The sequence below is a fragment of the Microtus pennsylvanicus genome, chromosome 5, assembly GCF_037038515.1.
Source record: "Microtus pennsylvanicus isolate mMicPen1 chromosome 5, mMicPen1.hap1, whole genome shotgun sequence".
NCBI lineage: Eukaryota > Metazoa > Chordata > Mammalia > Rodentia > Cricetidae > Microtus > Microtus pennsylvanicus.
The window spans coordinates 23,305,276-23,410,905 of NC_134583.1; the positions used below are offsets into that span (position 1 = coordinate 23,305,276).

The 105,630-nt window shown below is 43.2% G+C and overlaps 3 protein-coding genes, 1 long non-coding RNA gene and 1 other non-coding gene across 9 annotated transcripts; 1 reads left to right on the forward strand and 4 right to left on the reverse strand.

The window, feature by feature from the left end:
* The first annotated feature begins 322 nt into the window (after nt 1-322).
* On the forward strand, nt 323-32,052 carry Mcmdc2 (minichromosome maintenance domain containing 2). The gene is made up of 14 exons (XM_075971348.1): nt 323-416; nt 501-631; nt 705-764; nt 4,424-4,619; nt 5,228-5,350; nt 5,465-5,569; nt 8,042-8,167; nt 9,958-10,195; nt 13,735-13,940; nt 20,441-20,607; nt 21,668-21,847; nt 24,508-24,650; nt 28,834-28,943; nt 31,886-32,052. Exons 1-14 carry the CDS (start codon nt 323-325, stop codon nt 32,050-32,052), a joined length of 2,046 nt encoding a protein of 681 aa, XP_075827463.1.
* Nucleotides 32,053-33,153: 1,101 nt separating this feature from the next.
* Nucleotides 33,154-34,830, reverse strand: LOC142849374 (uncharacterized). 3 transcript variants are annotated; one of them, XR_012910569.1, is made up of 4 exons: nt 34,388-34,830; nt 33,745-33,850; nt 33,449-33,510; nt 33,154-33,264 (listed from the first exon to the last, which is right to left on the reverse strand). It is a non-coding gene; the product is annotated as an uncharacterized LOC142849374 (long non-coding RNA). The 3 variants fall into 3 exon arrangements; XR_012910570.1 differs by having other exon boundaries at nt 33,449-33,503; nt 33,731-33,850; XR_012910568.1 differs by having other exon boundaries at nt 33,731-33,850.
* On the reverse strand, nt 33,575-33,658 carry LOC142851469 (small nucleolar RNA SNORD87). The gene has a single exon (XR_012910787.1). It is a non-coding gene; the product is annotated as a small nucleolar RNA SNORD87 (small nucleolar RNA).
* A 26,440-nt stretch (nt 34,831-61,270) lies between the features above and the next one.
* Tcf24 (transcription factor 24) lies at nt 61,271-66,006 on the reverse strand. Its single transcript, XM_075974641.1, has 3 exons — nt 65,824-66,006; nt 65,229-65,647; nt 61,271-61,471 (listed from the first exon to the last, which is right to left on the reverse strand). The coding sequence occupies exons 2-3, from the start codon at nt 65,613-65,615 to the stop codon at nt 61,358-61,360; spliced, it is 501 nt and encodes a 166-aa protein (XP_075830756.1). The 5' UTR covers nt 65,616-65,647; nt 65,824-66,006; the 3' UTR covers nt 61,271-61,357.
* A 633-nt stretch (nt 66,007-66,639) lies between these two features.
* Nucleotides 66,640-102,307, reverse strand: Ppp1r42 (protein phosphatase 1 regulatory subunit 42). Of its 3 annotated transcripts, none has more exons than XM_075974642.1 (9): nt 102,201-102,307; nt 95,576-95,788; nt 93,621-93,787; nt 91,470-91,608; nt 91,073-91,189; nt 82,377-82,494; nt 79,504-79,635; nt 75,571-75,730; nt 66,640-66,929 (listed from the first exon to the last, which is right to left on the reverse strand). In XM_075974642.1, exons 2-9 carry the CDS (start codon nt 95,702-95,704, stop codon nt 66,800-66,802), a joined length of 1,092 nt encoding a protein of 363 aa, XP_075830757.1. In that variant the 5' UTR covers nt 95,705-95,788; nt 102,201-102,307; the 3' UTR covers nt 66,640-66,799. The 3 variants fall into 3 exon arrangements, with proteins under 3 accessions (XP_075830757.1, XP_075830758.1, XP_075830759.1); XM_075974643.1 differs by having other exon boundaries at nt 101,102-102,282; XM_075974644.1 differs by lacking the exon at nt 75,571-75,730 and having other exon boundaries at nt 66,809-66,929.
* Between the last annotated feature and the right edge of the window lie 3,323 nt (nt 102,308-105,630).

A 105,630-nucleotide genomic window follows, 5' to 3' on the forward strand; every position in this document is an offset into this window, starting at 1 on the left:
TAACTAAATATTTATTAAACTGTTATTTGAGGATGGAAGTATGACTCAGTGGTACATAGTGGTACATGCTTGCTTCTGTGGGGTCTGGGTTTAGTTGGAAGGTTTTGTTTCTCCTTCAAGTGGAAGGATTTAGAGCTGGAAGGTTTACCTAGTTGTATTCTCAACTTTAAGTTTTAAGAATTTGTGAGTTTTATAGAGGTCTTCAAAAGTAAGCTTTACTTTGTTTCTAGGTTTCCTCATTCTTTATATGGGCTTCAGCACTTGTAATCCCTTCCAGCTGTGGTTAACTCGCTAATAACAGAGGAATATCAACAAGGAGACAATGACAAATCTACAAATGAAAGAGGCAGCCCTTGTCTATCTTGACAGAAGTGGGGGCCTTCAAAAGTTTATGGATGACTGCAAGTCCTACGATGGTATGTCAGCAAAGGTGGCTGACAAGAACCTCCGACAAGTTCCCACACATGTCTGTCCTGACTTTCACATTTATGTCTTCACAGATTCAAAACAAAGTTATGCTGTTTATCGGTTCAATGTTTTAGTAAACCCCTCTGATGTTGTCGAATTAGATGCTGAACTTGGAAATCACATTTTACACCATCCCTTAAAAGCTGCTCAAGTTTTTCAATCAGTAAGTTAAGGAAGAAATAATTCCCACATCCAATGGAAATTTTGGTAACTTGTTTGCTCATTTGAAATCATAGGTCTGCTTCGTTGCTGTCAAGACTCTCTCCTTAATTGGACAATTACAGACTGAAACTCAAGTAAGTTTTAATTAACTTGAAGTTTTGGAAACTCAGGTGCGGATTTTCAAAATAACATATAAATTAATGTTTTCACACATTTATTTCACATTTCTGGGGCTGGAAATGGCTCAGCAGTTAAGAGCACTGGCTGCTCTTCCAAAGGTCCTGAGTTCAGTTCCCAGCAATCACATAATGGCTCACAGCCATCTATAATGGGATCTGATGCCCTCTTCTGGCCTGCAGAACACTCAGACATAAAATATAAATAAATAAATATTTTAAAATAGAATACATTTTCCAAAGTTCAATATGCAGTTTTCTGTGTCAGATTTTCTTATTTTTATACATTTATTTGTCATTTTATGCTCATGCTTATCCCATCATTGGTGTCTGTGGGTCAGAGAACAGTGGGGAGCTATCCAGGTTTGCTCTTCTACCCTGTGGGCTCAGGGGATGGAGATGAGGTCAGGCTATCAGTTTGCGCAGTAAGAGCTCTTGCTGCTGAGCCATCCCACAGGTCTGTGCATGTGACGTTCATTGCTGTATCACCATATCTGACAGAACTATGAGAAGGAGGAAGATTTGTTTCAGTGCCACCCACAATCAAGACAGGTCTTCCCATGACTTACCCACCCATGTTCAGGGTAGGTGGCTTCCCATGGTTAATCATCTCCTGATAATACCAGTGTACTCTGTTAATCCCTAGATGCTACTGAATCCAAGTTGACAGCCAACATTAACCACAAATATCTTAGTATGCTTCATCTTTCCCATATAACCTATCACTTTTAAGAGTAAACATTTTTATAACCATTTCAAAAGTAGCCAGAAGTAAAGAAGTTAATACAATGGACCTCCACGTACCTGTCCTTCAGACTCAGTGATACAGTGTATGTGGTCACTGTTGAAATAAGGGCAGCGGGGCTGCGTCCCCGGCACCGGCTGCCAACATGGCTAGCTCTAGCTTATGCCCTGACATAATTACACAGAAACTGTATTCTTTTAAACACCGCTTGGCCCATTATATCTAGCCTTTTCTCGGCTAACTCTCGCACCTGGACTAGCCCATTTCTTATAATCTGTGTAGCCCACAAGCTGGCTTACCAGGAATGATCTTAACCTGCGTCTGCCTGGAGTGGGAGAATCATGGCGACTCCTCGACTCAGCTTCTTTCTCCCAGCATTCTGTTCTGTTTACTCTACCCACCTATGTTTTAACCTATGAGGGCCAAGCAGTTTCTTTATTGCTTAACCAATGAAATCAACAGATAGAAAGATGACCCTCCTCCATCAGGTCACCTGTTTTTATCTGGACTATTTTAAAGCATACCCCAGATGTCATGTATCTCACCCAAGCATGCTTCAGTGTCAGCTTCTAGAACCTGTTGTTTTCTTATGTAACCACAGCGGCATCATCACCTTTCTTGATACCATCTAATATCTAGTCCCCATTTTAATTTTTCCAATTTTTATCTGAAGAGTTTGTTGTTGTTGTTTTGGTATGGTTTTGAGCCCACAAGGCCTGGATCCCCCGACCCTGAAAAGAAAGACAAATCAATATCTAAACAAGGCTTGCACATTGCGGGGGTTTCTTCTGTACAGCTTTCTGAGCCTTCTTCAGCCTGGTGCTTCCTTTTGTAACACTGACTTTTTAAAAGAAGCTGGTTAATTATCCTATAAAATATTATTAATCTGGATCTGTTTAATTACTTTCTTATGATACTTTATGTTATTTCCCAGTGTGTGTGTGTGTGTGTGTGTGTGTGTGTGTGTGTGTGTGTGTATATATAAAATATAAAATAAGACATGACTCTGAGGCTTAGGTCTAGATTCAACTCATTTTAACAACATATTACATGGTGCTATGTATTCCATATCTTAAGAACATAATGGATGTTTCAAGGAATTGTTTATCCCGGCCGTCCTGCTAGCTTAGCCCCGAAATAACCACACAGAAATTGTATTCATTAAACTACTGCTTGGCCCATTAGCTCTAGTTTCTTTTTTTTTTCTTTTGGTTTTTCGAGACAGGGTTTCCCTGTGGCTTTGGAGCCTGTCCTGGAACTAGCTCTGTAGACCAGGCTGGTCTTGAACTCACAGAGATCCGCCTGCCTCTGCCTCCCGAGTGCTGGGATTAATAGCTCTAGTTTCTTATTGGCTAATTCTTACATCTTGATTTAACCCATTTCTATTAATCTTTATATCGCCATGTGGCAGTGGCTTACTGGGAAAGATTCTAACCAGCATCCATCTCAGGTGGAGGATCCATGGCTTCTCTCTCCTGACTCTGCCTTTCTTCCTCCCAGCATTCAGTTCTGTCTTCCCCACCTACCTAAATTCTGCCCTTTCAGCTAGGCCAAGGCAGTTTCTTTATTCATTAACCAATGAAAGCAACATACAAACAGAAGGACCTCCTACACCAAATGGATACCAATCTTAGTGATGTCATAGTTGATCAGTGGTTCAGATGTTACTGTTATGATCCCACCGTTATAAAACTTCTTATCAACTTTCACCTGATGGTTTTTGAATACTGGAACCTATTATTTTGTTAGCAGTTGTATTTGTTTTATTTTTCTAATTTTCCTACCCTTTCTGAATTTATTTTTTTTAAATATTTATTTATTTATTATGTATACAATATTCTGTCTGTGTGTATGCCTGAAGGCCAGAAGGGGGCACCAGACTCCATTACAGATGGTGGTGAGCCACCATGTGGTTGCTGGGAATTGAACTCAGGACCTTTGGAAGAGCAGGCAATGCTCTTAACCTCTGAGCCATCTCTCCAGCCCCCCTTTCTGAATTTATTATCTCAAATTATTCTATAAAAGAAACTGTCTGGCCTGGGGATATAGCTGGGTAAGACAGCATTTGCTTAGCATGGGCAATTTTAGTCTCTAGTGCTGAAAAAAAATGAAAATGAAAATAAATTATTATTTACCATTATTTATTTGGTTACATGAAATAGAATTTGTTTGGAAAAGGGAGGATAAATATTTGGTTATTTTCCTTTTTAAAGTTTTGAAGAGTAATGGCTTGAAAGCAGGTAGTAACTGTAATAATGACCAACATTTCTCCTCTTTTTCTCAACAAGAGGAATTGATGGACTCTTTAGTTTGTCTGCAAGTAAAAGCACTTGTCCCTGAGTGACTACCTGAATTCAATACCTAGGACACACGTGGTAGAAGGAGAAAACTGGTCCCCAGATTGTCTTCTGACCTCCATATGTGTGCTGTGGCATGTGTGTGTGTGTGTGTGTGTGTGTGTGTACAGTAAGTACAATTTGTTAAAAAATTTAAAGAAGATGCCCCAGTGCCATCTCCTGTATTTTCTGTCCCAGACTTGGAATCACTAATTTCCTACTGAAGAGCTCTGATTCCTTAAGTGAGAATTAATACTTTGAGATCACAATGTGGGCACTAAAGTTCCCAGTGATAGCGGGCTCACATTGTTTTTAGTATACATATCCAGAGAATGATTACTTTTACAGGAAAAATAGTTGATTGTAATACTTTTAACTAAAATGCTATAGGATTTGTGTTTTAAACTTCATGTTTTATCTGGTTTAATATTTGGTACATAACAACAATAACAAACTGCATACTGTTCTTACTATATGATAAGGCAAGTCAAATTGGATCACAAGTTTTATTAATAGCCGTTTTTTGTTCTTATCAGATCAGTATTGTGCTGAAGTTAACACACTTACCAGCCCTGCCAAGTTATAGTCTTGACCTTTGTGAGTTTCCACTTAGTTATACATCTCGGAGATTTTATATGATGCAAGGAATTGTGATTGCAATGACAACTGTAACCAAGTACACACAAGGTGCAAGATTCCTCTGCTCAGATGAAGTCTGCCCTCTTTCCAAAGGTCTGTGTTCAAATGGGAAATGAGAAGCCAAACTGTTTCCTACCAAACCATATTTAAATTGGTGACTAATCAAAGTGAAATAAACGGAGATATTTTGGTGTCTCTTACCGCTTTTATGTTTACTGTGCATAATCTTGAAGCAGTCTTTTCCTGCACTCCACAGTTTAGTCAGTGTTACATTATCCTGGAAGAGCGAATGAGAACTGTTTGCTCATGCAGTTTCTGTGTTTGAAGTCTAACCTAGTCAGCCTTTTTTCTGTGAGACTTCTTTCCCACTGACCCTCAAAACTGGTTGAGTTGGATGTTTCCTCTCTCCACTCTGAACTCTGCAAATGATGCCATATACTGAAATTATGTTTCCCAGCCACACACAGAAATTGTGTGTTTAAATGCCCATTTTACTAGTGCCTTAGCACAGTGCTTGGAAAGAAACAGCCGTGTTGCTAGCACTTGGGAGGCTGAGACGGGGTTCATATCTCACCAGGGCTACATGGTGACAACCTATCCAAATAAATAAGTAAAGCATGCAATAAACATTAACTGGTAATTTAAATGATTGAAAATAGCTAAATATGAGAGCAGTTTAGCTCACCACTGTTTTCTTTCAGGATTTCAGTATATAAGAGTCCATGTGCCTGGTGCTACCGAATCTGCAACAGTAAGAAATGACTTTTTGTGTAGTCTGTGCTCATCTTCACTTCAAGAAGACAGAAAATTTAGAGTACTTGGTGGTAAAAAAAAAATTACCATTTTGTGATAATTTTCAAAACAGTCTCTTGTATTTTAATAGGAAACTTAAACTGAATATGTATTCTACTAACAATGTTTTTGTTCTTTACCTTAAGATAAACAGATAGTTGAAATCATTACCACAAAAGCGCTTCATGCTTTTCAAGGAGATTGTAAAAAACAGCCATTTAGGTTTCAGTCACTTAGTATTTTCCTAAGAGGTATGTAAAATTCTGTTTGAATTCACAACAATTTGCTATAAAATATGGAATATTGTTTATGCTCACATATAATCATATTGACAGTTCAAGAATGGAAAGTCACTTTTTTCTTTTATTTATTCTTATTTCATACATTACATTCTGACTGCAGCCTCCCCTACCTAAACTCCTCCCAGTTCCCTTATTTTCCCTACCTCCCCCAGTTCCACTCCTCCTCTGTTTTCCTTCATAAAAGAGCAGGCCTCCCAGGGATATCAGCCAAACACAGCATAACAAGTTACAATAAAACTTGGCACAAACCCTAATATCAAGGCTGGACAAGGTAACCCAATAGGAGGAAAAGGGTCACAAGAGAAAGCAAAAGAGTCAGAGACAGCCCCACTCCAGTCAGCACCAGGGTATGGAAAAAAAAAATCCACAAATGCGGTGAGGGCTAGACTTTTCTAGCTGATGGGTAAATAAGGAATAACATACTTTCTGATGGTAACTTTCTCTTTTACTTCATCTTAAATAATCCTCTCTGAGAATGTCTGTCTCCACACAGCCACATTCTTTACATACAGCTACGTGCCTCTCTTTACATGCATACATCTCCATGCACGTAGCCTAAATGGTGAGAGTTCTCAGACAGAAAGCAAACAGTTGACTGAACCTTGAGCTTGTAACACAAACTGAGGCTGGGACTGTGTGACAAAAGTCAGTTGCTGAGAAAGTTATGGCTACTAAAGTCGCTTCAAGCTCTGACCTTGAATTAGCAAACACCTGGGGAAATGACCTCATGAATTTTTCTCTAGGGGCAACCATAGATATTCATCTCCCGGAGCAACCAGTCTGCTTGGAATTTGTTCTGAAGTCTAAAATTAGCTGTCTTTGTGACCAAGAAAACTATTGCTTTCCTATGTCAGTCTGAATAATGAAAAATATCATAGTGTTATTTCTGTTCACCAGAGTAATACAGATAAAGCAGAAACCACCTGCCTGACCATTCACAGCTATATGTGCCCAATAGATGGAACACATACATGAGATAAACACACACAGTGGGAAAACACCCATAGCAGTTCTTAGGGAAGGAATGAAGTGGCACATGAGAGAAATTACAGACAGGAGCAGTCGGTTTCCACAGCCAGTGACCCCACAGACTTTCCCTAGTGGGTCTGCCCGCAGTGAGTCACTTGTCTGGTAGGTTGGCCTGTTGAGTACTAGTTATCACCTGTGGATTACTCCCACGGCGGCTGTCAGCACCCACTCCAGTAGTCTTTATCAGGAGTTACCAAGTTGCAGGGGCGTGGCCTCTTTATAGTAATGATACCACACTGTTCTATAAGTGTGTACTTTGTGTTCATATTAGAATATGGAGCCAGGTGTGGCAGTGTGTGCCTTTAATCCCATCGCTCAGGGGTACTCGTGAGTTCAAGGCCAGCCTAATCTACACAGCAAGTTCCAGGCCAGCCAGATCTACACAGTGAGACCCCACCTCAAAAGAAATGTATTAAGATATGAACATCATAAAAGAAGAGATTTGGGATTTTGCTGCACATAGTAAATATTTGTTAAAGATGAGAATGACATTTACGTATGGCTATTTACTGAGAACTGATGAATAAGTGCAAGGAGCTAAGTGTCTGCCATGGAGCAGGACATCACTCACAGGATCAGGCACCAAGGGAAGAAGCTAGAGCTGGGACAAAAATGGAGCTTTACCTTTTTCATTGAGCTAAAAATTGAGAAATTAAAAATATTTGTTTAGAGAGATGACTCTAGTAATTCCGCATCCTTTGTTGTGTTTTTTCATTGTTTAGTTAGCTTGAGATGTTTAGTGCTTGTGTTCAGGTGTGAGAGGGGAGGTAAGGGAGAGAAAGGGTGTGTGTGTGTGGTATTTGTAGTATATGTACTTGTTCCTGTGGCCATGTACATGTCAGTACTGTAGATCCTACAAATCTCTCTCTCTCCACCCTGTTCTTGAAACAGGGTCTCTCACAGAATGCGGTGCTCATCCAGTGTGCTAGCCTGGCCCCTGAGCTCCAGGAATTGCCTGCCTCCCCACTAGACCACTTAGCACTGAGGTTACAGGTGTGCTCAGCCCAATAAAGTGCATGGCAGGCATTCTGTGCTGCCGTGCCCAGCTTTTTACATTCTTTAGCATTTAACCAAAAGATGTTTTATCTTATACAGAATGGTATTTTTTCCTCTTGACTGCATTGTAGGTGAATATTTAATTAACCTAGTTTCTGTATCACATGCCTCTTGAAGTTAATTCATATTACTTATAAATGTTAACATACATCAGCAATAAAATGGCCTTGGTTTCCATTGTTGGTCCATTGCATATGGATACCATACTGAACAAAAGTAAATGCTTCACTACTAACTGGGCTACTGAATGGTCACTGTTCCCAGATATGTGAGCTGTACAATGATATGCAATTTTCATTTAGTAAATGCTATTTCTTTTGTGTTTAATAATCACAGATGAACTAGTGAATAAAATGAAAATAGGAAATGAATATAAAATTATTGGAATTCCAGTCTGTATCAAAACTTCACAAACTGCTGTCTGTGTTGAAGCAAATAGTATCACTCCTTACACAGCAAAAGGTAAGCTGAAGCATATATGTTAACATACACGTTAAAGTCCATGAATTCAACAGTGTTGCTTACTTTTGTGCTAGGCTTTTTCCTAAGCAGTAGAAACACAGTAAAACAACATCAGGCTGTCTCCTCCTAATTTATATGGTAGGTGGTCAGACAGGTGGCCACTAAGCCAAGTGTGGGGATACGCACACATGTAACCCCAGCACTTGAGAGGCTGAACACAAGCTTAGACCAGCCTGAGCTGCATAATGAGATGCCACTCAGCTGGAGTCATATAGCAGGGCTCTACCTCCAAATAAAAGACACAAAACTATCCAGTGGAACAACCCTGCATCCGAGTGTCATTAAGGAAGGAAATAATGTAATTACAATCTTGATGGAATTGAGGACCTTTCTTGAACTAAATCTTACATGGACTTTTTGTAAGTTAACAGTGGGAAAACTGTCTCTGACATTTTTCTGAGCATGGTAGTGTATACAGATCTAGTGCTTGGTGGCAGAAGCAGGAGGATCATGAGTTGTAAACTGAGACTGTGCATTTGTTTCCTCTCTGCCCAGACCCAAGTAATCACACAGAAACTCTATTAATTACAACACTGTTCGGCTGATGGCTTGGGAATATTCCTAGCTAGCTCTTACATCTTAAATTAACTCATTTTTATTAGTCCATGTATTGCCATGTGGCTGTGGTGTTCCCTCATTTTCTACATGTCTTGTTTCCTCAGTGACTGGCTGGCTTTACTCTACTAAGCTTAAACATTAGCTAAAACAGCTTTATTCATCAACCAATAAAAGCAATACATATACAGGACATCCCACATCAATGAGTTCTTGGTCAACCTGGGGTACACGTAGTAAGAAGCAGAAACTCTTTCAGGTTACCAAGAGTTAAGAGATTCATTTGTTCAGTAAGTTCAAAGTAACTGCTGTGGTCTGAGGAAGAGATCAGTAAGCACTGCCTTTTTCTTTCCTGAGTCCTGGAAGAGAACAGATATAGGCAAGGGGACTCAAATATCACCTTCCTAACAACCAGTGTCCCTGAACAGCTCCAGCATGATTTAGCATTACCTAACTACAAATGGAGAGCAGCCCTACCTTTTCACTTGCTTCCTGTCTCAAAAGCTCGTTAAATTTGAATAGAGTGGGAAGTTAAGAATCTGCAGTAATAGAAGCCCAACTTGAATTTAAAGGCAACTGAATTCTAGATACTTCAGCTTATCTTGGAGAGAATTCTTAAACAAAAGAAACTCTTGAAGAAAGCAGCATAAATCAATAATTTGGTGATCATTTTCAGAACAAAACTGAAATGTAGGTAGAAAGTGATTTCCTGTGTCTACAGATTTAAGCACTGGTGTGTGACAAGAGTTAGCAGGCCTTCCTGTCCATGGCATGTATGATTAGAGGAGGTCTCTACTGTGAGAGCAGCCCAGGCAGAGAGCCGGGACAGCCATACCGAGCTTCTCTGTCATTTACCATCCTCAGGAGCTGGATAGGATCAGGGTGGAGAAATCTGAGAACGTTACACAGTGTTTTCAAAGAGAATATAAATCCTTCAGAGCACGACACCCAGTGTCTGTGGGCAGGAGAAACACTGTCAAGGGAGAAGGAATGATTTGCCCTAGTTCACAACCATTCGTGTGGGTGCATGCGAGGACTGAGATACAAAATGACGGACAAGCACGACCACCAATCACAGCATAATAAAATTTGAGTATAGTACATTAGAAGAACTGTATCTTAATATTATTTTTGACAAATGGAATCAAATATCTGTCATTTTTATTTTCTTTCAGTTCCTTCAGGAATTAGTGACAACTTTAGATGTCTCCTGTCCTTGACTTCTGCTTCATGTTGGAAATTCACGGCAGTACTTGCCAATGTCTTTGCATCACAGATCATCCCTCCTGGGACTTACAATTTGCTCAAACTCTGTTTGCTGATGAGTCTAGTACAGACAAGCGATGGCAACAGGGACCCACAAGACTGCCTGGATATTTTAATTATAACCACTGACACTCTGCTTGTAGATAGGTAAGATGTGTGCCAGGAAACTCTCAAATTATATATTGCTCTCAGATTGGTGTAAATTCTTTCTACTGATATTACTATGATTATTTAGAATTCATCCGAATACTAAAATGTTTAAATAGTTATTAAGAAAGTTCAAAACTTTTAAAACATGCATTTAGAACTAAAATATTTGGTTTTAATATTTTAAGAACCTAACCTTAAAATTCCAACCATTTCCCCAGTCAGACCTTTACAGATGCGTCCCCAGGCTTCCTTGCCCCACACTCTTTAACTTAGGATTTCACTTTTATCTTCAAATAATCTTCCATCTAGGATTCAGCAGCCATTTTCTTATTTTTCTGACACATTCCATTCAGTGACACAGGTTCCCTATATATTGCTCTGATAATTTATTTCAGTCTTTCTTCCATTTCTTATTACCATAAGATAATTTTCCTGCTCCTTTCTTTTCTTTTCTTTTCTTTCCTTTTCATTTCTTTTTTCTTTTCCAAGACAGAGTTTCTCTGTGTAGTCCTGGCTGTCCTGGAACTCTCACTCTGTAGACCAGGCTGACCTTGAACTCGTAGATCCACCTGTCTCTGCCTCCCAAGTGATGGGATTAAAAGGATGCACCACCACGCCTGTCTAATTTTCTTCTTCTTGAATTGACATTAACAAGTGTTCTCTTCTGAGTACAGTCATCTTGTTCAATGTGTTTTTAGGATTGATTTGCTTGTATGAGTCAGTAGTTTGTCATTTTTATTGAGAAGTCCATTAATATGAGTATGTGCAATGTTTTTATTCTTCTCCTGATGACGGGTTGTGCATGTGTGACTATTATAAATAAACGTCTGACTATTTTAACTTTTTTTGGTGATAGGAATCAACCCCAGGGCTTGGTGTGTAGTAGACAAGCCCTCTACCATTGAGCTGCATGCCCATCCCTGCTGTAACAATTTTTGTGTAATTTTGTGGAATGTTTCATTTTCTTGGATAAAGACCTGGAATAGCATTGCTGGGATGTAAGGTTGATGCACATTTAATTCTATAACAAACCACCAAATGGTTTTCAAAATTGCTTTGGCTATTTTACATTTCCACCAACAATGTAAGGATTCTCTTTGTCTCTATCCTTACCAATATTTGGTGTTGTTGGTCTTTTCTATATGAGCCCTGGCAGCACAAGTGAAATGGTACTCAGGACTCCAGCCAGCATTTCTCTGATGTCTACTGAGTTAAGTTGTTCTTCGTGTGTTTGCTGAGCACTTGCATGTCGTGTTTGTGCTTTCTCACTTTTTAGGTAAGTTGTTTAGATGCACTTCTGTCCCATGAGCAGACTGAGATTTCTTCTCCAAAAGCTTGCTATTTATGGGTTTCCTGAAACATGTCTGTGATGGGCAGACACTTCAACTTTGAGGAAGCCCAATTTATTTTCTCTTAGGTTTCATGTTTTCTGGGTTCCAATTAGGAAAATTTTTGCCTACCTGAAGGTCATGAAAATTTCTTGTTTTCCTTTTAGAAGTATAATATTTTGGCCTCTTGTCAGGTCTCTTCTCTATAATGTGTTCATGTTGTGGCAGGAGTGCACATCCCACAGAGTACACAGTGGGGGGTCAGAGGGCGACTCTGTGGTGTTATCTCCTTGCACCTTAGCATGTGTTCCAGAGATTGAACTTAAGTTGCCAGGCAAGTGTCTTTACCCACCAAACTGTCCGACTGGCCCTTGAGTTAATGTTTGTACGTGGTGTAGAGTGTAGTGAAAATTGATGTTTTTCCCATGCAGTTTCATTAGTTAGAAGACTTTCCTTTCTTTATTTAATGATTCTATTACCATGTTTGTCAAACTAAGTGTAAATCTATTTGAACTTGATTTTCTGTTACATTTTTTTTTGTGTTATACTTAGGCCAGTAGTACACAGTCCTGATTATTCAGTCTTGAAGTCAGGCAAGGCAAAATATTAAGACCTTATCTCAAAATATATAAGATATTTGCAAGGTAATGGTGGCCCAAGCCTTTAATCCCAGCACTCGGGAGGCAGAGGCAGGCAGATCTCTTTGAGTTCGAGACCAGCCTGGTCTACAAAGTGAGTTCCAGGACAGCTAGGGCTGTTAAACAGAGAAACCCTATCTCAAAAAGCCAAGAAAAAAAAAAAAGCTGTATACCACCTCTAAAAATCCTATTTTAAGTAGTTAAAGAGTAGAAATGGGCATTAAAATGTTTTAAAATGAAATAACCTCCCAATGTGATTTAAATATGATCCACAGCTTAGAACCGTTGCTCATTTCAGTTAGAAGTGTTCCTAAGGGCCGGGCGGTGGTGGCGCACGCCTTTAATCCCAGCACTCGGGAGGCAGAGGCAGGCGAATCTCTGTGAGTTCGAGACCAGCCTGGTATACAAGAGCTAGTTCCAGGTCAGGCTCAAAAACCACAGAGAAACCCTGTCTCGAAAAACCAAAAAAAAAAAAAAAGAAGTGTTCCTAAGTCCTCTGTTACATACCCCGCCTAATGTTTAGAGCCTTGTGATGCTGCATCCTCTGAACACATGCTCCGGCATCTGCCTGTCTACATCTAGAACACTACCTGGGTCTTTTCGCATTGCATGTCTGTGTCTGGTCATCATAGATGGTTGTGTCAAAAAGCTACAGTTTTTGTGGTAAGGATTTTAAAGAAGCCACATTAGACAGGCTTTTCACTGCTGTGGTAAGTACACAAGAAAACCAATTCTCAAAAGACAAAAGATTTATTTTTGCTCACAATGTTAGGCTATCATTTACATGTTCCATGCTGTGGACCGATGGTGAGGCACTAGGTGATGGCAAAGAAAACAGCTCAGCTTTCGGCAGACAGGAACTAGAGGAAGAGAGACAGGGAGGGGCCCAAGACATGGTCTATTTTTTCAGGGAATGCCCATAGTGACCCATTTACTTAAGAGGCCCCACCTCCTAAATCTGCTATCATACTGTGGATCTATGGAGGTGAATCCACTGATGAGGTAAGAGCCACCAGGAGCCATGTACTTCACCCCAGCCCATAATCTAACCAACCCCAACACATGAGTGCTTGGAGGATGTCCCAGATTCACCATCACACTAACATTCCTTTCTCAGAATTTGTATTTCAGAGTTGAAGGTATTGAAGCAGTTAACAGTAATATTAAAAACAAAAAAGATGTAGCAGGAGTTGTCATGGTACAGAAATGGCAGGAAAAGTCAAGATAGGACACTGACAAACCTAAGGGACAAATCTGCAGTATATAAAGAAAATAATCTATAAAATGACAATCCAGTTCAAATATTGCCTTCCTATAGCTTTCTCTGATCCCTTTCTTAGAGGCATAATTCTTCCCTCTAGGCATCCCAAGAAGTTATTTTAGAATTATTCCATTGTAAGTTATTTCTCTAAGTCTCTCTACAACGTAAATTGTTCAAATAAAATACCAGCTTTCATATATGTAATGATAGACATTGTATTGAGTTAAATTTAAACAATGTTTCTGACATGTAATGAATTCTGAAAATCAGTTCTTAATTATCATCAATGGATAATTTGTTTTTCCCTAGACTTTTGAATTATAGCATGAATCTTGTCTCCCGTGGTATACGTCACCCTGTCTCTACTGAAGTTTTTCCTACTGTGTCTAGAAATAAATATGGAACTGGAGCAGTGAGCATTCAAGCCGGCAGTGCTCTGCTAGCTAAGGGTGGGGTCTGCTTCATAGGAGACCTGACATCACATAAGAAAGACAAACTCGAACAGCTTCAGTCAGGTAAACAACCCTTTCTCAGATTATTCTTCCTATTTAACCTCACCTTACCACTACCAAGGAGTCATTTAACAGACGAGATGGCACCGCACAGGGCCTAAGAGATAAAAATTAGAAGGAGAAAAAAAAGGCCAGGTGGTGGTGGCGCATGCCTTTAATCCCAGCACTCGGGAGGCAGAGGCAGGCAGATCTCTGTAAATTCAAGGCCAGCCTGGTCTACAGGTCTACAGAGTGAGTTCCAGGACTGGTTTCATAGCTACTGAGAAACCCTGTCTAAGGGGGAGAATTAGGCCAAATGCCATTTCTCACTTCAACTTTAGAAATAAAATAAGAATTTAATTTGCAAATGCATTGTTTCAGCCTTTACTCTGGGTTCTAATACATGACTTTCTTTGGGGCCAATTTTCTTTCTTTTTGTCTTATTGCATTATGTAAGACTTTTAGCACAATGTGAAAAAGAGTTGTTCTGATCTTCAGGTTTCTCACCGTTAAGTGTAATGCCAGCTGTGGGGTGTTTGCTGTTGTTTTAGCTTGAAAACCTATGATGAAGAGATTTTCTTCTATTCCTATTTTGTCAAGACATTTTATTATGAATCAGTGTGGGATTTTGTCAGATCTTGTTTCTTACATCTATTAATTTGATTGTATGGTTTTTCTGCTTTACTCTATTGATGCAGTAGTTTATATTGATTTTGTTTTGGGGTTTTGCTGTTATATTTTATGACTGACTATGAATGTTTTGCTGATCACCACATGTGTGCCTGGGGCTCCCAGAACCCAAAAGGCGGCATTGGATCCCCTGGGACTGGATTTACCGACAGCTGTGAGCCACCATGTTGGTTGTGGGAATAAATCCAGGTGTTCTGGAAGGGCAGCCAGTCTCTTAGCTATGTAGCCATCCCTCAAGCTCCACATTGATTAGTTTTGTATTCTGTACTGGCATAGCTTACTGAGACAGGCCCTGCTTAATCAGAGTGTGAACTTTCTGGAAAGGTGCAAAAGACTTGCCTATGTGTGTCTGGACAGTCCAGCCTACCAAAGAAATCTGCCTTGATGAATAAGTGCATCTCCTAGAGGTCACTGATAGAGCATTTGATGGTTTACAGGCAGCCTCACTCAACCAGAATCACTTCCCCAACTCCTGTTTTACTGAGTTCTAAATTTAAGAAATGCCTCGCACAGGACAGAAGCAAATCACCCCTAGAGAGGAAGTGTGCCTTTGAAATCTCTTGGTTCTTGTCCTTATTGGAAATTTTGAAGGTTTCAGTAAACACTGTCAGACCATGGGAAGGAGGACTTTGTTTAGGGAGAGTCTGACATTCCTGTCAGTGTACAGAGAAGCTACAAAATAGTCTTACTTTAGCGGGTGTATTAGTTACCTGGCCTCTTGCTGCAACACAACACCTAAGAAAAGCAACTACGAAAGGAAGGGTCTGTTTTGGCTCTCAGTTCAGAGTAGGTCCGTCCAGCCAGGGAAAGAAGACGGCAGCTCACGGCAGCACTTTGCATTCATAGTCAGAAAGCAGAGAGGTGTCTATGCTCAGCCTGCTTCCTGTGTTCCTTTCCAGTTACTCAGTTGTGTGCATGCATAAACGTAGTGCTTTGAGTGAGGATGGCCCGGTAGGCTCACACATTTGAATGTGTGGCCCCTGGTTGGTAAACTATTTAGGAAGGATCAGGAGGTGCAGTTTTCTTGGAAGAGGCGTGTCACTTGGGGTGGACTTTGAGGTTTCAACAGGCCAGGCCCAGACTCACACACTCTCCCTTCCTGCCTACTGGCCAGGATGTAAGCTCCCAGCAGGCTTGCCTGCAGCCTGCTGCCATACTCCCAGCCATGAGCGTGGACTAATCCTCTGAAATTGTAAGCCAGCCCCAGTTAAAGCTGCCTTGGTCACAGTGTCCCTTCTCCGCAATAGGACATAACTAAGACATGTGGGATGTGTGCAGAATACAGAAAGTTTCCACAAGTCAGTAATTTCCTCTTAGGCTCAGTGATAGAGTGCATGCTTTTTATAACTTTAGGCTGGGGATGCAACTTAACTGATAGAGAGCTTGCCTAGAAAACCCTAGGTTTGGTCCCCAGCACCACATACAAAAAAATAATTTTTAAAATAGCTTTAACTTTGAAGTTGTATATTGCAAGGAAAGTCAGTGAGATGGAGGAAGCACACCCATGCCACCTTCTTAGAGCACTTGCGGTCTCTGCGAGCCTTCCTGACACAGTCTGCTCTCGCTTTGGTTCTCAGTGACTCTTCATTGGTTGTTGTGAACTGCGGTCTACTCCCTCCCGTCCCCTCACCTTGAGCCGCAATCCACTTGTAGGCAGATTTTTCTTTGGGCCACCAGCTCACAGATAATGACAGTATACTTATGGTTAATTATGAAAGCTCAGCCGATATCTTAGGCTTGTTTTTAGCTAACTCTTTTAACTTAAATTAACCCGTTTCTATCAATCCATGTGCTGCCCCGAGGCTCGCTCACGCCATCTGCACACAGTCCAACCTGATTTCCTGCCTCCTCTGTTCTTCCCATGTCTCCACCCTTCTCCTTCCCAGTGTCCTCCGTGCCTGGAAATCCTGCCTACATATTGGTCATTCAGCTTTTATTAAACCAATCAGAGTGACACTTCTTCACAGTGTTCAAAAGCTATTATTCCACAATATCCAATCCCTTACCCTTCCTTATCATGAATGCAGTTCATATCCTTACCATTCTTGACTGAAAAAAGAGGGTCTGCTGTCCATTTGAATCAAATCATTTCCTACAGAATAGGGATTTTCTATTCTGGACATTTCATATAAATAAATAAATCCTTTAATATCTGGCCATCTGTGGCTGCCTTCTTTAATTTAGCAAAAAATGTAGTTTATTTCATTCATGTCATAACTTGTATCAGTATTTCATTTTTTCAGTTGAGCAAAGTTACTTAAGATAAACATGGTGCAGACACCTATAATCTCAGCACTCTGGGAGCTAAGGTGGAAGGGTCCTGAGTTTAAGACCAGTCTGGGATACATAGTGAGTCTGAGGCCAACCTGAGCTACCTAGAAAGACTCTTCTAGAAACCATACAAAAATGATGGTGAGATGGCTCAGAGGGTAAAGGTGCTTGATACCAGCTCAGTGACCTGGGTTTGATACCTAGGAACACATGCTATAAAGAGGGAACTGACTCCCTCAAGTATTCCTCTGACTTAAACACACAAACTATGACCTGCACATAAGCGTGCTTGAGTGCACACACACACATACACACACACACACACACACACACACACACCTAAATGAATACATAAAAATGAATACATAAATGTAAATTTAAGAAATACAAAAATATACATTCCTTAGGAGCTGCCATTTCAATCTTTTTTGTTTTGTTTTGTTTTTCGAGACAGGGTTTCTCTGTAGCTTTTGATTCCTGTCCTGGAACTAGCTCTTGTAGTCCAGGCTGGCCTCGAACTCACAGAGATCCACCTGCCTCTGCCTGCCGAGTGCTGGGATTAAAGGCGTGCGCCACCACCGCCAGGCTGCCATTTCAATCTTTGTACAATCTTACGGCATTAGGTCTGTGGTCATTTGGAAATGGCCACCATGAGCTCACTCAGATATTTGGGAGTCTGCTTCTCAGTTGATGGACAGTTGGGAAGGATTGGGGGGTGTTGCCTTGCGGGAGGACTGTGTCACGGGAGTAGGAGTTCAAATGCCAGTGTGAGCCCCAGTCTTGCCCTCTCTGCCAGCTGCCTTTGGATTAGGACCTAAAGCTCTCAGCTACTCTCCAGCACCGTGCCTGCCTGTGTGCTGCCATAGCAACCAACCCCCTGAGAGTCTAGGAAAGCCCTAATTAAACGCTTCTTTTTTACAAGAGTTGCCTTCACAGCAACAGACACTGAGTAAGACAAAGTACATTCATAGTCTTGTGCATCTATTTTCACCCTTCATTTCCAGAATGGTTTGATCGCCCCAAATACAAACTCTATACTCATTAAATGATAACTAACTACCTATTCTCCCAGACACTAGCCCCTGATAATATCATTCCATTTTCTGTCTTTGTGAACTTGTCTATTAATAGAATTCATTCTTTGGATGAATGTATTGACAGATACAATATATTGCTATATTCACTTTATGCATATTGTGAATTATTCACTATGGTTATTTGTCTTAGTTACTTCTCACTTGGCATAATAAAATACCAGACCAAGACAACTTAAAACGAAGCATTTAATTTGTAGCTTATGATTGCAGAGGGTTAGAGACTATAGCCATCATGTTGGGAAGCCTCTAGGGACTGTTCTCATCTAAACCACCACAGTACTAGTGTACAAATGCTTGTTTGAGTTCTAGACTTGGCTCCTTTGAATATATCCAAGAGTGGAATTGCTGGATCACTTTTTGGTTAACCATAGATAGAACTGTGTTAAGAGGGAAAACATCAATTGTACATTCCAACCAGTAATGCATAAGTGCTATGCTTTTTCTACATCACTCCTATTACATCTTATTTGTAATGTTCTAAGAAAAAAAGTATAAATATAAATATAAACCTACATATAAAATACATTTAAAGGTAAGCTGTTCATAGTTGTACCTTTAATAGAAGTATTTTTCCTGCTTTTTAACAGCATGCTAGCTTTGCTTTACACTGGGCTCCACAAATTTTATAACTAGTTCTGCCTACTAGAATGGCAAAAAAAAGCCGGGCGGTGGTGGCGCACGCCTTTAATCCCAGCACTCGGGAGGCAGAGGCAGGCGGATCTCTGTGAGTTCGAGACCAGCCTGGTCTACAAGAGCTAGTTCCAGGACAGGCTCCAAAACCACAGAGAAACCCTGTCTCAAAAAACCAAAAAAAAAAAAAAATAGAATGGCAAAAAAAGAAATTCAACAGTTGACAAGAAAAACTGTTGAGATGTGGAACCTCTGAGTTCTTGTGTATTGTTGGGGGAGTAGCAAGTAGTGTAATCATTGTGAAAATTGCGTAGGCAATTTCTATTAGGTTAAATATTTACAATTCACGATAAAGAAAAGTATAACGTGATAGCCATGACTTGAATGGGTTGAGACCACCTACGAGAGTAACAAACCACACTTCTGGGTCTGTCTGGAAGTCACTCCAGAGAGGATAAATTAAGGAAGAAGGACTAACCCACTTCCCCTGCAGCTAATACGCACAGATCTCTCTCTCTTCTTGACTACGGTGAAGTGAGTCAATGTATCCATCATGTCCTCCCCTCCATGGTGGACTAAAACCTCTAGAACAACAGCCAAATGAGTCTTCTCTTGAAGTTATTTGTATCAGTTTTTTTCATAGTTACAGAAGTCTAACATATGAACACAAAAGAAATGAGCCGGGCAGTGGTGGTGCACGCCTTTAATCCTAGCGCTCAAGAGGCAGATGCAAACAGATCTCTGTGAGTTCGAGGCCAGCCTGGTCTACAAAGCAAGTTCCAGGACAGCTAGGACTGTTACACAGAAACCCTGTCTAGGGAAAGAAGAAGAGGAGGAGGAGAGACCATTAAATGAATTAAAAGATTAATTTGAAATCCATTTGGGATTTCAAATGGATTTCAAATTTACAATCCTAAAAAATAAGATTAAAGTGTTGATTGGTTGTTTTGAAGTGTGAAGGAAGGATAAAAGTATGAGTAGGGTATTTCTAGATTTTGTTTGGGTTTTAAGTGGGACAGGGCTTTGATGACTTTGGTTTGAAATACACTTGTCACAGATCATATTCTTTGTCTTCTGACATTTCCTGATGAATGGACTGTTTTCTATCATTTTTTCTTTTTTTTTTAATTTTTATTTATTATGTATATAGTGTTCTGGGCACCAGATCTCATTATAGATGGGTGTGAGCCATCATGTGGTTGCTGGGAATTGAACTCAGGACATCCAGAACAGCAGTCAGTTCTCTTATCCTCTGAGCCATCTCTCCAGCCCCCTTTCTATCATTTTTTAAACACATAAAAGGACATTTACTGAGCTGGGAATGTGGCTCAGTTGAGTCTATGCCTAGCACATACACAGCCCTGCTTTCTGTCTCAGGCACTGTACATTGTGCTTGGTGGAGGAAGGAGGATCCAAGTTCCAGATTATCCTCCACTCTAGGGCGAATCTGAGAGCAGCCTGGTCTAATGAAAGCCTGTTGTGAGGGTCCTAGTCCTCTGCCTGTTCCACCCAAATGCCCAACCACAGTTCTGGCTTGTGCTCTCGACTGGTGATTCTCAGACAAATAGCTCATATACAGACATAATTTTCAAATAGTTTTCTTACCTTGTTCTTTTTTATGGTCATTGCTCTAATTTTAGTACTATCCTGTAAAGCAATCAAATTTACTTGTGTCTTCACTATCTGTTTAGATAATAAAATTCCGCATGACGATGATTTGTGAACATATAGGATATCTCCTAGCATGACAAAAGCGTAAGAGGTTGACGGTAGCAGCTGCTAGTGTGTGCTGGCAGCACTGACACCTAGGTAACGTGCTCCCGTCTTCTGATGCAGCTTTGGAGAGCAGAAGCACCACAGTCTTCATCCCAGGAAAGAAGTTTGGGGATGATATCGACCAGCAGATGACTTTCCCTGTTCAGTGCAGTTTTTGGTCTTTTGTTGATATGGATTCATCTTCAAGGAGAACTGTGCAGAAAACCAGTGCTCCGATTGGTCAGATGGTAAGGACTCTGAATGTTTTACTGTGAGAATATTGTTGAGGAGGCCACCTTCCTGTAATCCTAGAATGTGAGGCATGGAAGCAGGAAGAGTACAATTCAAGGTTATCCTCATCTACATAGTGAGTTTGAGGCCATCCTGGTCTACACGAAACCCTGTCTCAAAAAAAAAATGCTTTTAAATGTTTCTCAGAGAACTGTTAGTCTGTCTTCATATTCTCCCCTTCCTACCTCTTCCTTCTTAGGCATCTTCCTCTTCTTCATCCTCATTTCCAGGTAAGGCTTCACTAGATAACCAAGGCTGTGCCGTAACTCATTGTTCAGCCCAGAATAACCTCAAACTAGGAATCCTGTTGGACGATGAGAGCTGGGGTGCAGGCATGCACTCTTATATCCAGCAATATGACTTCAGAATGCTTTTGTTATTAATGCGTTTATATACTTTTACTAGAAATTACAACTGAATAATGATTCAATTGTTTAATAATAGTTTTAATGTTTGTTTTTGTTTTATCTGAGCGACATCTCCACCCCTGAGTTTTCAGTCATGCAAATTAGATGTCTAGTCAGTAGACATTTGTGTTTGAATAGTGAAGTCCTGGGGGATGGGGGGGGGGAGGTCAAGGTTGGCCCAGATGTCTTCCTCAATTGCAGTCTACCTTAGTTTTTGAGACAGAGTTTCTCTGGAACTCCCCAGTTTAGCTGACTGTCTCTCCAGCAAGTTCAAAGGCCGTTCCTTCCTCCCCAGCACTGAGAGTCCAGGCCCCTGCTGTGGCACTCAGCCTTTCTGGTGGATTCTGGGGGACAGAATTCAGCACCCTCATTCAGCAAGCACTCTACCAACTGTGCCCCCGGAGGGTTTAATAAACAATATATAATAAATACTCAATAAGGACGTTCTTAAAAAGTTGCTTTCCACAAGTTTCACGTTTTTTCAGAAGTTGCTTTAAACTCTAGTTAATAATGAAATAATCCTTGCATAAGTTAAATAGTATAGGAATCTATTGGGTTAACTATTTCCAGCTAGTTAGCTTATTGTTTGCCCTACCTTTGGTGTATACAGGATTGCAGTTTGATTCCAGCTAATCTTGTGGAGGCATTTGGATTGTTGATTAACTGCAATGAATCATCTCCTTGCCACCCACTTCTTCCCACTGTGCAACATACTTTAAAGAAAGCTATGGATCCCGAGGGGTTGCTTTATTTAGCTTCTAAAGAGTTCACAACTGAAGATTTTCAAAAGGTAAAGGTAGATAAAATGCTTATCCAGAATTCCCATTTCATTGATTCTCAATTTATCCATTTTTAATTTTTACATTTATTTGTTTATATAGTGTGTGGGGGCACAAGTGTACCCCAGTGTACACCAAGGTCAGAGAGTAACTTGTAGACTGCCGTTCTCTCCTTCTACCCCGAAGCTTCTGATGGTCAGGCTCAGCAGCAAGTGCCTCTACTCACTGAGCCTTCCTCAGCCCCATTTCTTAATTGAAATAGAAGGTTACTTGAGCATCATCTTTTTCTTCTTCTAGGATTTTGTTTATCTAGTTGGTTTTTGTTTTATTTAATCTTGAGACAAGGTTGTATGTAATCTAGGCTGGCTTGGAACTCACTATGGTAGCCAAGGGCAGCCTTGAACTTGATCCTTCTGCTTCTGCCTCTCAAGTGCTAAGATTACAGGCATTTGCTACCATGCTTAGCTGGTGTTCTTTTGGACCAGCTTGCTTCCAGATTTTGAACATTTTAAGTACATTGTCTAGAAAAAAAATTAACTGACCAGCTGTGTGAGGAAACTTTAATGTTAAGCTTATTATTTCTACTACTATCCCAATATCTATAGCTTTAAAAAGATCAATGTTGCAGGCCGTGGTGGCACATGCCTTTAATCCCAGCACTCAGGAAGCAGAGACGTACAGATGGATCTCTGAGCTCAAGGTCAGTCTTGTCTATAGAGTGAGTTCTAGGACAGCCAGGGCTACACAGTGAAAGCCTGTCTCAAATAAATAAATAAAAATCAATGTATTAAAATAGAATATTTCTATAGAAAGTTAAGCTAGTCCATGTAAACATACGTATTCACATTTCATGCCTGTGGAGTTTCCTTTTAAAGAATCTATTAACTGAGAAAGAACCAAGATCCGTGACCCGTTTAGGGGACAACTTAAGTACTGAGCTTTCATTGCTCTAAATATATATGGAATTCAGAATAAAATATGAATATAGAATGCAAGAATACTTTAGGAAAAAGATGAGAATTTAGTTGGACATTAAGAAATATCTTAAAAGTTTTATAGTAAGAATAATGTGTTTTAAGCAGAAATGAACAATAAAAGCAAAGACATAGAAGTAGAAATTAATATATTTGGGAAGGTGTGAGAAAATTGGCTTGCCTGGAGAAAAAAAGTATTATGGAATCTTAGGGCTTTAGCAGTTTGCAGAAAGTCTGTGAGGCTCAGATAGAAGAGAACAATTGTGAATATTATACTATTATAAAATAGTATAAAAATGGAAATCTATGTGCTGCACAGATCAAAGAACATAAAATTTGCTGAGGACTGGGGATGTAGAGAAGAAAGGGTTTGGTGCCTAGTGTGTGATAGAAAGTGTTCTTCTGTCATTGTCTCAGGGAGGGAGGAAGCAAGGCTAGGCAGAGGTTAGAGCCCAGCTGTGTGGCCTGCCGAGTGCTGGCCTCTGCAAGCCAACAGGAAGCTCTGAAGCTGAAGGCACCCCTCAGAGTTGTTAGGGGGACTTCATGAAGTCACCCTTAACTTGTGCATTCATTGGATTTATGATGTGGGCTGTCCTGAAGCAGTTCCTGCAGGGGCTGACATCTGGAAGAACACTCCTGGGACAATAAATCCTTTCTGAAAGACAATAGAGGTGACATCACCATGCCACTGTAGAGTAAAACAGAGAGGGCTACTGTGTTGTCATCATCCAGTTCTGAGGCCTGGAGAAAACTGCAGAGCAAAGACTAGATGCATCCAGCCCAGGATATAGCCGTGTGCTTCTTAAAATAGAGAAAACGGGGTGCTGATGTAGCCCAGCAGTACAGCCCTTTCCTAGCTGGGTATGGCCCAGGGTTCAAACCCCACAATACCAGAAAAACCAGGTGTAATTATAGTTAATAGCATCCTAGTAGTGGTTGATGTTTCCTTTAGGTCTTATGAATTTAAAAAAAGAAGAAAACAGCTAAGATAGTAAAGTCAACAAAAAATCTGAAAATTATGTGATAAAGTAAGGATTTAAAGACCTGAGAATTATAGACAAAGAAGAGCAAGCAGGACTGAGAAGGACAGTCTTAACTGTTGTGTTTTAGAATCATTCTCTGGCCATGGAGGTGGCTCGGCTTGCTGTCCAGCCTGACCACCTGAATTCAGTGCCCAGAACACGACACTCAAGCCAGGACACATGCACGCTACCCACATCCTCAATATATACGTCAACTTTTCAAAAAGAATTATTCTCTGCTCAGATCTGCCTGAGTCATCAGGACTTACCTTTATTGTAGTAACACGGTACCACCTCAGTGGTGGGGATGCAGTAGTCATAAGGAAAATGAGAGAAAGGTATGAAGAAATAAACTGCCTAGGAATTTAGCATTCAAAAGAGACATGAGCTCCAGGGAGAATTTTCTCCCATGGGAGCACAAAAGTCATCCAGTCGTTCAGCCCAGTGCATAGCAGACTCCTGCACTATGAGAGAGGCTATTCTAGATAAGCTTTCATAGCTCTTACAAGCAGAAGGGAATGACTTAAAGTCCTTAATGACTTGGAAATGGCCCAGATATTTATTTATATTTGATGTAAAGCTTACAGAAACTTAAAAATCGGATGTCATACACTTTGGAATTATGAATCCATAATAAAACTAAATCTCTTTAATTTTTTTATATTTTTAACTTAGCTCCTGGCTTTTGCACAGAATTTGAATATAGAATTCAGCTTGGAGGCAGAACGAATGATTCACGGCTATTATCTAGCGAGTCGCAGAATCAGAGCAGACTCTATACAGGGGTCAAAGCTGTCAGCATCTGCATTAAAATACTTGTAGGTATTCAACCCGGATTGTATGACCAAAATTGACTTCTAAATATGAATTTAATTAACTTACTTGTTTTTTTGTTTCTCTGTTTGATTTATAGTTGGTTGGTTGATTATTTACTTTGTTTCAGAAGAATTTAAGATGACTTAATGACTTCCTTTGTTATATTTTAAGTCATTTGCACCACTAATAATTCCTTTCCCTAAATTGTTTTTATTGGATCCTCCGTACGAGATATGCCTGAAAAAAGTCCAACGACTTCAATGTAAATGATTGCTTTTTAATATGGTTGTTTGTGTTCCAAGTATGTTATAGTTGGGTCTAAAGAAACTTTCCTATTAAGTAATTTATTTAATATTCATATGTGCATATAATGTGTTTGGCTCCAATCCACCTCCATTCCCCCTCCTCCAACTCCTCCCTTCCCCATACAGACACTACACTGTTCCTTGCACCTCTGTGTATTTATTTATGTATTTAGCATGGTGTCAAGGACGGAACACAAGACCTTCACATGCAAGCAAGCACCCTACCACTAAGCCATATTCCCAGCCTTGTTCCTTGTACTTTAAAACACTTTAGTAAATATGCTGCTATTTTTTAAGAAGTGAATAATGAATAATTCTTGTTATAAAAATTTATGAACATCACAAAATCTAAAATGAGTAATGCATGCTCCTAACACTATCTATACCTAGCTGTCTACCCAGAGATAAAATCATAGTTAACAGTAGGGTTTTTGTTTGTTTGTTCACTTGTTTTTCAAGACAGGGTTTCTCTGTAGCTTTTGGAGACTGTCCAGAAACTAGCTCTTGTAGACCAGGCTGGCCTCGAACTCACAGAGATCTGCCTGCCTCTGCCTCCTGCGTGCTGGAATTAAAGGCATGCGGCACCATCACCCAGCCTGTTAACAATTTTAATGAATACTTCCAGAAGTTATTTTTTTAAATATCAGCATAGGCTGAAGATGTAGCTCAGTCAGTAGAGTGTTTACCTAGCATGCACAAGTTCCTGGGTTCAGTCCCCAATCCCACCTAGAGTGGGTGTGGTACACACCTATAATCTAAACTCTAAGAAAATGGAGGCAGGATGTCGTCCCAGCTACTGAGTGAGCTAAGGCCAGACTATGCTAGGTAAGACCTGATCTCAAAATAAATAAATAACAGCAAATATACAAATACATTTTTTAAATGTGTGTGAGGGTGTGTGTGCTCACATGTAGAAGCCAGGGAACAGGCTCAGGTGTCATTCCTCAGATACCACCCACCTTGTGTTTGAGATGGATCTTGCCCTGGCCTGGCACTCACCAAGTAGGCTGAGGTGGCCGGCCAGCAGTCCCCAGGGATTGGCTGGTCTCTGCCTCTCACTGTTTGGAATTACAATCCTGTGCCACCAGACTCAGCTTTTCACACTGCTTCTGGGACTTGAACTCAGGTATTTGTGTTTGTCCAGCAAGCACTTTACCCACTGAGCTCCCTCTCTAGGCATGTATGTGAGTGTGTACATGTGTGTCTGCACATTGGTGTGTGTGTGTGTGTAAATATGTATGGGGGGCAGCAAGGAGGCCAGAGGTGATGTCAGGTGTCAGTCACTTTCAGAGACTCTGAACGTGGAGCTCACTGACTGGACTAGACTAGCTGCTGAGCAAGCTCCAGGGAGCCTCCCTTCTTCCTTCCTTAGCAGCACCGGCTTCTTCACGTGGGTGCTGTGGGCCCTCAGGCTGTGGGGCAGGCACTTCAGCAAGACTGAGCTCTCTCTCCAGCTCATTCAAATCAGTATGTCGAAAACAAACAGAAACAGGCAAATATATTTTATATTGACAATAGGTGCATTCTGTTTGCCCAAATGAAATTATACTTTTAACAGTCCTACCAGTCACACTGTGTTGTGATATGTGGTATTATGATGTGACTTTAGTATAATTTATAGTCCCTTTTTGATAGGCCATTATTTCACTCGATATAGTAAAATACAATCTCAAATTATAAAGATCAAAAGTAAAATAATCCAATAAACAAATTAATGCAGTATTTTGTTATAACTGCAAAATAAAGTAAAATACTGTGTAGACAGCACCAAGAACGGATCTACAAGAGATGGATAAGTTTAATCACTTTCTTCAATTATATTATTTAAATAAAGCTGAAAATGCAAGAGGTAAGTCAAAGTAAAAATCAAATCCTTAATAAAAGTTTCAAATACTAATCAGCAGTATGTAATAAAGTCATAGTTATAATACTCAGACAAACGATGCTCTATCAGTTTTGGAAGTTCCGATATCTCATGTTGTCTTTTGTCTGTAGTAAAAGATACTCTTTATTTAAACTTCTATAACTTACTTTAAAATGACTATTTTGATCAAAAGTCAGGCAGGGTTAATTTTAATATAATGCAACTTTTTCCTATTATATGGACAAGTACTGAGAGTGGAGAGGGGTTTTATGGACTTGCACGGTAAGAGCCCTCCTACCCCGAAGAGTCCTGAGCCTTCAGTCCCTCTTCTATAGAATAGCCATCTCTCCTTTTGTGAGGGTTCCACATGTGCATTCGGGATTTTGAATGAGAACATTAGGGTTACAATAATCAGATATATTTTAAGCTACATTGAGAGACCATCACAGATTTGAATTATGATCTTCATCTATCAAGAGAAAGGTTAGTAGAATAAACATGAAGTCTCCAACTAGGTTCCCAAGCGCTCTAGTGTGGGAAGAGGCTAATGCCACTGAAGATGAATGGCATCCAGGAGACTTCATTCTGTTCACGATTAATATGAGCAAACATGGAATGTGACTTATCTTTTGAGATTTAGGCTGTATTAATAGAACATGTATGAAGAGCAAGAGAATGATAACTCTACCTTACCTCTGACAGTCAAATAAGACACACAGTACCAGATTGTAAAGGTTAAACAGATCTGGTCTTAAGGGAAGTAGCTGGAATATTGAAAAGATGAAAATTATGTTTCTCCAGATGTGGTGGTGCACATTTTTAATCCCAGCACTCAGAAGGCAGAGGCAGGTGGATCTCTGTGAGTTCAAGGCCAGCCTGATAGCAACTTCCAAGATAGTCAGGGCTACGTAGAGAGACCCTGTTTCAAAAAAAATGAAACAAAAATAAACAAAAAGTAAGTTATGTTTTATGAGACATTTTGTGTGTGTGTGTGTGTGTGTGTGTGTGTGTGTGTGTGTGCATGTGTCGCTTAGGCTGGAACCCAGGGCCTCATACCTTTGAGCCATACCGCTAGTCCTCATACCATTACAGGTACTGAGATATTTACCTCGGAAAAAAGAAACTGTGGGCATCTATAAAAGTTACCCGAGTATGTAAAGAGTTGTCACATTTTGATCTCCAGCTCCCTCAGGTCCCACAAACAGAAGAAAAGACCAATTGGGGGAAACTACAATGACTCTTATTTCAGTCCAGATTTATATAAATCCCGTGGGTTACAGAATTTTATCTTATTTCATATCCTCATTATACATACACACACACTCACACACTCAACGTTAATTTATGCCAAGTCATCCAGTCAGCAAATCCTACAGACTCAACTTGAGTTTCCTGACTCTCAAATCCAACAGTCATTTGAGAGCCTGACAAGGAGGAGAGGAGGTGCTTCACGGGGAGGAGAGCGGTTCACGTGTCTAAAGTAGTAAGTCATTCGGGGAAGTAGTGAATGGTCACGTGGGTTCAGAGACGACAGGGCGATGAGCAGTTCAGAATGCTGTGCGCAGAATTGGCTTATGTGACAAGAACTGTGAACTGTAGGATGCCATGGGGACTCTGGACAGGCGAGGAGCTGATGGAAGCACCAAGCAGCTATGTATCTATACATCTTACATACCTATAGAATACTTAGTTACGTTTATTCCCTCTAGTGTATATTTACTGAAGCAGAACTCAGCGCAGGGGATGTGGAATGCTAAGTGGAAGTCAATTTTTTTTTTTTACAAGGCAGGATACTTCCTTCTGGCACAATTTATTAAGTTGATGGGGAACAAATAGCTTAAAAGGAAAACAAACAAACAAGAAAACAGTATGGTGACCGCTAACACATGGCTCACGTCATGTCTTAGTTGGTTCCTGTTTAAATATGTAAATTTTTTTTCTTGTAGATTTGGAGCTAAATATGTAAATTTTTTATAATACTAACATGTTTTTATTAACTTCCATTTTCTTTTTCAGAGTTTCTTTATCTGAAGCTCATGCTCGACTGAACTTAAGGAATAAAGTTCTCAAGGAAGATGTGCTGATTGCAGCCTTATTGTTTGAAATGTCTCTCACGTTGAAATATGGTAATTCACTAATAATGATTCCTAAATAGTCTTAGATTATTATTATTATTACCTACACTTTAAATACTTCAAAGTAATCTTCATTGTTATTAGATAAAGCGTACCTGAATTTGAACATTTGCTGTTTATAGGGGAATTTCATATTTTTCCTTGTTCAAGACAGAGTCTCACCGTATAGCCCAACTGGCTGGGAACCCAAACCGTACCACCCAGCCTCTGAGTACTGGGCCTCCAGCTGTGGCCATGCTGCTGGGTGGCAGTGCCATCTGACAACAGACGTCTGATTCTGTATGATTGCTCTCGGGGACTTCTGTGAGACTAAGCCTCACCACAAAGCCCAGGCTCACCTTTAACGTGCCGTGCTCAAGCCTCAGTCTCCTGTGCTGAAAACAGCAAGCGTTCCTAACCTCTGCTGACCAGTCCCTTTCGCTCCCAGACTAAGCCAAGCATTCTTAACCTAGGATCCCTGGAGGCCTCAAGCCCAAGAGACCTATAAATCGTTATCTACAAATTCGTGCGTGTCCTCTACAAAGGACATAGATGGAAAGCTCTAGGAAGTAGGTTATGGAGTTACTGATTACTAGAAAAGATTGTCATCCTGAACTAGTTTAGACAGAACACTGGTTCCAACAAATACTAATAGTAGGGATATGTAAGTATTCTAATTTGTCTTATTTTACTTATTTTAAGGCCATATTTTTTTCAAATCAGTTATTTTCTATACCATAAAGAAACGTGCTGCAGCCAGGTGGTGGCGCACGCCTTTAATCCCAGCACTGGGAGGCAGAGGCAGGCGGATCTCTGTGAGTTCAAGGCCAGCCTGCTCTACAGAATGAGTTCCAGGACAGCCAAGACCACACAGAGAAACTGTCTCAAAAAAACTGAAAAGGAAAGAGGAAGGGAGGAAGGAAGAGAGGGAGGGAGGGAGGAAGGAAGGAAAGGTGACATCAATCTTACATAATTGTTAAGGTATATTGGGGTTTTGTATTAAGGACTCTGCGATAAACTGTGACTACATTGTAAAGACGGCACTGACATACTTAAGAACGTATTTAAGGGAAGTAAAAAGATGTCCTCTTTAATTCCTTTAGCTGATGAATTTCAGTTAGGTGTTTGTGATTTTTAACTCTGTAGTAATACAGTGTTAAAACGTTTCATAAATATTACTTCACTTTGTATTAGTTTTTAAGTTTAGCAAAGTGATGTTTCCTTATGGAATTTTCTACATGTCATTATACTTTCTTACTGTCCTTACTAAGTCCCTTCCCCACTGCCATCCCCATACCTCGTCCTCACACTGCTTCTTCCCCACAAAAGAGTAGAGAACAGAGTGAGGTAAATAAGAGTAGGAGGTAAGCAAAGAAAAACAGTGAAGGACAAGCAGATCAAAGAAATGTGGGGAAAGGAAGAGTGCAGGATGGAATGGAGGGAAGCTAAGACAAGAGGTTATTTTTAAAGGGAACAAGATTTCCCAATTGCGAGAAAGATGGTGTTGGGGCAGCTTCTGTGTCCTTGAAACTGACTCAGCCAGTTCTGAGTGGGGAGAGGGGTCAGCTGAATTTACACAGTGGAGATGAATGCTATGGAGAATACAGAACTATGTGTTAAGAACTAAGGAGACCCTTATAAGAAGGAGTTATTTAACCTCAGGGGCGAGGTATCCAGGTAGAGGGCACTGCAATCAATGTAGGTGCAGGGTGACTAAAAGGTTGCAGACCAAGCTGAGCAGACCAGTAGGTTATAAGGAAAATGGGGTCAGAGTAAGGTAATTAGGGTGCTGGTCCTAGAACAAATGGGAAGAAACTAAATGTTTTACGAGACCGAATATCAACTATATTTTGGAACAGTTGTCTTTGGTGAATCTTTGTTGAGACAGGGTTTCTGTGTAGCCTTGGTTATACTGGAACTCACTTTGTAGACCAGGCTGGCCCTGAACTCACAGAGATCCGCCTGCCTTTGCTTCCTGAGTACGGGAATTAAAGGTGTACACCACCACTGCCCGGCCAGTTCAGAACTTTTAAACATTTATTATATGCTGGGACGAAAGGCATGTGCCACACCCAGGTTGTCTTTAGTGAAAGGTTGGAATTATAGGGACTATTGTCATACTCCATGCAATGGTAATGCAAGCTTTGACTAGGTCAAGAGTAGAAACAGAAATTAGTGAAAGATGGACCTTGGATGCAACATCCAGTCAGCTTTGCTAATGAGCTATATTAGGACCTGGACACTGCTATTAAAATTACGATTGCATCTGCAAAGGCAGAGGTTGGAGTGGTAATGGATGTGTGGCTATAGAAATAGCCTGGACTGGACAACTGAACATTGAAGATAAGGAACTAAGTGGGAATGGGGCTCTAGTTGGAGAGGATGTGTGATCCAGGAATGGACTTGCTCTCAGTGTAAACTCTCAAGTGTTTATAACATATAGTAAACCACTGATAGCACAGTCATCAACACTGAGCATGCTGGAGAGCAGCCTGGGGAGTGTAACACTGACCCAAGTGGAGTCATGGGAGCTTAAGTCTTAGGAGGCGAGGATCCAGAACCAGGGTGAGTGGCATATACTAAAGATCATTTTCTACTTAAAATATATTTCAATCAGCCAGATGTGACGATCCTCTTATTCACAGCACGCAGAGCAAGAGCCTGCCTCAAAAAAGACCAAAAATTAAAAACTTAAAAGGACCAGATTCTAGTCAACTGTTCAGAAGACAGGATTTCTTCTCTGTAGCTTTGGAGTCTGTCCTAGAACTCACTCTGCAGGCTAGGTTGGCCTCAAATTCAGAGATCCACCTGCCTCTGCCTCCTCAGTGCTGGAATTAAAGGCATGTGCCACCACTGTCCGGCCAGTTCAGAGGTTTTACACATTTATTTTTTCAAATGTTTTCCACTTTTAGTTTTTAGGTCTGGTTTACACTGTTACTTTGTTCTTCATTTAGGGGCCAGTGCATTCTGTGTCGCTCCCAATGCACTGTTTCCATTCGAACTGTATAATGAAGAGTATTTAGAGCAAAGAGACCTCTACCTGACTCAGTGCCAGCAGCAGCTCCAGCAGTTTATCGCCACATGTGGACCTGGGACAGCTCTCTTTTCTACTGATGAATAAAGCAATCTGAGTGAAGGGTTTCTTCTCATGCCTGTCAGCCTTGGCTAACTGTATGAGTGACTCTGGAGTCATGCTCAGCTGGGTATGGTCTTGAGGTATCTAGTAGAATGCCATTCAGAGTACAAAATGTGGCCCCTCCATAACTAACAAATGATCCAAGTATCCAAAACCAACACAATTTTTTTTTAATTTACACATTAAATTACCAAGGAGAGTCACATCAAAACTTCCTGGTTACCCCAGTGTATCAAAGATAAACACACAGTAGAGAACATAGCAATGTGAAAAAAGGTCCCATCTACTCCCATCAGGTAGATGCCATGCTTGTTAAGTTACAAAATTGAGTTCAAATCACTGCAATTTCTATAACCCAGTGCCTAATGTAAAGCCTTCTGATAGTTTATCAAGGGCATTATGGATATATTGCTTTATAAGCCCAAGTATGAAGTCAAGGAAAGATGTGGACTTCTTACGTATACCCTTTATACAACCAATGACTGGAAAGACCTCCTGGGGGCCAATGGTCTTCCTGCCTCCAATTAGCTGGTCTACAGTGCCTGACTTTTGTATTACTAAGTATTGACTCTGATGAGCAGGTTAACGACAGTGCATACAAATTAAGTCCTGTTTGTGCTTTTTCATGTGAAAGGTAAACCAACCTCCCTCAACACACACAGTACCTCTCACAACCAAAGTCTAGCATTAGGAATATCTCCCCCCCCCCCCCCCCGCCAGGGAACAAACCCAGGGCCTGGTGCCAGTTAAGCAACCACTTCCTCAGCCCTTAATACAAAGGCTTTTAAATGCCCCAAGTCATCAGAATGTTGATGTGTTCTTATGCTATTTACTAAACCCAGGAACTCAAGAGGCTAAAAATTTAAGTCTTCACTCGAAATTGGTTCAGACTTGTCAAGTGACTTCCTACAGTGTACCCTGGCTACTATACCAGAGAGACTGCCGAACACTGTCCTCTACAGTGTACCTCAGCTACTGTACTAGACAGACTGCTGAGCACTGTCCCCTACAGTGTACCCGGGCTGTGGACAAAACAAAGCTCAAAAGACATACATTTTAAAGAAATTACTACCCAAACAGTTAGCAACTTATTTCTACATAATTTATTGTTGATTACTATATCAAAATTCATCATTTGCTTCTGTTCACGGATTCTTGACCAATTCTTCATTTCATCATCCACAATGTGTGCTGCACCTTCCAAAGGAAAAAGACAGTGAGAACCCCATGGTATTTTTCCTCAAGCTCAAAAACTAAGTCCGGGTATTTATCTCAACAGCCTTTGAAAAAATGTCAAGGAAACAGACATTCAAATGTGATTTGAAAAGGAACTGGTCCCAGTCCCTGAGTGTTATCAAGAGATGTGACTGAGCAAACTTACCAAAAGTGTTTGTAAACATCACAGCTCCTGAGGTGGGACTTTCGCCTGCAGCTACCTACATGCTGGATAAACAGTACACCGGTTTCAACAAACCATCACCTTGGTAATATGCATTATCTCTACATTGCTGGCATCTCAGTCTTAAGAGTATTTCTTCAAAGACACCCTCAGCTGGGTAAACGGCAAACTCTAAGTCATCATCGTGCCAGCTATTAAGCCACAGCAAGAACCGGCCCTATGTGTTGAATAGGTTCTTAGGTATTAATCAAATCACACACACACCTTAATATCTGTACCTGTCACTGGCAACTGCCGTCCTGGTGGCTTATTTAAATCGCGTTCTGTGACAAGTTTCTGGAAAACATTTGTCCAAGCACGTTCAAGAGGCAGGTTTTGTTGCACCTAAAAATTAAACATTTGATTGTGAACTCATTTGTTACTTCCACATTTAACACCTTCTATGATTGTGCTGGCTAGTGAGTAGAGGAAGCCTCAATTGAGAAAATGCCTGCAGTGGGCGTAAACCAGTACGCAATTCTTCACGGCCTGTAGGCTCTCATCTCTCACCCCCTTCACTGAGGCAGTACTGATTTAAGAAAAGGACGGATCCAGAGTAGCTAGCCTTTGCTCACTAGCCTCGGGGCTTACAGGTGAAAAAGCTAGAAACCTAACTACAGTTGCGCAGACCAGCACAATTAAACAGCAAAGGGAATGGCCAGGATCACAGATGTGTTCTACAGACTCCAAAACACTAAATCACAGTGCCAGTTACTGGAGATGATTTATTAAGACTGTAAAACTCAAGATGTCCGCAAATTTTGCTCCAACTTCAAAGCCTCGTTTAGAGCGTACTTACAAGACCTAAAACTGACCGTCTTGATATGAGAGACAATACATCCCACCGCTATCAAACTGTAGTACAGGAAATAGGTCACTCACTTAAGAAGCCTGAAATAGGCTGCACCGTGGCTCTTCTGGTGGACACAGTGCAGGCCCAGCGAAAGCTGCCGCCAGGAGCGGCCGCTCCTTCCCGCACTTCGATGCGTCCTGAGGCGCAGGCCTTTAAGTAAGGGCCGCCAAGGGCTGTTGTCCCCCGAGCTCGAGCAGTTCAGGATCTGCAGGTTATTTTAAAGCCCGAGCGCGCGGGAACGCGAATGCAAGCGGCCGCGCAGACCAGGCCATGTGGCCCACCGTACCCGGTGAGGGACCGACGCCGTCAGCTGGGTGCCCCGCTCCGCACCGACGGGGTGGACAGACCGCGGGGTTCGCACCTGGAAGAGCCCGAGGACAGGCCGGGTTCCACAGGCCCGGGCCTCCGCCGCCCGCCATGCTGCACGAGAAGCGGGCGCTCCCGGACGCCGCGCGGAAAGGAAGTGAGGAGCTCGCCGCAACCCTAAGGCGCTCTCCAGGCCCCGCCTCTTCCGGGCATTCTCTAGCCCCGCCCTCGCGCCTCTAGTGGGGCGGAGGGAGCAGTTTGTGGGCGTTACTGGGGCTCAGGAATATTTTAGCTAGAGCTTTTGAATTGACTTTGCAAGTGAATAATGCTTTAAAATAGGACAGTCTCCCAGTCCTGGTGCTTCTCTTGGTCTTCTAAATTCTCATCTACTTCTGTGTTTTAAAAACTGCTGGTATTAGCAAGCCCATGTAATTTTTTAAAAAGATTTATTTTACGTGTATGGGTGTTTTCTCTGCGCGTGTGTATGTGCACCACCTGCGAGCCTCGTGCCGACAAAGTTCAAAAGAGAGCGTTGGATCCCCTGGAAGTGGTTATATTATAGCCAGATCTGAGGCAACCTACTGTGTGGGTGTTGGGAACCTAAATTCTGGAATCAGTATGCACACATACATGCGTGCACACACACACACACCCCGACACACACATATTCATCAATACACATTCACCATCATATGTGCACACTCACACACACACACACACAAATTGGTCGTTAGAAAAAAGGAAAAGCTGTTAACTACTTTGATTGGCATTAGTAATAGAATTTTTCCTTAGTAGTCACAGTCACCTACTGTCTTAGGGTTTCTGTTGCTGTGATGAAAAACCGTGACCAAAAGCAAGTTGGGGAGAGAATGAGCATTTTTGAATTACCGTTCCACATGACTTCATCACTGAAGGAAGCCCGGACAGGGAGGCACGGAGGACAGAAACCACGGCAGAGGCCATGGAGGAATGCTGTTAACTGGCTAGCTCTGCTTTCTTTCTGACAGAACCCAGGACCACTGGCCCAGTGGTATCCCCACCTACAGTTGGTTGGGTCCCCCCATCAATCACTAGCTCAGAAAATGCCCGACAGGCTTGCCTACAGCTGACTTTCTGGAGGCCTTTTCTCAGTTGAGGCTCCCTCCCTCTCAGACTACCGTAGCTTGTGTCAAGTTGCCGTCAAACTAGCCAGAGCAGTTACCTTGCTTATGAACAGGTTATGATTTACTCTTGATTTTCTTGTGTTTAATTTTTTTTATTGGGGTTCATCATGGATGTGCTCACATGGAGGCCAGAGAACAGCTCTGTGGACTTGATTGTGTCACCTTGGTATGCACTCCTGGGCTGCTCAGGAAGGCAGGCTGCTCAGTAAGAACCTTTATCTGCTAAGCCATCTCAATGGTCTGAATGTTCATATTTTATCAGTCTATCCATCTCAGTCATTATACTTGAGTCCTGGCTACAAAGCATTAGGCTTGGTACCACAAAAAGAAATGTGTATGATTTTGTCTGAAAGATATACACAAAAAAGTAAAATCACATTATTAAATTGGTAAAAATCAGGCCATCTCTCCTTTAAAGGGAGACAGGGAGATGGCTTGATGGGTAAAGAACTTGCTGTGCATTGGGTAATTTTTGTCAGCCTGACACAACCTGGAGTCACCTGGGAAGAGGAAGCCTAGAGTGAGGAATTGCCCTCATCAGATTGGCTGAAGGCGTGTGTCTGTGGGGCGTTTTCTTGTCTGATGGTTGATGTGGAAGGTCTAGCCTGCTGTGGATTGTGCCGCCTCTTGGCAGGTGGTTCTGGGTTGTATAAGAAAGCAGGACAGTGAGTAGCATCTGTTTGTGGTTTCTGCTTCAGTTCCTTCCTTGAATTTCTGTTTGGGATTCAGTGATGAACTATGATGTGGAATTATAAGACAAAACAACCCTTTTCTCCCTAAATTGGCTTTGGTCAGTGTTTTATACAAAGCAACAGAGAAGCAAATCTGGACAACATGCAGTCCCAGTGCTCTGAGGATGTGAACACAGGAGGATCCCTGGAGTCCTGTGGCTAGACAGTGACAGAAAGCCTAGGTTTTAAAAACAGGACCCTGTGAGATTACTGCTGACTTCGTTTAACAGTTACTGGTCAGCCCCTACCGACCAGGGCTGTCTGTGAGACAGCCTGTCTCCCAAAATAATCTGTCTTGCTTGAGCAAACAATTCCAGGAAGGAAAGATTGTAGCAATCTTCAGGAACTCGCTGCTGCAGTGTCCGACCTTCGCTATTTGAAATAGTTTTACCTGTTGAGGTCAGACTCAGGTTCGTTTTTTGCCTTCTGTGTTTTTACTCTGGGCTCTGAAACAGGTTAGCTTAATCTGTGAGTTCTGGGTTCAGTAATACTCTGTCTCAAACAAGTCAGGTGGAGAGTAGTTGAGGGCTACACCTGAGATTCATTTCTGCCCCCCACATGTAACACACATATGTACATACACACATGCATACAGACATACACAATAACTAAGGCGGGGAGTGATTGAGAACTACACCTGAGGTCTGTTTATGGCCTTCACACACAGATAACACATGCATACACTAAACAAGATGGAGAGGGAGAGTGGTCCATTTCTGGCCTCCACATACATGTGTGTTACACGTATACATACATACATAATAAATAAGATGAAGAGTGGTTGAGGATTACACCTGATATTGATGACTGGTCTCTGCATGTGTGCACACAGAACATGTAGACACACACACACACACACGACTGTGTGAAATCATAGGCTCCCCCCACCCCAATCTGTTCCCACCCTCTGCAGCATCTCTTCAGACAGTTCAGACAGAGAGCTGATAGGGCAACACCTACTGTGACCTAGCAACACGCTCCCATGCTCCCAAGCTCCCATGCTCCCAACCCTTCAGCACTCCCCACCATCCACCACTTGCTCAGGTCCAGGGTATCTTTGATGGACAATTTTGCTCTCTTGTCTAGTGCCGTCTGCATCTGTGACTCCTACATCTCCTAGGCTAGATCACATGGTGTGGAGCCCCCAGCCCTCCGGATCACGTGGTGTGGAGCCCCCAGCCCTCCGGGTCATGTGGGTCAGAGAGAACTTGCCTTTGTTTTTCTTGAACTGCAGGTTCCCTCTCCAGGACCCCATTGCCCTCTCTGTGATGTTTGCTGTTATCATCCTCCGAATAAACTTCTTCTAAAGGGTAACTCTCTCAGTGCCCTTCTACTATACCCAACAAGGCTCTAAAAATCCATCTAACGCTGAAAAATTTGTGTAGAACCTAACATAGGAATTTAGAATCTTTGTCTTCGTCCACAAATGCAAAGTTGTTTCTTCTGTGGAGCAGTAGCCAAATTCATAGACTCATTCCTTGATGTTGCACCGACAATGTGTCCAACAAACGCATCTATGTGAGCAGCCGATGTAGAGCGTAGGAGGAAGTGAATTTGCAAGCTGAGCTGGTAGAAGCTAATGCACAAATTGAACAAGGTCTTAGTGTCGCTTGGTGCTGGCCAGGTAGGAAAGTCTTAGAGGCACACATGAGGACGTGTTCTCCTCTCCCCTGTTCCTATGGGACAGCCCATAGCTTTCTGTTGGCTCCTCCATGCTTAAGTTCCCAGGGAACGCACCAGGCTCTACTGCCAAGAGATAGCTGGGCCAGAGTTAAAGAATTCTTTTTTTAATAGATTTTTAATTAAAATATAATTACAGCCCTCCTTGCTTTCCCTTTCCTCCCTCCAGCCCCCCAAGCATTCTTTGTATATTTTTGTTGTGGAGTAGAATATCTGTATAACTATGTAACGCTGTGTTGATTTTGTTTATGCTGCATTTGTTGAACTCTGTAGAGATGTTTTGCTGTTTCGCTTTGCCTGCCTAAGGTACTAGATTGGTCTAATAGAAAGCAGAATGACTAATTTTAGGCAGAGGAAGGACAGGTGGGGCTAGTGGGCAGAGAGAAAGGGAGCCAGGCAGCTAGCCAGGGGCAAGCCAGCTGACGTGGAGGAAACAGGGAAGCTGGATGGACAGTCATAGATGAATAAACAAGCCTCAGCACAGCACATGGAATAGATGAAAAGAAAGAAAGCTAGCTAGAAACAAACCTGAGATAAGGCCAAGCTTTATAATTAATAATACGTCTCCATGTCATGATTTGGTGACTGGCAGTTCAAGAAAGCCTGCTACATATTTTAATATAATTACCACATATGATGCACAAATATATTCTTACAGTCTGCATCTTTTCATTCTCTTAAAAAAAATCTCTTTGTATTAAGAAGAGATTTATTCTCCCTAGCCCCGCAAATGCCTGAGCCAGGTGAGAGAACTGGCAGCCCTGGGGTCATAGAGGTGGAAGAGCTGTCCCTGTCCCCAATCAGCTGTAGCACTAGGGAGAGCAGGCCCTGCACTTCACATGGGCAGTACAAAAGAGCCAATCCTGATGGCCAAGGTGTGGGTGAGCCAGCCCTAAAGTTGTGAGCATGGGAGAGCTGTGCCCATTACTCATCTGCCCAGTGGCAGCATGGGGGAGGGGGGAGACACCCCCACCCCAGCCCATCAATGCCTGAGGCAGGTGGGAGAGTTGGCCCTGCACCTTAGCGGCTGCAGCACTCAGGAGAGTGGTTCCTACACCTTGCCTGGCCCTGATGGTGTAGGTATGGGAAAACAGGAGAATTGGCTCTACCCATTGCACATTCCTGCAAGGTGAGTTCCTCACTCTGGGAGTGAGGACAGGGAAGAGCTGGCAGGTTGACCCACCCTGCAACTACCCAGGCCCAGAATCAAGGGTTATGAGTTGACCCACCCAAATAAGCACCCCATCTGTGACCTGCTGGAGCACATGCAGGGTCCTTTCTATAGGACCCAAAGCTGCAGGACCTCCATGACACAGGGTAACAACAGTGAGGGTCCAGCATCGATAGAGTAGCAGAAGCCAGAGGCCTCAAACCAGACCAACGACTCTTTGTAATGAACACTTGCAAGTAAAGATGTGTGAACAAAAGGGTTTACTGCGTGACTCACTGTACCGCACTACAGCTTCCATGATGAGACAGAGTTTTCCTTTTTTCTTCTTCTTTTGTTCTCTTAAATTTTTGTTTTATTTTATTTTGGGCAGAGGACAGATACAAAGGGATGGTGAAATGAATGGGATGCATGATGTGAAAGACACAAAAAAAATAAGGAAAAAGAAAGTAAGAAAAAGAAAACACATTTATTCTATTATTTAGTTTTGTTTATGTGTGTGCACACATGAGTGCAGGTGCCTACAGAGGCCAGAAGGGGGCCTCTGATGCCCCAGCAGCAGACTGGGTGAGTGTGGCTTTGATTGTTGCAGGTGTTTGTCATAACCATCATATGACTGTTGAGGGTCGTCCATTCAGTAGTGAAAGACTCACCTTAACTACATTCCCTGAACCTCATAGGTACCCTTGTGAATGAAAGGCAGAAAGAAAGAGGAGAGGACACGCCTGCTCCTAGGTGTGGTGGAACCTGCTGGTTCATTGTAAGTATGTGGGAGAGCATAGCCAGAGGCGGGGACATCTGGGAGAGTTCAGAGTGGACATGATCCATCCGCTCAGCCACGTAAGGAGAGAAGGGAGGGGAAAGGAGAAAAGGGAGAAGGGAACTGGATGCAGCAGCCAAGAGGGCAAAGAAGTGTTTAACCAACACGTCTGGAGTATATAGGGAAGAGTCTCTAGGGAAGAACAGAGAGAGTTCTGGGGTAGAGGGCAGGGTATGCCAGTCATAACCTGTAAGAGGCAGGGTCTGAAGGATGCTGGGAGAACCTGGCGTGAAGGTCTATTTGTGTATGTTAATAGGTATCTCAGCCCTTTGTCCCAGTATTTGAGACTTACTATCCCAGCCTCTTTGTTCATAAGAAATGATGGGGGGGGGTGATCTATGACTACTTTCTGTTGACAATGGGCTTCGGTGTTGGGAACCCAAGAAAGCTGGGATGCTTGCCAAGGCCGCGAGAACGTGTTGTTTTGCTCACTGTCCAAGCTCTTCAGGGCCATCTGGGGTTGGGGAAGCACAGGCCAAGCTGGAGCAGACTGTGAGCCTGGACCACCTGGGCAGCCACTTTGGAGCCGTCTAGGACGCAGATTGTGAGGGAAGGCCGTGAGCTGGAGCACTCTATAGTTAATTTAAAATCTGCTGGGACGGAAGATTTTAGGGATTTTAGAAGATTTTAGGGTGATGAGGTAAAGTTACAGAGTTTAGGGAAAACTTTTTTTTTCTTAGGTGTACATTGGAAACTTTAAGGTCACCGTGAGGCAAAGGGAAAGATAGCTAAGGAAAGTGTTAGCGCCAACAGCTGCTCATATAGCCATGTGCAAAAACAAAATGCAGTTGGGTTCTTAACCTTACATGATGAACAAAAACTGACTCGAAGCACATCAAAATCTGCTTTACAATGTGTTGCTTTATACCCTCAATACAGCATGTGAGTGGGAACTCCTCAAGTGAGCTCTTCTGCAGGCACTGGCTGACCGGAGCCTCAGTGCTGCGGGGAGACAGAGAGACGGGAGTGCTGCAGGCCTACAGACTCATTCCTTTATCTCAGGCTAGCTGTAGCCCTCCAACACAGCGATTCCTTGGACAGCTCTCTGCCTGAACTAACATTTTATAAGGAATAGATCAAAAAATCTTTGGAATCTATTACCTTAGCAGACCACTGGCTTACACTGACCCGGAAGCTGAGAATGTCATCAAATAGTATCTGAGAACTATAGAAAAATTCTCCCCATCTCACTGTAGCACCCTCCTTTAGTTCCACTGCACAAGAAGACTATGGCCAGTGTTTAAGCCAAATTTGAAGCAAGTTTTATTAATACTGCCCAGGACCATGGATCCACATCTTAGGTTCAGGATTCCCAGAGTATGGCCCTAAGTTACATGAGTCAGGGTCTTTTAAAGATAAAACCCACAAGGATACGTACTTCCCACCCTTGTCCAATCAGGGATAAACATACGTCCTGACATACTTTCTGCTATGTCCCTCTTGCCTGGCGTGATCAAGCACATACCATGTACCTGCAGCAACCAAGCTTGCTTACATGTTATCTTACATGATCAACAGCCCCCGGCATTCCAGAAAGTTATCCGTCCCTGGGCAAGTGGGGCTTACAGGTTAGAGATGCTGTTGTTATATGGATCTCTTAATTACAGTAATTTAAACTTAAAATACCGCTCTAGCCATCACATCAGGAAAAGAATCCGGCGTCCTCCAGCAGTAAGAGATCTGTGGGGCTGCTGGTCCCGGATTTAAGTATTATAGAGCTAAAAAACAACTCTCCATTGGTAATAGAAACCAGAATTACTTTTAAAAGCTCACTGTTTGGTTGGGTGTAGTGGTGCATGCCTTTAATCCCCGCACTCTGGATGCAGAGGCAGGGGAATCTCTGTGAGTTCGAGAAAAGCCTGGTTTACACAGTAAGTTACAGGACTAAGTACAGAGACACTGCCTCAAAAAAGAAAAGAAAGAAAAGAAAAAGAAAAAGAGAAAAAGAAAAGTAAAGTAAAAAAGGTTATTAGTTCTAGAAATATATGAGATATTATTTTTCTCCACATGGCCAGAATCTGTAATCGGTACTTCCACATGTAACTCCCATTAGTAAATTAATCCTTTTGGCCACCAGCCCTTGCTCACAGTGGTGAGTGACTGAAGACCCGCTAGGTCTTCTAACAGAACACTGGTGGGAACCGGTAGGAACCGGTAGGAACTAGATGTAATAGCCACGTCCTTGTGCTCTCTCCTTCTCAGTAGTAAACACGTCAAAACAGAGTTGATGCAAGCGAACTATAAATGCCCCCAGTCAGAAACCCATGACATTCCTGTGTAAAGTCCTTTCGCCCTCCAGCAGGATTATTTTGAATCATAATATTGACATTGAGATAATCATAGCATTTATATATTTTGTTCAATTTAAAATTCCAAATCTGTGAAAAAAAATACATCAAATTGTCAGCAAATAGGGCATTGATCTGGATGAAATTTGATGCTCAAATACTTAAAGCACATGAACTTTCCTGAGATAATTTTGCTGAAAATTATCTAAATTACTTATGATTTCTGTCTGAATCTAAAACAGCCATGTGGTTTAATTGTCAATGTGAAATACAAGGACTTTTCCTTCCCTGTTCAACTTAACTTTCGTATTAATAAGCTTTGAAAACAACTACTTAAATCCCACCACGAGAAATTCTCAGCCTAAGGAGATGTCTTAAAATTGCTCCAACTAGCCAAAGGGACTGGAGGGGAAGTTCTTAGGGGAGCGCAGGGAACGTTTTCTTTTTGAAGAGACACATGCGGGAGGAAGCGGCCCCTCTCTCGCTGCCTGTTCTCATCTGTGAGAGGATGCCTGGAGTTGCTGCCTGGGACTTCTGCAAGAGGGGAATGGACCTCCGAGAGCAAAGCATCCTAGAGACCCTGCTAGGTCACTAGACGAACTAGGGTTTACTGACCACAGAGCCACCAGCGTCGGCTTCCTGTTATGTGAAATAATACAGCTTTGGTCACTGCTTTAAAAAAAAGTAATTCAAGAGTGATTACATAGTCAAGAATATAAGTAACTGAAAATTTTAAGCTAAGGTTAAATTAAGGTTATTTATACCTCAATCATCGTCTAATATAAATTATGTCCTGCAATTAACATCCCATTAAACCTCCAGTGAGTTACAATAACGAATTAATGACTCTTTTCTCAAATCTTGCCAGTTTCCCTTTGAAAGGACAATAAGCATGCTGTTCTCGGAAGTCTCTAAGGGAAAATGGAATGATTGACAAGGCCCATGGTAACTGAAAGGAGCAGTTAACTGGAGGGCATAAGACTGCAATTAGCTGTGTGGAGAGTGAGCTCCAATATCCTCCGCGCGTAGATTTACACACTTGTTGCCTTATGCTATGCATGTATGTCAGAGAAGCCTTGCCTGCCTCCCAGAGGGCGTCAGGCCTTGGGAGCACCCTCTCCCGAGAACATGGAAACTTGGCTCACTGGAGAGGAACACACCCTGCCCGTCTACTTGTCAGCCACAAGGGGCACAAAAGCTAACAGCAAGCACAGTTTGCAAGGACAGCAAACAGCAAGGCTGCTGCGATCGCTCAGGCAGTAAGATGGTAAAAGTCACTGCAAACCTGGTGATATGAGTTCAATCCCACGAGTCACGTAAAGGTGAAAAGAACTACCGACTTCCTCCAATTGTCCCCTAACTGCCACACACACACACACACACACACACCACGGCACGCGCACACACTAACACTACTAGTAATTTTTTAAAATTGTAGGAAGAAGAAAAGCAAGTGTCTTCTGCTCCACGAGTCATCCGTTTAGAATGACTCATGAATCTTGCTGCTCTCAGTTTGAACATTTCACATGTAGGCTCCTTTTGCATTCTCGGTAACAGCTCTCTGTCAATTCCTGTTCCGTTTTCAAACTCAACCTGGCTGAAACATTTTTGTTCCCCGATATTTTTTTTTTTTGAGACAGGGTTTCTCTGCGGCTTTGGAGCCTGTCCTGGAACTAGCTCTGTAGGTCTCGAATTCACAGAGATCCGCCTGCCTCTGCCTCCCGAGTGCTGGGATTAAAGGCGCGCGCCAACATCGCCCGGCTGTTCCCCAATATTAAGTCTCTCTGCCGATGCAGTAAATCAGATCACACCGAATTAAAGTCCAGGTTTTAATCTGAGCAAATCTTACGCCCTCCAGTTAACTGCTCCTGGTCCCAGGGGAAGAGAAGAAACCAGAAGGGTGAACCACGAGGGGAAGTCTGTGGCCCAGACCTTAAACCCTCCGCAGGTGGAGTCTCTGTTTGGCCAGCTTTCTTTGGAGGGGTCTGGAGAGGGCAGCTCCAAGGGAGGGCCAACGCTTCGTACACACCCCAACACCGGCTACCAAGTACTTCGCATTGGTGTGAATGCATTGAACTTCCATTGGTGTGGGATCCCCCGGAACTGGAGTTACAGACAGCTATAACTGTGAGCTGCCATGTGGGTGCTGGGAATTGAACCCATGTCCTCTGGAAGAGCAGTCTGTGTTCTTAACCACGGAGCCATCTCTCCCGTCTCCTGGTTCTTTTCTTATATCGGGCTTATTAGAATGTGATCTAAGTTGATTCCCTTTTCCTCAGTAGTAGAATATTAAGACAACTAAGTGAGACAAATTTTGCAAATCCCAGGACCTGGAGATGCTGACGGGCACGAGAGCCTGGGCACACTCAGATTGAGGGCATCCTCCCTCCCCTCTTCCTGTCCAAGTCACCTGGCACACTGACCGATCGTCCTGAACTATCCTTGGCGTAAAATTGCTGCTAAAACAACAATAGCAAAAGTTGGATGTGGCCCTGGTTTTGATCCCAAGCATTGCGAACAATAAAATAAACAAACGGCAAGACTGATTGGCTTAAACTAACCAACAGTAACACTGATTGGTCCCAAAATAAACCAGCGGCAATACTGATTGGTCCCAGCTCTACAGCGCCGGCCTGCTTCTGATCCAGACTCCCTCAGGTCTCAGGGCTAGGCAAGTCTGTAAATCTAAAGCTGTGTCTGCTGCCCTGTTGATTTGCGTTTACTATGAAGTTGAAAGATAACTGCACTTACGCTTCTGTTGTGTTGTGTTTTTAACTACATTTTTTTCATGTTTTGAATCTTCTGGTTTTGCTTTTTATAAACCACAAAATTCGGGGGTTTTGCCAAATTTTTCATAGAGTATTTTTATTTTTCAAAATTGATTTGTGGGATTTCTTTATATTCCTTACTCTGAATAGTAATCATCAACGAACAACTAAGGCTTTGTAAATGGCCTCTCCTCATCTCTGTTATTGTTCAGGATATTCGGGGAGTCTTGAGTTGCTGGGAAAGCGATGCTCTTCTCTCAGCATCCAGATAGCTCCGCGCTTCTCCGAAAGGTTTCTGACAGCCTTCCAACCTCACGCTTGTTGTTTTGTTTTGTTTGAGACAGTGTCTCCTCCTGTAGCCTTGACTGGCCTGTAACTCACTCCACAGACCGACTGTCCTTGAAGTCGCAGAGATCCACGCCTCTCTGCCTCCACAGTGCTGGGATTAAAGCCACACACTGTCAGCGTCCAACTCTTACTGCCTCGTTCTAGACTCTAATGTCCAAGTTGAGAATGACAGTCACTTATTCCTCTCTGTGAGGATGAAATGAACTCATCCATGAAGGAGCTGCCCATGTTCCCTCCACGCATCCTTTGGAAGCGACATGTCTACTTAGGAGTTAACATATGTGAGAAGGTGAAGTCCTTTTGGATCTGTCTTAGTAGCTGCTCAAAGAAGTCTTAGTCTATGACAAACAATGAAAATAACTACATGGTATAAAAAAATTGTAGATGGCCAATGGCTGATGAATAAACACACTGGATGGTGGCTAGTTCTGTGTGCGTGTGTGTGTGTGTATGCATGTGTGTGTGCACACACACGGTAACTCAATCAAGGTATGAAATTGGAAATTGAGGAGAATAAGGGCATACATTGATGAATGTGACTCTTACTGTAGGGAGTCTAAACACAGAATTGCTGAGTCAGCACGGGTCCAAGGTACGTGTTGAGAGTCACTGATAAACCATACATAAGGCAAGTCATATTCCAGTCACCCGCAGTTCTCATCTCTGCTCTCACGGAGCAGAGTAGAGAGCTTTTGTTTGCGAGATCCTGGCACCGGAAATACGTCAAACTGATGCTTTACTGTTGTTTCTGGGGATTTAGGTAGAGAAAGTCTCACTGTGGAACCCCAGTTGTCCTTGACCTCTTGACCTCCTGCTTCCACCTCACAAGAGCTGGGTTGTCAGCCTGTTTACCCGCCCCCAGCTTTGTTGTCTTTTACATTTTTCCCAACATAATATTTTTATTGATTATGTGGGAATTTCACAGCATCCAGACAAATCACAATCACTTCCCAGTCCTCCCAGGTCCACCCTTGTGAGCTCCCATCCCTGTTTTAAAAAAAGAAGAAATGAAGAAAAAAGTCCGTATAATCACTGGAGGGTAGCCAAGCTCCCATTGGTCAGCCCCTTACAGAAAACTGAGTCCTTCCTCTCCAGCACCCCCACCAGAAGCCATCAAATTGTGGAGAGCTACATACACTTCAGCATCCTTATCAAAGAGTTCTCTTTGAGGGCTGGAGAGATGGCTCAGAGGTAGATAGCCCTGGCTGCTCTTCCAGAGGTCCTGAGTTTACTTCCCAGCAACCACATGGCTCACAACCATCTGTAATGAGATCTGGCATCCTCTTCTGGTGTGCAGGCATACAAGCAGACAAAGCACCTATAGACATAATAAATAAATAAATAAATAAATCTTTTTTAAAAAAGAAGAGTTCTCTTTGATGGCTTCCTTTGGGGAGGGTTAGGGTGGAGGAAGTGGTTGTCACAGAAGCCTATGTCCCCTTTTCTTTATCGTGCACCTGCAGTCATCGATACCACTGCATAAGGAGCGTTTTTGCTTTTTACAGTCAGCAGGAGCACGGTGCCTGGACTTCTACATGGTTTCCGGCTACAGCGCGGACCACGAACATCCACGTGGTCTTCAGCATGGCTTCCTGGGAAAGTACAGGACATGCAGGATTTTCAAGGAGGTCCAATCCAGTAAACTGGTCTGAGTCCGCACAAGTTCCAGGCCACTGCACCCTACCTACCGACCCCACTAGACGATGCTCCGTTGCTCCATCAGCTGCAACCTTCTCTCACACCCGGCACCAGCTGTCGTGTTTCTGGTTCTGACTCTTTCCACCTGCACTGCTCCGTTCTACCCTTCCCACCTCTCCATCACGTATCCGTGCGGGTCGCACAGTGTGTACAAGTCGTTTGTCTGGTTCGAGGTTTCTGGTTTCCGACACACCATCGATACCGGAACATGGTGAGACTCCACTCGGAAATTCTGATATCCAGTTGGTCAGCCTGGGTCCTGCCTGCCCTCCTGCCTCCAGGGTTTCTCTGTGGAGCTCTGGTTGTCCTGTAGACCAGCCTGGCCTTGAACTCATAGATCCACCCACCCCTGCCTCCCAAGTGCTGGGATCAAAGGCATGAGCCACCACTGCCCAGCTGGTCTTTTACATGTTTATTTCTTTATTTTAAGTGCTTTTATGTAACCAGCCAGAAAAACGTTAGCTTTTGGTTCCTTCCTACAAAATATTAGCTGTCTGATCTTTATGAATGGCTTCTTCATATCATCTGTGGAATTTTTGTGCTCATTTTTTTTTGAACACTAGGATGGGTTCATATAAAGGAAACAACACTTTGATTTGTCGCTCTTTCTGGTTTCCTTCCAGATCTTTGGACTTTGGTCTTTGTTTGCTTGTTGTAGAGAAGATGAGTTTGACTATGTTACTACACCTGACCTTGGATCTGTGAGATTTAAGGGGTCCTCCTGCTGCAGCCTTCCCGACAGCCAGTATGATATAGCTGCTGCCACAGCTGAGAGTCTTTGTGTGGTGAATTTATTTTTGAGTCAGAATTACACATCTCTTCTTCACACGATGCCTTGTAGTTCTGTTTATGTGCGCACGCTTGTTGGGGATGCTAAGGTACTTATGCCCACAAAGTGCTAGGAAACCAGGAAAGTTAAACACAGCACAGTGGTCTCTCCTCAAAGGAGAAATTACCTGGTTTCTGCCCACAAGGTTAGGAATAGATATTGTTAACAGTCTGGTGACCTGTGTTAGGTTGGGAGCGTAGGTCCCAGTCCCTTGTATCTATCCCAGTTCCCAGGCCTGGTCTGGACTTCAAATCCCGGCAGGCCAGGTCCTGACCCCTCCCTGGGGGTGGGGTCAGGACCACTCTCCAGGGTACTTAAGTGATCCCCCAAAAGAACACGTGGTCTCCCTTTCTTCCTCAGGGGTCGCATTCCTACGGCTTCCCCCTCGGGGCCACCCGAGAGTGCAGATCTCCCATTAAACCTGGATATTTCTTAATTTGGCTTGATTGGGAATTTTTGCGTCGTCAGAGAACTCGCTTAGGAAATATTCCTAACAACCCCTTTGCTCTCTGTGGAAGCAGACCTCACCTAAATCCCCCAGAATGTCTATCCCAGACCCTACCCTCCCCAGACCTTTATCTTTGGCTCGCAGATAACGGGACCCAACCTTAGGGAAGATGTCAACGTCCTTCAGGGCCTGCTGACCTCTGTGCCAGCTCAGTCAGAGACCACACTATACTCCAGGCCCGTTAGCCACAGAACCCACTCTCGTGGTCCACCCCTCCATGCGCCAGCCGCCATCTTTACCTCTTCAGCTAACTGAGCTTGACTGACAGAGGAGACAAGCCTGATTTGCTGCCTCCGCGACTTGGGCAGGGTTCACTTATGATAGCTGAGAGGAACTGGGGGAGATGAGAGAAAACACCACACAGGGTGCCAAACAGTGCGAGATCTGGAGCAAAAGGTGCTGTTCCCAGCTGGACCTGGTGGCGATGGCACTAAGTCAGTGCCCTCAGCCCCAGACAGACAGTGAGCAGGCAGCAAGGAGAGTCAGGTGCACTTCAGACTGCCGTGGTAAAGTCCAGGCTCAACCACCCACCATCTAGGTAACTCTGGCAAGTGCGACGGGCTCTGGGCTTTTCTAGTCATATGTGAAGGTCCACGGAGGCCCTCAGCAACATAAATCTGCATGGATATGTCACAAGCGATAAGCTTAAGTCAAATGGAATGCTGATTAATTAGGTTATAAATAATCACTACAGATAGTCTGTCTCTGCCCGTAACTTGGCTAAGATAACCATACCATGCTGGCAATGTGAGGGAGATAATGTAGTTTTCTTTGTGTCCTCGTTAACTAAAGTTCCCAGAAGGAAAAAAAAATTGAACCTACATGTGGGTCTCCTTCCTCGGATGGCTGGCCACCAGTTCATGAGGCTGGAGGGAGAAGTGGGGAACAGGACGGTGTGGCTACAATGGAGATTAGCCCTCTGGGACATGACTTTAGTGAGACAACTCACCTTATTCCAGAGCATAGGAAATATATGGGATTGGGAAGCCTGGGAGAAACCCTGATTTGTATTAAGTGGCATGCTCCTATTCTAGAGCTGGATTAGTGGAAGTATAACCTTACCAAAATGGCCAGAGCATTAACCTAATTACCATGTGGGCAGCAGGGGGAAGGGCATTTGCGGGGCTCTGTGACAAAGATCATCCTTGATAAGTCAGGCATCCGGGCCTAGAGACACCCTCATGATAAAGTTAGTAAGCTAGATCAAGCTGAATTGGAAAAGTAAAAGAACAGGTTTATTTGGAGTAAAGAAACTCCCGAGTGAGTTCTCTAGCACCAGAGATGGAGGCAGGAGAAGGCAAGTGCTTGGACTAAAGTGAGGAGCTTAAATACCCTGGAGGCAAGGGGTGGTAATGTGTTCTCTATAGGCTGGGTTTGTACCTGAGTGTGGTATGCTAGAGAGGGGGTCTTGGGCTACTGGCAACTTGAGGGAAGGAGCCACCACAGTTGACAAGAAAGCAGCTGTATTTCTGGTGCCTTTTCTTTGTGAGAGACTTTCTGAGAGGGTGTGGTTTGGAGAGAGAGGAGCGAGAGAGCAAGAGAGAGAGAGAGAGAAAGAGAAGAGAGAGAGAGAGAGAGAGAGAGAGAGAGAGAGAGAGAGAGAGAGAGAGAGAGAGAGAGAGAGGCTTTCCAGATCAAGCAGGAGTGAGCTGGAGATTTTCAGCTGAACATCTGACCTTTTTGGACACATGGGCACCAGTTCAAATCTGGCTACTTCCAGTTAGCAGGGTACTACGTGGGGTGGAGCAGCAGGGCATCAGTGGGCTCATGCTCAGAGGGAGGTATGGGTGAAGAAGCATCCCAAGATTTCCAGCCAATCTGTGCTCCCGAGCCACGGCTGCTCATATTTGACTAAGCTGTCTCATTGTTTTTGAGCTGTGAGCTGTGCAGTTTGTAATGATGTCCTCTCTTTGATTCTGTGTGGTTCTGGGATCCCCAGAAGAGGAAAATTCCAATGTTTGTCTCTGTCAAACACGCAGTGAAATGAACATAGAGGCGGCCAGGTTTGTTTTCCTCTCGGCCGGGTTTCTCTCTTTGAAGCAGTCACTTTATTATATGATATATAAGTTCTTTGAGATTTCCATGAAACCTGTTTTGATCATACCCACCTTCTCTGCCCCAATCCTCCCAGACCCACCTCCCCTTCTCTACCCACCCAATTTCGTGTTCCCACGCCCACCCCCCAAACAAAGTCAATTTGTACTGCCCAAATATTCTTGAATGTTTGGCCTTTCTGTGGAGCTGGTTGGCTTATCAGAGCTTCCCTGTCAGAGAAAACGGCCTCCCTCTTTCCCAGCAGCCAACAACTGCCAATCGTTCCTCAGAAACCGGTGGGAGGACTCAGCTGGCTGTCTACGTTCCCTTTCTCTCCCAGCATAGATAGCTTAGGGGAAAGTCCAGCCTCCAAGGACGTGGAAGGGAGCACAGGCCCCTGGGTTCTCTGTCTTCCGGGTCTGTACTGGGCTTGGCCTGTGACCATCTGGTCCCTAAGTTGTCCTGGCACTTTCTGCTGAGACCCTGTGCCCTATTTACAAACTTCTTGTGGCGGTTTGAATGAAAATAGCCCCCAAAGGGAGTGGCACTATTAGGAGGTGTGGGTTTGTTGAAGTAGGTGTGGCCCTGTTGTAGGAAGTTGTAGTAGTAGGGGCGGCGGGCTGTATCCCCAGCACCCGGCCGCCCACATGGCTAGCTCTAGCTTATGCCCTGAAATAATTACATGGAAACTGTATTCTTTTAAATGCCGCTTGGCCCATTATAACTAGCCTTTTCTCGACTAACTCTAGCACCTGGACTAGCCCATTTCTAATAATCTGCTATAGCTCACAAGCTGGCTTACCAGGAATGATCTTAACCTGCGTCTGCCTGGAGTGGGAGAATCATGGCGACTCCTCGACTCAGCTTCTTTCTCCCAGCATTCTGTTCTGTTTACTCCACCCACCTATGTTTTAACCTATGAGGGCCAAGCAGTTTCTTTATTGCTTAACCAATGAAATCAACAGATTGATATATGACACTCCCACATCAGGAAGTGTCACTGTGGTGGTGGGCTTTGAGGTCTCCTGTGCTCAAGCTATGCTCAATGGGACACAGTTGCTGCCTGTGGATTAAGATGTAGGACTCTCAGCCCCTTCTCCGGCACCACATCTGCCTCCATGGCACCATGTCTCATCATGATGATGATGGACCAAATCTCTGGAACTATGAGGCACCAAATTAAATTTTTTTTTACAAGAGTTGCCATGGTCATTGTGTCTCCTCACAACAATAGAAACCCAAACTAAGACATTCCTTTTCTCAGGGCCCCCACTCTGCTGCCCTCTAAGTCTTGGCATGCTGACCCGCAGCAGCTTGCACCTGCTAGACAAGCCCCCCAGATGTGTTCTTCAGTATCTGAAACCTGGGTACCATTCTCGCCTTCCACTAAATCTAGGGTTTCTAGGGTCTGGTCAGTTCTGGTCCTCAATCCCTCCCCACCTCTTCTTGTTCTACACAAGGCAATGGCAGCATAGATTGGCATATCTCACTGCTGCCTCTCCCTTCCAAGGCTTTGACCTGTTTTCCCTTCCCCATCTCTCTTTAGGTTAATTCCACCTTTAGCCTTGGCCTTGCTTTCTTCCTCCCTTCCTTCTTCCTTCCCCTTCTTTCTACCTCCCTCCCTATCTTCCTTCCTCCTTTTTTTCTCCCTACCTCCCTTCCTTACTCATTCCCTTCCTTCCTTCTTTCCTTCTCACTTCCCTTCCTTCCCTTACCTCTTTCCTGCCTTCCCCCCCTTTCCTTCCATGTGTATTGCATATGTGCACATAAATACATGCGTGTTTGAGTGCAAGCATGATAGGGGCATCAGAAGACAACCTTGAGGGTCGGTCCCCACCTTCCACCTATTTGATAAATGTCTCCACCACGACTGGCTCAATGTCAGTTTACCACACAATAGAATTGCCTTAGTAGGCTCCTCATCAATGAACTGTCTTGATTACGCTAATTGACGAGAGCAGACCCACCCTGACTATTGGTGGCAGTTTCTGGTGGTTTTCCAGATAAACAAGGGTTTGACTAAGATGGCTCACCTTTTGTTCTCTTGCCCTTCCCTCGTGTTTCCAGCTGGCTCACCTTGCTTTCGTTCTTCACTGACATCAGGCCCAGCTCTTCTAATCTTCAGTGGTGGACGAATGACAGCTGGCTCCCCTGGAGCTTTCCGGACGAGACTGCTCAGGTCCCTAGCGTTGTGGACTGAGCAACTACCTGCTTCTCAGACTCTTAGGTGTGAGACACCTGTCATTGCTATTTTAACGCAAGCTGACTTAATACATTCTTTTTTAGTTTTAATTTTAATTTCATTTTATGTGTATGAATGTTTTGCTTGCATGTATATCTGTATACCATGCATGTGTCTGGTGCCTGCGGAGGCCAGAAGAGGGCACCGTTTACTCTGGAGCTGGAGTTACAGATGGTTGTGAGCCACCATGTGGGTGCTGGGAATCAAACTCTGGTCCTCTGGAAGAGTATTCAGTGCTTTTAACTGCTGGGCCATCTCTCCAGTCTCAATAAATTTGTCCTGTATATTTATCCCATTAGTTCTGTTCCTGTAGGGAACCCTAATGTTGGGTTTCTAATTGTTCATTACTGTGTACGTCCTTCAGTATCCAGAGATTCTCCCGTCTCAGTGTGACCAGCACTTGACCCCTGAGCCACCGCTCCTGTCCATCTTGGCTCTTATACACAGACGGCAACTTTGGGGACTTAGAAGTCGATTCCCTCCCTACTAAAGTTCAAGAGTCTATTTTGTTGCATATTCTTAAGTTTGTATTTTCTTTCTTTCCTTCCTTCCTTCCTTTTTTCCTTCCTTCCTTCTTTCTCTTTCTTTCCTTCTTTCCTTCTTCCTTCCTTTCTTCCTTCCTTCTTTCCCTTCCTCCTTCCCTCCCTCCCTCTTTCATTTCTTTTCTTCCCGAGGCAAGTTTGTGTTATGTTAAGGTTTTATATCCTCATTTACTCTAGACTCTGGGTGGACCGAGAGGACCACGTGTCACTGGTAATTGTTTGTAGGCAGATGCTTCTTTCCCATAGCCGCTCTCAAATAATCACACAGAGGCTTATTATTAATTACAATTACCCAGTTAGCTCAGTTGATATGGCAGAGCATGAGACTCTTAATCTCAGGGTCGTGAGTTCGAGCCCCATGTTGAGCACCAGCTGAAACCTTAACTAATTATTCATTATCAAAAAAATTAGGAGTCAGATATGGGGTAAGAACCTGAAGATCAGAGAAGCAGGGGAGCAGACATAGCTTCCTACCTCTTCCATTCCTTCCTCCAAAAAGGTCTGAGATCCTCTCTCAGCCACGCCTTCCTGCTTCCTGTCTCCTGTTCGTCTACAGTCCTCCAAACGTCTATGGTTAATTTTTGTCAGCTAGGGGCTAGCTCTGCCCTCCGACTCCAAGCAAACTTTACTTGTCAAAACACAAGTATCAATCAAAATATCACCCCACACTTGTTTTGTAGACCAGGCTGGCTACGCACTCAGAGATTCACCTGCTTCTGCCTCTCAAGTGCTGGGACCAAAGGCATGGACTACCCCACCCAGCTTGAAGTTTGCGTTTTTTCAAGGTAGGCCATGACTGCATATTCTAGGAGGAATCTGTCCTTAAAGGCCTTCAGTTAAGAGGAAGGTAGATGAACTAGATAGTTAGAGATAATGCAATTAGAAGTCAGCTCTCCCCTCCACAGCAAACTCCAAAGCTGTCCACACACAGGTATTCTTCTAGGTCCTTTTCTAGAACCAGTTTTGTCTTTCCCTCCTTCAGGGATCCAGAGTGATGGCTCCAGCCACTGCAAGGCATTGCCCAATGCTGCAGGATGAAGAAGACCCTAATCCAAGCAAGATCTGCATCCCTCGTGGCTACAGGTCTGGCTGGGGAGGTTAAGGGAAGAGAAAGACCATTGTTTACTGAGCAAGTCTGTGTTGGGGTAAGGTGTGTCCATTACCCTCCTCACCTACCCTAGACTTTGGGTGGATGAAGGAGAGGAGCATGTGTCGCTGGATGGTACCGCTTTCTGGATCTCTCAGGCTAGGTGTGGCCTGAAGCCATTACCTTTGGAGTCTTATTTTAATCTGCCTCATGTGTTTCCCCACCAAATGCAAGCACACCTGTAGCCTGACTGGCAGGAGCTCCCCACCATTTGCTTTCCCTTGGCACTCCTGTCCCTGATGTTGTCTGTGGATTTTCACTTAGCTGTTATCTGATGTCATGTGACTCCAGCACCCGGTTTACAGCAGCGAAGTTACAAATGTGCAGACTGGAAATAATCTTTGCCAGTTTAAAAATTTTAACTTCATTAATTTTTTGGTTTCCCATGATTTGTTGACTTGTCTACATAGAAAATTCAGATGTCTTATTTTTATTTTATATATTTTTATATATAAGCATATATTTTATTTATGAAATATATAGCTTATATATTTTTAAAAATTAAACCGAGTGATTTGGGCATTTATTGGAAAACTAAAATGTTTGAAACTGGCTTCCATGGAGTTCTCACTGTTTGCAATGGGCCCTGTGTCCTATGGCCGGACACAAGGAGGGAAGTGGGATGGTTCATCTCCAGAACATACGTGGTCCCCAGAGGGCAGATGTGTGTGTGAATCACGTCCATATGCACAGGAAATGATTATTGACATGATCCCTAAGCATAATACTCGAGATTATTCTCCAGCTTGTAAAATGTTATGGCATAACTTATTATGAAGCATCCGAGTGACCGATGTGTCTTTCGGTGAACTGGTTTCTCTGATGAGTTGAAACCAAGACTGTGTAAACATAGAAAGGGAAACCCATCTGGATTTATGTAGTCAGGCACGGATGTTCCCAACCGCACCGCCTTGCCAGCTGTGTGGTGCACACAGCCTGCAGGGAGCAAATCTATGGGATTTGAGAATTATACAGTCTTTTTTAGTAAAACAGCCACACATAAGACCACCAGCTATCACTGACACAAGTACACAGTCATTTCTTGGAGGTATACAATTTTATAATATTCCTCTCGAGTTCTTTTAAAAATTTTGGAACCTTAGTCGTTTGGTATTTTTTAAGTTACAGGAACAAAGAAAAAAATAAAAACTGCAAAGTGTGCTGCTTCAAGAAAAGACCACAACATTATAGCGCTAGTGTGGCTGTTGTCTGCAAGGCCTGTTGGAAACCCTCCAGCAATGACTTTAAGAAAACAAGAACTATTACCAGATTAGAGCAGAATCGACTGTTTCAAATAAAGTGTATGGTTGATATAATTTGGGATAACACATAGAAAAGCACATTTTGACAAAGCCACCTCCCCAGACAGCTAATATATAGTTTTGGATCAGAAGCAATCCGACGGATAATTTTTTGCCCGCTATGATGAGCAACAAGACAGTTGTAGAGACAAGCAGCAAACAGCACGTCGTATCGGGATGACAAATCTGATCCTCCAGTTGGTGAGGGATTCACGTGGCCACTGCAGAACAATTTTACCTGCGACCGTTCCTCAGATAGGCTCCAAGAGGCACAGAAGCCTACGGGAAAAAAGATTAAGTAACTTATGACCTGAATTGTCTGCTCGGCTCCCTAAAATTGATCTAATGCCTGAATACTTTCTTTTTAAATGAAAATAAATGGTTCCTCTCATGAATATATAATGAGGCCTTCGAGAAAAAGAAATTGAATACTTTAAACTAAGAAACAAATTCAACTAAAATAATTAGCTGTGCATTTCAATTGGAAGTTATTTTTGCAGTTTTTTTATTTTTTGTTTTGTGTTCTTTTTCAGCTTTGTCTTTGGTTTGTTCGTTTGTTTTGAGACTGTTTTGTGTGTGTGTGTGTGTGTGTGTGTGTGTGTGTGTGTGTGTGTGTGTGTATGTATGTAACAGCTCTGGCTGTCCTGGAACTTGTTCTGTACACCAGGCTGGCCTCGAATTCACAGAGATCCTCCTGCCTCTGTCTCCCCAAGTGCTGGGATTAAAGGCATGCGCCACCACATCTGGCTCCCTTATAGTTTCTTTTAAGCTTTTTTCAACTATCCATGAACCAATAAGAAAGTCACTGTTCAAGTTAACACTAGCTCCAGATTGCTATATTTAGGTTTTGCTTTGTAAAGTTTTTTTTTTGCTTTATAAAAAAACCACACAGCCATTCTTTGCTATCAAGCACTGTGAACAAGAGAATAGTCTCTTTCCTTGACACGAGTGAGCTGAGGCGCAACTGAACTTTCTGCTTCATTCCTTTCTATCGCTGTTTTAAACAAGTGTGCGCAGATATTGTCCTATTTTGAATGTGAACTCTCCTGCATTGGCTCTTAAGGGAGGTTGTGGATGCAGGACTTAGCTGGCCTTTGAGGGTGGGTCTTGAAGGTTTTAGATATAACCTGGCTGCAACCAGGCTGTGCTTTCTGCTCCTTGTTTGCAGCCTGGATGTGAAAAGCTGCCTCAAGTTCCAGCCCCCATGACCAGGAACCAGGTCAGTCACACGCATTCCCTATGACCGTGGACCAATAGAAACGCTCTCACTCTTACGTGCTCCTGTCAGACAGTCGGTGACGAGATGAGAATGTTAAGGGGCACATATACGTTTTAATGTAGCTTTATTGGTGATTAGTTCATATACAACGAACTCTAATGCACATACTTTTTATGGTCAGAAAAAAAATAAAAATAGTTCTATTGTTGAAAAAAAAAACTAGTTGTCTTTCTGAAATGGCATTTTTCTGCCTCCAAATTATCATCATAACGAAATTTTAAATTGGGAATTCCAGTGGGAAGGCTGCATGAAGTGAAAGACTTTAACTGAGGATTTTTTTGTGTGTGCAGATTATGGGGTAACACTTGACCCAAATATATCAGTCCTTGTCTTATGCATCGCTTTGAGGCTATCATGGTGAAGACATGAACACTGAAGAACTGTCTATCCTCAGGAAGATTCCTCACATACCATGTTCAAGTTATACAAAGACAAGTGCAAATTTAACAGACTAATTTTCAAATTTTATCTTAATAATGCTCATTATTCTGCATCATGAATTAAAGCAGCCTGCCCTTTTGAACTTCTGGTTAAAAAGATTGAACTTCTTTGAGATTTTCTAATCTTCCTAAAGCTGTTAGTACATTGAACATTTTGATAAAGCTTTATGATATACACTTTTTGGACATGAACACATTTATAAACAGGTAAATGGAAATTGTAACATGAATTCTATTAATTTTAATAATAGAAACTTGGAATCAGCTATTAAGAGGTGAAAGTTAAAGGATCAGAGAAGCAGAGTGGCCAGCCACGGGAGAGTTCTTACATTTACCAATGCTCAGATCAAATGGGCGCTCCTGTCCCTCCGAATCCTCACATTGCATCCTCAGACTGAATCCTCAGACTGCCTCCTCAGACAGCATCCTCAGACTGCCCTGATCTCCTGTTTCTTCCCCCTTATACTCCTCTCTCCACCTAGCCATATCACTCCTGTCTCCACCTCCCTAGTGCTGGAAGTAAATGCATGTGATCCTAAGTGCTGGGACCACCTTTGTGTGAGCTCTGTTTCTCTTTCAGAGAGATTCAATGTTGTATAGCCCAGGGTGGTCTTGAACTCACAGAGATCCATCTGCCTCTGTCTCCCAAATGCTGGGATTAAAGGTTTGTGCCACCACTGCCTGGCCACTACAACTAACCAGTGGCTTAGCTCTGCACTCTGATCTTCAGGCAAGCTTTGTTATAGCATAAATAAAATATCACTACAGGAAACGAGTTACGACATCAACGACAAGGTTCTATTTAATAGGATGATTTCGAGAAGTAATAATTTGCACTTTTTTTTTTTTGGATTTTTGAGACAAGGTTTCTCCGTAGCTATTTTTGGTTCCTGTCCTGGAACTAGCTCTTGTAGACCAGGCTGACCTCGAACTCACAGAGATCCGCCTGCCTCTGCACTTTTTTTTTTTTTTTGAGGCAGCGTGACAGCTCTAGCTATCCTAGAACTAGCTCTGGCTGGAGAGCAGGCTGGGCAAGGGGCGTCATGATAGGAGGACGAATAGTAACAGTGTGTCATGGCAGGAGGCAGAACAGCCACAGTGGGTCAACCACACCTACCTTCTGCTGCAAAGAGTTAAAATTATGAAGACAGCCGAGGCTTGAGAGGATGAGCCCAGCTGCAGACCACAGGGAGTACCGACACGGGAGGGGTAGGAGCATTGTGAGCTGGGAGGCCATGAGAGAAAGACCACACTACCCAGTTTGTTCTAAGCCACTCTTGCTGTGAAGACAATAAACCACGAGGTTATAATTCACTACAAACAAAAAGAAATTCTAATTCCATTCCTTATGATAAAAACTATGCTTCCACCTTCTATACCAATAAAGTGACCGTAAATGACCAAGTCAAAATCATATTTTACCTTTTTTCCTTAATGTTAAGTGAGTGGGTGAATGTAGTCACAAAACTTAGGTGCACGAACCATTGTGTTACACACTAACGTGCAGAAAGCAAAACGACGTGTAGACATCCAAAGGGAAATAGTCTCACTAAAATAAATAAAACATACAAGCTATTGGATAAAACCAACGTGGGCACACACTGAATCATCTGCAGCAGGCTTGGCTGTCATGTGATTTTAGCTTCACTGCTGCAGGCTACAGCAGAACTGAGCTGAAAATAATTGGGATTTGACTGTTATAGAAGTTCAGCCAAGTTCACTAATATGTCTCTTTCCTTGCCAATCTCAAACTGAGTTCAGCAACTTTAAAACTGGGTTCTCAAGAAACGAATGACTTCACAGATGGAAGGGGTGTCATAAAGCAAGAAGGGGTGAAGAGGACATGTTGGCAAAGGATGAGGTGGATGTCTCAGAGTTATAGTCCACTCTTGGGGTTCAGTATATTTCCCCAAACACATGTACTACTCATGGCTCTGGCCGTATGGGAGTTCTCAGAGATTTTTCCAACTTTCTAAAAGCTGTTAGCATATCTAAAAACTTAATTAATATTATACAAACCTATAATGTAAGTCAGTCACATTTCTTAGGTTTTAGAACATTCGTAATGACAAGAAGTAAAAACTAACATCGTCAAGAGCAGGGCTCTGCTAACTTTTTCATGGGGTGGTTTCATGTTATTACACTCGTTTGCTTTGTTTGTTGTGTAGGGTGTACACCATCATGTGACAGTTAGAGGACAACATTCGAAGTCAGTTTTCTCCACTGTGTAGGCTGTGGAGACGTGGAGACTGATCTCATGACGTCAGGCTTGGAGATGAGCACTTTTACCTGCTAAGCCAACCCAAGCTGATTTTCCGGTAGTCTCTTGCTGAACACAGAAATCTCGGTACAGTCAGACAGACACTCTCCGAGCCTGTGGTGGTGTGTGGTGCTGGTTCATATGGAGACAGACTCAAGCCTGGGTTTAGCTGTGTCCTTAGCTTCTCTCACGATATAGTCGCTGGCAGAACTCCCGAATCAGTGCTGAGAACGCTACTTCTTGGAAGGCTACATCTGAGCCCGCCTAACTCTCCAGGATGGCAAAGAAGATAGAAAGGGTGACGAACCCCACACCCAGGAACACCTGAAACCCTGTTCATATTGGCATGTATGACTACTGCCTTTCACGATTGGTAATACAAGTCAGGTCTTAATATTGACCAACCACTTGAAAGATGGTCACACCCTGTATGGTCACATCCTGTTTCATAAAGAAAACCATTTCTAATATTCCATATACATTTTAAAAAGATTTTATTTATTTATTATGTATATAGAGTTCTGCCTGCACGTATGCCTGCAGGCCAGAAGAGGGCACCAGATCTCATTACAGATGGTTGTGAGCCACCATGAGGTTACTGGGAATTGAACTCAGAATCTCTGGAAGAGCAGCCAGTGCTCTTAACCTCTGAGCCATCTCTCCAGTCCCCATATATATTTCATATTGGGAAAAAAATAACCACATACAGAAGTTACTGCAACAACCTTTAAACACACACACATACACACACACACACACACACACGCATGCAGGCAGGCACACACACACACATACACACACACACACACACACACATACACACACACGCACGCACGCATGCAGGCACACACACACGCACACAGCTCAAGAGGATAAGGATCTTATATACTCTAACTGAAATGGCCAACTCAAAGCACACACTGGCTTTCACAAAAAATTAAATACTAATATAAACACATTTTATTTATTTATTTATTTATTTTGAGACAGGGTTTCACTGTGTAGCCCTGGCTGGCCTCAAACTTTTTATATAGAGAAGCCTGGCCTCAAACTCAGAGATCCACTTGCCTCTGCATCCTGGAGTCCTGGGATTATAGACACACAACACCACGTATCTTATTTCTTAAAACTAGAAGGGCTGTATTCCCATCAGTTTTTACAGAAAATGTGAGCATTCTTTGGGTGTACTATATGCCTTTGTGTGGCTTTCATTTTTCCTAATAGCTTCTCTCTACTATGCAGCAGTAACAAATGACTAAATAAGCTATATATATATTTATATAGGGCTGATTATTCCATTCCACATTTATTTAGTTTGACATTCAACTACAGGTTTTAATGTAAACTTCAAAAACAGTATTTGTTATGTCCAATGTAATAAATACATAATTATTCCAGTCTTTAAAAACAACAGCAACCACTTCTACCAGAGCCCCCAGGAGACAGCCTATGGCTGTGAGGCCATTGGCATGTTGCTCTGATTCGCCTTTTCTCCAGAGTCAGAATGCTTCAGAAACTGACCAGTAGCGCCGATATACAATCTTGATCGCATGGGCCACTTCTGAAAAAAGAGTAAGAATCTGAAATTTAGTCTTTAGACATACAACATAGGTATATAATATCTAAACTTTAAAACACAGTAATGTTAGTGAGGCACTACTTAGCTGGTAAGGATGCTAATTACAAAGTCTGGGACAAGATGAAGACTGTTTAGCAATAGTAGCGACACAAGCAAAGAAGGCTTTGATATAACTGTATAAGTAATACACGCGTGTTTGAGAACTGCAGGAAGTTAAGGAGAACAAATATTGCTGATGTAGAAAGTCTACCACTATTTTAATTCCAAGGTAAGCCTAAAACAAAATTAAGTTTAAAACATTAGTTCTAAAGAAGCAGCGCTCAGTTATATACAAAGTAAACATTCAAGAAAGGTATTAACCAGAAAGGACTAGGCGGCCCCGGGCAGCAATGGCCCCCGGGCAGCAATGGCCCCGGGCAGCAATGGCCCCGGGCAGCAATGGCCCCCGGGCAGCAATGGCCCCGGGCAGCAATGGCCCCCGGGCAGCAATGGCCCCCGGGCAGCTTCGCAAAGCAGCCCATTTTCTTTAGTTTGGGTTTCCTGCCTCGTGGTGGGTGACTATAGGTGGTGGTAATGCACTTTATATCTTCTAACACGCACGAGGCAATGTCTACAAAGATGGATGTGAGATTATTCTGATTTGGACATCACATAATACACACACTCTGAAGCCCAGCACTGTATCTCACAAATATGTGAAATTTTCACACGCCAGATGAAAATAAGAATGACGGTAGGTGGCTGTGTGATATTCTCAGGAAAGTCACTTTTCTGTGGCCGCCAAGAAAGTTCTATTTCAATTTCTCCAGCTGTGATTAGCGAATACAGTCCTGAACGGTTTCTCTCTACTAAGGTATATTTATTTTATTTTCTGCTTGCTTTAAATCGCATGTGTTACAAGTCCATAGGCTTGCATATGAAGTAATATACATCAGCATGGCATCTTCATCTGCAAGCATATGTTACTATATTTTCTTCTATATTCTAAAGTACACTTGAAATTGTGTCGTTTTGTTTAAACTTTGAAAAATTGAGCAATTAACCAGAACTGAACCTGAAATTGAAGACCTTTAAAAATGCCCTTATTCTAATTAAATGAACCCAAACAACAAGACCCCACAGTTTTCAAATTCTTGCTCATCGTTATTATGGACAATGGATTCCCACGGGACCTGGCAATTAGCAGATCTTCTGTGCGTTTTCCCCTGAGTTAAAGGTCTGGAATACACACACTCCTGATCTGGAGAATTGTCCCTCTGGGCCCCTAGTGCCGACTGAAATGCCTAATTTTCCAAGCGGATAAAAGTGGGTTTAAGTCATGCTGCAAAAGTCCTTTTTTTATTTATTTACTTTTATTGTATATGCACTGGTGTTGTGCCTGCAGGTATGTCTGTGAAAGTGTGTATCTTTTGAAGTTACAGTGTTGAGTTGCATATGGGTGCTGGGATTCAAACCTGGGTTTGAAGAACAGTCAGTGCCCTTAACCACTGAGCCATTTCTCCAGCCCAGAGCTCGAGTTCTTAAAACTGTCTTCCAGTTTAACGCACAGAACCCAGAGCCTTGCAAATGCTAACCACGAGTTCCACCCCAACCATGCCTTGATACTCTTAAGTCTCTAATCATTTTAACATGTCCATAACATTGGTAAAAAGGATTGATGATTCAAAGCAACAGACAGGACTATCTGTTTAAATATCTCTAATAATTTCTGAGTACTTAGTGCTCAGTGATTTCAGAACACCCACTCAGGGTTATATATGATAGTTTATAGTGAGGCTTTACTTAACCTGAATTTAAAAATGCTCAGAATATTTTATTACCTTCATATTAAGGACAGACTTAATGTTTAAAAATTTCTACAGTGTCCCTAAAATAGAGGCAGGCAATCTTCAACTAAGTATGTAAAATTTCTGTCTTCTGAAACTCCACAGCTTGTGGTTTAGACTGTTTTTCTTAATAAATATAATATTCTTCTTTATAGTAATATACTGCAATTTATATTTTCTAGCTCTATATTGTATTCATTTAGGGCAGGGATTCAGTCTGTCTTACAGTTGTATTCTCTGTCCTAGAGCAGAGATTTCTACATAGTATTAAACCAAATGTTTGATATTAAAACACACTCGTTCCCTGTTAACTATCATCAATTTCATTTTTACGAGATAATCTTTGGCCTTCTAGAATTTTCTCTGGGTTTAGAAATTTAGATATTATGGACATTGTCTTTTAAGATCGGACATCAAATCAGATTGGTTTTCCGGAAACAGTTGTGTCTCCAGAAACGTTTGGCACATGGGTCAGGTATGAGGCTCGCTCTGCCCCTTTCCAGCACGGACCTCTCTAGCGTTTCCCATTCAAGAAAACCGCGGGGGACACTGGGGAGAAATACTTGACCTCTTTCTAAATTTTATCAACTGCAAGGGAGGCATTGGATTTCTCCTTCTGGCCTTGAGTCTTAGTGTCTAAATAAACTTTGTCGAATACATGGCAAACATCAAGTCAAAGAAATCTATTAGTGGGATATTTGAATAGCGTTAGTCTAAAATGATAGTAATACAACATTCTTAATTGTAATGGGCGACTTTTCAGCTAGTATGCTATAAAATGTAGGGACAGAATGGGTTCCATCGTTACAAACATTTCACTTTTTCCCACGTACTGTTTGAACTGCTTTCTCTACCGCCGCGTCAACAGCGTTTTCACAGAGAGTTTTCTTAAAATGCAGTCCGTGATTTAAGTACAAATAATGTTAGAGAATGGGTTTTATTCAGTTCAACAAAATGTAACTCCTCATTTTTGTTACTCAATAATTTATTCCTCATTTTTGTTACTCAACAATTTATTCCTCATTTTTGTTACTCAACAATTTATTCAATGCTTAGATGCTTAAGATTACATTCCAATATAGTGTATTTGTGCTCATTTTCAGAACAGTGGGACAGAAATGTGAACATTTGAACTCAGCGAACACAGAGATTCGTCATTTAGAAGTGAAAGGCGGACCAAAGGAAGGTTCAAAATAAAATCCAGAAAAGATGATGTAAAAGCTGCCACACTCATGACCTACTCATGGAGATGTAACAAAATCGTGCAAAATGGTTTCTCTTGGCTAATTTGAATATAGACCAATTCACTCAACATACATGCCAATCTAATATGACAGTTACATGAAACATTACCGGGGTTTTCTAACATTGTTGATAGCTGTCTAGTCTATTTAACTGTGATTGAAATTTTACTCTATGGGAATGTAGAATGGTCTCATTTGTTTATTTTATTATTATTTTGTTACTGATTTTGACAATTTTTTGGGTTTGTTTGCTTGGTTTTGTCTTTTTTTTTTTTACAATTACTTAGGGGCAAAGAATTAATTTCACTATTCCATTTAATTCATGAAGCCTTTGGAATAGTTCAAGAAAAAGACAATAGGAATGTAATATGGAAGTTAAGACACTTGACTCTTGAACTTAGATGTTACCAGTAGTTAGTATGAATAACAGCTTCCCCATCTGAGAGAAAATCTTTAAGAGGTTGGAGAGATCCAGGAGCCCAGCTAGGATCAAACGCCCCAGTTTCCTGATTACAAACTGTCATGAACCAGCCTAGTGTATTGGGGACCTTGTCACCATCGCCTGCGGGCCCAGGTGTTTCTGCCTGAAGGGGAGGAGTGCCAGCTCCGTGGCATCTGTTTCCGCGGTGACAGGGTAGCTCCCGGGGTTCCACCCCGGGTGTTGCCTACCTTAACTGGGTGCAGGTAGCCATCGCCTCGCAAGGCGCCTAGTCTGGGGTCTCCCGGAACCTCGCTGTCGTCCTGCAGGCTGCGGGTGAGGTGGGCGATGTAGGTGGTGGCCAGCAGCAGCACGTCCAACTTGGACAGCTTGGTGTCGGGCGGCACCGACGGCAGTGTGCGCTGCAGCTCCAGGAAGGCATGCCGCAGGGTCTGCACGCGGCTGCGCTCCCGAGCGGCGTTCGCGGCTGCAGGTCGGCCACCCCCGGAGCGCGCGACGACCCCGCCGGAGCCTGTCTGCCCTGCGCCGGTCCGTCCCGGGCTCGAGTCGCGGGCCGCGGCGGCCGATGGGGCGGGCTCGGCACTGCGTGGGCTGCTGGCGGGACGACCACGCTCCATAGCGGCTCCGGCTCCGGTTCCCGCGGCGAGCACTGCAAGGGAGCAAGGACGGCCGTGAGACCCGGCGTCGCAGGCTCGCCCTCGAGTCCCCAGTGCCGGGCGGCTGCTGAAGGCGCACAGGGCTCAGCCTCCGGTCCCCGCAGAGACATCCCGCCCGCCCGCCCGCCCGCCCACGCGGGGAAATGGTGCTGCGGGGCCCCCGCCTCACCTCGGACTTGCCTCCGCACCTTTCCCCGCCGCGGCCGTGCAGAGCTCTGCTGAGCAGTGCTAGGCGACCAGGGACGTCGAGCAGGTCACTCCATCCCCGTCCAGCCTCTGCTGCCGCCTTTTATGTCGGTTCCCAAAGCCAGCAAGTGGGAGACTAGCACAGTCACGTCGGCCCGAGACGCGCGCCCACCCGAGCCCCTAGGCTAGGGGCGACAGAGTCGCGGAGCCGCCCCCTCGGCGGACAGACTCGTCAATCAAACCGCTTGGGGGTGGGACGGACACCTGGCCCCGCCCCTCCGACCGGGAAGCGGGACCCCTCGGTTCAGTTCAGCTTGGCTTTCCCCTCGAGGAGCGTCTCCGCCCGCTGTTTATGCAGTAGAACCCTTCCTCGGGACACCGTGACCCAGAGACCCCGCCATCGCCCCCTTGCTGTCTTCGCACCTGCGCTCACCGACTCAGACCGATCTGGGAGAAACCTGGGTCCCCGCGTCTGGGTCCCAGCTCTGCAGCCCGCACCGGCCTTTGCGGCGATCCCAGCTGCAGCCCAGTCAGACAGGCTCTAAGCCGGGGGCTCAGAATATCAGCTATAAACTGTCTTAGAGGACACTGCTCCCTTGAATATTCTTGAATATTTTCCAGCAGATGTCTGACTTTTCACGTCGGGATTACCAAACTGCACTACTTACACTGCGATGAACCAGACGTGTTGAACTGGTTCGTGAACTAGGGTGATTCTTAGGCAGTAGCTTTAGAAAGCACGCCCAGATTCCCTTGATTCAAGGACTCGTATGGAATAAGAAACCACACCGTATTTCCTGGTAAATTTTATTTAACAACTAATAAAGTAAATAGATCCCGGAATTCACACACGGAAAGTCTCGGATTCAATAAAGAAACAAATCAAACAGGAAGGTATACACCGAGATAACCGCTCTACAAACCCTCACGCCACGCTGTTGCCTAGTTCTAGGACGAAATCAAATCACGCCAGGCTGAACTGACTCCTTTTCCTCACACAAATGTTCCTTTACTTTTGGGTTTCGGAGGTGAGGTTCGTGGATATCGCTTTTTGTTACCAAGCTTTCAGACTCCTTCAAGGACATATTCCTGTATTTTCAAACAAAAACAATATGCGCCAGTGTTTAATTGACATATAATTGACTTGATAGGAAAAAAAGAAGACGACAGACATAGAACCCAGGACACACTAACCATTGGTAAAAGTTCATAGCTAGTCAGGGTTTAAAAGAAAGCAGAAACAGGACATTTCCTGCTTTGAGAACTACATGGAAATAAAGAGGCCGGTTGTGACCATGCAGAAGTGCCCTAAGCTTCCGAAGTTTGGCCTTACATCTCAAGGTCTCTGTCTAGCCTGGTTCGTTGCTTTCCTGCTGCCCTTGTGTGCCCTAGACAGCTGTGGGACAAAGGGCTGATGTCACAGACCGGACCGCCTAGCCTAGCCGTTTGGTCCCATCTACGCTACTGTAGGCAGTCCAAATTCCCGAAAGAAACTAGTATTTTCAGTCGCTTTAAATATAGGTAAGCCTAAATCTCCACTATCACATAACAAGTAAGCAATGGGAGCCAAATGGCCCTTTTCATTTATTGAGTACTCTTTAGTATCTTCTTCTCACTTCGCCTTTACAAAAACTGAGGATTTTATAGTTTGGAGGATAAGGGTTCTCAGGGATTGGGCAACACGTCCAGTACCATACCTAGTAGATGGCTAAGGCGTGGGTCAAACCAAGTAGATTGTCCCTAACGTTTATGGTCTTTGCCATACTATTGAGTGTTTGCATGTTGCAAAACAGTTTGGTGCCTATTATTAAGATGCATATTTTAGATTGATTGACACCTTATCAGCAGTCCAAATATATGTTCATAGTATTTTTTTCTCTGAAGTTCTTAGTTGTCTAGTTTTCCAAAAGAACGCAGCAGATATTCATTGAGTGTGGTGTAAGTCTTAGAATTATATTTTAGTCTTTTAAATATGCCAAGTTGTAATGTTAAGGTTGTCTTTATAAAATGTCAAATGGAAAAACGAAAGCATATTTAACAAGTGGTGCTGGCATAACTGGATATCAACATGTAGAAGAATGAAAATAGACCATATCTATCACCATGCACAAAACTCACGTCCAAATGGATCAAAGACCTCAACATAAAGCCAGCCACACTGAACCTTATAGAAGAGAAAGTGGGAAGTTCACTTGAATACATCAACACAGAGAACTCCTTCCTAAATATAACCCCAGCAGTACAGACACTGAGAGAAACAATTAATAAATGGGACCTCCAGAAACTGAAAAGCTTCTGTAAAGCAAAGGACACGGCCAACAAAACAGAACAACAGCCTACAGATCGGATAAGATCTTCACTAACCCCACATCAGACAAAGGCCTGATCTCCAAAATATACAAAAAAAAACTCAAGAAATTGGACACCAAAAGAACACATAATCCAATAAAAAAAATGGAGTACAGACCTAAACAGAGAACTCTCAACAGAGGAATCTAAAATGGCTGAAAGACACTTAAGGAAATGCTCAACATCCTTAGTCATCAGAGAAATGCAAATCAAAACAACTCTGAGATTCCATCTTACACCTGAAAGAGTGACCAAGATCAAAAACACTGATGGCAACTTATGCTGGAGAGGTTGTGGGGAAAAGGGAAAACTTCAGCATTGCTGGTGGGAATGCAAACTGGTACAGACCCTTTGGATGTCAGTGTGGCGATTTCTCAGAAAATTAGGAAACAACCTTCCTCAAGACCCAGTAATACCACTTTTGGGTATATATCCAAAGGATACTCAATTGTGCCACAAGGGTATGTGTTCGACTATGTTCATAGTAGCTTTGTTTGTCATAGCCAGAACTTGGAAACAACCTAAATGCCCCTCGACCAAAGAATAGATAAGAAAAATGTGGTACATTTACACAATAGAGTACTACACAGCAGGAAAAAAGACATCTTGAATTTTGCAGGAAAATGGATGGAGCTAAAAAACATTTTGAGTGAGGTAACCCAGACACAGAAAGACAATTACTACATGGACTTACTCATAGGTGGTTTTTAAACATAAAGCAAAGAAAACCATCCTACAAACCACAATCCCAGAGAACTTAGACAACAATGAGGACACTAAGAGAGACTCACATAGATCTAATCTATATGGGAAGGAGAAAGTAGAAAAAGACAGATCTCCTGAGTAAATTGGGAGCATGGGGACCTTGGGGGAGGCTGAAGGGGGAGGGGAGAGGCAGGGAGGGGAGCAGAGAAAAACGTAGAGCTCAATATATATAATAAAAGCTAAAAAGTACAGGGCTGGAGAGATGGCTCAGAGGTTAAGAGCACTGACTGCTCTTCCAGAGGTCCTGAGTTCAATTCCCAGCAACCACATGGTGGCTCACAACCATCTATAATGAGATCTGTTGCCTTCTTCTGGCCTGCAACCATACATGCAAGCAGAACACTGTATATGTAATAAATAAATAAATCTTTTAAAAAAAGTACATATCACATAGTAGAGAATAAAATGTTTAAACATTTTATACTATACATATATTTTGTATCTATTAAATAAGTTAATTCCAACTATTTCTCTTATTATTTAAGGAATAACTTTTAGCTCATCTGGTGGTTTAATCCCAGGAGGCAGGCAGGCAGGCAGATCTGTGAGTTTGAGACCAGCCTGATCTACATTTCAAGTTCCAGGTCAGCCAGAGCTTTACAGAGGGATCTTTATCCTTTAAGTGTATAGTTCAGCAATCCTGGGGAGATGTATACAGTACTATAACTGCCATCAGAATAAGGACACAGGACGCCCCAATATCTGCAGCAATTCCCTTTTCTTAGTCGACACTCTCTCCCGTTAGTTCCTGGCAAGCCCTGATCCATTTTCTGTCATCATGGATCCCCTTCTGCCAGAATATCACACAAATAGAAGCACATAGTAGGTCTTTTCTAAAGTCTAGCTACTCTCACCAATATATTTGAAACCCATTCATGTTGAGTGGTTCACTCTCTCTCATTGCTGAGTAGAATTTTTAGTAGGAGTGTGTGTGTGTGTGTGTGTACATATATATATACATATACATAGATACATTTGTCTTAAATATTTAATGATTACAAATAGACCATTCTAAACACCCAGGTACAGTTTCTCTTGAGTACAGATTTTCATTTCACTAGGAAAATGTAACTTTACAATGCAGCAAATGATTGTGCTAAGGGCCTCCTGATTTTGCATCCCAATTTTTAATGTATGAGTTCTAGCAGTTCCATATCTAATCGGTATTTAGAGACTATTTTTATTTCTTTTTATTTATTTGTTCATTTTTCAAAACTGTTTCTCTGTAACAGTCTCAGGTGTTCTGGAACTTTGTAGACCAGGCTGGCCTCGAACTCACAGAGATCCACCTGCCTCTGCCTCCCAAATGCTGGGATTAAAGGCGTGCGCCAGCACCTGACTTGTTTTAATTTCTTATCCATTCTGATACGTTATTTTTCTTTGTGCGTGTGAGGCAGGGTGTGTGTTGATGTTTGGTGTCTCAGATAAGATTTCTCACTGAGCCTTGGCCTCATCAATTGGGCTAGGTTGGCAGGCTCCACCCCTCGCGCCCCCTAGCGGTGCAGTGTTGGGGAGCAGGCCTGTGCTGCTGTAGCTGGACTTCTGTGGGTGCTGGAGATCTGCACTCGGGCCCTGCTGGTACGGTAGGTATGCACTTTGCTGACTGAGCCGTCCCGTCTCTCCACTCGCTCTAATGTGTTATTGCAAATACAAAGACTGAGCCAATATTTACTTAAATCTAGATTTTACAACCTAGAGCTCTTGCTTGCCAGACATTCTCATTTCACAAGTCCATGCATCCCTGCCCCAATTGCTCTTGCCCTGAGTGACTGCAGGTGCCTTTAACTGCGCAGGGAGGCGCTTGTCCATTCATTTGAGTCACCGCCTCACCTGTCTGCCTTCCTGTTCCTTCCTAGACCCGGGACTATCAACAGAGTCCTTGAGAGCTTGGCTATTTGAGTCAGAGTATTCTTTTATTAAGAGTTCTAGTATTTAAAAATTGTTTGAGCAATGAAGGTTTAGATTTCAAAATAGAAGCCTTTTAAAATGGTAAGGAAGAGTTATGTTAAATTAGGTTTCTTTCTTTCTTTTTTCGTTTTTGATTTTTTTGAGACGGGGTTTCTCTGTAGCCTGTCCTGGAACTAGCTCTTGTAGACCAGGCTGGCCTCAAACTCACAGAGATCCGCCTGCCTCTGCCTTCCGAGTGCTGGGATTAAAGGTGTGCACCACCACCGCCCGGCTTAAATTAGGTTTCTATAACTTGGTTTATAGAGTAAGCTATTGGCAGTGCTGAAGCCAGAATTTCCGAATGCTAGCTTTGTCTGTTAGAACAGAAAATCTTTTGTTGCTGCCTCCTGGGGATGCATCCTGCTCTCTAGAGAATTCTTTGAGAACTACAAATCAAATGTTAACACTCTATCTCCACTACTGGACACACAATGTTTCTTTGCACATAAAATTAAATACACTGAAGGAAAGATGAACAAAACTAAAGGCATTTGGACTTTGTGAACGTGTTTAGGTGAACGCATCCTAGAGTTTTAGGACTAACACTATTCCTGCAGTTCTGAAAACTCTTTCTGAAGTGCATAAATCTGTTGTTACAACTGCTCAAAAATACCCTTCCCAGCCCTGAAAGCCAGACAGTTAAAAACTATTAGAATCTACTTTTAATTCAAAGGCTCTTAAATACCTTAAGCAGGTATTTCATAAATAGTTAGCCAAAACACAGGGGGCATATTCCTGTGAATTACAAGTCCCTGGGATGTGTGTCCCCTAAAGATGTCTGAAACCTAGCATAGCCTAACCCACCTGAAAAGGTATTTGTACATTAATAAAATGCATGCATGTTTCTACGGTTATCGGCATAGTACCCGTTAGCCTTCTTCATGGTACAGTGGTGCACAGAGTTCTCGGCGGAGCTTAGGAGCAGCATACATGGATTTAATGTCTATTTTTAAATCACCAGGGTTCAAGCTCCCCCTCGCATGTTTGAAAAGGGAGGAAACATCTGTCAGAAGCGCTTACCGTGACAAATACGGAGGAAAGCAATAATGTGTACCGCTCCCGTTTATTTAATACCATACGTTATTTTTAATTGAACAGTAAAGGCATTTGTTCGGAATCGGCCTTTAAATAAAGAATAGTGTAGACCTAATCTTTAATTAAAGTGCACTTTGATAGCATCAAGTTCAGTTTGAGGGTCACAACAACGTCCATACGTCTGCCTTCTCTCTCCCTGCAGGGAAAGCAGGCTTGTGTAAATATACACACGTAGACAGCATGCATTTATAAGAGACAGGGAAAACATTCCCGTCTTCGGACACATGTTGCTTCGCCATGCTCCGCTTTGCATACAGGAACAACTCCCAGGGTGCAGAGCCCTCGAGGAGTGGGCACAGATTGTTGCTTTTGGAACCTGTACTGTTCCCTACCTCTCTGCAGGCGCCTTACCTTGAACATTAAATATAGCTTGTAAAAATATGTTAGGGACGCCGGCTCATTCTCACCTTTAAAATAGTTAAAGGAAAGGGTTGCTTGGATAGATTTTCTTAGAACTGAAAATCTGATCTTTGTGTTTGTGTTCAGACGGATTTGTTTGCTCTGTGTGTGTGTGTGTATGTGTGTGTGTGTGTGTGTGTGTGTGTGTGCTCGAGCTAGGTAAACACATCATGCTAGGCAAACATGCTCTACCATTGAGCCCACACTCCCGGCCTAATTATTATTTTCCAGGGAAGATGTTTTTAGAAATTTTTTTGCATTCTTTCTTTTCTTTTTAATGATTTATTTATTTTTATTATATGTGCATTAATGTTTTGCCTACACATATGTCTTGCAAGGGTGTCAGATCCCCTGGAACTGGAGTCACGGACAGTTGTGAGCTGCCATGTGGGTGCTGGGAATTGAACCTGGGTCCTTTGGAAGGAGACAATGCTCTTAGCCCTTGAGCCATCTCTCCAGCACCCAGGCCAAATGATTAACACTTTGTTTTTAGTATTTTACCAGTCTTCCAACTTTAACCTCACTGTCCTTTAGGGTTTTTGGTGGTGTTGTTGTTTTTTTTGTGTGTGTTTTTGACATTAACTTACTAAAGATTGCAGGGCTGCACTCATAGATGAAAGTGCTGGGCCAAGCGTTCACCTTCTGCCTTGTGTGTGTGGTATAGCTCAATTAAAATGAAAATTACATATATGAATCATGATATGGAAACAAAAATGGAAACTAGGTCATGAAGCAAATAAAAAGGTCCCCTCCCTAAATTACTAAAATTCAAGCAACAGGCATACCTAAAAAAAAAACAACCGTTTTATGATGCACTTTGAGGACATTTCATGATACAGTTGGTCACCTTTTATTAGAAAGAGATGTAACTAATATTACCATCCAATCAGACTTAAATCTTTGGAGCCACTGAGAGCAATACATGGCATGTTTTCAGAGAAAGCGCTACCTGAGGAAATAAGAAGAGTCTAAAAGGGAACATAACATTTTCCCCCACCGGATAAAACTGAAAATTCAATTGGACATGATCAGTTTCACAAGGTGGATGGAGCTCCCACAGGGCCCTTGTTCTGGGTTTAGGACAGTTATCTTCGCAGCAGAGAGGGAGCTGTCAGATGAAGGAACGCCTTTAGCCCTGGGGTCTTGGTTAGGAGAGTGAGAGGAGGCCATCACTCCCAATGACGTGGACTTTGCATGTGGATAAAGAACATGTGTGGTGTGCCACGGCTCACTACAGATCCAGTTCCTCCGTGTTAATGTATAAAATGCACCAACATTGTTTCTTGAGGCTGTGTATATTATCCCTGTTTGTTGTTTTATCCATCTTGTGGCATAGCGCCTGTCGTGGATGTTTGCACACTGTGTGAAGATATATTGCTGTGATTGGTTAATAAAGAGCTGAACAGCCAATGGCTAGGCAGGAGGTATAGGTGAGACTTCTGGGCAGAGACACAGGAAGAGGAGATGAATCTAGGCACATAGGAATCACCAGTCAGGGCAGAGAAGGCAGGATGGTCAGTATGGAGGTACAGAGAGATGAGGTGTTGAGCCCCCAAACTGATCGCAGATTAAAAATATGAGTTAAATTAAGTTACAAGAACTAGTTAGGAACAAACCTAAGCTAACTGTGCTTTCATAATTACTAACAAGTCTCCATGTCATTATTTGGGAGCTGGTAGGCAGGACAGAAAAAGGTGCGTTACAACCAACAGTACTTACGGAGGCCCTGCACCTAAGTCTGCATTGCAGGAGTCCTGAGCTGCCCTGTGGGGAGGCGTAGGACAGGGAGGGTTCCAGTACTGCTCACAGGGCTTCGTTGGTGAGCTTGGCTAGAGATTGTCGAGTCTAGAAGGGACTCCCATATGATTGGGGAGCAGCAAAACAAACACGGGGTTGGCCATAAGAGCAAAGGAGGGCTGTGCTGTGGCCTGATGTGACACTTGTCTTCTGTGACTGAGGCCCTTGGGTCATTCCAAGAGGGAAGGGAGACTGAACCAACCAATAAGCGGAAAACTAAAAATAAATGGGAAAAATGTTGAAATAGAATGTATATACAGGGAGTTTGGGATTTAGCTCAGTGGTAAAGCGTTTGCCTAGCAAGCACAAGGCCTTGGGTTCAGGAGGCAGAGGCAGGCGGATCTCTGTGAGTCCGAGACCAGCCTGGTCTACAGAGCTAGTTCCAGGACAGGCTCCAAAGCCACAGAGAAACCCTGTCTCGAAAAACCAAAAAAAAAAAAAAAAAAAAAAAAAGGCCCTGGGTTCAATCCTCAGCGCTGGAGCGGGGATTAAAAAAAGACAAAATAACAAAAAATATCAAAATATAGATTGTGTTAGTATTTCTTTGGCTAACGATGCCCATAGCACTGCCAACATACACAACAATTGTGGCAGACCTGGCTCCCCACCTGGTTTGTAAAATACGTGAGATTCGGATTGTCTAATTTGATTTTATTTTTTAAAGACAGGATCCTTTTTTTAGCTCAGGCTGGTCTTGAACTTGTGTAGCTGATGACAGCCTGGAACACCTAATCATCCTGTTTCAACCTCTGGCGTTCTGGGACTGTAGTCCTGCCTTATCATAGCCTGCTTCTTGTTTGAACTGTTCATGTTGTGTTGTTTGATGTATGGGAAGTATATATTTTAGAATAAATGAAGTTATTTCCCAGAATGGGGTAACTTTGTATAAAAACAATGCCATCTTTTTTTTTTAAACCCAAATAGCTGTTTTCTCACTAGGAGGTTCATAACAGACTTATTCAGAACTGAACTGAGTATAGAATCAAAGCTTGGAGTTCAGACTCAAACTTTTTCTCATGAACCCCTTAGGGGTGAACGAAACTTCTAGTATCTTCAGAGAGAGCAGGTTCAGAACGTGTGGCTCAGAGCAGAGGAAAGCGTTCTATCGACTCCTCTGGGCTCCTCTCTCTACCCCATCTGCCGCACCTTCATCACCTGGGGCCTCCCCTTCCCTGAGAAGAGCCTTTCCCCCTGCCTTTTTACCTCACTGCATGCATCAAGTCAACTCCCAGCTTTTCCAGAACCATTCCCCACCTGCGCAGTCAGATGACGACCAACACTGAAGTTGTGCCTGAGAACAGATGGCTGGGAGGACCCCTCTACATGGCTACCCCGTTCCCCTGAAAAAAGAAAGACCAAACATTTTGAAAGAACCTACCCCATGTCTTCAGTAATTTTAGTTTTATCTTCTTGGGAACATTCTGAAGATGGATTTGCACTTGCTAAGTATCTCTGTGCATCAGAGAAAAAGACTACCTTTGGTTTACCCACCTGCGGGTAATAAACAGGAACTATGTGATGTATTGTTTCAAAGTTACCTGTAGCATACAAAGAATTAAAAGCATCCTGCTTTGAAACTAATTACTAGATCATCAAATGACATATATTAGTATCTTAAATTATATGTTATAGAATGAAGTTAAACAAAGACAAATAAACCCACATTGAATCATTAACAAATTAATAATCAAAATAAAATACAGACTTTTATATAGAAAAACCATACAGAAAAGTTCAAAGATCTTATAAAGAAAATGGACATTTTAGCATTAACATAAACATCCACTGACTTAAATTTATTCTCAAAGTAACCTTTAGGCATGGATCGGTCATGTTGTTGGGACATGCTTATACTTTTACTTGAACAATTATCATTTCATATCACCTACGGTTTCCAGCGTGATGTCCCTTCTAGTGGGACGGCCTTGTTTACCCCTAATTCCGACTGCCGGGGTCTACACTGGGCAGATCACAAATGCCTCAAACTCCTGCTCCCAGTAACCTACACTCTTGTGGCCCCCATGGGCACCTGCACACACGTGTGTGCACACACACAAACATGAAAAAGAAATGGCTAGAGGACTAGAGAAGCACACATCTGTGACAATGCTTACAGGCACAATTAGACTCTCAGGCCTCCTAATGCGGGGTGGATCTGTGATCTGATAGCATTCTGGGGAGATGGTTAAAAAGTAGGAAGCAAGGCTTGAAGTAGGTCACTGGGGACATGTCCTGAGTGACTCTAACTTGCCCTGACTTCTTTCTTTGTTTCCTTTTCTTTGTTCCTGTCTAGAAGTGAAGAACCACGTCCAAAGACCACTCTACTGCCACAGTGCTTTGCCTGCGCACAATGCTGGGGCAGCCATGGGTGCAAATAGCCCTCTGCCATTATGAGCTGAAATAAATCCTCCCCTTTATGCTTAAACACACAATGAAGGAAGTAACTCACATGGTTCTTCGTCATCGCTAACACCTGCTGCTTTTGTTTTGTTTGAGACTAGGTTTTGTGTACCTGAGGCTGGACCTGAACTCCTGATACTCTTATCTTCTCTCCTAAGTGCTTTGATTACCATGCTGGATGTGTGTGTGCGCGCGCGTGTGTGTTTTACCTGCCCCTCCCCCCCAACTCACACATACATACATTTCTTTTTTTTTTGTTTTTCGAGACAGGGTTTCTCTGTAGCTTTTGGTTCCTGTCCTGGAACTAGCTCTTGTAGTCCAGGCTGGCCTCGAACTCACAGAGATCCGCCTGCCTCTGCCTCCCGAGTGCTGGGATTAAAGGCGTGCGCCACCACCGCCCGGCTACATACATTTCTTTAAATAACAGCTGTTCTGGCTGATGTGAAGACTCGCCGTCATGACTACTGAGTCAGTATCTTCATGGACCACTAACTTTATTATGCTGGCCATTTTTAATGTCTCTTCAGAAATGTCCACTCAGGTCCTTAGTTTATTTTGAAATCAGGTTGTTAATATTTCTTTGTTATTGAGTTGTAGGAGTTTCTTTGTCAAAATAACTCATGTTGTGGCTTCATTTGTGCAACTTGTGGTGCCTGTTGCTCTAGGTTTGTCTTTTCTTGGTTTCATACTGTTTTGACTACTAAATTTTGTAGTATATTTGAAGTCAGAAGCTATGGTGTCTCTAGCTTTCTTCTTCCTCAAGATTGATTTGGTTATCTGTGATCCTTGTGGCTTTCTATGAACTTAGAATGTTTTTCTTATTTTTGTAAAAGCTGCCATTGTGATCTTGACAGGGAGTGCATTAAATCTGTAGATCACATTGGGTCAGACAGATATTATAACTTTTAAAGTCTTAAGTTTGTTTCACAAACATGGAATGGCTTTTCATTTGTGTCCTGTTTAGTTTCTTTTATCATTGCTTTCCAATGTTCAGAATACAGGTATTTTACCTTCCCAGGTGGGTTTATCTCTGAGTACCTGACTCTTTGGATACTTTGGTAAATGGGGCAGTTTTCTAACCTCTATGTTAGATACTTTATTGTGGGTGTTTCATATAACCTTAACGAGTGCATTGTTAGTTTTAGACACACTAATTATAAAGAGATTAATTAGGGTTCCTTTGAGAAAATTAAATGATTAATTTCAAAGGTTGTAGGCTTTAAAGCACATTATAATGCCTATTATTTCACGAAATTTCATTGAAGAAGTTAAAATTCACTTAGTTGTCTGTGTATTACAAAAATATTTGAAATCTATGAAGACAAAATGAGTATTATTTTTAGCATAGGCCTAGTTTTGGGGTAAAGGCTGATGTTTAATCCCGTGTGTACTTCAATCTTAATAAGGGTTTTTGAGGTAATACTGAAAGCCATAAAATGCTGAAGTGTGTGTGCGCATGTGTGTGCACGTGTGTGTGCGTGTGTGTGCGTGTTTGTACGTGTGTGTGCATGTGTGTGCCCGTGTGTGCGCATGTGTGTGTGCGCGCGTGTGTGCGTGTTTGTACGTGTGTGTGCATGTATGTGTGTGACAAGAAACTGAAGCCAGAGCTCCACACACGGTGTCTACCACTGAGCTAGCATGCCCAGCCCTTCCTTATTTTGAGACAGGATAATTTGCCCAGGTCGGTCTCAAACTTGAAACCTTCCTGCCCTAGCCTTCTAGATATCTAGGAGTACCAGCGTTCACCAGTGCTACGCAGGGCAACAAGGTTACAATACAGCCAGGGGGAAGAACAACAGAAGTGTCTCCTGTGTGTCTCACAAGTCTCGGACCGTGAAAAGTGCGCATGGCCAGCACAGCGTCCGTCATTGACATACTGTCCCCTGACCAAGTCCCAGTTCTCCTGCATGGTTTTTCATAGCCCGTATTCAGGGGCGTGATACAGCAAGATCACCTCCATGCCTTTCCACTCCCATCCTCCTCACCTCAGCCTGTGCCCCGGTGTCCCCTCCCTGGGCCTAACAACCCTCCAGGATGCTTCTGTTCTTTTCATCCAAGCTGCCGAGAAGAGTGAGTTGTGGGCAAATGCTGCTGTGTGCGGAAGAGGCTTGCTCCACTGCAGACTCTGTGGGGTCAAGTCTAGTGGGCGTCCTAATCCGGCAAGGCAACTGTTACATTACTCTATATCTAGTTGTACGAGTTAGGCAAAGGCTAGTGTGTCCTTGCTAACGCAGCCATAGCATATTATAATCCAAACATTTAGGCTTTAGCATGTGTGCATAAGAGGACCAGCCACAGAGTGTAGGTCAAATACAGTTAACATTTTTAATTTTAATATTTATGTGTTTATCATTTTGATTTTTTTTGAGAGTCAGTTGCCTAGACTGTATTGGAATTCACTGTGTAACTCAGGCTGATCTTAAACTTATTGTGATCCTCCTGTCTCAGCTTTCTGAAGGCTGGGATTATGGGTGTGAGCAACTACGTGTGACGCATTTTAATTTTTTTATCCTAGTGACAAAAATTGATTATTTGCACTAATGTTAACTATATAGTGACATCGGTTTCACAATTTATACCTCTACTGTTTTCTCACTCATGCAACGGATATTACACACTTTGCTGGACCAGAAGGTCGGTCTCCCTGAACTCATGCTATGACCATGTATGTGGCTGACACAGGCACAGCCAATGTGAACCTAGTGCAGGGTTTGTTCCTACTGGTTACCATCTTCATTGCTGGCAAAAGTTCCTAGTAACTCCATGTACCTCTGTTGACAACTAGGTAGCTGAATACACTTCCAATGTCTAAAAGCACCACCGTAAAACCCTGAGCTCCACATCCCTCCTGTCTCCCGTATTTTTAGACACTCCCTCAGCTGGAGGTGGTGGGCAAGCGATGGGCACTTACTTATGTAGGAGTCGCTCCGATCCTCATTCTTACTGCTCCTTTTCTTGCTGACTTTCTTGGCATCTTTGGATGCTTTCCAATTCATTAGGAATTGTCTTTCCAGATTTTTTATTTCTTTTCCATCAAGAAATTCTGGAGAAGATATGAATGTTAAAAATACAGTACCGTCAGACGGTAGTGGCGCACACCTTTAGTTCCAGCACTGAGGAGGCTGAGACAGGCAGATCTCTGTGAGTTCAAGGTCAGCCTGGTCTACAAGAGCTAGTTCTGAGATATCCTGGGCTACACAGAGAAACCCTGTCTTGAAAAACAAAAAAATAAATGATATACAGTATGTATGTATAAATATTTAAATAAAAGTATATACTTCTGGCTTATAGTACATGTTACATTGTAAGCTAAAATAAAGTCCTTCTTAAAAATACCTTAGACATGCTAGCTAGCTAGCTAATCTTATCATTCCAAAAGTTGAGGCAGGACGATTACCATGGGTTTGAGGACAGCCTGGCTACTAGAATGAATTCTAGGCTAACCTGGGCTACAGAGGGAGAGCTTGTCTCAAACAACAAAAATAGCAGTGCCAGGAATGGGTTACATCTTGATTTGTTGCCAGAGAGGCACCATGGGAGCTCCCAAATGTCACAGGCTGCTGGTTGCTCTCCGTGAAGAGACGGTGGGCTCTGCTGCCAAAGACGCTTGCAACCTACACGTACGTACATCACCAAACATGGAGCAGGTGAGCCAGGGTCTGCCTAGAGGAGGAATATAATCCTATCCCAGCTACAAACGCTCCAATGGCAACCTGCCCTCAAGGTGCGCTGGTGCAATAGTGGCACAAGTGTTGTGGAAATGACCAACCACTCTCTGATGGCCAAGGACCTGCAAACGGACAGGCAATGGGCAGGGGGAAAACTAAATTCTATTGCTCTGCTAAAGGATAAAGGACACAGCCATAAGATGACTCCTAATGGCATTCTGCGATTTCAGTGCCTTGTTCAACCACCATCAGGAAGCTTCTTGCAGTATATGAAACTAACAGAAAAGACACACAGCTGGACCATGCACCAGGTAAAGTCTCCCCGCGAGGGCTCAGAGGTAAACGCTGAAGAGGAGGCAGAGGTGCTGGGTGACTCCAAACTAACAGAGGCTCCAGACACAAGAACAGTGCACATGTGAACGCACAGAGACCGTGGTAACATGCACAGGACCGGCACAGATCCAAGGCCAACGGGGTCCTATCACTGAATTGCGGAAGTGGACATGGGCTCACCCCACTACTGAGAAGCTATCTGCAACTAATACCTGCTGGGAAATGAAAACTCAGTTTTCCTCTCAATGAACCTCTCTGGATATATTAACTGCCCTCCAGGATAGGTCCCATGCCCAGGGCTACAAACACAAAACAAACTCAGTGGTACTTTGAATCATTTTTGCTTTTAGAAATCAATAGACTTATCCCCATGCCTTTTACAACCTTGTGTATGGAGAAACGTTTTTGTTTTTGTTTTCCTTTTTGGTTTTTCAAGACACAAAGTTTCTCTGTGTAGTCCTGGCTGTCCTGGAACTCTCTTTGTAGATCAGGCTAGTCTTGAACTCAGAGATCCACCCCCCTCTGCCTCTGGAGTGCTGGGATTAAGGGTGTGCGCCACCACTGCTGGCAAAAAATGGTTTTAAATGGGGGATTTTGTTTTCTATTTTTCTTCTCTCCCTCCTTTATCTCTCCCCCCTCCTTCCTTCCTGTCTGTCTGTCTGTCTTACAGAGTTGAAGACTAAACCCAGGGCCTGGTGAGTGCTAGGCATGTAACTCCATCACTGAATCACATTGCAGCCCCTATTGAAATTTTTATTTTTTGAGTTGGGGGTCTCACGATATAGCTCGTGCTGTCCTGAAATTGGTATGTAGATTAAGCTGCCTTTGAACTCACAATTCTCTAGCCTTCTGCCTCCCAAGTGTGAGGATTAAAGGCGTGTGCCAACACACCAGCTTTATATTGGAATATTCTTACTCATTAAACATTAATTGTATCCACTTTTTCCCCTGAGTAAAGCAGACCAGTGCAGCTGTGTGTGGTATCTGCAGAGCAGAGTCATCTGTGGAACTTTTAAGACATAACACCATTCACCTCTGTGTATTTATTATTTGTTCCCTGTCTTTGTGGGCTGTGTATAGCTCCTGTATATATATTTTGAAAAAAAAATGTTTTTCACTATTTGACCTGCTTTTCCCCACACTAGAGAACCACTGAACTAGCATTATGATTAACTAGCTATGAGTTCTGAAGTCATTTTGTCATGTTTTAGTTTTTCATTAATTCTTATCCCCAGGGTTCTGCTCCAGGAAACTCTCACAAGGCTCCTCCGTGACATGGCACTGCCCGTCGCTCTGATGCTATGTAACTTTGGCTCCACCAAACAAGTGTTCTGGCCCCTTTTCCCCAATCGAGGGTCGACTTAGGAATGTTATTATTTGTAAGGATTTTTTTAAAGCAACTCCCTAGCCCCCTTTCCAATGAAAGGGACACCCACGTAAGGGACCAGTAATCAATCTGGTCAGTTAGTTTATCTGCAGAGCCGAGAGCTAAGGAGCCAAAGGGCCTGCCAAAGATTTGTTCCAAGTGAAGTTTAGCTCATTTGTGGCCAACAAGTTATGTAGGTTGTCATTTTCTCCTAAAAGTGTGCTGGTGTTTATTTATGAATAGAAAAAAAGCATTACTTCCTATTTTTAGCTTTGCTATTATTCAAACATTTAAGTTGACCAATTTCTAGAGCCAGATGTTATATTTATATCTCTGAAGGCTTGATGATAAATTAACTTAAAAGTAAAACAAGCGCTTTTCTCTAAGAAAGTCGAATTAATGTAAAGCACTACTCACCCAGGGACTTGGACATCAGTATCAGTTTGTCCCTGTATTTTGGTTTAAGACAAACAGGATTTCCATTTAGATCCATTTTCCACAGCTTCATCAGCTTTTTCAGTAAAAGCTCCAAATCCTGTAACCAGGGAAGAAAAAAGGCATGTGGTCTCCTGGTTACCAGCTCTTCTCGGGCCAGCTGCTCTTTGAAGGCAGAAACTGGTTTTTCTGGAGATCTAGCTCTTCTGGTAGGCTGTGTGCGGTAGGCTGCGTGCGGTAGGCTGCGTGCGGTAGGCTGCGTGCGGTAGGCTGTGTGCCGTAGGCTGTGTGCGGTAGGCTGTGTGCGGTAGGCTGTATGCCGTAGGCTGTGTGCCGTAGGATGTGTGCGGTAGGCTGCGTGCGGTAGGCTGCGTGCGGTAGGATGTGTGCGGTAGGCTGCGTGCGGTAGGCTGCGTGCGGTAGGATGTGTGCGGTAGGCTGTGTGCGGTAGGATGTGTGCGGTAGGCTGTGTGCGGTAGGATGTGTGCGGTAGGCTGTGTGCGGTAGGCTGTGTGCGGTAGGCTGTGTGCGGTAGGCTGCGTGCGGCAGGATGTATGCGGCAGGATGTATGCGGCAGGCTGTGTGCGGTAGGCTGTGTGCGGTAGGCTGTGTGCGGTAGGCTGTGTGCGGCAGGATGTACGCGGCAGGATGTACGCGGCAGGATGTATGCGGTAGGCTGCGTGCAGCCACCAGCTTTGTCTCTACCGGCAGTGGGGTGGCTAAAGGGGAGGCCAAATATGAGGTGCTAAGTTGGGGACCACAGCACTGCTCTTGATCATGGTGCCCTTAAATCGACCCAACCTGTAGCTAAGGAAACAGGTTTTCTCCGGCAGCTACCCTGCTCTCAGTGGAATGCAGTTTACACCAAGGGAAGAGCAGTGAGCAAACATGCCATTAGCCAGCCCTGGGACACTGTCCTGAAGCAGGAGGGACCAGCTGAGCTGCCTAGCAGAGGCTCAAACCAACTGGGCCACCGCAAAGGACACTCTCCAGCCTGTTCTTCTGCCTGCCATCTGTGCAGTGGTCCAGGCTTCCAGCCTTCAGGAGTGTTACCCACGGGAGAGGGCTTTTGATGATGTGGCCTCCTCTGAGTCATTTCTGCTCCTGTAAAAACCCCTTACCCAGCTTCCTGTAAGTCACCTCAATAAAACTCATTGGTTCATTCAATTAAACAACAGCACAGTCTGTCAGCATTGTAAGCAATATACATTGTTGCCTTTTTTTTAAAAAAAAAATGAAGAATGTGGTAAAATCCTGTCAAAATGTAAAACAGAAAAAAATGACTTGCGTGTTTATCACCCAAAGATCACATTGAACTCAGTGTCGTATAACTTTCTAATCATTTGGAGGCACAGGGATTTCTTCTGAAATTATGCCCTTACTGTGGTTACATTTTTCTTTTACTTTTTGTTGTTGCTGCTGCTTTTTTGACAGGGTCTCATTATATAGCCCTGACTGGCCTGGCACTTACTCTGTAGACCAGGCCGGCCTTGAACTCACAGAGATCAACCTGCCTCTGCCTCCGAGTGCTGGAATTAAAGGCATGCGCCACTACATCCAATTTTGTTCTCCCTTTTGTGATAACCATCTGCATGCTTTTATAGCTTACCAGAAAAGGACTTGTTGACATTCAAGGAAAACTAAGTTAATCCACTGTGTACAAGTCACATGAAGGTGAAGGAGACAGAGGAGTGCACCTCCGAAGTCTGGAGGCTCCCCCTTCCCCCTTTTCTCACTATTGCACTGCTTTTCCCAGTGAGAGTCAAAACCTGCACCAAACCTCTATCTTCCTGCCATTCGTTCCCTTGCTTTCTCCCCTTCCTCTTTAAAAATAAATGTATTTTAACTACTATTTAATGAGAAGAATATATGCTTTGAATGCTTCTTATATATGCCCCCAAAGACTCATTTTTAAAAATGAAATAAAGAATATTAAATGCACCAAAAAAGCATTGCACTTTGGTTGTCTCTATATCTTTATTATTTTTGAAAAATGGCACAACAAACATAAGAATGCAGATATATCTTCAAAACAGTAGGGGCATAACTACCTCTAGAGTTTAGTCTGCGCTTGACTCTGAGGGATCAAAACAACTTGTGAAAACAGGAGCTGTCTCTTCAGAAGCAGCCCTTGTCTCTCCGGCTTTTGCTTACTGTGCGCATGTCATGATTTTCTTATTGTCATCATCATCATTTTTATTATTATTCAGCTTTTTTGAGACAAGTTTCTCTGTGTAATCCTGGAGCTCTATCTATAGACCAGGCTGGCCTCAAACTCACAGAAATCTACCTGCCTTTGCCTCCCAAGTGCTGGGATTAAAGGTGTGACCACCACGTCAGGCTTCCTGTCTTTGTAAAATGGCTGCAGCTAGAACTAATTGTCATGGATCTAAAGTGCCCAGAACAAAACAGGTAATTCATAAATGTGCCCACTTTCTGCCTGCTCTGCTGTTCTTCAGCTAAGCCCCTTTCTTTTAATTTTGACTAACAGCAAAATTTAAAGACGAAACTTTTGATTCATTGACCAACAAATAGTTATCTTCAAGTAAGAAAGCTGTCTTTAAAATTATAACCTCAGTCCTCATTCTTGAACCTTAGGTTTTGCTTGGTCTGAAGCATTTGTTCCATGTTTAACATAGCCACGATGACTTTAGCCAAGAGCTCTGAATTTCTCTTACTCTAAAAGCCACAAGGAAGGACCTAGGAGCTGTATGCTTCACACCGTTGAATATGACGCCCATAGCAAGAGAACTTTACACCCACGCAGATAAAACCATGTTTGGAGTTTTGTTCATTATTCCTCGCTTGATAAATGACCCTGGACACACTCCCCCCAGTGTATGTTTACTTAAGGCTAAGCTAATCCTGCTCTGAAATACGATTACCCTTCGGATACGCTCTGCTTGTTCATTGCCTTCCTGTCCTTAATAAAATGCTTTCACTCTCCTGCCCTTCGATAAATTACTCAAGGAACCAGACACTTTTCTGGACAGTCTCTGTTTGATAAATGATCATGTCATGCTATCGCTCAGAGCGCTGCCAAGTCTGAGGCGCCAATTCCCCTTCCCCTGCAGGCTGGTACCCTGCTCCTGTACGGGCGACTCTAGCAGGCAGTGCTCCTTGCTTTAATGATGACTCTGATGAACCTGTATTTGACCAGCACGCTCCAATCTTTATCGGAAACGTCTGGCCCCACTGTCCTCACCAAGTCTAGAGACAGCCATTTGTCATCCCTCTGACTGCCTGTCATCATCTGCCTGAGGAAATCTATAATTTTGGGCTTGTTCCTGACTAAAGTGTGGAATGAATAAATTTATCTTTGGGCCATGCTGCTTGCCAGGATCAATACTGAGCAGAGGTTGAATAAATTAGAAACGAAGAAAACATGACAGGCTATTGTGGCTTGTTCACTTGTGCATTGTAAATCAAATGTTTAGTTTATAAAAGAGGCAAGCATGTCAAGTTTTTCATTTTTCCCATTCATTTATGAAGATTCTCTGTCTCATAATAAATGGTCATCAGAAAACCAATGAAGTAAATCACTAACGAATCTGGCTGTGAGAGGAACTCAGGTCGTTTTATTGATTTGGCAAACTTTGCAGACATAAAAACTGTGGCAAAGAGTAAGGATATTTTGTTGTTTTTTCCTTCAACTTTTGTTTTGTTTGCATTTGTGGACATGCATTTGACTTTGTATAACATTAGCAACTTGGATAACGTGGGCCTAGTGAAGTTCATAACTCAACCTGAACTCAATTTGTAGAAATTTAAGTTGAGCTGAGCTGTAAATCACTAAAATATTTGGTGCTTTTAGATACTGATGCATGCCTGTTTAAAAAGGTCACAGGAAAAATGCAAAACAAAAAGTCATGAAATGTCATTTAAAGTAGAGCCCCATAGGCTAAAGGATGACTGTCATTATTATCATCATTATTATTATTTGGTTTGAAACTTCTCTTTCCTTTCCTCCTCAATAGTGACCTTGGTCCATGCTTTACTGGGGGAGAAGTAGGTCAGGTCTTACCGAGGTTTTCTCAGTTAACTGCTGTGATCTCACACTTCCTTTCCCTTTTTCATTTTTCTCCACAAACAAAGAGTGCTATTTCTTCCCCCACTAATGAGCCTTTTGATCCTGGCTGCCTCCTCTGGGGCCTTCTCTCTTATGTCTTCATTTCCTGTCTCCCTTCTCTGGCTGCTAGCCTTTCTTTTATCCACAGTCACCAGACCCGTTGACTAGGGCTTCTCAAAGACTTCTGTGCACAGGAATCACCAGGGGGAGCTTGGGAGGTGGCTCAGCAGGTGAAGGGCATGTCATCAAGCCTGACTACCTGAGTTCAGACTTGGGGAGCCACATGTCTGAAGGAGAAAACTCTCACAATTGTCCTCTGTGCAACACACACACACACACACACACACACACACACACACACACACAAAGAATAAAATGTAATTGTAAATTTTAAATAGAATCACAAGGGACCTTGTTTAAATACAGGTCCTGAGCACTGTGTCTGCTGAGGAAGTTATGACTGACTCCATGTGAAGCTGCAAGGGTTTAGCCAATTCCTTCACTTACACCACTGGGCACTCCCCCAGGCTGAAGAGTCAATGGGCTACATGGTGAACTGCTGCCTGGGTCCATCCCTGGCGAAAACTCACTGAGCTGAGTCAGAGCTTGACGGCTCCATTGAGAGCAGACGGTAGGCCGTCAGCGACCATCAAGAACCCCTTCCTTTTCTAAACCTGACATCTACTCCTTCAAAAACAACGCTTGATTTCACTCCCGGGCTCACAGAAGAGGGTGCACTCACAGAAACAGCTGTCCTCCTGCCGTCCGCCACCACCATGTCCACCGTACATAAACCTTCCCAGCAAATAATCCCTCCTGCCACGTTTGCGTCCATGGTGGTGTTCTCATCCGTAACCACAAAGCGGAAGACACCTCTGTTCATCTGGCTCTGCGCTGTACGTAACCTCACACCTAACTGCTTATTTGGTGTTTGTCTGGAATGTTTCAAAGACACTCCAACTCTGCAGGACCCAAATTTGTGATCTCTGTGTACCCAAACTTGACTCTAGAGTTCTCCATAGCTCGTTTACCTCTGCTCAGTATTCCCTACGTCCAGCTAGAAGCGCGCCTTGCCCACTTAATCCTCCAAACTGTTCTCCGGTTTGTTCGCTCCATTTCCACCCCCACCGTTAACGTGTCTACTACTCACTTCTTAGCTGGCCTGGACTCTTCCAATCTGTTCTTCACACCCCAGTCAAGCAGAATCTTTTCAGAATGCTAACATCTAATTATTTCACACCTTCAGTGGCTCCCGGTGTTCTCAGCATAAACAAAACTCTATTATAGCCAAGGCAGCCGGTCCGTCCACAGCGCCTCTCTGGACTGTGTTCTGCCTTCACTCGCTCAGCCTCGCATTCCCTTTAGGAAAAGTGTGTGCCTGCCTTAGGGGGCCATTTCCTGGCCTGGAAATCTTTTCAAGAAGGGCTATGTCAGGGGCTGGATAGATGGCTCAGTGGTTGAGAGCATTGCCTGCTCTTCCAAAGGACCCGAGTTCGATTCCCGGCAACCACATGGTGGCTCACAACCATCTGTGGGGAGGTCTGGCGCCCTCTTCTGGTCTTCAGGCATACACACAGACAGAAAATTGTATACATAATAAATAAATAAATACTTTTTTTTAAAAAAAGAAGGGCTATGTCAGAAGGAAGTCTGACATCCTCGCCTACTAGTGTGAGTCTTTTGTTACAAGGACCACTCTATTCCCCTCGTGACATAGGAATTAAACATGAGAGGTACAGTGGAACAGGCTTTGAAGTTCTTCCTTTAAGGGGTACACATGGGACAAGGAGGAAAGGTGGTTCTTGCTTCCTGTGCTTTCTCTTCCGCATCTTACCCACCCGCTTTATTTATTCTTGCCCAGAAGTCCCTGACCTGGACCAGCTCCGGAGGGATGAGGGCGGGCTGAGAGCAACATGGCGGAAGGACTCCCTGATAGCTGTGGGTCTGGGGACTGAAGGGAAGGGATGACACTCGAGTAGCCGGAGAGAGAAACAGACGCTACGGCCTTGCCCAGAAGCCCAAGGGCCGTGGCTTGGCTTCTAAAGTGCTTCTAATGTTCTCACTTCCCGTAGGCTCCTGGACCACCAGGAAATGAGGACCTGGTCATGGTCCGTGAGCGTCTGTGTTTCCTAAAGACTCAGTTCTTCCTTGTTTTTTTTTTTTCCCCACAGAGCTCAAAGATTTCAGTAGCCTGGCAGCCTTTGTAGTACTTTTTACCTGCATGTGTTTTTAGAAAAATTCTCCTTGAGATCATTCTAATAGATCATTATTTTTCTATTTTTTAAAGATTGATTTTCCATGCCAAATTATACTGTCATTTTCTAGTTTATGTTACTACATAAAAAAAATACATGGGCAAGACCAACAGGATTTATCATTGTCCTGTATAATCTGTTATAATTATTTAATAAGATGAGTGACCATAGAGTCCATTTGTAATTACATATCTGAATTTAAATTCTGAATTTTTAATTTTAGTGGCAACATAAGTTCTCAACAGAAGCAATCATTTTCACATTCTCCTTTCCTGTGTAACAACTACATTCAGTTGTTTCTGGGGACTCATCTGTGGGACGTGCTGGGGTCTGTCCAGAGGCAGCTGCCCCCTAAGTGCCCAACACCTCAGGTAATTATCGTGGGGTTCTCCGCTTTCTCTAATGATGGCTGTCTTTCCCAGTGCCGCAAAGCTGTCTGCTGCCGACAACCCTTTGCGTGGAAGTCGGTGACCTTATGCGCAGCATGAGAGACTTCTTCCCCAAGGCATAGCGTTTACCAGTAGGTTAGGGCAAAAGGAGTGGTAAACTTGCAGCCAGAACAGAGACCTTGGATGCAGAATATACACAAGCAAAGAAGCTAATGTACAGGTGCTGGGCTCCAATGCTATCTTGACTAAGCCTGCAGGGGACGATTTAAATGACAAAAGCACGCTCAGATACATCCTGGGCAGGCTCAGTATTCAGGATCCAATGAACTGAGTCCAGGCTTTTTTTCTTGCCCATGTTTCTAACAGGTTCCTATCTTGTAAGGAACTTGGCATTGCTCTTGTGGATTTCAATATTCCTTCTTTGTCCTGTCCTTTCGATGTTTTAACTATATTTCCGTGCGAAAGAGTCATTTTTCTTGTCCTGTGTTTTTGGATATGCATTTGTTCCCCTAGATTTGGGGAAATTTCTGCCATAATGAGTAAGTTTTTCTATGCCTTTAGTCTTTTAACTAGGATAGAGTGCTCAACATTTTATTCTTGCACCCTGAAAATCTACAGGTTTTAGCTAAAGATACACCCAATACACCCACTCCTCATCTCCAAGCAACCACGTCTCGTTCTCTCACGCACATAATCTTACTTCTTGCCTGTAATAGTTTCTCAACTCATATCTTTGCTTTTATTCTTGAAACTCATTCTTCATACAACAGACAGAGAAATCCTTTTGAAAAATACATTCCTTCCAATGACTGTCTCTGCACTTAGAATTAGGTCATAATTATGTCCTGTGCTGACCTTGTGACCTGACCCCTATGCCTTTCTTTCTGATCTCATATCATAGCGCTGCTTCTGTGCTACTGAACTTTCTGGGCACCTGCAGTATATCAGCGATAAGGGCCAGCCCTCAGGCCAGCCCATAGCGAAATGACCTCGTTTTGGTTCTTTGAACATCCCAAACTGTCTCAGAGAAACACAGCTGTTATCCCTTATGCCTGCCATGTTCACCGTCTAGCTTTCTTTCCTTTTTGAGGCGTTCTTGCTTTGTAGACCAAGCTGGCCTCGAACCCGTATCTTTCACACTACCTGTGTCTTCCAAGTGTTGGGATTGTAGGTATGTGCCCCTATGCCCAGCTTGGACATTCTTGAGGCCTGGAACTGTCCTTCCTTCCTCTGTAGTACAATGCCAGACAAACACAGAAGGGTTCAACACACAGCTGCATAAATGATTGATGTAATGACATGGCATGGCACGATATAATAGGACATGCACTCAGCTAGTGCGAATTAGAACGAGTTGCTGTCTCTGTACTTCCCCACGTAGCATCAGGGAGCAGCTAGGCTGATATTCCTAGGAACTCATTCACTAGGAGCACAGAGTTAAAGAAGAAACTCTGCTTCTAGGAGAAAGTCTAATGGACAAATAGAAAGTAGATAGAAAGGCATATAGCTCCTCAGAGAAATATGGAGGATAAAACAAGGAAGACATAAATAGTTATAGTTAAGAAGTAGAGATTCGGGGGGTTGGTAATATGTCTGAGTGGTTAAGAGCACTTGCTGACTGCTCTTCCAGAGGACCCAGGTTCAATTCCCAGCACCCACTTGGCAGTTCGCAACTACCTGTAACTCCAATTCCATGGGACCAGACAACCCATGACAAAACACCAATGCACATAAAATAAAAAAAATTAAAATTTAAAATTTAAAGATTTAAATTTATTTTTTTCAAAAAATTAAAAACTTAAGAGCTGCAGTAAACATTTTTAAAGTAGAAGTGGGGATTCAGAAGACAGATTTAGAATAACCATAGGATAGCATTTTAACAAATGGCGTTTTTAGAACTCTTTCTAAGTGTGTTCTAACCCACAGTCCCGAGTAAATCCTCAAGGCTGGCTTCGCTCACATTACCTTCACATGCACCAGCTGGTTGTCAACGGCGATCAGGTGGCTCAGATTCTCCAGCAACTCTAAGTCTTTTATGTCATCAATATTATTGTTGCTGATATTCAAAATAGAGAGGGATTTCTGGAAAAAATGAACAAAGTTAACATAAGTAAGTCACCTAAACACTATATATAGGGAGCGGAAGGGTCAGTGCTTTAGAAGCCTCAAGGGCACTAGTTCAGGTTGCTTTGCAGGCAAGAAACAAAAGCCATGAAGATTCTGTTCCAGTGTTTTGTGGGGTTTTTTATATAGAACTTTCAGAGCTCTAGCGTGTGCTATAGCCGACTGTTGCCTCTGGTTCCTCCATGAGCCCCATGCTCCTCCTCCACTGCATTCTGCCCAAACTTTCTTATGGCCTTACTGCCAGAGAACGGAGAGTCCTGGGGTCAAACAGAAGCTTTTCTCCCAGTGGAAGCCTCTGGCTTTCAACATGCAGCTCTCTCAGTTCTTCCAGTCCTTCTAAACCTTCTACGACTGCAATGTAATTGCCTCCCAGGTACCTGCAAAACACAGACAGGGCTTCAAATAGATTTTCTGGGAATGCTGTGGATGTTAAGAATGATAAAAATATAACAAGGAGGGCAGGGGACATGGCCGCTGCGTAAACCACTCACTTCACAGGTATGAGGACCTTAGTTTGAATCCCCAGAACCCACATAATGTGGTCTTGTCAGGAGCATCTGTAACCCCAGAGCTCCTTGGGTGAGATGGGAGATGGAGACTGAAAGAATCCCCTGACACTCATAGGTCAGGTAGCCTGAAACACAAGGAGACCCTGCCTCAAACAGGGTGGGAGATGAGGACCAACCCCAGAGGTTGTTCTCTGACCTCGCCGTTCCCATACCTGCATTCACATGAAATATGTGTGCACACACAGAAATAAAAATTATACGCACAGAGTGTTATCTTTCTATCAGACCTATGAACATTCCATCTGAATCACAAATTATATTGTTACACTTAATTTGGTCTAAAATGCATTATGTTTTTACATTTTTCAATAGCTTTGATTAATTGGACAAACCAATGGGTTTCATTAGTATATTCATACATGTATATCATATACATCTCCAACTTTTTAAGTGGGAGGGCTGAAATAGTGGGTACTGAACTGTTTCCCACATTTTATAACCCAGACTATAGGTTTATAAACAGTTTCTGGACCTCACTCCCATGATCTGCTGGATATCGAGACTGGAACTTAGTCGTCTGCCTTTGGTGAGTGTTTCCCCATCACCCTATTCTGTCCCCATCCTGAAGACCACAGGCCACTTCTAGAAAAATGTGCTAGTTATTCAATCTGGGGAACTTGGATCTGTTGGTCTTCATTGCCCAGCAATAATACTTTAAAAACAGATTTTAGTTTCAATTTATGTATATGTGTGTATGTGCATGTGTGCTGTGTGTGAGCTGGTGGCACCAGATCCCCTGGAGTTGGAGTTATATCCAGTTGTGAGCAGCCGGCATGGGTGCTGGGAACTGACCTCAGGATCTCTGTGGGAGCAGTGTGTACAATTGAGTGCTGAGCAATCTCTCTGACCTCCCTAGTAATAATTATCAGCAACCTTTCAAACAATCAAATCTGTATTAGTGAGAAACCCTGTCTCGAAAAACCAAAAAATAAAAAAATAAATAAAAAATCTGTATTAGTTTATGACCTTTACCCTTTGAAATCAAAGCCCCTTGGGGACTCAGAAGAGCACAGAATTTACCTGAGCTCCATGGAAACCCTGCTGACCGACTGAACTTATATGAGAATGCTTATCCCTAAAAGCCCATTAGACGATTTTTTCTCCCCACTGGAAGAAAGGTGTATCAAGCTGTTTGGATTTTTGAGCCAGGACTTCATTATGTAGCCCAGGCTAGTCTTGAATTTCTAGAAATCCTCTGCCCCAGGCTTCTGAGAGCTGGAATTACAAGCATGAACCACTATGCCTATCTTATCAGGTTTAATTAAAGCATCAGTTATAATATTATTATAGTTTAATAAATAAAGCTTGCCTGAAGATCAGAGAGTAAAACAGCCCCATTGGTCAGTCTTACAGCCTAGGCAGTGGCAATACAGACCTTTAATCCCAGTAGCCACACTAGTTGCCATAGAAACCAGGCAGTGCATGCCTTTAATCCCAGCGCTAGAGAGGAATATAAAACAGGAGGAGACAGCTCTCACACACAGTCTCATTCTGAGATTCCTGGACGCAGGATCGCCATTTCAGGCTGAGAAAGAGGTAAGAGCCAGTGGCTGGCTGTTTTGCTTTTCTGACCTTCAGGTGGAACCCCAAATCCTGTCTCTGGGTTTTTGTTAATCATGCTACAGATTATTGTATTTTATATGAATATATTACATACAATAGGATAAAATTAAAAGTGAAACCTGTTCCATGAAACTTTTGAGAAACAGATTTAAGCCTACACCCAGTTTAGGTTTGGGACCTAACGCAACACTGGAAATGCTTGCACAAGAAAGAAAGGGGAAAAGCAGTTAGGAGGATTCACAAATAAAAGCACTTACAGTTTCTCCAGTCTCTTCAGGGACCTGAGGTTCTCGATGCAGGAAATGCAATTGTTCTGCAGATACAAGTGGGTCAGATTCGTGGAATAGTTCAGGTTGGTGATGGCACTGATGCGGTTATCATACAAGTATAAAACGCTCAGGTTTTTGCAGAGAGAGAGGTCGTCCTGAGAAGAAAACAAAACAGGTGCTAGTTCTTTCCCTCTGAATGCTTAGATGCTGGGTTTTAAGAAATACTTTGACACTCTACAAATCTCCCTAAGACTCGTACAAAGTTACATTTCTCTGCACTTAGCATACTCCAAATAAGACTGTAACAATCACTAAGTAATTTTGGGCTTTAGAATTCTGTTACTTTTCCAGTAAAATCGCATTTCTTAAGAATTTCTTAAACAGTTTTCATTGGAAGCAATTAGAGACCTTCCTGAAAGCTGAAACAATGAACAAATTATTGTCCAAACATTATAACGCAGAGATTAATCTTCCTGTTGGATTCAAAATAAACTGTCACAGCTTATAGTACTGAAAACTGGAAATCATTCAATAGCTGAGAGTAATGGATTAAAGCCAGGTATGGTGACACACACCTTTGCATTCTGCACTGAAGAGGCTGAAGGAGGTGGATCTCTGTAAGTTCAAGACCACCTGGTCTACATGGTGAGTACCAAGCTGGCCAGGGCAAGAGAGAAAGACCGTGACCCAAATAAATGTGGAGGATAAAAAAAACCAAACTATGATGATGCTATCAATCTGAGTCCCGTAAAACAAGCTTTCATTTCTTTGTACTATTGTGTAGACGTCAGAACAGGAGAACAGTGGTTCACTCTGACCCACTATTGTGATTACATGAGAAGCTAGAGCTGGGTCACATGGTTTCCAAACATCTTTAATCCAGCACTGGGGAGAGAAAGGCAGGTGGATTTTTGTGAGTTCAAGGACAGCCTGGTGTACAAATGAGGATTTCTGTGAGTTTCAGAACAGCCAAGACCACATAGAGAGACCATGTCTCAAAAAAAAAAAAAAAAGCAAAATGAGGACTGGAGAGATGGCTCAGTCACTGGCTGCTCCTCCAGAGGACCCGGGTTCAATTCCCAGCACCCACATGGCAGCTCACAGCTGTCTGTAACTCCAGTTCCAGGGGACCCGACACCTTCACATAGACATACATGCAGACAAAGCACCAATGCACATACTAATACAAACCACTAAAAAGAACAGAACAACCTGAGCGGTGGCCCATGCCTTTCCTCCCAGCACTGGGGAAGCAGAGACAGGTTGGTCTGCAGAGCAAGTTCCAGGACAGCCAGAGCTGCACAGAGAAACCTCGTCTAATACAACTGGCCCAGAATGACATATATTGACATAATTAAATTATATGCAAAAACTTCACCTTTGAACATTTATTGGGGAGAAGGGGTGACTGGACATTGAACACAGGGCCTTGGACATGCTGAGTGTATACTATCACTGAGGTATACTGTCCCCAGTGTTGAAGATTTGTGTCCTTAATCCCCAACCCAAGACAGGTCTCACTGGATAGCTCAGATTGGTCTTGAACTTAAAATCCTCCTAGCTCAACCTCTGAGTGCTAGGGTTACAGGCAAGTGCCTAGCTCATTTCTTAACATTTTGAAGTTTAAAAAGTATTCCAAAGTTCTGGCGTGGTCCAAAAGTAATTGCTTTCTAAATCCTGTTTGTTGTGAAAATACAAGTGTATCCCAGGGAAACAGCTACGTATGTCTAACAGATATTTGTAAAACACAACGCTATCTTTTACAGAAACTTAATATGCTAAGTACCCAAAGAAGGAAATTAAAAGAGAAACATAATATGCTTCCCAGTAAAAATATAGTTAACAAGTTCAATCAAAATAGAATTATTGTATTGTGTATGCCCTCAAACCAATAAAGTTTATATTTCTAATTGTGTAAAAATGAAATAATTTAAAGTTCTTACAATTGAATCTATATTTCTGTCTGAAAAATTTATGTGCGTTATTTTCTTCAGGCATTGTGCGATGGTTTCTTCTTTTCGGGGTTTAAGATTGCTGTTTTTGGCAATTAAATCCAGAGTCAGTCGAACCATGGTTTCTGTGTAACTGAAACTCTCAGCAAGAACTCCGTTTTAGTATCATGTCCAGAAGCAGGTTTAGGTATTACTTCCAACTTTCTAAAAATGAAAGGGAGCAAGAGAGTACTGTGATATAGCGATGTCCCGGAGAGGTGAGTTGCTCTGTCTCATGGACAGCTACCTGGGAAGCTAGGCTGCTGGCATTTATGCTTCTAGTATTTCCTACCTTTCCAGACAACCTTCATTATAACACTTAAAGCCAAGGCCAGGTGTGGTGGTGGCACATGCTTGGAAGGCAGTGGCAAGCAGTTTTCTGTTGAGTTCGAGGCTAGCTTGGTCTACAGAGCAAGTTCCAGGACAGGCTCCAAAGCTACCCAGAGAAACCCTATCTTGAAAAACCAAAACAAAACAAACTAAACCAAACCAAAACAAAGCAAAACTCAAAAACCGATGAAGCAACAAAACATTTAAAACATGAAAACTAGTTAAAAGCACAATACTTATCTGCCTTTATTGTTTGCTTTCTGGAATAGGACCTAGTCGTGTAACCCAGGCGGGCTTGGAACTTGCTGCCATCCACAAAGTGGTGGCAGTCTTGGCCTCCTCCTCGTCTGTATTTTTAGAGGGTCTCATGCCCAGGCTAGTCTCCAATTTGGCATCTTTCTGCCTAGCCTTCAGTTCTGGGATTAAAGGCTTAAAGCACCGTGCCTTCCTTCCATTTGTAGATACTTTCCTCCCCCGGGGCAGTAATGAATGAACTGTTATGTGCACCTCCTTTCCTCCTCCCACTCCACTTTTTCCTAGCGCTGGGATAGAATCCTGGGGGGCACTGCATGCTAGGCAATCACTTTAACATCGAGCTACATCCCGTGCCCTGAGGCATCTTTCAAAAGTTTATTTATCCTCTCTGATTAAGAAAGGACCTCCAGGAAAACTTCCCAATGCCTTATTTCATGGATGGAGAAATTAAGCCCCAGAGAGCTAGTCCAGGCTTTTCAAAGTGCCAGCTGAGGCTCGAGCCAGTGTCTCACCCCTCATAGGAACTGACGCAGCATCTCCAAACCAGAACCGATGCTGCGCATACCCCAAGTTACACACAGAATGATACAGAACACTCGCCATGGGCCAGGCCTAGGTATTGTATGTCATGCCAGAAAAACGGCAACAAAAAGCAGTGTTGTCCAATGTAGATTGCTGAGTTCAAATATTAGCCTCACTGTTCGCTGGCAAAACAATCTTCAAGTATTTTGTATAATAAATTTAAGGCAAGGTGCATTCACGAGGACCTATTGATCCCTTGCACAACAAAAATACATTATAAATTTTTTTTAAAAAGCCAAACCTGTGTGGTGCGTGTGAGAGCGCATGGCCTGCGGGCGGGCACGCGAGTGTGTACACACACACATACATGACCAGGTGCCTGGGTGTCTCACCAGGCTCCACCTCCCTTGAGGATGCACGGGCAGTGAACAGCTGCTGGAGGGCGGGGCTCACGAGGCTCCACCTCTCCTTGAGGATGTACAGGCGGCTCTAGTGTCCGGAGGAGGGAGAGACTTTTGTTTTTCAGTGGTGTAGCCCCTGCTAAGGTGCCCACGCTCCTGTAAATAACCCCTCACTTACATCCCTGTAATCAACTGGAATGAAACACATAGAGAACAGACAAAAAAGGGCAAGAAAGCAGAAGAGGGACTAGTTGGGAAAGGAAAGGGGCGATGTAGATGGGGGGGGAGGTAAGAGCTGGTAAGAAGGTGGAAGGGCATATGATCAAACTACCTTATGTGCATTTATGAAAATATAATGAAACATTATTATGTAGAATATACAATACTAAAAAGTTTTATGAAATAAGTGACTTTCACTGGTTATAGTACCTGTATTCTAGCAGCCGAGGAGGCTGAGGCAGGAGCATTGCTTGAGTTCTTGTGTTTGAGACCAAACAGGTGAAGAAGTGGGGACATACTTTCAAATAGAATATTATTTTATATAAGACCCACCGGACCCATACATAAGCTTAAAATATAAAACATTAAAAATAAATTTAAGTTTAACATGATGGCTCATAAACATAGTATTTGTGAGGTGGATGCAGGAGAAATCAGGAGTTCAAGGCCAGCTGCAGCTACATAGGAATTTTAGGCTAGTCTGGAATATATGAGACCCTGCTTCAAAACATAACATAACAAAACAAAACAAAACAAAACAAAACAACAACAAAAACAGAAAGAAAACAAATGCAGGTGTTTGTGTATGTATGTGTGTGTATCTATGTGTGTGTGTATGTGTGTGTGTATGTGTGTGTGTGTTGTAGCTCAGTGGTGTCTAACATTCACAAGGTCCTGGATTCATCCCAGTAATGAAATAAACTAACAAACCACAAACACTTCTACTTTTCTCCCCCTCCATTCTCTTCAAATTTGGACACTGCTATTTATTTATGTATTGGTTTGGTTTCAAATGTCCACAGGCCTAAAGAGCACAGGTTCCCCGCACACACGCACTTGTGCGTGGGTGTCATCAGTGTCAGGGTTCCTCCGTCTCCTGTTCACCGTTTGTTCTGGACAGCCATCTGGTTTACCCCACGCAGCTCTAGAGACTGGACTGCTGCAGTTTGTTTTTCCCGAGCACGACTCTGGGTTTTTCTGTATTTTGCTTCTGCAGTGCTGCTTTTACGTTTCTCGTCTATTTTGTCTTCAACACAAGGTTTAATCTAGGAGCAACTATGCCTGGACTGTGGGGTTTAATGTCACTGTATGCTTCCAAACTGTTCTTCAGTGGGCTTTGACATAGGCTGCTGGTGGCAGTGTCCCCATAGGTACAGCTGTAGCTCTGATAGAAACTGTTTTAACTTGGGTTTTAACTGGACACTCTTGACACAACACCCTCCTTCTGTTAATTAGTATTTCCATATCTCATTTTTCCTACTGGGTTGTGTACCCAAATCATGACATGGAGACAGACTTCACATTTATATGAATGTTTGTCCTAGCTTAGGCTAGCTCTTTTTAACTTAAATTAACCCGTTTCTCTTTATCTACCATTTGTCTCAGGGCTTTTCGTTTTTCTGCATATCTTACTTTCACTGCTTCGTGTGTCTGTCTGTCTGGAGATTGCATGACTTCTTGTGTCTGTCTGTCTGTCTGGAGACTGCATGACTTCTTGCCCCTCCCTTTCTTCCTCATTCTCTTCTCCTCCTCCTTCTTCCTCTCATTCTTCTTTCTCTCCCAACACTAGATTTCTCCACCTATTTATTTTCCAACCTGCCAATTCTGTGCATCTTTTCTCATGTCTAGCCATTGGTTGTTCAGCTTTTCATTAGACCAATTGGGCACTTTAGGCAGGCAAGGTGAAACAGATACAGCACATCTTTCCATAATCAAACACACAACCTTACATCGCTACACAAACGCAGCATAATCACATGTAACACAGCTTCACACAGCTAAAGTAGTATCCTGCAGCATACTCACATGTAACACAGCTTCACACAGCTAAAGTAGTATCCTGCACATAATCACATGTAACACAGCTTCACACAGCTAAAGTAGTATCCTGCAGCATACTCACATGCAACACAGCTTCACACAGCTAAAGTAGTATCCTGCACATAGACACATGTAACACAGCTTCACACAGCTAAAGTAGTATCCTGCACATAATCACATGTAACACAGCTTCACACAGCTAAAGTAGTATCCTGCAGCATACTCACATGTAACACAGCTTCACACAGCTAAAGTAGTATCCTGCAGCATAATCACATGCAACACTTTTCATAGCTACAGTATTGAGCAACAGGGTTGTGATTTGATAGGTACGTTTTAGAATGTATGCACATTCCTATTGGATAATGACTCTTCTGTCACTGATGGAATTTGCCATATCTTTCCACAGACCCTGGGTTATCTTTGCTTCCTTGTATCACTTGTTTTTAACAGTCTCCTAAAAATGCACAGCTTTTTTAAAAAATTTAAATTTATTCTCTCATATATTACATTCTGACCCTAGTTTCCCCTCCCCCACCCATTCCTCCATTTCTCTTCAGAATGGGGCAAGCCTCCTCGAGACATCAACCAAACATGGCCTATCAATTTCCAGTAAGATGGGCTGAAGGGATGGCTCAGAAGTTAAGAGCACTGGCTGCTACTCCAAAGGTCCCGAGTTCAATTCCCAGCAAACACATGGTGGCTCACAGCTATCAAAAATGAGATCTGGTGCCCTCTTCGGGCTGCAGGCATATATAATGCTGTATATATTTTTTAAAACATTCCTAAAAATTCCAGGAAGACTAGGCACCACCTCTTTTGCTAAGGCTGGATGAGGTGACCCTCATGGTAGAGAAAGGGTCCCAAAAGAAGGCAAAGAGTCAGAGATAGGCCCTACTCCCACTGTGGGGAGTTCCACGAGACCGAGGAACACAACCATAACAATTACTGCAGAGGGCCTATGTCAGGAACCATGCAGGCTTGCTTTCACAGCAGCGGTTCTCTGTACAGCCCTGGGTGTCCTGGAACTCTCTGTAGACCAGGCCGGCCTCGAACTCACAGAGACCCATCTGCCTCTGCCTCCTGAGTGCTGGGATTAAAGGCGTGTACCACCACCTGGCATAGCTTTTTTTTTTCTGAAAACAGTCAAAGGTATTATTTTCTTTTTGGCTTATAAGCCATAAAGCAATTCCTTCCTTACCCCAAATTTAAAACAACAATCTAATATTTTCTTTTAAACTTGTTCACATTCTGCTAGACAAATTCTGTTCTTTTATCTGGAATTGCTCTGCACATACGAGGTGAGAGAGACTTGAATGTATATTTTTCCTAGTGGGAACTAGCTACCCAATACACGATGCAAAAGTATTTTCTCTTCCCTTCATTTATGCCTCTGTTGGCATGGAAACACTGTTTTCTAAGTTCAGACCAATAACATCTCTTCACTTTGGCTATTCTTGGTTATTGACTCTTTTATTTTTTTTGACTCTTTTATGTAAATATTTGACATTCGCATGTTTCATAAAAAGACCCTTTCAGGATTGTGTTAGGAACTGCCCTGGATTTTTAATGAGCCCTGAGTCTTCCTAAGGGAGGCTCAAGGCACTGGCATGCTGGGCTGGAAAATAACTAGCAGGTTGTGAAGCGGTGAGGGGAACAGGATTTGGGCTAAAGGAGTTGATAAAAATTGAGGATAAGGGTTGGTACAAAAATGCTGGGGTGGTTGTTTTCTTTTTATAGATTGCCCTATCCTTGATGATAAAATGATTCTTTTCCTTCTTGAATGGGAAAGGGGCTTTTCACATGGGAAGCAAGCAGGTAGGCAGGCAGGAAGCTAGGTGGACAGTGGAAATGCAGGAGGGAGGGGCGAGGGGCGGGGCAGACAGGCGGGCGGGCGGGGCGAGGAGGGGGCGGGCAGGCAGTCACTAACCTTGTACCTGCCCTGATTTCAAGTCAGTGTGCCAGAGCAGCCTATTCCAGAACGGCATATTCTTAATTCTTTAGCCACAAGAGAATTCTGTCTAAAAGTTGCTGCTTCTGAAAATTAAACAGATTTGAAAAGCGGCGGCAGAGCTTTTTTGTGAGTGGCACACACTCATAATCCCGGAATTTAGAAGGTAGAAGAAGGAAATTCAAGGGCAGTTCTGGCTGAGTGAGTGTTAGGATAGCCTGGGCTACAGAAGACTGTTTGGAAAAGAAGACTCAAATATTTAAAATATTTTTAAATCAGGAGAAGGCCAATAAATGTAATAAAAAAAAGCTATAGGAAAACATTCCAGGGGCTCAAATATGGAAAGGGAGAGACTCACATCAGCCCACAACATAAAATACAAATCATAAGCTGCACACATGGTAGCAGTTCATGAAAACTGTTTCGTCAAAAACATCACTATTCCTTTTATTAAGACAGCACCAACTCCAACTTTACTGGTATTTGTAGTTTCATTATTTTAGAGAAATAATAAGTTCCAGGGGCTTAAACTACATCAGTGGTTGTATTTGTATACATCTTAGAACATAATAATAAAAACAATAACGTCAACACTTGTGGGGTGTCCTTGATTTTCTCTGAAAACACATCGTTTCACATAATACCCTCACTAGCTAACTGCCATAGGGAATTGCTTAGAGCTGCTTCAGGGCGCTCTGGGATCCCATCTTGATGGCTCCGTAGCTGGCTTTCATCCCCCAGGCTCCTGTAGGCCTGGGAAAACGGACAGTTTTCGAGTCAGTTTCTACCTACATTCCCTTTTAGGGAGTCGCTGTGCTCAGTGGCTTTCAGAAGCTCTAAATGGTGGGCTTCAGCCCTCAAAAGTTTCCAAAGCCTGAATCATGATCCCTCGCCTCCTCTCCACCCTGCCTGGGGCCTCTAGAACTCCACCAGCCTTGCCTGCTGGTCCAAACTAGTCTTCCAGACTGAGTCTGGGGTTCTGGGTGTTTAGGAACAGGCCTCAGGAACCCGCGTTTTAATCACTATTGAAGTCTGCATTCAGAAACGCCCCTGGCTAGGGTTTCCCTGGACGTCTCACCGCTCCCGGGTCCAGGGTCCAGTCCGGTCTGTAACTGGTTTGGTCAGTGTCCTTGTGCCAGTCTCCGGCAAGGCCAGCGGACGGTTGCCAGGCGACCTGATGCTCCGAAACGCCCCTCTTGCAGAGGAAGTCTCGCGACGTCCGGAAGCGTGCAGCGCCTGTCCGGTGGCCAGCACAGGTCTGGCTCTTTGTGACACGGGACAGAAGAGCTGATATTATTGTGCACCAGTGATCCCAAGACAAGGCCAGTTAGTTTGAACAGAACAAGATTGCATCTCTTGATTATTTCAGTGCCCGGTAACCACACCTGCCCCAGAACAAACCCAAAAAGAAATTGCCTGAAGCCAGTACTCCACCTTTCTAGGATAAAACCTAAACTTAGGGTAATACTCAAGGCCATTTATCGTGACTCTCCTCACGGTCAGGATTCTCGGGTACGCTTTGTTTGTGAGTTCGAGCCCAGCCTGAGTCTACGGAGCTAGCTCCAGAACATCCAGAGATACACAAAGAAACCCTGTCTCAGGCCAGGTGGTGGTGGCGTGGCGTAGTGGCGCTCGCCTTTAACTCCAGCACTCCGGAGCCAGAGGCTGGCGGTCTCTGGAAGTTCAAAAAAAAAAAAAAAAACAACCAAAAACCAACCAAACAAAAAACAAACAAACAACAAAAACAAACAAATTCCCTTGGGTTGGCTTGTAGTGTATGCCTTTAATCCTAGCACTTGAGAGGCAGAGGCAAGTGTATCTCTGAATTCCAGGCCAGCTTGGTCTACATGGAGAGTTCCTCCTAGCTATACGTGGCTACATAGAGACCTCGTCTCGGCAAAATAAAACAATCCATTTTCCAGCCTCTGGGGTGGAACTCGTACATGTTTTCTTCCCTCTTACACTCCTGTTCCCCCTATCTCAGTTTAGATCCTACATCCTTTCAGAAAACCTCAATACTGCATCTTGTTAGTTTCTACTTCCTCCAACAACTAGTATGAAGTTCTTTAGTGTAACAAGAATCTGCCTGTGTTACGCATGTCTCAAAAAAAAAAAAAGATAAACTGAGGACAAGAATTCTTTTACCTCACCACTGTCAATGGGTACGAACGTGCTGTGTATACTAGTGCCCACTTGATAGATAAATGTTTGTAAAATGAATAACATAAATGAAAGATATTTGGGCAGTGGTGGCACACACCTTTAATCCCAGCACTCAGGAGACAGAGGCAGGTAGATCTCTGTGAGTTCAGAGCCAGCCTGGTCTACAGAGCAAGTTCCAGGACAGCTAAGGCTGTTACACCAAGAACCTTGTCTCGAAGAACCATAAAAAGGAAGACAACACAGGATCCATCATTCAGAGTGGAAAGGATTCACCGGCAGTGGGGTGGGCTAAGAAGACTGGGTATAAAGAACAGTGCACACTGGGAGGCGGCCAGTGCCAACTGTGGACCTGGCTGGAGGGAAGGAAGGTTGTCAGGGCCGTTTGTTTAGGCACTCTTGGCCCAGTTCAGTTGGAGATACGTGGAAATGCATGGACTTGGGAGACATCTTTAAACAATATGTTTGTGTTCACTTATTTTGTAGATAAGTTTGTATGCACGTGGAGGCCCAGAGGGCAACTGGAGGACGTTGGCTCTTTCTTTCTGCCACGTGGGCTAGGGGGATCAAACTCAGGCCGAAAGGCTCGGTGGCAAGCTCCTGTACCCACTGGGGCATTTAGGGAAAGGCACGGGACAGAAGCTGAAGATAATCTCCAAGTGTTGGGAGAAAGAGATGACAAGGGCAGTGAGGGGACTGGGCATGTTTGGTTCGTACCCTAAGGCTGAGGTGAGATATGCTTTAATAAAATACCACCACCAGTGGTGGTGAGGGTAGAGGAAACAGAAATGGAAAAGAAGAGCCGGTACAGATGCGTCAGCAGTAAACAGAAAGGGAGTAAAGATTCAGTCTCCAAAGCCTGATATTCAGTCACACTGGGGGAAAGGCTAAGGAAGGACAGAGGGGAAAGGATAACTAAAACACCAGGTCACACATTAGATGCCCATCTTACGTGGTTATGGGTCATTCCGTTGGGGACAGCAGCCTTAACAGGGGATACGGGCTGAGTCACGCTCTGTATGCAGCATGGAGACCACTGGTAACCCTGAGAGAGGCATTGCTTAGCTATTGAGTTTAGTAAGTCATAAGACTCGCTTGCTCTGCACGTCTTAGTTTTAGAAAATTTTCATAAATCATCAAAAGGAATATGCTTTCATTTGTGGTAAAGCTATGTACACTTTTACTTAGGTTTTATTTTTGAGATCATTTCTCACTATGCAGCGCAGATGGTTCTCAAACCTCACAGGCTCACAGGGTCCTCCTCTGAGTCCTGGGTAGTTGGGACTGTTCAGGCCACCATACCTGGCTACACACACCTGTAAATGTGCAATATGATATGTAGATATAGACATGGACTTACTTAATAGTGGCCACTTTTTGGTGGCAAGATTATGATGAGGGTTTTCCTCTATTTTTAGTAGCCAGGCTTATGAAAAAATGATAAAATTATATTTTGAAACTTTATTTTGGATCCTCTTCATGAGGTTGAAAATCACTTTGTGATTATTTATGCTTAAGCTTAAAATGATTGAATTACTAATTAATATGAGTGTGGGGGTGTTTGAGTATGTATGTGTTCATGTGGGTATGGATGCGTGTACATACATGTGGGTGCACATGCATATGTGTGTGTGCGTGTAGACAGCAGAGATCAACACTCGGTGTCTTCTATTGTTTTAAATCCTTAAAAAACTATTTAATGTGTGTGTGTCTGTACGCGCACGTGTGTGCATGTGTGCGCACGCGCATATGTGTGAGTGTGTGTATGTGTGTGCATGCATATGTGTGTGCGTGCACGTGTGCATGTGTGTGTGTGTGGGGGGAACTGAAGAAGCCAGAGGGGGCATCCGATTCCTTTGAGCAGCAGTTACAAGCAGTTGTGAACAGCTGTCTGTAGGGATTGGTGCTCAGATCTCTGAAAGAGCAGAAAGTGCTCTAAACGGCTGAGCCATCTCTGCAGCCCTCTGCATCATCTTACTATTATGATTATGGTTATTTGTTACTATTATTTTTATTGAAACGGGGTTTCTATGTGTAGTTTTGGCTGTCTTGAAACTAGCTCTGTAAACCAGGCTGGCCTCAAACTCAGAGAGATCCACCTGCCTCTGCCTCCCGAGTTCTGGAATTGAAGTTGTGCACCACCACTGCTTGACTACATCTTATTTTCACAGTTCCTCCTAGTGAATCTAGAGCTTGTCCACTGGGTTAGGCTGGGGAGTCGATAAACAAGGACCCGTTGTCTCTGAGGTTAGAGACATGCACTACAGCACCCAGCTTTTTCCATGGGTGCTGGGATCTGAACCCAGGGCACTTTCCCAACCTGGTCACCTCTCCAAACTCACTAATTA

Coding starts and splice junctions, on each gene's coding strand:
- Ppp1r42 (XM_075974642.1), bottom strand. CDS start 95,704: ATGGTTCGACTGACTCTGGATTTAATTGCCAAAAACAGCAATCTTAAA. Junction 82,495..91,072: donor ACCAGCTGGTGCATGTGAAG/GTAATGTGAGCG, acceptor CCCTGGTTACAG/GATTTGGAGCTTTTACTGAA. Junction 75,731..79,503: donor TCGGAGCGACTCCTACATAA/GTAAGTGCCCAT, acceptor TGTATGCTACAG/GTAACTTTGAAACAATACAT.
- Mcmdc2 (XM_075971348.1), top strand. CDS start 323: ATGACAAATCTACAAATGAAAGAGGCAGCCCTTGTCTATCTTGACAGA. Junction 10,196..13,734: donor GACACTCTGCTTGTAGATAG/GTAAGATGTGTG, acceptor GTTTTTCCCTAG/ACTTTTGAATTATAGCATGA. Junction 28,944..31,885: donor GTCTCTCACGTTGAAATATG/GTAATTCACTAA, acceptor TTCTTCATTTAG/GGGCCAGTGCATTCTGTGTC.
- Tcf24 (XM_075974641.1), bottom strand. CDS start 65,615: ATGGAGCGTGGTCGTCCCGCCAGCAGCCCACGCAGTGCCGAGCCCGCC. Junction 61,472..65,228: donor GCTACCTGCACCCAGTTAAG/GTAGGCAACACC, acceptor CTCTTTTTTCAG/AAGTGGCCCATGCGATCAAG.